The sequence below is a fragment of the Amphiura filiformis genome, chromosome 7 (assembly GCF_039555335.1).
Source record: "Amphiura filiformis chromosome 7, Afil_fr2py, whole genome shotgun sequence".
Taxonomy (NCBI): domain Eukaryota; kingdom Metazoa; phylum Echinodermata; class Ophiuroidea; order Amphilepidida; family Amphiuridae; genus Amphiura; species Amphiura filiformis.
This window is the reverse complement of record NC_092634.1, coordinates 19,808,264-19,930,159: the sequence shown is the minus strand read 5'-3', so window position 1 is coordinate 19,930,159 and position 121,896 is coordinate 19,808,264. Positions and strand designations below refer to the sequence as shown.

The following is a 121,896-nucleotide window of genomic DNA, read 5'->3' as shown; positions in this document are numbered from 1 at the left end:
GTGTTATGAATTTGCAACACCTTTTTACATATTGATATCGTTGAGGCATGTTATGATAGGCCTACTTATGATCATCACAATACATCCATAAACGTGTTAATGCAGTAACCGTGGCGTTAGGGGCAACGGAAGCCCCCCATTGATCTGAAATATTAGAAAATCCCATAGGAAAACTGCCGAAAACGGCTTGTGCCCCTCCCCCTCATCAGAACCGGATGCAACGCCTTCTATACTTTTTCATTCATCAATGATAGGCGTAGGCCTATTAATAGTAATGCGTTGAGTTTTTAAAAATTAATATCCGCCTTTTTTTTTTCTTTTTGAAATGACATACGGTACTTGTTACAAAAACAAATCAGCATGGAAAACATTTTTTTTTCGTCAGAGGCAGATATTTGGCCTATTCAGTGTCATAAAGCTACAAAATAGACGATCTTTTAAAATCATTTTAAAATATTTTTTTATTTATTTTTCAACCTTATTGTTTGTATTTGTAATGTTCACACAATCTGAACATGTGCTTGTAGGACAACGATTTTGAATTAAACATTGTAAGTGGGTTTTCTTTTATTTAACCTCATTATTTCGCTAAAATTACTCGAAAACCCTCCTAAGAGTTGTTGTTACTAATAAACATTTCATAATTTGGGGCAAAGGATAGCCAAATAGTTGACCGAAATCGTATATTTGCACCAATATTTGACTGAAATCGTATATTAACATTACACCCCTTCGTGGCTTTATTGCAAGCCAAAGTGTGAAACGAGATTACTTGAAATATATATTTCAGAGTTGAAAGAGTTTCAAACCTACGAATATATTTCTGAAATATGTCTCTCTGATTGGTTGATGGTCAAGAGGATTACGGCATCCTCAAAGCCTCTTGCTGTAATTCTCTAATCGATATCTATTATAGGACCGATCTTCTGAAATCCATACAACCGTGTCAAATGAAATAGTCTCGAATCATAATTTGTGCACGATACAACGTTGATACGTCAGATTTCGAAAATTAAAAAAAAATAGGCATAAATCACATTGAACAGGTTGAATGCTGGCAAAAGTAGATAAAATAACTATGGGTCGAATTTACATTAATCAGTGTCCTGGGGCCAGGATAACATTTAGGACTGCTGCGAATTCTAAAACAATACTTCGCCAAATGTCCTTGCTTTCATTTTCTCATTTAATTTGTTTTAATTTTAATTAATTTCTTTATCCACTGGCTCTCTGGTAAATCCGGTATTGCCAAATTTTCTTGTCCATTACCCGTGTTAATCTATTTATTAATTAAAATGAACCATCTATTAAATTCCTATAATACAATGTATAGGCCTAGTGTATTTGATAATAAATTTGTTTTTATTTTTGATTGGAATTTGGGTTCCATTACACGATTTCATAATAAGATATGTTTGGGCATGGCGGAATTAGTATATGATTAAAAATAGACATACTCTTAGACCCCCTTTTTTAATGTTTGTAGGCCTACATTATTGATATCAATATTTATGTACAAAATGCACAAGAATGTATATATATTTGATTGTTTTGTAAACATTAAATTTGATGTTTACTCATAATTATGTCTGGAAAGTCAGGGAAAAACTAAGGAGTATCGGTATTTAGTTTCCTGGGAAAGTGGATCAGATGAGCAGTGAGTCAAAACATTTGCCCTAAATCTTTATTTGATTTTTATTGTTTTATGAATTTATTAGGCTACTGGTAAAGTGCAGAAAGAACCTCCAAACGCACTCTAGGATTTTTCATCAGCAGCAGTAGAAATTTCTCTTGCATAGATTTTCTGGTGACCTCGCTTGGATTTAGCAAACAATGAACCGTCAGGGTTATAGCGCGTTATTTAATCTGATTCAACTCGTGCGTGGCACGTATATTTATTGCACGTGTAATACTTTTTGACGTCACGAAAAGTATTGTACATACAATATTGTGCGTACAATACGGAGTCTGAAGCTAGCCTTAATCTGGGGCCTTAATCTAGGCATAGACCTACTTGAATTTCTATTTATAGGGACAGATTAACATAAGTAGGACTATACAGATGATTCTAAAATAAAATATTAGAACCTGTAGATTTGATCACAAATTCCAGAATTTGGTAGGCATGACTGATTTTAGCTGTCTGACTTCTACATGTATACTCCAAAATTATGGCTTCAGTGAGCACAAATAGTACAAAACCTGTGTTCAGAATTATATAGGAAATAGAGTTTCATTTTTGAATAGAGAACAAATTAGGTGATATATTAAAATTGACCTACATGTAGGAATGTAGTAGGCAGTGGCGTGTCCGGGGGATGCTTTGGGGGCTGAAGTCCCCCCCACTTTGTTAAAAATCATGTAAAAGCAGGCGTTTTGGGCGATTTTAGCCATCAAGTCCTCCACATAATTCTGTCTGAAACCTCCTCTGAGCCCCCCGCAGGAACAGATTCTGGACACGCCGGTGGTAGGCCTATAATTTAATTATTTAATTGTTTAATTTGTGTAGGAAATTTTAAGAGGTTTTTTATGCCTTTTAGGTTTTAAAAAAAATCAATATACGGGCCTGGGTGAAAGTTCATATTTTTCTCATAACCCAGTAAAATTTTGGGCCTGGAATATGTGTTGTTTAGGCGGTATGAACTGAAACATGGTAGTTTGGTTGGTGGTTTATACCACCCCAGGAGACAATTTTGGTATATGGATGGGTCCTTTTTCCATATTTTCTCAACTTTGTTTGAAAATAGCCCAATTTTGCCTCAATCTAGCCAAAATTTATTAAATTTAGTAAACATTTTGGAGAAAATTGGTAAAAATTAAGACAACTTGGGTTTAATTTGGTCAGAAATTTTGACTATATTGATGGGTCCAAATTTCTTGACAAATTGGTATATTGATGGGTCCTCTTTCAAATTTTTAGTGGCACACCCCTTCCAAAACCAAACTTGAACCTATACCCGCTGGCCTATGTAGATATTCTATTCAGAATCGATGGGAGAAATCAAAGCATGGGAGCAACATTAAGCCTTTGGAAATGAGAGCTTTCTGCTCAATTTTTGCAATAGAACAGAAATGGTAAAGTGTGCAAATAATTTGTGAATTACAAAGTGTCCTTTAGGTCACTGGATTTGTTGAAAAGCATCTGAATTACCCAGTAATGAAACCAAGCCTTGATCACTCAAGGCAAAATGCTATTGAAATCAAGGGGATTTAACAATGTTGCTATTCAATAGGGTGTTTGTGTAGGTGATGTTGGGAAAATATGTAGAGTTCGGTTTTTGTGAGCTATTTTCTTCATTGGTTGTTTTGCCTCACTGACAGGTCTTTTTTCATACACAATTGAAATCTGAAGACTGATTTCCACTTTCGGCATGGGGTGTGCAATGTAGTAATTATCGGCAAGTGGTCTTTTTCAGGTGTGGAAATTGTAATCAGCCTTCTTGATCAGATGGGAGGGAGAAATTTGTTTTAGTCAGACTCAGAAGGGAGGGAGAAATTTATTTTAGTCAGTGGTGAAACAGGACCAAAAATGTGCTTGTTACTAGTATTACAAAACTTGTTTTCCTGATTTATATTTCTAGGACACCATTCCCCTTATTTGGAGCACAGGACAGAATTTATACAATATTTTAATATAAAGGAATGAATGCAGACTGACTGAGAGACTGAGAGAGTAGGAAATAGCATGAATAGCAACTCAATCATCATTTCAACAACTCACCATATCTGAATGCATGCATTATCAAATATTTACATGCAGAACTACAGAATGGGAAAAGGTATTGACAATTACAACCATTAATTTTGCATTATGTCTCTCTGGTTTTGACAGAAGTTGAGCCTTGTCCATTGACTGCAGTTGGCATTGCACAGGGTTACGGAATACTGATCAGGAACAAATGAAGGTAGACAATAGTTATGCCGTAGGCCCGTGCCACACTGCCATCTATGGTATGTGTCAGTCGCAGTTGAAATTGATATGAAGTAAACCCATTAAACAGAAGTTAATACACCTGTGTCTAGCAAAGGGTGTGATTTGTATCGTTCTACTAAAATTGAAATTAAGCTTTACAAGGAAATATTATCAGTGAACATAACCATTGGAACCTATGGATTTATATGTACGATATCTTGCATATTGAACTGAGGTGACAGAAGTTGCATACACCTGTGCAGAGTAGGGGTGTGTATACCAATCAACCATGGGGATGAAAGTTCTGTGACTTGCAAGTTGCAATTGGAATACAACTTTGATAACCTCAGATTGAATGGACTAATTCTCATTGTCAGCAGATCCTAGAAAGAAGTGTCATTCAACGTAAAAAATAATGTGCTGGAGCAGTGTCAGTACATGTCAGTGCAAGTGTTATTTGGATTTGATCCTTTACATTGAATAAACTGTTGTTGCATGTTTTTAATACGGAATTGGAACAAAAATGGTACAGATATCATGAGATATGGCAGATGTGATAGAGAAAGAGATTCAGGTGAGTTGAACTTGTGGAAATATTTCAGGGCACAGGTCTGTAGCCGGGAATTATTTTTGGGAGGATGAAGTTTTGAAAGAAGTCCATTTTTTTGGAGTGCCATGCAAAATTTGTAAACCATTTTATGGGATAAATTGACTTGTACAACTTTAAGTTCAATTTAAGTTCAATTGCGCTAGAAATTTGACTTAATGAATGTACCTTCGAAGTGTTTTAGTCACATTTTAACATTTCTTACTTTTAAATTAGATCCACTTTTGGATTTTGAGTGTGGAGCGCCCCCTAGTAGCATGCCAAGGTTCTGCAAAAAAATAATAAAAAAAAAAAAAATTAAAATGAATGATTTATGAATTAATAAATGTCTGTGATTTAATGTGCGCTACACCTACCAGCACACTTAAACAATTATTCCGCTGCCATTAGGATCATTTCTGCTTCCACAAGTCTGCAACTGATGCACAGGTACTCTCAGTGACTTAGATTGTGATTACCCCCAGCAGCTCCCCATTTTACACCTGGGTGGAGTGAAGCAATTGGGAATTAAGCCGTTTTGCTTATGGATGCAACACACTGGCCGTGGTGGGGCTCGAACCGGCAACCTTTCGATTATGAAGCTCGCGCCCTAACAGCATTAGGCCATGTGCTTCCCAATTAATGCAATGATGCTAATAATATTACTGAGCAATAATCCAATAGGCCCAAATGATATTATTTTAGGCCTACATTCAAGTGGCTTTTCTTTTGTTTTAAATGAATTTCATGAAAGTGAAGATTTTATTTGCAAAATGAACAAAAAACTTCAAAAATACTGTTGTGTAAGTTCCTACTTGCAGGTAGTAAACAAGATGAAGGAACCAGTTGGTTCTGAAATATTTCTGAAAAAATAACCTGGAGAGTGCAGTTGAAAGTTCTAATCTTTTTACTTCTTCAAAAATACTGCAGGAATTTATTCTTCCACCTGTCTGTGATTGTGTGACAGGACATCAATCATCAATGGCATGGGTGTATCCTACATGTGTTTGGGTTTAATGCAATTCTAATTGTGGGTGAGGGTGAATTTGAACTTGATTAACAACTTGCTGTGACCCTATACCAACTTGCAGTGAAAGTTTATTTCTCAATTGTAAATCACCAAAGAATGTTGTTTTAGGGTTTTGGGAGAGAATGCTTTGCCAGGGATTACCAGTGATTTGCTAGACCAGAACAGAATTCAGAACACCCTAAAATTCATCAATATGAGTTGTGAATTTTTGGAAAAGTCATAATAGGCAAAAAAATCAATTTGAAATTAGGGGGAGGCATACCCTGGATTGGGCACGACCAGGGATATGAGACAATCTCATATTCCTGGTAGGACTGGGGCAGAATTTGATAAGGTGAACTTTTTTTTCAAAATTTGGACCGTTTTGTGACCAAAAGGCATAAAAACCCTCTATTTTTTCGCTCATTGCTCTGGCAAATGGAAATTTTTTAGTCAAAGAAGGGGACTTTTTGGTGTCTACTCCCCCCTCCCCCCGTTATGTGCCTGCGCCCATGATTATTAGAGATGTGCTAATGAATTGAATAAATGGCTACAGTTCAAGCAGGGATATGAGACAGTCATATCCCTGGTTCAAGTAATCTGGTAAAGACAAGATGCGGCGTTCAAAAATATGAAGGAGGGCTTGAAGTACCAACGTATTTTATTATTGTGTGATTGAGTGAGTTGCTGATGAATTCGGAAACCATGCCTATAACGTATGCAAGTAGAGCTTGTGGGAGAGTAAGTTATTTGCCACATGTTATGAAATATTTAAACATGATATATTAGGGGCTGTGCAATAATTATGAGCCCTGGGAGGGTAAAATTTGGGGGGAAGACATTTTTGCTGAGCTGAAAAGGGGGGAAGCAATTTTGGCGGGCCATTCAGAAATTTTACCCCACTCGGTGCTATGATTGTTGATCCTTTGGTGGAGCAGTCACCATTTTTCAAGTTTTATACTGAGAACCTCAAATATTTTTGTGCTGCAATGTATTCTTGGAAATAATTGATGCATGGTATTAAATCAATCCATCTATTATTATTCCAGTGGATTGCACAACAATGTAATTGTGTAAAATTTCACAGTCTTGAATAATCACAATGATTTAATTCTATGACCTTTCTTGATTGACCTCTAGTGATTTCCTTATTTAATTGAACATATAATTAAATCAGAATCAACTACTTCATGCAAAATGTTAATACAGTGTACTAAATTGTTTGATTTGATCATGGAAGTGATTTGATGGATAACTAAGACCCCGTTTAGACTAGTGAAAAGTCGAATTCAAACTCGACATCAAATTCGATTAAGACAGAGGATTAGCATAAATTAATTTGTGTTTGTGGTTTTTACTGAGTGTTTAAACTATGCTACAATCGAATTCGACTCTGTATGTGGTCATCAAAAAAGCATTATCAAGTTCCTCATTTTCAGTCCACATTTTACCTCAAGTATTTGTGGTTCCACCTTGTTGAAGTTGTTGGGAACTTTGCGAATCATTTCAATTTCAGGTCGATCAATTTAAAGCAAAATTAGCAAAAACTAATCCTGGAAAACTTGAAAAAGATACAATCAGACATGCACTTCATGCATGGATGTACACTCACTGCAGTATGCTGTGCATGTACGAAAATACACAAGAGTTGTTGTTTATCGATATCACATGCTTACCGACAAATCAACGGACCGGAAATTCACCTCGCCAGGTCAGCAACACACATGAAAAAGTCGAATTCAATTCGACTGACTGTTTAGACCAGGAAAAGTCGCACTTCAAACACGACAAGGTCGAATTGAATTCGACTTAATGAACCTCAGGAGCATTGTTGAACAACGACTTTTGAACTCGACTTCGGTCGTACTTGAACAACGACTGTACCTGTTTAGACCTGAATTCGACTGAACTCGACTTTTAAAAAGTCATTGTTGAAGTGCGACTTTTCCCTAGTGTAAACGGGGTCTTAATTTACCTTTTCGGTAAATCCCATAAACCTTTGCGAGTATACTTGAGATGTTGTCAATTGATGTCACACAACTTGCAATGCGCAGAAATGATGTTGCTAAATGATGTGTGCATCGGTGTTAGACAATGTGACATCAGATGACGACATCTCAGATGTACTCGCAAAGGCTTATGGGGTTTGTATACCACTATTATCACTTCAATTCAGTTCAATTTTATTTCATCAAATTGCAACCATACAAATAATTACAATGGTTTAATATGAAAAAGGTTTTTTATACAAACGCAGATTAGCATCGTGAAAATGATATCTGAGGATGCCACTGAAACACAATGTTGAATGACTTGAGTTGCTGAATTTGAGTCATTATTATGTTCTGATGAATCCAAGTGTGTGAAAATATTGGATCCAAAACATAATATTATTAATAATGATAAAATTGGATGCTTTTCGCCCTCTTGGCAGGGGTCCAGGAAAATTTTGCATTTCTGAACTCAATTTGCGCGATTTGGTGCATACTTTTTACCAACATTATCCATTTCTAATAAAAAATGTTAAGTATCAGTTTTTTTTGCAGGCCTATGAAAATGGGTCATTTATCCTCCACACACTAGTTGTTCCCCGAGTCCCCCACAGCCCATTTACATATCATTTTGTCATTGAGCGAATACCAAATAAATAAATACAAATTGTAATTATAACCAGAGAATACAATGTTCTCTGTTATGAATGAGGATTTGATGAGTGCCCAAATGTCTGATATCACAAAAGTTTAGACATGAAATCAACATTAAAATCCATTATGAAGATAAATATAGTAGATTTTGTAAATGCCAATATGTCATTTACTTCAAAATAACAATGCCCAAACATTATTTACACCATGAATCAATGGCCTAAATCATATTTTATTGATCATTTTGATATTCTTTATTTGTATTGAAGTTGATTCATTGATCCATTGTTACACTAGAGCAGAGTGATAGTAATGGATGAATATATTGATTGACCTATGAAGGCCATTTATAGGAAATAGTATAATAATTTGACATCTTGGATTTTGATGGAGGACCCTCTTATAAAGTCCTCCACTACTTGGTGGTCCCCTTCTTGCTCTTCACAAGTAACCTGGGAAGCAGTGTTATGATCCAACTCATTTGTTGTAGCAACCCAGTTGGTGATTGGAAAAAGCTTTCTGCTGCAGCACAACTCTTCATATCTTCTGCAGCACACTAGTATTCTGATTCTACCTCAAGCTAGTAAATAGAATTTCACTAGCTACAGGATCTGTATGTTTGCAGCCACTTTTTAACCAGTTTGGTGATATAGTTATTTTCCATTTGGGATGCTAATTTTTGATAACTTTGATATGCTGTGAAGAGAGGACCAGATGATAGGGATGATTATCAATGAGGTAGGTGGTGATATGATGACTTCATGAGAAAATAATATGAGCTGGGGAAACTCAAGTTTGATTTGCGTAGGGATGTGCCGCTGAGAATTTGAAAGCGGACCCATCATACCAACTTTTCAAGAAATTTGGACCATCAATATATCAAAATTTTTGTCTAATATAATACAAATTTTTCCTCAAAATTTTGGGAAATTTAAAAATATTGACTACATTTTCCGAAAAAATTGAGAAAATTTTGAAGAAAAAAAGACTATAGTGGAACTCAATTTTCCTGAAATTCTGATCTTGTTTTATAGCAAATTAAACCCAATTATGTCTCAGGAACTTGACTCCTATTTTAACCATGAAATGAAGGAAATCCCAATTTGAGCTTAGATCTGTGCATGGTCACAAAATGACTGTATAATTACACTTTATAATTATATATTTAAAATTCCTGCAGAATAAAGAGTGTTTGTGTCAATTTTAAATCAAAACCTCCCTTGTATTGTTCAAAACATTTGATACTGAATAGATCAAGTGTGTTATTTAAATTATTAGTAAGCTTCCTGTATAAATGAATACAAATGGGTAAATTAGGAAAGCATGAAAGAATTTAAGACCACTCAAGTTGCCATTTTCTTTCCAATTCATTGCTTGTCCAGTTGTGTAATCATACATGCAGTCACTACCACTGGTGCTACAGAACGTGTACCTATATTAGTTATTACCCATAGGGAGCTACACTACTGGGAACCACACACTTTTGGAAACCATAGTTGGCACTCTCTTTGCTCGCAGTTTGCAACTCGCCGCAGTGGCTCGATGTCATGTCGCGGCCTCACCACTCGTCCCCCTCAATCGCGAGTAGTCTTTGACAAAGACTAACAGTCACAGTGCAACAGTGTTGATTTTCTTATGAGGACTGAGGAGGAATACATTTTCATACTGCAAGCTCTTCATTGTCACTTTGCTAGATTTAAAGTACGGTATGTTTGATGAGAAGTAAAAACTTTACCCTTCCCCACCCCATTCCCCCTCAATCAATGTTGGGGAGACTGGAGAACCTAATGCCAAAAGTCATTAACATTCAATTTGGGGAGAGGGGTGGCAATTTACATTTAGTATGCCAGAGTACCAACCGTTATTTCTTTGATTGTAGTTGTGTCCATGCGCGGATTTAGAGGGGGGCACAGCCGGCCCGTGCCCCCCCTTTTGGCGGATCCCAAAAAAGAAAAAAAGAAAAAGAAAAGAAAGAGAAGGGAAGGAGGGAAAGAAAAGAGGAAAAGAAAAGAAAGGGAAAAAAGAAAGAAAAAAGAAAACGGAACAACGTAAAAAGAAAGAAAGAAAATCTGCGGGCCTATATAGCCTAATGAATATGTAGTCAGGGCGGATTTACCATAGGGCCAGATGGGCCAAAATTTGGGAGCTCCCAAAATTGTCTCTCTGCGGTGTGCTTCGTCCATTTAGCCGAAAACCACCATGTTTGGGGCCAAAATAGGGTACAAAAATTGCAAAATTTTAAAGGCTTGCAGCACTGGTCTGTTATATAGCAAAATTCAGTTTCAATTTGGGCTAAAATAGTCTAAAATTGTATTTTTTCGCGTGTCCTATTAAAATCTAAAAACTTGGCCTGGCCCAGGGCCCCAAAAAAGGTAAATCCGGCCCTGTCTGTAGTGAGTATCATACACCGGGGTGGCACTCTCCAGGCGCGGATTCAGGGGGCGGCGCCCTCTTCCTCTTCCTCCCTCCCCCCAAAAAAAAAAAAAAAAAAAGAGGAAAAGAGAGACGAGAAGAGAAAGAGGAAAAAAGGAGAAAAAGAAAATAGAAAATGAGAAGGGGAAAAGTTAAATTGCACGTAATTAGTTATAGTAGGCCCATGCCAAATAAACCGCACAGTAGCTCATAGTCTGGTCTATCAGAAGTAGACCCTATAATGCTAGTATATAGGCCGGATTCTTTTAGGCAGTACTTGTTGATTTCTGCTGGCCCGTCGATGATGCAGAGGGCCCGTCACATTTTGTCACAAGGTTTGATCTTTCCCTAGAAGTCGTTTTCAGAGGGTTGAGCTTTGAACTCTAGCAAGTGCCATCTTCACTCTGAAGATGGCACTTGCTAGAGTATCAAAGCTCAGCCTCTGAACGACGACTCTCTAGGAAAAATCAATCTTGACCTCCATGCTGACTTCGATCCATGCATGCTTTAAATTGCGAATCTCCGAGTCTTGGGCCTATTAAAGTGTCAGTGTAACATTTTACAAATTGAGTTCGGGCCCTGTTTTGTTTTAAAGAGCAATGATATACTCTCGTATAGTGTAAATAAGATGGCTTCAAATGACACCCAGCACTCCGAATAACAGTGAAAAAAGGTGGCTTCAATTGGTCTATCATTTCGCAAATTTTTCAAACTCAAATTTTACACCATAATATGTGTCAAAATGGTCCACCAAATGGCTTCAATTAGGTTTTTATTTTGCAAATGTTTCTCATTTCTGAGGGGGCATCCCCCTCAGACACCCCCCCCCCCATGTCGCGCAACGTATATAAACCAATCATTTTACGAAAGAGGTCAAAACCTGTCCACGAATGGCTTCAATTGGGCCGTCTTTTTGCAAATTTTAGGCTTTTTCAAACTAAAATTTTACACAATAATGTTGACAAAATGGTCCACCAAATGGCTTCACTTGGGTCTTCATTTTCCAAAAGTTTCTCAACTTGGGAGGGGGCACATCCCCTCAGACACCCCCTGCGTCGCAAAGCCTCCCGGGATGGCCGCTTGAGGCCATTTCTTAATTTTTTAAATTTTCAGGAGTGTGCCCCCCCCTTTCACGAAATCCTGTATCCGCCCCTGGTTGTGTCAAATTGATCTGATTGGCAATGGATTTGCTCTTACTCCTGAAACAGTGTCCAGTGAAGTGTGTCCTTCTTTCTCTGATCTATCTTGGAAGGTCTCAACAAAAATGTTCTTCAAGGGAACATTAATTTATTCAAGAAAGAAGGCTGAGAGTTAATGAAGCCTATCTAAAGGAAGAAGAATTGTCAGGAAAGGCAATATTAAAGCTTAAAGTTTTGATTAGGCTCTTGTCTAAAAAGTAAGGGACATGATCTTTGCTGTAGCATACCAGAAGCTTTTTTTATCACTGGATTTTATTTTAGAGTTTCAAAACACAAGGAAAATGTTAATTGTGAAAAATCAGACATGAAAATAATCTGGTGTCGGTGATTCCTGCACTATGGTGTACATTTGTATATCCAGGTGTAATCATGCATCGCCTTATTGCAGTACTCCAGTCCACTGCTAAAACCAAATAAACAAATGTAGGTCTGTATGTAGTTGGATAAATATTATTGGAACACCGGCTACAGGGAGCAGAGATCTGCATTAATGTGCATCAAATGTAGAATTACTTCCATTGACTGTGTTGTGTACTAAACATGATTTCGGTGACCATTCTCTAGTCCGAAGGTTCCCTTAAGTCCGAAGGCTCCTTAGTCCAAATATCGGGTTCTCTAGTCCGAATGCTTGCTAGTCCAAATAATAAATTGGGTTCTCAAGTCCGAATATAGAATAAGGCTTGCTAACACTAACCCTAACCCCAACCCTAATCCTAACCCTTATTCTATATTCGGACTAGAGAGCCTTCGGATTAGCGACCTTAATTTGGTGTTCGGACTAGCCACCCTTCGGACTAGAGAACCTTCGGACTATAGCGACCCTTTGGACCAGAGAGAAGTCACATGATTTTCCTGGTGATTTTTAACCAGAAAGCCAAGAAAGACCCTTGATGTTGACATGAGCTTAGAGGAAAGACCTCCACTTTTTGCCAATACATCTTCAGCTCCCAAAGAGCTCCATAAATCTGTGGATAGCATATACTATTGCTTTCAAATGTCACAGCACTTGCACTTGCTCAACTTTTCCAGTGTGAAATATCCATGTGTAGACTAATGGACAGCATTTAGGACTGGTTCGGGCTCCGATTGTGATGCACTTGAATACTGCGAAGAAGCAGACATCAAGCCCAGTGCCGCAGACAAGGGGGGGGGGCTCGGGGTCCTAGGGGCCTGTAAAAATAAAGAAAGCTTATCTCAATGGGCCCATAAAAGCAAAGAAAAGAGACCTCAGGGGCCCGTAAAAAGGGGGCCTGTGAGTTCATTTTACCCCCGGGCCAGTAATTAATGGCTCTCGGGCGGCACTGGTCATGGTCAAGCCCGCCAGGGTGAATGAATGGGGACTAGAGTGCAATCATTATTGCCACTTGCAAGGGATGGTTTATCACATACAGCAGTGGATGAGTGCTACATTTGATCTGGATTTCATAGTCCACATTGATGCACATTTAGTGTCCTGTGTGAGTTGTCCCATATTAAATGAGGATTGGAAGTTGCAATACACTATGGGCCACAATGGCCTCATCTCAATGACATAGTTCAATAACCTCAATTCTAACAATCATAGTGCAAAATGTGACCTCAAGTTGCAGAGTATGAGGTTTTTTACCCAAATTTGTCAAAAGTCAATGAATGTACAACTGTATTGGGGTTAAAGAAATGTGCCCTGATAGATGAGCTTATGGATAGGAGGCCATCAAGGGTTGAAAATATGATCATTCAGTGAAGCAATCACATAAGTGTATGACATGTAGATTAGCAAAAAATTATCGTTAGAAATTCTTGTCAAAGTGTTGTGTTGCCAGAATATATGTTTCTGGTGAAAGAGTGATATGATTCTCACAGGAACAGTTTGTGTTGCGCAGATTAGGATTATGTTGATAATGTGCCGTTTTTGCAGAGGTAAGCTTACATTTGCATTTTCATGTCCTTATGTAAATCTGGTTCACTTCCCTGACTATTGCGAGCGTGGAGCTCTCGCGCCGACCGATTTTTTTTCAATAACAGAAATCTCCCACTTATTCAAGCGAATCATTTTTGCTTTTGGTTGAATTTTAATGTAAACTTCACCATGGGATAAATCAATATATATTTTACCTTATGTAAACATCAGTTATTTATATGGATATGGGAACCAGACTCAGTTCTCATGTTTGTGATATTAAATGTTGCAGGTGTGTAAATATACTGTAATATTTTCAAGGGGGGTTTCGCTCACATACTAAAGTGGTACCCATGCTTGTCAGTTCAATGTCACAGCATCTCAAAATTTGACCCTAAATGGCGTATTCAGGGTTAGCAAATGAGAGACCCTTATTGGTGTATTAAAGATATTGGAAATTTTACCCCCTAAATGGTGTAACTTGCGCCATTTGCTGGTCAGTTTTAGTGTCTTAGACACTATAAAACTGACCAGTAAATGACGTAATGTGTAAGGACAATGTTCTCACTAATAAAGAGAGTCATAGTACACTGGAACTACATTGTGCAAACATTGCTATCCAAGCCCTTAAGCCTAAATTTTGCTTCACTTTTACCCCCAAATCAATTCCTGTCGAAAACTGATCTCCACTTTACACCCAAACCTAAATGAAAGTTAATGCCCCCCAAATGGCCCTCCCCGTGATTGTAGACAATGGTGGCGCCACGGGGGGAGGGAGGGGGTTCTTCCCCCTGTTGCCCCCAGTAAAAACCCAAAATTATGAAAATTGCCACTTTTTGCTGCAATTTTGTGCACAATTTGTTGATTTTGCCCCCCCCCCCCTGAAATTCACTTTGCCCCCTCAGTGCCCCCCCAAAAAAAAAAATCCTGGCGCCGCCACTGATTGTAGATTCAGTTCAAATTGGTGCCTTGAATATGGAAAATAAACACATATTTGGAGCTCTGGTTTTGCTCCACATTTCTGTATTGGGTTTTGTATGTTCTAGGCCAACATGGTAAAGGTGTTTTGAACATGCATAAGCGCATGAAGGCATTTCCATTGTTAAACTGACTGTTTTGAAAATCTTATTTAGGCAAAATGTCAAAATGTACACTAGACATAAATTGAACATTACCTCAGAGTTCAAACTTCACCTGCAATCCAATATTTACCCATGTATACAAATGAAAGTGGCTATAGTAGTGTAGGTATTTCAATTATTGTTCAATAAGATCTGTTTGCATTAGTGCTAAATCGCTATTATTAGCTTTCTTAGGGTTAAATACTTTCACATATTAATGTTGACACTAGCCCTACTTTCAGGCTCTGTTGCTTTCCTATACTATCCAGAAGTGCGCTTCAGCTGAATGCATCATGCTGCACGCTCGACTGCTCGCGGTTCGCGCTCAGTAAGCCCATGACTAAAAAAGGTTGCAGCTATGTTGACACATGTGTTTTGATATTTTTCTTGAAAGAAGAAAAAGTTTAATTACAGAACCCCAACAAAAAAAGCGTGATTGACCAAATTTTCGATCACTTAGTTTTATTTGATGCAAAATTATTTTGTTACAGTATAACAAAAGCCTACATCACAAATTAGGTAAATTTAGTCCCACTATTTCCAGGGAAAGGAGACTTCAAACTTTCTCCCTGCCATCTCCAGCTTTCAGTGTGCCATCAGCCATTGGTTGTCTAAATATATTGGATGTCCCATATAGAATGGTGTCACACATAGAATGTTTCTGCACACCTCATGTCATAAATAAGAACACCTTATGACACCATAACCTTGTTGATTCCTTGTTTTGGATATGATAGAGTGTCTGGGGGGATAAATTGCCAAGTTCAACTAAAGGATTAAGTCCATTTTATGACTTTGAATTGGAATGTTTTGATTGCTCTTTTGAAATACAGGGTGTCCCTAAGCAGTTCCAACAATGATGGTTGAAAACACATATCACCACATTTGTTGGAACATGCTTTTTATGGGACACCCTGTAGGTCTATTTCAAAGTCAAGGGTTATACTTAATAAATATTTCATGCCCTGAAAAGTAGCTAAAAGTATGTGCTGCTGAGATTTTCCATGGGGCCTGGCTGGGGCTACATGAGGTCCATGTAGGTACCACAGGAAGAATGTATTCTTTTGTTCATCAGTATTCGCATGCTGCATTCAGAGGAAATCTGAAGTATTTGGACAAAATTCTGATAAATGAAGTTGAGTGTTAAGATATCTTGCACTTCCCACAATGCATTTCATCAGTTTCTGTATTGTACTATAGGAGGGTCATTTGATGAATTGAGTTGATGCAGGCCTATCATGTTGCAATGGTTTCTGGGAAGAGTAAGATATCTTCTCCAAGTTGCTTCTGTTTTACTTACCATTGAACTTACCATCACTTCTTTTATCTGATTTGCTCCTCAGAATAAAACCAGCAAAGAAGAAGGAAATAACATGACTGCCGGAAGAAAAGATACAGTTGGTCAGTTTTGTGGATGGCTGTCAGAGAGATCAGCAGCTACAACCCTTCGTCTATCTTCAAAGAGATGGTGTGTATTAGATGGACAGCAGCTATTCGTTTACGATTCCCGTGAGGCGGTCAAACCAATCAAAGCCCTTCATCTGCCTCAATTTCAAGTACGAATGATCGTTGGTGATATGGACACCGATGATGATGATGAGGATGATGGAGGTCACAGGTCAGATGAAAGTGACCCTACTGAGAGGGGGAGTCAGGGGCAGTTCCTACTGGAATTAAGACCTAAACAAGTGAAAAGTAGTGGAGGAGATGTGTACTTGTTCGCTGCAGAAACTGAGCAAGAATTCAATAGTTGGGGCAAGTTACTGTCAATAAATGCCAAACCTAAGAAATCCACCACCCCAAATCGGGGACAAAATACCAGCAACTCAGGAATTTCAAATGACCAAGTACAATCAAAATCCCATCAGAATGGGTCAAAACCAGAACCAATTAGTCTCACACAAGTGTCCGTTACAGTAAATAGTGGTGGTTCAACTCCCAATAACGGATCACCTAGTCAGAAGAGACACATCTCAAGAACAATTAGTGCCCCATTTTCACCGTACACAAAAGAGAAAGCAGAATTTGACTTGCATCAAATCCTACAAAGAGCTGATTTTACTTTTTGGGAAGAAGAGGAACCCAGGTGATAAAAGTTCATCACCACGGTCAAAATCCATAAGTGCAGGTTCACCGCATCTTCAACCGATGGAAACATGTCTTCTTGCCCCGTCCACTAAAAAATCTCCTAGTTCTACGCCAACTCACAGTCCTCCCATGCCCCGTAGAGCGGACATGAGATACTCAAGTCTTCCAGCAGATACAAGAATACAAGTTAGTCCACGCACAAAGCGCTCAAAATCTGCGATCAATAAGTCACCAAAAGATTCACCAACTGGAAGTCCATCTCTTCGTAAGAGAGTATCGAAGAGGCTAGGAGCCAGTTGGGATCGGAATTCCTGGGGAGGGGGTGGGTCGCCCAAAGCAAGTCCAGACCCCAGCCGAAAGTCTTGGGGATTCGGAGGAGGACAGCTATCGGAAGCAGATTTTAATGATAGTTATGGAATATTTGAGATGCGAAGCTCCCAACGATTGAAGGGGACTGATGGAGAGATTGGAAATGGTGGCATGACAGGAATGAGCCAGGTGAGATAGCTTTAAATAATGATTTAATGAAAAAATAATTTTTGAGACAAACCTGGGGGGTGGGGCTATGGAATATGGACCAGTAACAAATTTTAAAAAGTTTAATGATAGGAACCCTTAAAATATACATGAATAGTTTATTTAGGTCTATACTTTTGGCTTGTGAAGTCAGTGACATTAAAACAATTATTCATGTGTTCTTGACAAGTTTCCAAGTAGGGGTAAATAATGGAGGTATCAGTACTAAACATTTAGATCCAGATCAATGTGAATTATGCAGATCTATGTTATGTAGGTATGTATACAGAACACGGGTCTGCATTGAGAGTAGCATCCACATGTTATTGCCAAGGATCCATTAGGGACCAGTCAATATTTATACTGAAAATTGAATGGGTGGTTGAAGGGCAGGGGAGCTAGTGACACATTGTTTTCGAGGTAAAACAAGGGAACAACATTTTTTCAGTTCAGGTACAAAAGCGAACACACCAAATTGTGATAAAAAATTTGAAAAATAAGTTTTTAGTGGTCGGAATGGATCTGGATTTCAAAGTGTCGTGTTGATATACCTGGGGAACCTGAAACTAGGTTTAGAATGGGTCTTTCTAACATTAATTTCCCATTCAATCAGATGAAGAGGTTTAAATTGCAGACCTACACGGTGGTTTGAAAAGGAGAAACAAAACATCTGTAGGCCTATGGTAAGTTAGATGGTGTGTAAAGTTGTCTCTCACCCATGATGAATACAGTAGACATTGTGGTTTATCCTAGATATAGGAGTATAACTTCTCATTTTTGGAGTAACTAGAAAAGTTATCTATGGAAAAAAGTACTTGGAAAACTTGGCACACTGTTGAAATTCTATCAAGGAAATGATGTGTATCATGTTTGGTAAGAAACATGACATCTACAACAATGATTTACCCTTCTCCGCTCTCCAGCAGTCAATGTTGGAACACATCGGGAAACCGCTGAAGACATTGGCATTTCTCAACATTGCATGGGGGAAAAGGGTGACAGTTTATCGTTCTATACACACAAGCGTTCCAAGACTTTTTTCCAAGATTGTAGGTTCTGGACATTTAGGCCTACACCAGTTTTGCTTGATGCTGACTGATTACACTTTTGGTAGGAGACCAAGTGCAGTGTCAGTGTTGATTTTTATACTTCTGTGCTGTTGGATAGACTTCCGTGCTTAAAGAATTTGAAGACTCGTTGAATTTTGTCACCATATCTTACGGATTTTATGTTTTGGTTGTGTTTCCATTCACAGGAGAATCCAGTGGTTAGCATTCTTCTGGATTACAGTGATCGTACTGCAAACCTGGTAAGATAAAATAGTTTTTTGTTTAAGATGTAGAAAGTGCATAACTCCAGAGTACCCTTCACACCCTACATGTATGTGTTATAATGTGCTTTAGTCAGTAAACTGTACAGTGTGAAGGCACGGTCGGTTATAACAACCACTTTTATCTAGGGCGCCCTCAATTTATTTTGATATCCAATTGATCAATAATTGTGAGCTGTAATCCATTTGGCTTTCTCGAGACAGTAGCGGCCATGTGTAATATTTGTTTGCTTATTTGTTTTAAACAATCTTCTCGTAGAAACTTGATAATGACCCATAATAGGACAGGGTTACGGATCGCACTACCCCCATCCCCGGTCTACGCCAAGCTGGCACGGTATGATATGCTATAGCCTTTTGGGTTAAGAGAAAAGACTATTAATCAATTCCAGTCTCTGCCTACAGATACACTGCCTTTGATTATGCGTGTATCACACATGGACGCTACTTTATTCACTAAGCCAAATGGACTATAGCTTGAAACTCTCTTGGAACTACATGTAACTGCTGTCCTGGCTTACTTGGGTAGCTGATACTGGTTGTGATGGTTGTGTCTAGATATAGGCTGCTTAGGGTTCTATGCCCATATACAGCAGCTGCATCCCTGAATGAAAATTATTTAATGATAATATAGTTAAATTAGTTAAATTCAGTTCAATTTATTTAGGCCTGCATGTGTGTTAATACTGTATACATAACAAGTAAAAGCAATGTTGGAGGGCATTAAAAGTTCATCATGCACAAGTGATCATCAGGGATGACTGTGCATTACATGGAGCCTATAAAAATCACATTGATCAATTATTGCTTCATATCATTCTTATGGTGCATTCATTTTGTTGACATTTATAGGCAATAGGCCTATATATAGTTTGCAGTTTTAGTCTTTGTATGCTGTACAAAACATGTATGCCATAACATTATTGTGTGCGTGTGCATGGAAAATACAGGACACAAACAATATTGAATATGAAGTAGATTTTGATTTTATTGTGAAGTAATTTTATTTTATGCATATTTTGGTCATGATTCAAAAATGTCTGTTTGTTTGTGCACAAATACCAAATAGAACAATGCAGGACTACCAAATAGAACGGAACAATAGCTGACAATAAATCAATTGCTTGAAGCCAACTTTGTACAAGATAAAAGTGTCAAAACCTGAACAATCATCATGTACACAACCATCATCCTCTGGCATTGGTACCAGTGCTGAATCCACAGTCGTGTGCTAAATTTGTTGGGAGGGGCATTCTGATAAACATGAATATTAGGCAAAGTGGGAAATAATAGACCTACACTACCTGCATGATTTTTTTATAGTTACAAATTGTGCTTCCTCCCATCCCCTCCAAGCAATGTTCGGGCATCTGCCACACACCAGACATGGGCAGATCCAGGATTCTTTAAAAGAAGGAACCAAGTGTCTAAATTGGTAAAAAAGAAGGGGCTGAGTGCCTGATTTAATCCCAAAACAGGCTGAATTTGCATCATTTACCTGTCTAAAGAAGGAACCAGGCCTCCATTGCCCCCCCCCCTCAGGATCTGCCCTGTATAGGTGGGAGGCAGAGGAGACCTGTCTGCCTAAATGTTTCTATTGGAGTATATCAAGTATGTTAGGCTTATGCTACATTTAGCCCAATAAACATTACGTTTTGGTCTACAATAACAATCAAGTAAAATTACAACATGTTGTGAGTGGACTGGTCCCTGATAGAGAAGGATTGTGGCTGTGTAAAAGTAAATGATTAGGTTCAGACATAATTGAAATGTTGCATGAATACCCACAATAGATCAAGATATTTCTGGCACAAAAGTCATTTTATTTTTTACATGCTCAATAGTAGTACAGGAATAAGTGGTAACAGTGCACGTATGTTGTATAATATTTTGCTTGAATAGACTGACTGAACTTGATGAATAGGCATATTATCAAGGTGTGTTTTGGGAATTTAAAATTTAGGTCAAATTATTGAGGAGCCATTTTGCTTCTATTTTTATTAATGTGCTATTATATATTAATGTATGTTGCATTATATCTGCATAAACATAGTACTTCAACATTTCAAACAGGACCCAAGAGACAAAATTGTATCCAGTATGCCAAACTCTATAAATAAAATTGAAGCACACTGCCATTGTACTTTTGAGGAGCACATTACGTGATGCCCTAAATACAAAAGGAGAAAAAAGTTTCTTAAAGTTTAAATGGATTTTCAGCACAAAAATTCAACTAACCTTGAATTGTTTTATGTGTAACACACATCTTCATCAGAAGTCTTGTGATGTTGTAATGGACTTGCCCTTTTGTTGACCATTGGCAACTTTTGGTCGAATGAGGGTGTTGTATAAAAAAAGTTGTAAAACAGTTTACAAGAGGCATGTGGCCTATTTTCCACAGCTATTTACAAGCGTAAATGTTTACTATATTTTGATCCTTTAAATATAAAACATACTGCACATCAAATTTGCACAAATGTCTTGAGGTCTATATAGATATATGAATATCCCTAATTCTGCTCTTTTATGAATGAAATTTGGTGCATTGTTAATGCCAAGTTTATATCCCCTATTATTGAACTCGTTAGCCTATGGGATAATCAACCATTTTTTTAAATAACTGGGCAATAGGCTGAACCAAAACAATGCATGCTGCATGGACTTCCTTCTGAAAATCAAAGAGGACCAGGTAACTATTTTGATCAGTGTTGCTACAATTTGTAAGTCCAAAGGTGTGGAGTACCAAATTTGGCAGCAGAGGAGGGTGTGCAAGTTGCCTAGTTTCCTGTTTTTGTTGTTTGTTTAAATGGGCAATAATACATTGTAACACTTAGTAATTCAAATTTCTGTGAAAATTGGTGCTTATAAACTGGCAAAAGTAGCCCAAATAGTATTAAAGTGCATGCGGTTCCAGCAAGTGGTGCCAGTTTGGAAGCGTGGTGCTGCAGTGGTGCAGCCCAATTATGCCTTTTACACGCCTTATGCTGTAAAAGTGGTTATTTTTGCTCATGTAATTTTTCATGCTTTACCGATTTTGAACTACTTTGCATATTTTTAAATTCACAAGTTTGAGTTTTTGTACATAAAAGAACATATACAAATATTTTTAATTTCGTGGTAGTTGCTGAGCACAAAAAAGTATGAAAATTAATGACCCGCAAAAATGTCCACATTTACAGTTCATTGTTATCAAATTTGCCAGCCCTCTGCATATTTCTACTGACACATCATATGCAATCTCTTCACACTCTGGGGTTAAAAATATCAATGTAATGATAAGATAAATAAATATTGTCATTGTGGATATCGTGGAGTGTTTACTATGTACATAGATGCCATTTGCGGTCTAGCGCACCATTGATGACTTTGAGGTCATTTTGATGACCAGTGACGTACTATTAACCTTTGAGACTACGTGTAATCAAAGATAACTATTAACTCTGTGTATTTCTGCTCATATGCCGACATATGAAATATAAGATTTTGCTTTCGTTGTGTTTATGTAAATGAAACACAGATTTAAATTGAAAACACAAGAAAAATATATACTTTTTGTACTCAATTTACAAATTATTTGAAAAGCCCTAAATATTAATATTTTCTTTAAAATCAGTGTTTTTACCCATAAATTTTGTCACAAGCCTGGTCACCAAAAAAAAACCTTCTCATTCTTTTGAGCAGTGGCGTGCGCAAAGGGGGGCCATGCCCCCCACTTTTGTTGGTCATTCGGGGGAAAAAACGTTAAAAACATCAAAATTTGCTCCTAATCAGACTCCATACGGTGGAACTGAACAACCTGGCCCCCACTTTCAATGTGCTGCGCACGCCACTGCTTTTGAGAGTAGAGTAGAGTATATTTCTTGAACCCTTCCCCAGTCGTTTCTCCAAGCAACAAGGGGGAGCCATTTTGGCTACCATTTTGGAATTTCACCTCTGAATCCCGGGAGGGGGACGTGTCAGCAAAATGACCCCATTCTTTTCATCCACTTTTTGACAATTCAGGCCCCCCCATTTCAAGCAGGGATTGGCGCTAACACATCTGGGACACCACCTCAAACAACCAATCATAGGTGAACAGCATAGATGCAGGCTTTGCCAAATGCTAGATCGATCAGTACATCAGTACCAGCATCAGAGCTCAAAGTAGTAATAAATGGTTCAGATGTCAGCAAAAATGTTCAACAACAGAAGCATTATCATGTCTTCATCTGTCATAATATTATTCACTTAATGCACGGAAGCTAGGCATGTAAATCATATTATAATTATGACATTTTACTCAAAGTTCAAAGGTATTAAGGTGCATTGTAGGGAGCATAAGTAGTAAGCTAGAATATAGCAGAATCATTTTTAAAAAAGACTTAAACCTTCTTAGCTCATTCAAGACCCAGGTCTGTAACTAATGGGTGGCAAGGAGGAAGATCCCCCCCCCCCAATTGCCAAATGTCAAAAAGGGTCTATTCTCAAAATGTGTCATTTGATGTAATGAAGTGATGCATCATGTTGCAAAGGATTCTGGGAAGGGTAAGATATCTTCCCTGATTTCCAAGTATCTTGAAATTAACTTTACATGTACATTGTAACAACAAATTAATTTTGCATTGTAACAACAATTAACTTTACATTGTAACAACAAATTAATTTTGCATTGTAACAACAAAGGGCTATTGCTTGACCACATCCCATTGGTTGCAATTCCCTGTAAAAGTTTTGCAGGTGAAAGTTGATGTGAAAATCTTCTATTGAAGGACCCAACTTCCACTGTTAAGAAATTGCACCATTTCTTGTATTATGTGATCCATAGTTTGGTGTACATACCAGCATACATAAACTTTCAGCTTTACAGCAAACTTCTTATCATTCTATTGCATGCTGACAGTGCAGTGCTCCCTCTAATCATGCTAACATACTCCGTAGAAAGCGGACCAATGTCTTGTATTGAAAGTTTAAAGATTTTAAGTAAATGAAAGAAATGGACTGAAAGAGTGAAGCATGCCCAATTCAAAGGCCAATGTTGGGTCCTCCATTTCTCCTTAAATCTTGTCAACACAACATAGTCCCTATCAGATCAGCTGACTGATGTAGGGTAAATCAACAAGTGCTTTTACAGACCTGAAGTACAAAGGGTACAGAGCCTTATTCAATACAGTAGCAGGGTTTACACTTGTATGTAGGCCTATGTTGGACTGGTAGACCTACTTGTAATAGTACCAGTAGACACAACATAGTGTTGGAATCGTTACTCACAAATATTCAGCAAGTAGCACAGGATTTTCATGATACTTTTGATTTCCGTAGTTTGTGGAAAAAGTTGTGGCTGTGATTTCACTGTGAAAGAGTTATCTACTGTGAAGCACATATGATACAATGTATGTGATGTCAACAAAATGTTTATCTATTTTGGAAATATTTATGGCAGAGTGAATGAGAAGGTGTAGCTTAGCCAAATGTTAGCCTTCAACAGAGCGCTTACTTGAAGGGAAGTAAAGAATAATGTTTTTGATTTCCGTATTTTGTGGAAAAGTTGTGATTAAAGTGTGACTTCAACATCAGATAACACATATACGCAGGCATATGTATCTATTGATTTGGAATAACTCGGGAAATACCTGTGGCAGCAGTGAACTATTACTAGCATTGACTAAAAACGTTGGCCTTCAACAGAACACTTTCATGAGCTGAGGTAAATAGCTGTACTATTAGGCCTAAAAATAAATTGTATTACCCTTCCAGCTTCAAGGTCGGTTGGTCGTTTTTTTGTTTTGTTTTTGCCACATTCAATATCAAGAAATGCAAGTTACCACAAAATACCATGGTAAACAATGATTTATACGGTTTTGTTGGCTTGTTTTTTTATATATATATATATCAGAGTTGTACAGTACGAATTACAAACAGGCGAAACAGTTTCACAACATTTTATACCATATATGAAAATTCAAATTCAAAATTTGAAAAAGAATGCGACCATATTTTTCCCGATTTTAGGGTCGGTTGAAAAGGGCAATACAAATCTTCTTTTAGGCCTTACTAAAGAGCATGATTTCTGTATGTTTGTGGGAAAAGTGTGATTTTAATTTGGAAGTGTTGTCACCTTTTTGAACCACTGTCATGTGATTTTAAAAAAAAAATCAATTTTGAGTCAGTGACTTGACTTGTTACAACACTATTATGTCATTAAAAACTTTTTCAGTGATTTTCATACAAAATCACAGTTAGGCAAAAAAAAAAGAAAAGGTTGTTTACTTGTCCTCCACAACTTTTTTATAATTGGGTCGGTCGGGATTTTTTTTGGGGATATTTCTCTACTGCTTACCAAGTGTTCTTTTTTAAAAGACAGTTTAGAAGTGTGTAAAAACCGTTAAAAAAAATTCAGGATGTCAAAAATGTTGAAAGAAAAAAAAAAAAAATTTGGAATTTCCAAAAGGGCCGGTATTCATTTGTACAGAAAAACAAAATAAAAACTTTTTTCCAGATTTGGGTCGGTCGGTGGAGGACAAGCAAACAAAGTTGGCCTTATAGTGAAATGTTGTGCAAAATTCAGCAGTTGGTGATCAGTCGAGTTCAATCTAAATATTTAAACCTATGATTCCCATGATCACATTCAAATATTAATAGTCATTAACATTTTAAAAGTTTGTTTGGCTTGGGGAAAGTTATTCCTTTTTTGTTAGACACGGATGCCTGCACACAAACCTCTGACAATTTAGTTAATGGAATTTGTCCACCGTTACGTCATGAGGTGTCTCCATTGCTGGAACGTATAATACACTATGGACCACAATGGCCTCATCCCAATGGCATAGTTCATTAACCTCAATTAAACATTTGTAGTGCAAAATTTGACCTCCAGTTGCAGAGTATGAGTTTTTGTACCCAAATTTTCAAAGGTTATTCAATAAATGTACAAATGTATTGGGGTTAAAGAACTGTGCCCCTGATAGATGAGCATGTTGTGGATCCTAGTGATAGTCTGATCAGGTTCAAAGCAACATCCGCTTTAGATAGTGACAACATTTTATACGCACATTGTAGTCAAACATGATATCGATGATGTAGAGAGGAAGCTGGGATTGGGTTTAGGAAGTGATAGCAGTTCTATAAGGCCAGTATAGTTTCCTGTTGTCCTCAAGTGAAAACAGATATGTGATCATGGGAAAAGTCACAACATTTATTTTACCAAATTATTGTTTTTACACTGTTAGATATGCCCTCAAGAAGCGGATGGATAAAGCCAGGGGTGGGGGGTAACTCAGTACAAACGGATATGTTATGGCATATGCTGTTGAATGGGTCTTATTTTGGCCTTCTGCATGGTATGCCCTTCTTTGTGTGAAAATTGATATATGGAAGGTTCATTTTTATTAAATTTCTCAAATGTGTTGAGAAATTGTTACAATTTTATGAACCTTATATTGAGACAACATTTCCTAAAACATTTCTGCCATGGCTCTAAACTAGAGTTTACTCTGTCCAAACCAAACTTTAATACCCTCCCCAGGGGATAAAAGTTGTCCCACGCACAATGGCCATGCACCGTTGCAACAAGAAGATGGACTTGCTGTATTTTTTAGACAAAGTTCTGGATTCAACTGATGAAGGAGTGTTTAGCTGTTTACAAGTGCAAAGCATGGGATGTGGTCATCACACCTGGGATAGTACCTTTGTACATTAACTGTCACAGTTCCCAATCAATTTGACAATGGTGGGAAAATTGACAAGGAAGTTTAAAAAAAATACAACAAGTTTCCTTTTGTTTACGTTAATGAAATTGTTTCCAGTTTCCACCTACGTAGGGAATTACGCATAATTAGTGTATGATGTGGTTATATATATAAATACACACAGTCAGAAAGACACTTGAGATCATTTAAACACTAAGAGCATATCACATTCCATCTTTATGAATGAATATAACATCACAATTCCAACTTTGAAGTAGGTGGTATCACCTCTACAACATCTTCATCCATCAAACTTTTTAGTATTGATATATACAGTGAAGTGATAGTTCAAAGTCCACATCAGAGGTGGTAAGTTAGACAATTATTTTAATTGCCAGGCGGAAGAGCTAAGCAAACAAAGCGTGAATCTTGACATCATGATAACAACAAAAATACAAACACTTCCAGCATCACGACCCAACGGAAGGTTCATTCCGTTGCGTCCTCTTAGGCATCATCATCGATTACCACCATTTTATTGGTTACACCGGCAGAGTGTGGTTGCTGCGCTCATGGAGGAACTTGTAAGTCTACATGCAGGGGTGTGGATTTTGTAATTCTTCTACCAAGATCCAGAAAGTTAATAACTTTTTTGGTGGAAATATTTGAATTTTGATGTGGAAATCTTGCTACAGCTGTATACAGTTTATTTCAGAAAATTTGCCTGCAGTTATCAGTGTAGGCTGTGAAAGGATACTGAAAACATGGAAAATGAATACTCTTGAACATGCATGTTGTGTGACATTGGCCTACTTGTATATGGTACAAAACCATACAGTGTTTTGTGAATGGAATGTGTCAGGGTTGTGTTTCATTATTTGCAATGCTACAATAGAAACAAAGTTAGATAATACAATTGGAAGTTTTGTGCATGTACAAAGATTAAGTTTTATCTCATAGAACTGAGATTGAATGTTAAAAAGTATTACACACATAGTCGTGTGAAGTTGGAGAAGTACAACATTCAGGTATATAAACCTGTATGTGACAGTTTCCATACCAGATTCAGTGGAATATTACGTTTGTGGAATATTTGCTGGGAATATTTGATTTCTTCTTGACATCTTTTTGCTGTGGTAGCTATTAATTGTTGCTGTTTACATTTTTGTGATTGGTTCTCTGTTTTGGTTTGGGACAATTAGAGTTATGCATTATAAAAATAGATAAGGGCCAGTAAACATGTAAAACACTGCCAAAGTAGGGTATAAAGATTAAATACTTTTCCTGTACTGATAATCGATTTGTAAACATGTTTAAAACTATTAAGAATGTTTTGATGGTTTGTGGTAGGAATTCAACATGTGATATTTGATCATTTGTGTTTAGGGTTTAATACTTTACAAATTGGTGTTTAAGTTTAAACATGTTAACAATAGATAACAAGAAAAGTGCTTAATATCTAGACACAGTTTTTGCAGTGTATTGTTGGCCTTTTTGTGTGCATTTCGCAACAAACGCAAATATGATGCAGTGGCAAAACTTGGAAAAGAAGAACAAAGCTCCAAAAGAAGCTACCCATTTGAGCAGAAAATTAGAGCAGAGATCACAAAACACAACTTTTGTTCAGATTTGAAGTGTTCTGGTCTGTTGATGTTTTGTTCCAAATGCTTAATGCTTGACATATTTGACTATAATGTGTGTGTTTTTAGTATGACAATTTGACTACAACTTTAGTACAAGAATAGCATGCACTAGAAGTTAATACCTTTTTCAGCAAAAGTACTGTGTTCTACATGTAGTAAACAAAGTTTGTTGTATCTGATCCAGATATAGTGCACTTACTGTGACTGTGTACGTTTCAGCAACCACTATTGCCTTTTTCAACACTTGATGAAGAGTGACTGCATCTATTGACAACCAACATTAGAGGATTTCCAGCATGATTTTTTGGGTTTCCAGTTAAACAATCACGCTGCAGTCACTCCTCATCAAGTGTTGATAAAGGCAACAGTGGTTGCTAAAAACGTGCAGTAAGTGCATGATCTGGATCAGATACAACAATCAGATACAATCAGTAATGTTTCTTTATTACATCCATGTATTGATAATTTCAATTCCAGTACTGCCCCAAGCTCATATCATATTGCTCTTTGATTGCTGTCTTCAGAAATAAGGACTGATAAAAATGGATTGTTTTTTAAACTTCTTGATTAATTTTTCGTTTTTCTCTGCAGGATAATGCCAGACCTCGCAGTGCGACTGTCTCATCGTCAACAAGCACAAGTAGCGAAGAACAATCAGGCGGACTAAAAGCATCATCAGGTCAATTCAACAGAACTCTTTCATTTATCACTCGTATGAAGGAAGCAAATAAACACAAGAGGAAAATGCGGCAAATTCCAATATCAGCAGATGATATCGTCAATCCGGCAAAAACGGGATTTGTGAAAATTAGCAACAAAGGGAAAGCAACTTCAATAAAAAGGTAGGTTTATCCAGAGTTTTTCGGAACTAGAGATAGATGCCGTTGGTGGCGTCTGGCCAGATCATGAAGGGGGCTATACCCGGCTACCTGTACATGTATAGACCCGTGACGTCATCAAACATTCGTTAGATGTTACATCAAATATTTTACGTCGAATAAAAATTCTGTAGGGTCACTAATTCTCTTATCCAGATTATTCACTTATCCGGCAAATGTTTGGTCCCCTCATAACAGGGTAATAGAGGTTGGACTGTTTCTCTTCCATATCTTAAAATGCTCCATTTTTTGTGATAATTAAAAAAGAAGCAGAACTGAAACGATGAAAAACAGAATGAATGTCATTTTGGTCCAGTTTTAGTGACAAAGTTACTTTTCCACACACAAAAGACAAAAATAATTTCAAGTTGAAGTAGTGGCTCTGGAACAAGGGGAGGAGGCCAATAAATTATTTGGACATGGACAAATATTAGTCCCATTGCCCCCTCCCCATATTTAAAATCTTCTGATCTGGAAGAACTTTGTTATTTTCTTTGCTGATTGACTGATTATTGCTCTTTGCGCATGTTAGGTAATAAAATATAGATTCAAAATGCTTTAAATTTTGTTATTCAAATATTCTTATGGCAAGGACTCAGAAAATGTATAGTTATTTGAAGGTTTGCATGAGGGTTGTGTTAAATTTGCGTAAAAGTGGTCATGGCAAGGTCGTTATAAGTGTGTGTGAACAATTAAACCGGATGCGAGAATATAATAGCGTAGCAGTATTTTATAACTTCTGGTGTTAAATTTACACCAACTTCTAACCTCTACATCTGAACTTGCACTAAAGGTGAATATATTCGCATGAAACTTTGTTTTCAAAATAAATACTTTTAAATGGCGAAGGATTTTGACTTGACCTTCACCACGTATTACACAATACGGTAGTTTACAGTGAATTCAGTGGCAGGCTCCTGGTCCCAACTTGCACTTTCTTTGAATGGAAATAATTGACTATAGTAATATTGTATGAATGGACAAACAAACCAACAATAGATATTTTCAAGCCTCCCTGGTTACCAATGGTTAGGATATCAATTTTCCCTTCAAAAATGTGGTCATTTTAGGTGGATTTTTTAAACTTTTCCAAAATATGGCGTGATAAAAACACTTTTCAGCTTCTGATGTGAGGCTTTCATTTTCTGTCTTTAAAGTTTAGGTAGTCATGATGTCAGGGCATTTGTTTCTGGAATTAAAGGTTTGTTACCAAATCACAGACAATTATTATATTATATGCCCTTATGATTTTAGCTGCAATAAAAATTAGAGCATAGCATTCTTCTTAGGCCCCCAAAAAAGTTTGTCTTGAAGCTCACAAGTGGTTTGAAAACAAATGTGAAATGCAATTTTTTTTTAATATTCCCGATTTGGTATTTTTATGGTATTTTGAAAAAAAAATCTGATTTTTGCAGAATTTTTCCGGGAAAAAAAATGAAATTAAAAAAAAATCTGCATTTCTTTTTTTTTTTTTTTTCAAATCGTACGATTTTACAAATGCGCACGCAAGCTTTGAGACAAACCTTTTATTTTGGCCTTATTTAGCAGCCAAATTTTGAAGAAAATGAACTGATTAAGCATATGTACTTTTTATTTGAAAGTTCTGAGGGGTAGTATACATAAAATTTCTTTATGAATAATGAATTGCTGGATCTATGAAAACAAAGGTATAGGCTTACTTGAAAATTGAAAAAGTAAAATCATATGCAGGCAAGGACGAGAACCGAAAAAATAATTTTATACAGCCTTCCCAAGACATACAGTTGACAGGACAGACATAAGGCACATGGTAGCCAAGCGCTGTTGATGCCTCGTAATCGCAATGTTTATTTCAAGAGTTATCCAGATGGAAAATTTCAATTTAACCAAATGGAAAATATCACTGGTTGTGTAATTAGTTGTTTACATTACGTTTGGGAATTGGAAAGAACCTTCTGTTAAATCATGCATGACTCAATTACAAATCTCTACATCCCTTTCTTCTTGTCTATTGATATTTTGAATAGTGTTTATCTTTCCCTAATAGATAGCGCCCTGATCGATTCTTCCTGCATATCAATATGCTTCATTTACATTACATTACAGAGATCGGACACTAATCCCTACCTTAGCAAACCATGTATAGACTCTACATGCAAATACAGGTGATATAACAGGTCTATATTACAGGATTAGATTAGTAATTGCAAGTATTATATTGATTGAGCAGGAAAGATTTGATACTATTTTTTTTGTATAGTAGTCTAGTTGCCGGCGTGCGTTACTTCTTTCTGCAACCATAATGGGCCACAATGCGATAACACATAGTATAGGCCTATGAGGCTAGATATAACACGAGTTTATTACCATTATTATTTCCGCTTACTTAATAAAATAAAAAGAAATCGATAGAATTAAAATTCTATAACGGTTTACCTGGGGTTCGAACTCACAACCTTTGTATCCAAAGTCTAATGCCTACACGACTGTGCTATGATTTGTTGTGCCAGAAAGGTGTTTGTTTATGATACTTATTGATTACGGAATAAACTGCATACACACAATATACTATTACTAGTATAATAAATACGAATATAATCCTAACCCTAACCCTAATCCCTAACCCTAACCCTTATCCTAACCCTAACCCTAACCCCTAACCCTAACCCTAACCCCTAACCCCTAACCCTAACCATAAGACCCTAACCCTAAGACCCTAACCCTGACAATAATGAACCTTGCCTCGGACTATGCGGTTAGTGATATATTGCGCCCATTATGGTTGCAGAAAGAAATTATTTATGTCCTCTTTTGCACAATTACTGTATTTTTGTGGGACCTGAATTTTAAATTTTTATGATGATGACATAGACTCGCTTGCCAGTCCTATATACGCCATATATTGAGGACTGGCTTACGCCATTTTGGATGTCAATTGGAAAAACACACTTAACGATTTTCGCCAGTAAAAAAAAAAAAAAAAAATCTTTAAAATTTCATCAATGTATATAAATGTGGTACCAACTGTATTGTGCTTGATAATTTAAGACTCGGTTGAAACAAAATTAAGGATCGAAAGCATTTAAGTGTCCAAAAAGGCAAAATTATCGTCAAAGTTCTGCAAATCGGCACCCTTGCGAAGGGTTCAGAATTCAATCGAACGAAAATATCCGATCTTTGCGATCAAAAACACAAAATTACAACTTTAAACATACTATTGGCAAAAGACATTATTACCAAACAATATAGAATAGAAAATTTGACATCATTTTCTCAAAATAATGAAAAAATTGCTCACTAGACATCAAAAAGTACGCAATCCAATTCCCGTTCAAACGCGTGGGAAACTGAAAGTGCATAATGATAATCGTGACTAATGATGACATGTATGATGACATGTATGATGCAAACTCATAGGTGTTGTGCGTTTGGCAAGTTGGGAGGGGTGGGTGTTCAAAATGACCCCATAGGATTATAAAATTGCTCAAATACCTCTTTCAAATATATCAAATTATTTACATAAATAAACAAAAACAAACAAATAAATAAATAAATAAATAAATAAATAAATAAATAAATAAATAAATGAAAAAATTGAACAAATTTTAGCGTAGCATTAAAATCATAAATATAACCATTGCTGGCAGGAGGACTCGAACCAACGATATTGATATCAGCAGTCTGATGCTCTACCATTGAGCTAAATGACAGCATCTAGTGATGAGAGTCGAGTTTTAGCTTATACAGTGTTCGCCTGTGATAATGTCGCCTCGTGAAAGAAAGAAATATAAAATCTCAATTTGTAATTTAAATTTATTTGATAATTTTCTAACCTATATTTTCTTTCGAGCAGGGACAAATATTTCCCTTTTTATCTAATTTGACCGCTATATAAGAATCTATTTCTTTTATTACTGATTTAATTCCGCGATTTGTTCCATTAAGCAATATCAAAGATTAATGTCACACATCTCACAACAGATATTTAGTTGGTCTAGTGGTCTTGCACAGTGCTGTTTAACCGGGAGGTACCGAGATCGATTCCCACCTCTGCCTGCAATTTTTTTTAAAGACTGGGAAATAATAACCTGACATTCGCCGCTGACATTCATACTGCAGAAGCGGAGTTATAACTTGTTAAACTTTGCTCCTTCCGTAAAAGGGTACATTATTTTGGCACTACATTATTTCTTTCTTTTTTTCACATTGCTGGTATCAAATATCAAATGGTCATAATTGGCGGTCACTTCAAATCATCCCCAACTGAACTAGGTTCAGGAATTTCCTCTCATTGTTACCTGTTGGTTTACCCACCACTTGAGAATAAAGGACTATGATAGGTGCAACAGGATTACCTACGGGATTATCTCAAGGATATAATTCTGTTCTCCATCCTTTTCTTACATCTTCTCTGATATGTGCTAGTGTCAATGGTTATTGTTAAAAGGCAATAAGGTGTGTAATTGCAATATTTCCTCTGAATAGGAAAGACTCTCTACATCGAGTTATGTATGCTGGTGGTTCGCAATACTGTTATTTAAGAGAAGGTATCTTCCAAATCCAAATTCAAATGAGATAGAGGTGAGTGTATTTATGTGTTTATTCAACCGTGAATAAATTGGGAAAAACACATTTTTGTCCCACCAGCACAGCGGTATATTTTGTAAACTGTTGTTTACAACTGTTTAAACCAATTTTTTTGTGCATGTACAATTGTAAATATTCACTCTTAACCAATATGTCAATGATAATTTAAATTAAAAAGGAAATTACTGTGATTATAATTGATGATATATAGGAAATTAATGAAGCAACATTCCTTGATGACAATGATCAAAAATATGGTCAGCCAGGAAACAAAATCAATGTGATTTATTTTTCAATTAAATTATGTAAAGGATAATGAATTAGATATCCTAAACATTTGTTTGTGACTACATGTTGTTTAATGTGTTTTGACAACTTTCTTTCAGCCATGAAACTGTAAATGATAATATGTTTATAACTGCAACAACTTGTACAAAGAGGCATACCCAGGACTTTTTCAGGGGGAGGGACAGGGGCAAGGTAATTTTCAAGGGGGGAAATTGATGGAAATTGTCAAAAAATGGCTAAAAAGTAGAAAAAAGTCCTAAAATCTTAAATATCATAGCAGCCAGCATATAGATGCGAGTGTGAGTTTGGACTTTATTGACACGCGCAGCAATAAAAGCCGAATAATTTCAGCCTTATATAAGCGGAATAAACTTTAGAACACATTTGAAGTATATTCTGAAAGGTGAACCTAAAAAGGCTCACAATTCAAATTCCACACATACTGACATGTTCATGCTGATATCATCAAGTCACAATATTATTGAAAAATTGCTACTTAGAAATAACACACTGTAACTTTGTGAAGTCCCAGGAAATAGCCCACTTTTATGTTGCCATAACATACGGCGATGCACGTTGTTAAAATATGAAAGATGAAATATGTAAATTTGTCAATGTGCAAGGAATGTATCTAATTAAAATTGTCATAATTTGACATTGTATAGTGATTCATCTCCAGCCCTAGAGTATATCACGATTGATACACTGTATAAACAAATTGTTTTTAATTGCTGGAGTGTTTGCCACTTACATAAGACATGTCTGATTTGCAATGTGTAGCAATTTATGTGACTCAATATTTGAACAAAATACTGACAAGTAAGATATTAACAGGCTTTTAAATCCTCTCTCTCTCTCTATATATATATATTTATATGGAGACATACTGGATAATTAGTTTTAAATCTTTGGACGTGGAGTACTTGTTGTAAGGTTCATTGTGTCTGACAAGAAGTTTTCCCCCATGCCCCCTACCCCGTGGCGCTACAAGTCAACTGCATCATGTCTTGAAAAGTGGGGGACATATTGGCCTAATTAGTCCAAAAGTAGCTGAAAATAACACAAAAATGGCTATTTGTGCACATTCCCATGCCCCCCCAGGATTGACGCCCATGCTTGTAGTTTCTTGTGTTAATGCTCGGTGTTGTGATATTTTATATATTTATATATTTATAAATATTATTTATATGAATAATGATTATTATTTTGCACCAAATTTTGTTCATCTGGTCCATGGCTATAGCAAGGTTGAAAACTGGGGCAGCCATCACAAGTGTAGCCAAAATACAAATAATACAGGGTGTATCAAAATGATTGGTACCCATCAATTTTGGTGTTTATTGAAAAGTCTGCCTCTTACAAATACAACAGTGGATACTCTTGAAATGTCCAGAATCCAGAAAGTTATGACTAGTTTTACAAAAATTTGCAAATTATTTGGATCTTATTTTGAATTTTGATGAGTCAGGCTCATCCATTATCAATGAAAACTGATGGGTACCAATCATTTTGATACACGCAAATTGAAATAAAGATATAAAGAAAAACATTACAAATTTTGCAAAAAGTGTGGCGGCAATGGCATCCTCGTCTGCCCCGCTTGCTATGGCCCTGATCTGGTGACATTAATATTGGTTCTACCTGTAGCTGTATTTCATATCTTAACCCATTCTACTGTTTTCATCTCCAGATGCTATGCAGTACTCAAAGATGAATGGTTATACCTGTACAAGAAGCCAGCAGACACCTGTACACTGGATGCCTATGATATGCCTAGCTATGTGGTCTCAGCTAATGTGGGGTCAGATTCGATCAGGAACTTTAAGCATCAGAAGCTATCTATTTCATTGGAACACAAGGTAACATCATCAGGCATTATACAGCTCAACTGATCATACTTTTCCTACATTCGACCTTGCATGATTTTTGAGTTGACACAGTCATGAAAATAACTATAGATACTTGACAAGACCATTAGTAGCCCAGTTCTGAACCTTTTCATTGATCATTCATAACAATAGGTATCTGATGGATCAGTGAAGATAAGAAGGGATTATAACATATCCGTAACCTTGATATTATAGTACATCTCGAGGAAAAAGTGCAATGGACATGTTTTCATTTTTTTTTTTTTTTGCGCATGAAAATTGAGTATTTAACCCAAATGGAAAATGGAACAATTTATTGGAAATCTGTTTTAACATATTTTTTTGACATCTTTTTCTGCACTGTATTATACCTAAATTAAGAAATTTGATAAATATTCAAAGAAAATATAGGTCATCCAAAAATTGTGATTTTTACATTTTGGGGCAAAAAAGGAAAAATAAGCAAAAATATCAAAATCTGTCTAACAGTTTCATTCATGAAGTCATAACAAACGGCCTACATGCTTAATTTCTAATAAAATATTGAAATTGTGAAAAATATAGGTATTTATTGATTTTCATGTTTTTTCTTGCAAATTATGAAACTGCAAAATAAAGTTTCTACATAGCATACATCTTTCAAGTATGATGTTCAAAATGACAGACATCAAAAAGAGATTCGATGAAATGTAAAGGTGTAGTAACAATTTTGGCATGGACTGTCTGGTTAGGCAAAGTTAAATTACGGTAAGTTGAGCTGTACCGTAACTGAAGGCATTATAAGAAAATCTCAAAAATCATTGAAAAATCTGATTTTTTGCATTTTTGGTATCTCTTTTAATGTAAAATAGTGGAAACTTCTCTTTCAAGGTATGATATAAGGGATATTACTCAAACCACTCTTTTAGGAGTGATTTTCACTCTTTTAGGAGTGATTTTCACTCTTTAAGAATGATTTTCATTCTTCTCACTCTTCCGAAGTTTCTGCAAGTTCCGATCACTATTTAAAAGAACTTTAAAAGTCATTGTTATTGAAAAATCAGTTAAAAGACTTATAAAGAAGTTGTTTTCTTAGTCATGTAGCTTCGATTCCGACAAATGTTTTGAATTAGTCTTATAACATTCACCTTAGTACAGTTAGTCTAAATAGACCTCAGGGTTTTTAAGTTATTCACATGTGAGACATTCATGTATGCAACTATCAAGTACATTAGCTTTGAAACCGGGGATGAAAAATGTAACAGTGGTTATTTTGCACAATTAATATTTTCCTCCATAATAATTTCATACAAGTTCGCTTGTTTTAATTTTGCTAATTAAGTCTTCTTCATAGAGTAGCACCCAAAAGACGAAAGAAAAATATATGGTGTTTTTAATATTACACAAGCTGAAGAATAATGTAGGCCAAAAATGTCACCTTTACATCTCTGCTGGGAGACAATTCAGTATTTACTAGACATGCTAGAGGCTTCAAGAGGCTTGATCAGCCAAATTATCATTAGTGCAACTTATTTCAAACAGCAAAGTTACATCTCCAGCAGTCTTCAGTATGTAGACAGTAAGTTGGCTCTTTAGTTTATGGTTCAACCTTCTACATTAGTAGAAATACCAGTTTATCCGACACCGACAGAGGTGTGTTCTATGCGATAAATGCCATGGGACGGTTGTAAAAATTTGTCACCATTTTGAAATAAACTGGCGAAAATTGAATTTTACGTCATTGTTCTCATCTTTCCATGCACTCCTATATGCAGGTAACCGGTGATGTGACAATTTTAATATCTGAAGCAGCTATCGAGATCTTTGAGTGGGCAGAGAAACTACAGAAATCGAGTAAAGACCAAGGGCTGGCAATGGCGGGATTAAATCTAGAACAAGGACGGAGCAGGCCTAAACTTAATAGTAGTGGCAAACCTTTCATATCAGGTAGGTACAGTTCACTTCACTTCATTACAGTAAGCAAGTAAAGTAGACCAAGAGCTTGCAGTGGCTGCATTGAATCTAGAACAGGGACGGAGCAGGCCTAAACTTAATAGTAGTGCCAAACTTCATATTAGGTAAGTACAGTTCACTTCACTTCAGTTCATTACAGAAAGCAAGTAAAGTAGAGCAATGGCTGGCAATGGCTGGATTGGATCTGGAACAGGGACGGAGCAGGCCTAAACTTAATATTCTTTCCAATATAATTTGGAGAGATTCAATTTCTGTGATAGCTCTTCAAAAGCAGATCTTTGGTTGGATATGAGTGGGTACCGGGTGGCATAAAAATCTGTGCAGAAAAATGAGAATTTCTGTCAAATTATCTTTTTATGTGCTCTTTCTAAAGATGAGGATGACCAGCGCAATGCTACATCACTCCAAAGATGATTATTTGCTTTGGTAGAATTGATAAAAACCTATTAATTCTGTTATCTATTTGAGAAAGGACAGTCATCCTGTTATCAGGATGTAGTGATTGATATTCGTGTGGCAACAGCTTTCTATCAGCTCAGGTCGACACAATATTATCTCTGTGATGAATATTATATAGACCAGATGAATGAAAAACTTATCTTAAAACCATAGATGTAATATTGAGTGTTGTAAACTACATGTAGTATGCAAGAACATCCAATTTAGAAAAAGGCAAAAACAAAAATATTTTTTTGTAGTTGGAAAAGTTTTCAGTCATAATGACACTGTCATGAGCTTCTAATTATTGTTTCTTCATTTACATGCAGAGAAAAAAAACCCAAAATTCTTCTTATAATTTAGTTATAGGATTTCACATGAAGTATTTTCCTTCAGTTTAGATGTCTCATAGGCTCAGAACTGCACCCAGTAGTGTTGTCAGGGTGACATTCCCCTCATTCCCCCAGTCAAAATAAGAAATTTTCAGATTTCCACAAACCCTATACTTTCTCCTTTTTTGCCACCCCAATTTCTCCCTGAAATCAAAATGCCGGTGCCCCACACAAAACAAAATGGTTTCAAAGTTTCAGGGTTGATTAACTGTGGGGAATCAGATTCATTATGTTCAAGTGATCTCCTCTTTTCTCATCTTATCTGCTTAAATGTGATCAAGCAGACTCAGTCGGAAGTCGGATATATTGATCATGTTGATTTTCAGATATAGCCAAACCAAGACAATTATTTCTCTTGCTACATATTGTTTGGAAACATTTCAATTGTTCATATGACTAAATGTTCAGTGGTGTTTTCTACAAAATGTAGCTTTGCAAATGCTGTATACAATCATGTAAAAAACTGAAAATTGAATATGCCTGACTTCAAACTGATTTTGCTTGATCACACCACAAATGTGTGATAAAAAATAACTTCCAGAGCTTATTGAAGAGATTCATCAGGAATACAGTTATCAGATATCAAAGTTTTCATAGTACAAATTCAAGAAAAAACTCACGTTTTCCATACAGTTTGACAATCCTATCTGTTGCCTTTCTCAATGGTATATGCCAATAGATCCCTTGTTGGATGGTATGGCGTCATCCGGAAGATGATGGCGCCCTCAGAGATCAATGGTCATCATAGGGGACTTCAGTTGGAGGCCCCTCATGACCAATTGATTGAGGGCTCTTTCATGCTTCCGGTGACGCCTACCATCCAACAAGGGATCTATTGACATAAGCATTGAGAAAGGCAACAGATAGGATTGTCAAACTGTATGGAAAACATGAGTTTTTTCTTGGAATTTGTACTATGAAAACTTTGATAACTTCCAGAGCTCTATATAAATAATAGAGTCATTGTGATTCAGAATGTCAGTGTGACATTAAAGTAACATTGTTGTGACAGCTCATTTCTATAGGAGATTAAACCCATGACTTCTATTAGACTTAATATGACTCCAAAGACAACACAACATTGCATTCTAAAAGCTCATTATACAGGAGATTGAACCAGTGACCTCTATCAGACTTACGCCTGTAAAACATTGCATTCCAAGAACTCACAGTTGTCACATACTCTGGGGATTGAACCCCAGAGTTCTAAAGTTGATCAATGATGTAGGGAACATTTTGTTTGCACATGTATGTGTTTATGTTGCCTGCAACCATTTTCTCGTTAACCCTAACGTGACTAAAAGCCACAAAAAGCTAGAAGAGCAAGAAACTGCGAGCACAAGTATTCCATGTGATGTGATTGCATCCTCGTACGAAAGCACATAATGGTGACGGAAAGCTTGGCAGGCCAAGGCAATCCTTTGTGGCCGTGGCAGGGTATGGCCGTGAGCATGTCTAGCATCCGAGGGGTCGGGGGTTCCAAATCGCACCCGAGAAAATGAAAATTCTCTTAATCTTCTTCCTTCCTTCTTTTCTTCCCCTTCGCCAAAAAGCCTCAGAGAAGTTAGGGTTAAATAATTATGTGTAAATTGGGGTCAGTTATCAGAATGCCAGGTACACATCCCCACCAAAATCATCATGTAGGGATTCCATATAACAACAGACCTGACTCTATAGAGTTTTGCCGATCAGTTTTTCTGGTTTTTGATCAAACTGTAACCAGACCTATCATGCCTCAGACAACATACATTCCATTTACCCAGAGCTAGGTAATAGCCTAAACTACATTGTAAGTCATTAATGTTCATAGCATTCTTACTTTAACATGTAGTAAGGTTGCCATGATAATATAAACTTTGCCTTTGGTAGATTGTGCTGTTGATAGTGGGGTAACTTAATATCAAGGATTGAAGTAAAATAGTGCATTTGGGCTTACATCATTCTGATTTGATATGAAGTTAAGAAAAAGTTCAAAACGAGGTCAGTTCTATTTTTGGTTTTTATTGGGGGGGGGGGGTTGTGCCCTATTTAAAGAGTCCAAATGCTTTTGTCCACTATGGCTGAAAGCACTGCCAACCATTCATAAAATAAAAACATCACCGGTAGTGTTGTCATTATCACCCATTGTATCATTCACTGCTCACCAGTGTGGCCAAGGTTCGATTCCTGCAATGCTGTGGATCCAACGATCCTGGCAGGTCCCTTCCCTCCCACCTCCTTTATTTTAAATTCTATATTCCTGTCCCATCTTTATTTGGTTTATCAGCCTTATTGTGTTATAACTGCATTAAATTTCCCTACACAACAGCACCTTGAGATCCCTTAAAGGTGTATCAGTTGCCCCTTAAAACACAGCCCTAGAGTTGGTTGAAGTTTCTTGTAAGAGATATGTCCAGAATGTATACCATTTAATCATGATTTTGTGTAGCGCTGAGTGATAGAAGGCAAGGTTCACTTGTGTAGGTTGCCAAATCTGCCTGGAGTCACTGAACATGCTATAAGTATAGCTTCTCTTTATAGTGTGTCTGGACTATAGTGTGATCGGTACAGAATAAGCAAGCCATACAACCAGCCTGAATGTATATTGAACAGCATAGGTACAAACAGAGGGGGGGATGCAACACATACATACCAAACATAAAGCATATAATATGCAAGACGTGTTACACTAAAAAAAAGTTACACAAGTCAGTTTTTATCCAACACTACTGGCCATCGGCATCAGAGGGCACCGTCATAATTTTGCAATCTATGCATTATTAATCTATGAAACCAAGAATTCCTGCCTATTTGGTACCAATGAAACTATAATGTGCATTCACATTAAGGCTATTTGGAGGGTTTAAGTTCTCAGCTTTTCAAGTTGAGAACCCTATATTCAACAACTCCTCCTACACCTTTATACAGGAGTCAACCGTTGTTTATAATCCGTGATGAATCCATACTTGTGCAGTAGTGTATATGCGAACACAAGCGCGAATATGCGTTAGGCCAAAAGTCCGGACGAGAAACTAATAATTTCTTTTACTTGGCCCCACACGTAAGCGCGTAAATTTGTCATGCCTGGAATCTGTGCGCGCATACACACTTACAAGTTGAATTTTGTATTTTTTGGAGGTAGCGGCTAAACATTGCCGCTTTATTCTGTAGTTTTATTGCTGAAATCACCGATCTTTTTGTAAGGCTGAGTGGCAATAATTAACTCACATTCCCGATGAAATAATCCTGTGAATTATACGATCTTTAGCTTGTAGTTACTTCGCTCGGGCAGCTAAAGCTGCCCTTGCGAAGTAAACCACGTAGACGCATAGTTGTTAAACGGTGAAGAACAACGGTGAAACATGATTGAACCCCTAAATGGAATATGGTGACACTATGGCAGTACTGATTGTTTATGATTTAACAGTTCTGAATGGGTTTACTTTTACCACACTATACAGTCCTGTATAAATACGGGGAAGAGGTTGGATGTAAATAGCATTTGGTAGAAATTTGATACAAATTCCATTAAAATCAGTAGACCTGAACAAATCAGACAAATCAGGGATGATTATTGAGTTAAATCAAGGCTGTATAATCCAATTGTATGTCTATGATCATAATGATACTGGATACAATGAGGCAATTATTGATCTGATTTAGTGTTTTGGGTTTGTTCTGTTTTTGTTTTTTTGTTTGTTTTGTTTTGGTTTTTTTTACGATAATTTAATGTCCAATTTATTGAACTGAGTTATAAGTAGACTCTGTCAAATATAGAGGGGGCATTTCCACACCCCACAGGCAGTATGCTAAATTTGTTCCCACTAAAAAGCCTTTCTGTAGGCTATTAGAAATAGCTCATTTTGAACTGAATCTTTTGATTGAAATTGTTGTGTTTTTGTGCAGGGTGCGGCCGTAACCCCCCCAAATATGCAATAATATACAAGCGTAGCATAGCGAGTAAAAACTTGTTTATGCTTTTTTGGCCAAAAAAGTTCCAAATTTTGGGAAGAAAGTCCACTTTTCACAAAATCTCCCCTCTTGAAGAAAAAAGTTCACTTTTTCAAAATCAGCATCCCCCCCAAAAAATCCTGCATACGGGCCTGTGTAGAAATTCCATGTTTTTGGAGTTGTGTACCCTGCCTCCCAAAACAAATCCTGATTGTGGGTGTGGGCCTGACTACACATGACTTCGCATGCATGCAGGATTGCAACTAGGATTGCCAAGAATAATGTCCCCAAATTGCAAGAAACAGGCTCATAATGTCACCCAAATCACTCGAAACTTGTGGTGTCTGCACATAAACTATAGTAAAAAAAAGTAGCCCAAAAAATAGTGGGAGAATAAAAGTCGCCAAATTGGGCTCTCAAATTGCATGGTTGGTAACACTGCTTGCAACCCTGGACCAAACACTGCAGATTTGTATGGGATTCCCTGGATAGGGATTGTACGCAAGTTATGCTTAATGACTTTCAAAAGGATAGATGTATTTATGACTGGTTGCAAGATAAAATGATAGCATGACCCACAAAATAGGACAATGATACAAGAATCTTAATAGTACCCTAATTGTGTATTTTCTTAAAATTTTGAGGTAGTCAGATTATAGTATAGATTGTTTGAGCCTTGAGTGATCTTTAAAAAGAATAGAATTATGTGATTTTGTGCCACTTACGATCAGGAAGTAGAAAGGAGCTTGTGTAATGACATGAAGTGAATACCTGTAGTTTGCCACCTGTAATTTATTCTGTTGGTACATATTTTGTTGGAGGATGAACTTGGATTCTTTGAAGCCACATTTTCTCCTTCGCCGTAAATGTAAGTTATTATATTACGCTATAATGGTCCATAACTGAATGCTCCTGAAAAAGCTGTAGCATACTGCCCTCTATGAGCCAATCTTGGTGGTAAATGTATGAATAGAAGTATTGGGAATACATTGTATAATTCTGATAATAGACATTGGTACGTTTTGGATGTAAATGGCTTAAACATTTCATTTCATGTACCGCATTTCCGCTAGTAGTGAAAAGTCATATAATACCGGGGTTAAAATTGAAGTCATGGGTGATTTTATCTTTCTTTTTTAGGTGTGTGGGTTTATTGTTGATAAACATAAATTTCATGATGTTTTTGTTCTCATTTGCAAAAGTATAATAATCACTTGATAGTCCCATGTCCAATGGTAATCCTACTATTACTATACCCCTGAACTTGGAAAAAAAGTCAGAAATTCCAAAAATATCCAATTTTGAAAACATGAACTTTAATGTCATTTTAATAGGGAAATTGTTGGATGTCATGAATTTTGATGTCTGGGGAAAAAGATAAATTGATTATAGTAGGAATTCCAATTGAATGAACGCAGCTTTCAATAGCGTGACGTTTTTTTGCGTACACTGTGCAATGTACGCCAGCGTGTGCAACTGTGCGTGAGTAATGTGAAAGTGAATCCAACCATGCCAACGCACTTGTGATTGGTTAGTATTGAATCCAAGGCGTGCGTTCGAGTTGTAGTTTGATATACGCGCTATACGATGGTGGTTGGATCGAGTACAGCTGTTGAAAGCTGCGTTCATTCAATTGGAATTCCTACTATAAATATGCACATAATACTGCAGGTGATTGTAAACAGATTGTAACAGATTTGCTTGTGCTTATAAACTTTGAGGGTATTTTGTGCTATGTCATACTTTGTGATCTTGTTAAATCCCACCCCATGTTTGGATTTTTCTTCAACTGAAAAACCAGTAGGACTATAATCTGGTTCAGGTGAATGTGGTAGTAGTCGATGTCTTGTGACGATTGCCATTCTTGGAGAAAATTTGATTAAAAAAAGATCTCCTAACAGTTTTCCCTGCCCCAACCTGGACACACAGTAAAACCAATGCACCTGAAAGATGTTTGCCAGGGGAGGGGGACAATTGCCTCCCTCTGGCTACACCACTGCCTCGGCTAAGGTGCACCCTTTAAATATCAAAATGTCTACTCCATGGGGGTATAAGATGTTTCCTAGGGGAGGAGGGCAGCTGCCTCCCCCACCCCCCCCACCCCCACCCCCACCCCCACCAGTACACCACTGCCTGGGTGAGGTGTCCCTTTAAAAATCAAATCAAAATGTCTTCTCTATGATGATAACATCCATCAATAGATAATAGAGGCAATGATATATTGAGAATGTGGCATGATATGCAAAGATATCTATAACCTTCCAACTGCAAACTACAGAGCTGGCTGTTCCAGATAGGGATCATTTATCATGATAAATCAAGTACATTATGGGCTGTGCAATAATTTAATGCGCTAATAGGAGTATTTTTGAGGAAAGAAATAACTGGAATACCAACTTTATATTTCTTGGCAATGGGTATTCCAATTCCAAATTTGAAATTCTTGAAAAATTATGTGGAATTCAGGATTTCAGATTTCTGACTAAAAAGATTTAAAAAAACTCCAATTTGCCTCAATTTAACTTTTTAAATGGCTTTTAAACATGGAATTCTAGTAATCAAGATTGAGGCAATTTTTTTTTTTTTGGGGGGTTCAAAGCTCCTCCATAAGGGGATGCAGATGTGTTTGGAGGAGTCTAGTGTTCTTGGAGGGAAGGGGTGGTATTTTTGTGCGGTATAAAGAGGAAGCAAGCATTTTTAAAGCTCAAAGGGACAAGGAAAGAAATTTTCAGCACACATATAACTTTTGATATTTACAAAAAAGAATGATACAGAAAATTTTAAATTTGGAATTTGGGTTGGGCTCTACAAAGGTAGGAACAATCAGATCTACATTAATGAAAATGTAAGACTCTGAAATGTCAGACATATTTTGTGAATTTATGAACTTGACATTAGCAAAGAATGGGTTATCTGGAACTAGTGATGGGAACCTATGACAGCTGTTCACATTAAACTCTATATGCTCATAATTATTTTATTCAAATTTCTATGGAATAGGTGTTTCTAGATATTTGACTTATCAATATAGCAGACTATTGTATTTTGATTGACATTTTCCCATGGAGGGTCTTTTACTATTCTCATTTCTATGCCATATGAAATGATATGATAGCATAGGTAATTGATTTTGAATTTTATCATGTTTATAATCGTTGGCATTTTAAAGAAATACTCTTGAAGAGATTTTGATTATGTATCATAAATATAAATCAAACGCATTGTATACCAAAGGCATCCAAATGGAAACATAAATCATCAGGCTTTTGCTATTAACGACTAACATAAAACTGTTTAAAGATGAGCTGCATACACTCATTAGACTACATCCTTCTTTCACTGATGGTAGGCGTAGCAACCAGGTAAGTGTTGCCGTGGCGTTTTGTGGATTCATTTTGAGATTAAATTTTGTCGTACAGTTTTTGATTCCATAGCAATGTTTTGTTTCTGTCTTTCTATATTTTTTGTAAGGAAATGGCTTTGTATGGAATTAACGTTTCAGGTTATTTACCTAATATTTGGAATGTTAAGAAGGTTCACTTTTTGAATAACTGGTTGTTGTAGTACAATTAACTCTCTCCACGCGGGTCGCGGGTTTTGAATGCAGACGACAAGTTTCAAAAAAATATTAAAATTCAAAAATTTCAGAATTGTAAATTTTCATGACCATATTTGGAATCAGCATGAGAAATGCATTAAAATGAGTACAAACAAGCATAGTATTGGTTCAGTAGTTCTTAAGATAGCTCTTGATATTTTCAGAAAATATATCAAATCTTGGATTGTTTATGTTGAAGCCCATGGCTAGCACGCAGAGCATTAAAGGGGTTGTGTGAGATATTGTAATATCAGATGGGTAAACATTGCCTTGTTTTAATAGATTGAATACTCAGAGAACCTACTGAGCAGTAATGTAGAGAATCTGTAAAATTGAAATTAGGAGACTGTTGTGCCTGCTGCTCTTCTACTAATAGTCTAGAGGAAAATCTCAAATAAAAATTATGTGTATGAGTGGATAGTCATACGTAGCGGTAGATAAAATAAAATTAAAGATTTAACTTCAACACTACACTATTTTTCGCTCACCTGGAACGTTTTCACTAGTCCGACTAGCATCTTCAGCAGATGGTGATGCTGTGTTGATATCTTGTCTACAATCGGGATATCTCTCACTGATGACGTCATATGATTGACAGAATGACGTCATGATTGTAGACAAGATATCAACACAGCATCACCATCTGCTGAAGACGCTAGTCGGACTAGTGAAACGCACCAGGTGAGCTAAAATAGTGTAGTGTTGAAAGTCTTTAATTCAAAAATTATGTGCTTGTATAAAATTGTTGAAGCATTTTTGAGTAAAAGTTGATCTGAGATGTATTACGGTAGAAACCGATTTAGCAGGACAATTGCCATTAGAACCAATAGACCTATAACCTTTTTGCCACATAACATACTAACTATACATCACAGATAGTGAAAACCTATCTTTTTCTCACAGCTTGAAGCTAGACAAAGAAGTTTTATGAAAAGCAGAATTGGGGGGGGGGACTGGGGAGATATGCAATGTTTTTCAACAGTTGAATAATTTGTCACATGAAATGTTTGCACTTTGATCAAGAAGAAAAGGCTGTGGTTTTCGTGACATATGACTATAATTTTGCTTCATCATACCACAATATGTTCTGTAAATTGTTTCTTTGAAAATCAACCAATTCCACAAAACTCATCAGCACTTCAATATGACCATGAGATACAACCTACAGGTCTTTTCAATATCTGCTCCATGAAATGACACAAATTGACCAATTAATAACTTAATAACCGTGATCATTAAATGGTTCTAATCAAATTCATTTATATTTGTGTTTACTCTAATTAAATACCAGCTCCCATCATGCAGTCTGATGAAATCAACAGCCAATCAGAAATGAGTAAAGATGACGAGCAATTGGCGGAGTTACATCGACACAGGCTGATACAGGATGCCATGAAAGAGAACCAGCAACTCATATTAGGAACACAGACGCTGAAAGAATCTCCTGAGGTGAGTTGATTTATCAATTGATTGGACTGATTGATTGATCGATAATAGATATTTTTATCGATTGATTGATTGATTGATCGATCGGTTTATTATTGATTGATTGATTGCTTAATTTTAGAGTATAAAGGTTCATTCATGATTGACTGATTGGTCAATAATGGATGTATTGATTATCATTGATTCTGATTAATGTTAGAGTATAAGATTTACTGATGGTTGCTAGATTAATACAATGATTATTATTTTTCAATGAATGCATGATTTATTGATTTTGTGATTGATTAATCAATAAGTTGTATAGTGATTATTGATTATCAGATTGATTGATTGATTCAATGATTGATTGATTGATCGATCGATATTTACATCAAAAATTGATCACACTTTGATCATTTACCTATTAGTATCAATTAACAAAATATCTGATTATAGACAAGAACATAATTTATATCAAGTCTTTAAGACACCAATCATTTTATCAGTTAAAAATTAATATTTACATTGGGGAGGGGGAACACAACTTTTTCAGGGGGAAACACACAATTTTAAATGTAGAAATCTGAGGGAAAAAGGGAGAATGCAACATTTGTGAGCAAACATGAGGGAGGAATGCATAATTCCACATTCCCTCTTGTAATAAATGTTCAGTTGATCAGTTACTACAAGACACAACATTGTTGATCTATCACAAAATACTGATTCCATTTTAATGCAATGTTAAGTTCATTTTAGTATTTCAAATTTATTTATGTTTGTAATTTATTTACAAATTGAATATTGCTGCCATGCAACTCCATTTGTCTGATCATGTCGTTGTTTATATTCATCATTTATAGGAAAATAAGAATGTTGATATTATCAGTAAACTACGGAGGTCTTTTTCATCATCCTTATTCATACTTTGATGAGCAGCAGATGCTACGTGTATGACACACAACATGCTCACCAATCTGGGCACAGTTCTTTAACCCCAATACATTTGTACATTCATTGAATGACCTTTGAAAACTTGGGGACAAAAATTCATACTCTGTTTTGAGGTCAAATTTTGCACTATGGTTGTTTAATTGAGGTTATTGAACTATGCCACTGGGATGAGGCCATTGTGGTCCATAGTGACAGCATGTTTTGTCTGTATCAACCTATCCCGCTGGTTCCAGATGCTACCATGCGATAATTAAGTGTTAGAAACAATATCTATATATTTAATATACTACAAAATAATGCAAGTGATTTAAATGCATATTGTTGTGCAAATGCAAGAGGGTTGTGTTTATAGCTGCATTATGTTCAACTTTCCTGCACATGTTGGTGATCAACTTGGATTTGATAAAATGCAAAACTTTGAGGTAAAATGCAATGTCCAAATAAAAGGGTAGCACATTTGCTTTATGAACTAGAAATGATTCTCAACATAAGTCATTGAAGGGATCTAAAAGTACCAAGGACCGGGATCAAGGATGGCACAACCAAAATCTGATCTGGGGTAATCAGTTGCGTAGCCATGCAGAGGGTAGAGGTTCTTGAGGTATTTCTTAGACCCTGTTCACATTAGAAAATTTCTTCATTCGACGAAGACAAGTTAATCTTGATTAACAAATTAAGCATGCGTACACATTACGCTGAACAAAGACTGAACGAAGACATTGCACTGTACACATTTCATGAAAATTAACGAAGCTAGAATGAAGCTATTAACGCCCGGCTATTATTAAAGCTGGCGAAGGTCACTTGTCACATGATCACTTTCCTTCATTGAGCGAAGCAAGCATACACATTACAAAATTAGCTTCGTCGAACGAAGTATTCCTTCGTCGAAACAACCTTTTTAGCTTCGTTGAACTAAGCAATTTTAATCTTCGTCGAAGGAAGAAAAGTGCATACACATTAGGAAAAAATGATTTTTAATCTTCATTCGAGGTTCATCGAAAGAAGAAAATTTTCTAATGTGAACAGGGTCTTAGACAACTCATCAAAAGCCATTGACCATGTTAACTAATGAGACAAACATTTGACAAGTAAACTGTTGGTTTTTTTAATCAAAAAAATCAAAAGGCAGCCATCAGACATATGGCCATACATTACTTAAAGGACTGGGAAATGAGCTACAGTTTCAGTTAAAATTGTTTGTTTTTCATGTATGGTTTAAAATATTTCCAGAAATTATTGAATTGATAGATTTGTGTAATGAAAAGAGCAGCAGTAATAACATTTGGAATGACATTGCTTTTGTATGAAATTCTTGGAATATAAGTACATTATTTCAAGTTCATGGGCATGAGTGACATATGGGATATTTGACATTTGGAATGTAATTCTGCAATTTTTGTTTGCACAATTATATTAATACTTGAAATTCACCAAAAGAAATCCAAAAGGTTGTAGCATTATATTTTTAAACCATTGTTTTTTGATAATAAGATGTTAGATATTGTTATTTACAAGTATGAATATTTATTTGTTTATATTTTTGTTTTTCAGCAATTTCCATTGGGGCCTAGTCAGTCTCCACGCCTTCAGCGTCAAAGAGAAGATTTAGAGAATAAATACAGGAAAGCCAGTGAGGAAGAAGAACACCAGGCTATGGTAGATTTGACATTACTTAAAAGAAGGCGGATCTCAACTCAGGTTGGTTTCATATTTACAAATCACTCTTGACTCTTTAGAGGGGATGGACGTATGTTATGATCAGTGTTCGAATTAAGGGAAAATAAATGGTTGTCCCACGGACAACCAGGTTACAATTTTTGGTTGTCCGTCTAAGTTTGTGGTTGTCCATACGTACAAAGGTCCGTTTTGGCTACAGATTTATGGTTGTCCGACGGACAACCGAATCAGTATTTTTGGTTGTCCGGCGACTTTTTTAGTTGTCCCGGGCGAACGGACAACCAAAATTTCGAACACTGGCTATGATAGATTTGACATTACTAAAAAGAAAGCGTATCTCAACCTAGGTGGGTTTCATATTTGCAAATCACTCTTGACTCTTTAGAGGGGATGGACTTATGTTATGATAGATTTGATATTTTGATATTACTTTTAAAAAGGTGGATCTCAACTCAGGTAGGTTTCATATTTGCAAATGATTCTGAGTCTCTAAAGGGGGAAGGACTTAGGCTATGATAGATTTGATCTTACTAAACAAAAGGCATATCTCAACTCAGGTGGGTTTCATATTTGCAAATCACTCTTGACTTACTATCTATTAAGGGATGGGACTTAGGCTATGATAGATTTGACCTTACTGAAAAGAAGACACATTCTCAACTCATGTGGGTTTCATATTTGCAAATCACTCTTGACTCCATTGGCATACGCAGGGGGGGTGTTACGTGTGTGAAACACCCCCCTTGGATCTGTCAAAAAAATAAAATGAGGGAAAAGAAAAGGCAAAGAAAGAGAGAGAGAGGGGGGAAAGAGAGGGAGAGGGGAGGGAGGGAGATAGGGGGAGGAGAGGTGGGAGATGAGCAAGGCATAGGGGACATATTATCACACTAATATCATAGGCCTATAGCCTTAACAACCCCCACACAAATTATATCACCCCATAACCGGTATTGACCGGTAACATTTTGTAAATGTGTTAATTGTTGATACATGTCAATCCCCCCCCCCCATCATCACCCCCCTGGCAACGTACGTACGTTAAGGTTAAAACTTACGTTGCTGGGGTGTTGGTGTAAACATGTATGTCAATTAACAATTAAAATTGTTAATTGACAGTTTTAATTGTCAACCCCATCATCACGCTTTTGCATCTCTTACACCGCATTGCGCCATGTTATCGCGCCATGTTATCGCGCCATGCAGAAAACAGTTGGCAAGCTATAGATGATTAAATTTGTAATCGAAATCTAATCGCTTTTCAAAAGAATAAGTTAAAATAAAGCATATTTAGACAGTATTTTGCATTGAAATAGTGGAAAAATTATGCACGAATAACTTCAATTGGACCTTCATTTTGCAACATCAGAGGGAAAACTTGTTCACGAAAGGCTTCATAGACCATGTAGACCGTCATTTCAAAAAAAGTTTTCGGCTTTTTGAAACTAATATTTTACACACTAATCAGTGCCAAAATGGTCCACCAAATCGCTTCAATTAGGTCTTTATTTTGCAAAAGTTTCTTACTTCTCAGGGGGGCACATCCCCCTCAGACACCCCCTGCATAGTGGATAAACATGTGGCCATATTCGCTTTCGACATTTACCAATTTGTGTTTAACATAAATCATAGGCCTACAATTAAAGGGAAAACTTGTTCACAAAAGGCTTCGTGGACTGTCATTTCACAATTTTTCGGCTTTTTCAGATTAAAATTTTACACACTAATAGTACCAAAATGGTCCACCAAATCACTTCAATTCGGTATTCATTTTGCAAAATTTCCTACTTCTCAGGGGGCACATCCCCTCAGACACCTCTTCTGCCGTCGCATAAGCCGACGCGATATCCTTCTGTGCCATTTTTAAATGTTATTACTTTTTTTTATCATCACACCCCCTTGACAAATTCCTCAAATGCGCTACTGCTTGACTCTTTAGAGGGATGGACTTAGGCTATGATAATTTAACATTTCCAAACAGAAGGCATCTCAACTCAGGTGGGTTTCATATTTGAAAACCACTCTGACTCTCTAAAGGGGAGGGACTTAAGCTATTATTGATTTGACTGCGCTGAAAATAAGATGTACTGTATTTGTTCCATTAAGTGCCCATTTCCTTCAAAGCACCCACTCAATCATTTTTCAACTTGTAGAGTATGACACAATTAAGTGTATCAACACTACCAAGCAAAGGATGGTGCATTAACATAAAATAAAAAAATAAAATAACAACAGCCAGATAGCGATGGACAGACAGGTTTTAAACATTTTATGTGTATAAAGAAGTTAAAACCCTGGACAGTATATGAAATAAATACGGCATATCAATAAAAAAAGTGAATAAAAAAGTGCAGTGATTTATAGTGTGCTATGCACAGGCACAACGCCTTATACATTGATCCACAAGCCTCAGCACACTTTACAGGTGGGTCTGATATTTACCCTTATACAGTGGGGTGGTTTTAAAGAATACACAGGCCACCAGGTTTTCTGCAAAATCAACCTATGTGGGGCACACTGGCATTTGAGTCACTCTGTGATAATATGATTTCATAATTAATTAACATTTCTTCTCTTCATTTTCCTCATCAATATTTTAGGTGAAACAAGACACAATTCTTCGTCAGTTAGAAGCAAGGAAACAGAAGAAGAAGAATAAACGTCAAGAAGAGGAAGCACTGATGAGAAAACAACTCGATGAACTCAACGCCAAATTGAGCAAAATCAACTCAGAAATCCAATCAAAAAGTCAACAAAAAGAACAGAAATTACAGGTGGGTACTGTACTTTCTTTCTTTCTTTTTATCTTTCTTTCTTTCTTCCTTTTTATCTTTCTTTCTTTCTTCCTTTGTATCTTTCTTTCTTTCTTTCACTCTTTCTTTCCCTCTTTCTTTCCCTCTTTTTTCCCCTTCTTTCGCTCTATCTTTCACTCTTTCTTTCGCTCTTTCTTTCCCTCTTTCTTTCCCTCTTTCTTTCGCTCTTTCTTTCCCTCTTTCTTTCGCTCTTTCTGTTGCTCTTTGTTTTGCTCTCTCTTTCGCTCTTTCTTTTGCTCTTTCTTCTTTCTTCTCTCTTAGGGCCAATATACAAAAAGTCAAAGACAGACACAGGAAATCAAGTCTTTTAGGCTTGTTGGAACAGATGACATTTTAGCAGCTTCTTGAAAAAGCCAACAGTCTGGGCATTCCTAATATGGCCAGGTAAAGCTTACAAAGTGACAATTCAATTAATACCAACTATATTTTGTGCTTCATTTAAGGCATTCAAAGAGAGGAAAGCACTGGAATTGCAAGTATTAGAACAACAGAATCAGTTGATAAGGTACAGAAAGGCAGCACAAGACGCACTAGAGAACATCATGGAGAACGCACCTGTGCAGAGACAATCATTATCATTCATATCTGATGAGTCATCTGATGATGGAGAGAGGCATACAGGTAAAATATTTGGATTTTGTTTGTCTTTGTGATACCGTAATAACTCGATAGTTGGCATAAGTGCTTACTATCGATCCCTTCTGAAAACATGAAATTGCACCAAAGTCCGGCACTTTACCAACTGAGCTATGGGTGTAATGAAAGCAACTGGCACCTCTTAAATAGGCCTGGCAAGTGAAGTACGACCTAAACAGGAAATAGAATAAAATAAACTAATAAATCTTAAGGCTACATTTCGATGGCTCAAACTTATATACAGGGTAGCGTTTCTTGGTAGCGGCCATAAAGGACCCAATGCAAAAGATAACCAAATATGGAATTGACCTGGCCTAAATTTTGGGGTAGAAATAAAGAAATCATACAAACCGTCGAAAGGCGTCAGGCTTAATCAGCAATCTCCAAGTTCTGGAACAGGTACGAACGAATGGACGAGCGAATCGAAGATCTAATCTGCACGGCACTTCAATGGTTCGAATTGAACTGTTCGTTTAAATAACCTAGTTTGACTGTTTAAAACCTTGTTACAAAACCTTTAACCTGGTTACGTAACCTTATTTCGTTTCATAACACCTCATTGTTTTATAACACCATTAATGTGTTGGTTTATAACACTTATTGTTTTTATTACCTGACACTAACACAAAGTAACTGACAACTGAGATTAGGTAATACGGTTGTCGTATATATAATGTGAAAAATAAATATGTGAAATATACGCTTTTATTCGCCTTTTCAATTGCTACAGAGACTGACTGCACAAGAAGAGTTTTTGTCATAACACTAATGTATTATTGCCCAATTTTATAAATAAAAGGTCAATTCATGACTTTTAGAATTTTGGGGAAGGCAGCTACCTTATTTCTTGTTATTTTGTAAAGAAATAAGAACTTCCATAACTATCACTTAAATTGCATATTTGTGGGTCAATGCTTATCAGCTGAACATTACGGGATTATTTTGGCTTGTTTTGAACTTCAATCAGCTGATTCAAATCACGTGAATCACATTCTAAAAATAACATACCAAAAGTGTATGCAAACAAGTCGCAAATTCTCTCAATCGAACGAGCACATAAACAAGGGGGAAAACGTTGATATAAAACTCTCAGATTAAACTGACTTGCAATTCATGTGATAGTTATTTATTTATTTGGAATTGTTCATTGTTCTTTCTTTCTTTTGGGGATTTTTATTCTTTGTTTACTTTGGGAATGGGACAGGAGAGAACGACGGACTCGAGTTTCTATGATAAACCATTCAGTAACCATGGGACTTGGGTGATCCCGTGAGCAATTAACCTCGCAAGGCTCCGACCTAATTAAATGCGAGCTAAAGGAGCCATTGCTTGAACCGGGTACCATTTGACAAAATGGCGAACTCTGTACTCGATTCAGAAAGTTACCGAATGGATTTCCTGTGACTCTATCGCACAGGAAATACTTACAATATGATTAATTTGGAATAATGAAATAGATATAAAAATGGCCTAGTATAAAAAGATAATGTCCGTCGTTCTGATTCCTAAAAGAAGCTCTTGCCGAGTGGCTTATGACCCCGAAGGGATTTGGGCATATCGAGTCAAGCTGGAATCCCGAACGGTATTTTCTCCCAGAGACCCCACCGCGTAAACCGGTAGGGACTGCAGCATCCATACCATTCCAAGACTCCCTCGAATCACCCAACAAGAGCTTAGGGGATTACATGCTAAATCGCTAACCTCAAAGTCTGTATTTGGAAAAATACAGTATATCAAAATTTGAGTGCAGACGATAATTTCACGAGATTTCCTTTTACACGTCTGCTCTAGTCGAAAGTAATTTGAACAGTGAACAATTTTCTTCCTTTTGAGAATGCCTCAAGCTGATTGGCCTAGAAAAATTGGAGGAATGACGTGCTGATTGGGCAATAATTTGTTATGACGTATTAAGTGTTTTTATGATTGAAAATTCCTGGTAATCCTAGTAATTAGTAATTCTTTAAATTGCTTTTATTTCTAACTATAATTTTACTAATTCTTCATTAATCTATAAAACTGACCTAGTTTCCAAAACTGGGGAGAAGCTGCTTTCTTATGAATATAATAATTTAATGAGAAATAAAGTATTACAATTAGCACTGTTATTTGAGAAACCCTACTTGAATGTGAAGAAGCCACGGCATTTAAAATGACAATAATGGCGTCTTTTCCAAAAGTAAACATTGAAATTTGGCAGGGAATTTTAAAACAATGGTTGCACCTCCAAAATTGGGCACCATATCAGCAGAAACCTGAATTGCTGAGGAATATAAATATAGAAAATCTAAGAATTTGAACCATGTTTTAAACTGGAAATGGACCGAAATGTCAGCCGATCCACGAGGTAAAATTGGCGTATTTTGTGCCGATAGAACCCCATTTTCCTTGGATCGGACTGTTTACGTGGACAATTTAGCCAGTACATGCATGGAAATTAAATAAACGATGCAGTTTTGGCATCAATTTGGGCCAGGAAGTCCTGACATTGCATGACGGAAATCCCCATAAACGAATACAATGCGACGACATAATAAATTAGGTAAGCTTAAAAATCTAGATTAAGGCCTACAGCTCCTCCCGTTTCATGGGGTTGAGACACTCATTTGCAGGTTTACTCGTTCGTATATAACTATGTGTATCGATGATTTGCTCAAAACCCTTTACACTTTTGTGGATGGGGCTCTTCATGTTTGCATGTTTTAAAAGCACTCGATAGTAAGCACATATGCTAACTATCAAGTTTTTACGGTATACAGTCACTTCATTTTGACACACAAAATGTAAGACCAACTTATCAGGATTTTGACAAAAAAATTGCGATAAAAAACATGTGAACCTGCCACCGAATTTGACTCATAACTGTTTTCTTCATATGTTCTGTAAGTAAAAATAGAGGATCGTCGAACAAACAGCATGTGTGCTATTTAGTATTCGCTGACGTAGTGCACGTTAGTATCCATTGGTTACTGGTTCAAGCCTTGGCTCATACACCTATTCCGAAATATGATATGCCATAGGCTTTATGTTGTAATCATTTCGATCAGTGGTTCATTACAAAGAAATCGTGAGCCAGTTGACCTAGCAATGGTCCTATTCTAATGTGCACTACGCCAGCGAATAGGGCTGCCTTCTTGAATGATAATTTTGTTTTTTGGATACTGTTAACCCTTACCATAAGTCGAGGCTAAATAAGCCTTACCTTAGCCTCAACTTGGCCTCGATATCTTTTGAGGCTAAAAATTAACCTCAACTTAGCCATCGAGGCTAAGAAATTAACCTTATCGGTGACAAGGCTAAGAAATTAACCTCGTCTTAGCCTGAAATGTTTTAAGGCTAAAAATTAACCTCGTCTTGACCTGCTTTAATTTTGAGGCTAAAATTAACCTCAACTTTTTTGAGGCTATTATTAGCCTCAAAAATATGGTCACATGAGGTCAGAGGTCACCAACTGTCAGGGAGCAGACTACTGTATGCTGCTCAGAAACTGCCAATAATTTTGAAAAATTAACAGTTTAAAGGGTATTTTAGGCTTTTTACTAGTGCCTAGTTCATGGGGAGCATAACAACCATGTCTCTGGAAGAAAAATCAGCTTTTAAGTAAGTTTCAAAGTCTGTATTTTATTGCTTCTTTTCATCAGGAAATATGGCCTTTTTGAGGTTGTTGAATTCAGCAGACATGCATGCATTGTAGTCTGCAGACATACTGCAGTTTGATGCTGGCTGACCCAGGTGAAAACGTGTTACTGCACTGATGTTGTTGGGGTGTTATGTTAATTGATGTTTGGGGATGTTTGTACTTTAAATTGGGGGTGGGTTATTTAGAGAGTTCAAATATGGTGAGTTAATGTTGTTGGGGAAAGTTCAAATAATGAAATATGATAGGTTGTCATATTGGAAGTGTTCTGTTTGGTTAAGTTGGGATGACGTGGTGTGCATGCAATATGTCAATGTATTGGAGATGTTTCTACTTTGAAGTGGGGGAGGGTCATCTGGAGAGTTCAAGTGTGGTGAGTTTTCACCGTCAACAAATTGGAATTGTTATGTTTGGTAAAGTTGGGATGTGGTATGTTCTGTTGATGCATAAATTGGAAGTGTTTGTACTTTGAAGTGGGGAAGGGTCATTTGGAGAGTTGAATGTGGTGAGTTGTCACCTACACCCGATTTGAAAGAGTTATATGCGGGAGTTATATTTGGTAAAAGTTGAGATGTGGTATGGGGATGTTTGTACTTTTAAGTGGGGGATGGTCATTTTGAGAGTTCTTATGGTGAGTTGTCACCTTCAGCATATTAAAAGAGTTGTTTGGTGACATTGGGATATGGCGTGTCATAAACATAAACTCTTCCAATACGCTAAAGGTGACAACTCTACATATTAACTCTCCAAATTACCCCCTCTCCACTTCAAAATACAACCGTCCCATTACATTAACAGCACACCATATCCCAACTTTACAAACAAAACTTTCCAATACTAGTATGCTCAAGGTGACAACTCACCATATTGGAACTCTCCAAATGACAACTCACCAAATAACCTTACCCCCACTTCATAACACCCCAAAAAATATTGATAGTAACACTTATCACCTAGCTGGATCAATAAATATAGCCCAACCGTCCCTGCATGCATGGAATGTTTAGCCTCGTAAAATAGCCTCAAATTATTAGCTTTGTCTTAGCCTCTAAATATTGCGAGGCTTAACTAATTTAAATAATTAGGCTAATTTTCAGGCTAAGGCGAGGCTAAGATGAGGCTAAGACAAGGCTAATTATTATAAGGCTAATATTCCGAGGCTAATATTTTGAGGCTAATAATGCGAGGCTAATGATACGAGGCTAATTATTTGAGGCTAATTATGCTAATTATTTGAGGCTAATTATTTGAGGCTTATCTAATTTAAATAATTAGGCTAATTTTCAGGCTAAGGTGAGGCTAAGACAAGGCTAAGACGAGGCTAAGGATATTAAGGCTATTCACGAGGCTTATTTTCTGAGGTTAAGTTGAGGCTTAGATAAGGCCTCGACCTTTGGTAAGGGTAAGCTTTCTTCTTGAATTGATCTTGTGAAACTTTTCGTGCGAAAAGCTCTAAGGTTTGGTTGTCAAGTTTGAAATCTATTTTGCTGTCTAAATAACTATGTCCCTGATGCAAGCTGTCTCTTTCAAAATACACATTGTAACGGAAGAAGTAACTTATTGTATAGGAGCTAAGAAATTCAATGTATACACTTTCAACTCAACATGTGCTGTGGTTCTTGAGAAATTGATCAAAATACAGAGAAAAATCAAGTTTCACTGAACTACAAGTGCAATATTCAATGGCGGGTTGTACATAGCCACATGATGATGAAAAGCCTTCACAGGATCTAAAGAAAGTTGACAAAAGAACTGTTATAGGTACAAAGCATCACCTCAAACTATTTTACACATTGATACAATGTGGCTGAATCAAAGTTACTCCCTGAGCATTACCTGCGATCTAACATTGCCTCTGATTGGTCAATTACATGATATCTTCATGTTAATCACCAATCAGAATGGAGCTTTGCAAATAATTCATCCCATTTTTTATGTGGTGAAATTTTTGTAACAATGTTGCTGATTGGTCCAATTGATAATGAAAATTTCTTTTTGACCAATAGGCAGGTAGTTCTCATGGGGTTAAGTCTGACTAATTTGTTGGTTAAGTACTGATTTAAATCTTGAAATATTTAATTTAAAACTATTCTACACACTAACATTTGTATAAAATAGTTGATCTAAATCATTCTTTTTGAGGGGGTAGTCTGGCACCCTCTGCCACTCCATGGTTACATCCCTAACATGTGCAAGCAGATATGAAACAAATATTCTTACTTTTCTTATTTTTTAATTTTCAGCAAGTGATACTGATTCTCCCAGAGAAGAAAGAAGTGATTCTCAACTAAGTCAACTGAGTGTTGAAAGTGTCCCTGGTATATCGCTGCAGAGACCATCTATTGATGTTGGCGTCCCCGGACCAACGTTCGTCTTACAACGCTCATCGGTTGAACTCCAAGTTGGTCCTCAGATTCAAGTAGAACCAACTCAGCAATCCCAGAATGCATCTGTTTGTGAAAGTGTGTTGCCACGGTCAACATCGTCAGGTGACACAGTGGAGACAAAAGGAAGTCATTCAGCGAAAACAAAGAGGAGATTGCTTCCTGCAATCCCTGGTAGCCCTGGCAGCTCACGTTCTAATAGTCCACCGAGTAACAGTGGCAGTGATTCGGATCACGAACTACGTATTGTTGAAAAAATGGATTCCAAAATGAAGAATTCAAATGTGTTTAGTGACAGGAAGGAAAGAACAGAGGTGACTGGTGCAAAGCTTAGTGTGCCCGGACATTCGTCTCCTGTTAGTAGTGAATCGGGATCTGATAGCCCACAGCGTGTAAGAAAAAACAGTACTGGTAGAATTCTCCCTGAGATTCCCAGTGGTCACAGGAGTCGATCTAGTAGCAGTAGTATGGATGTTAGATCAGATGATTCAATGGACATCAGCGAAAAATCTAGAAATGGCGGATCAGATTATGTGGATAGTCGGCGGACAAAATCAAACAGTGTGGGAGACGATTCAATGATGGACACATATAGTGATACTTTTGAATTGTCGGATGCTAATGGTAATCATGTGACTTCAAAAACGATTTATTTGAGGCCTAATGGACAAGGAAAGACAAAACCAAGGCCGAAGAGCGAAGCCCCAGATATGCATCGACTGTCAGTGCCTGGTGGGAGTAAAAAGAAACAAAGGAGTGCGAGTGAGGGTATGAGGACGGAAATCAGTCCTGATGTACTCAAGGATATTGAGGTGAGTTTTCATATATAGACAAAATATATTGGTTACGGGATCAGATAGCAGCGTTTGCACAGTATTTTTTGTTGGACATGAGAGCACATCAAACATATCGAATTGCATTCTGAATGCGAGGAATGTCCTTCTGATATCAAATAATTTTGATTTTTTGAAATTGGTGATATAAAACACATTTTATGACAAATTAATAAAAATTGAATTTTTTGATATTTAACAGTCCTCAAAGTAAACTTTATAAATCTAATGATATGTACTTTTGGGCTTTTGTATTGAAGATGTGGATTTTTTCCCCAAAGCACCAAAAAAATTAGGTCTTTTGAGGGAAAAATGTATATCTTCAATATGAAAGGTCAAAATTTTTAATTAATAGTCGGCTTTTCATCCCAGCTACATACACTGTAAGTACATATCATTAGATTTATAAAGTGTACCTCAAGGACTGTTAAATATAAAGAATTTTAAAAATATCAAATTTTAATAATTTGTCATTAAATTTGTATTATATCGCAAATTTCAAAAAAAAAAAAATTATTTGATATCAGAAGGACATTCCTAGTATTCAGAATGCAATTCGATATGTCTGGTGTACTCTCATCTCCCACAAAAAATATGATGCAAAGGTTAATATCCGATTCCTTAACATGCCACAAGCCGTGTCAAACTGGAAATTACAGTAAGAAGGATATGCAAAAGCTATTTTAAGATCTATATTTTCATAAATTCTTTTTGGAAATAACATGGAAGTTCATAGTTCTAGTGGTAACAGAAGGTCATCACAACAACATCAGTGGTAAAAAAGAAATGTGATTTTTGAAATGTCCACAGTAAGTTCTGTTTTTGTGGACTAGAACTATGAATTTTGTGTTTATGATAACTACAACTGTTTCATTATCGATGTAAATTTCACTAATAAATTTCACTAATAAATAAGAATACTGTCAGCATGATCAAAATAACATTGGTACAAGATTTATAAATAAGTGGGAGAAAGTGGGAAACTGACCATATAGGATTTTGAACCAATTCTCAAATTTGGATGCACACCATGTTTTGTGGGGATCATCTCAAAGTTTATGATGTGGTTATAGGCATCATAAACTGCCAGTTTAAATGAAATATTTCAAAGCTATATCTTACACATATATTTACTTCATGTCTGACTTAATTTTGTACATTTTTCTCTTTCTCCATAGGACTTTGAGCAAATGGCTAGAGCTGCATTACGAAACGCAGGATGGCAAATCCCAATCTGAAATGACCTTTAACCTCATTGGAAGAATGTGTCTTATGAAGAGGACTTTTGATGCAAACTATTCTATATTTTTATATCTAGACACACTTATTTTGCTGGACAGAATAAGAATGAAACAACACAACTATTGAACTAGTATGGAAGAGCAATAATTTGCAGTTCTAAGACAACACATTATGTGTATGACATGTATAAAACATTACAGTGCAAAAACAGTGATAGATTAAACATGTGTCTTGGGCTATTCCATTTGACATCCACACTACCCATGTGGAAGATTTTGGAAATGCCTTCCACAGAGGGAGTATGAATTTCAAATAGAATTAACACATTAGGCAGCTCTATATGAAACTCACCCTCCCTCTCTGGAAGATTCAGGTTGAATCTTTCTCAGAGGGTATATGAAATTCAAATGGAGCTACCTAATGTGCTAATTCCATTTGAAATTCATACTCCCTCTGTATAGCACATTTCCAAAATCTTTCACAGGGGTAGTGTGGATTTCAAATGGAATAGCCCCTTGCAATTGATTTGTAAACACATTTGTAAAAATAAATGAACACAAGATTACCCAGACATCACATGTTGAATTCCTAAACAGAAATGATTAGAACTCAACTAAACATATTTAGTTCACAAATTGATTACCGTACAAGAAAAGTGTTTAATCTCTGGACAGTGTTTTTGCAGTGTATCAGTCGGTGGCCTTAAATCTGGTGCCTGACCTTAAAGGTACTATCAGTGGTTTGCTATATCAGAAAATCTGAAAAATCATTGCTCATCAAATTCATGCATTTTTGTCAACAGTATATGTGACCCGTTCTGACAAAACCCAGGAACAAGTCGCATTTTTGACATTTCATGATTTCAATAAAAATTTTAGCACTAGACAATAAGCTTTAAAATGTTTTTTTTTTTTGGAGCTGGTCACATAAAATGACCTGGAAGTTATCAAACCAAAATCAACATAATTAATAATATTTGACATTATAGGCAATGTGCATGGCACTGACAGGTTCTTTTTTTTGTACGGACACTTACAGCAAAATATTATAGAATGGAGCTTTATTTTTTCAATATACCATAAAACCTCGTCTACAAGCATAGAGTGTTTTTGATGAAAGCTAAATTAATCCAGGCGCCCTCCTTAAACAAATTTATAACATTATGGAGTTTAAGCAAATAAATTACCGATATAAATGTATACAAAAAAAGTATTATTGTAAGACTATTTTTGTATTGGCATATTTACGGCTGTTTTGTATTCATTTAGCTTTCATCAAAAACACTCTACATGCTTGTAGACGAGGTTTTACGATAGCTATTTTTGATAATTTGGTTCATTTTTCATTTGAAAACTTTATACAATATTCACAATGAAATATGGGCTGTAATGTTGGCAGAGCTTGTTTTGAGATATGGGCCATCAAAAAACCAACAACAACAATGGAAAACAAAGGATTTCTCAACTCTTACTGATTTTTACTCTCTTGCCAACAAGCAATATGGACATGTAATATATCATTGTAAAGCTTAGTGTGAGGAGAATTTGCCTGTCCAATATCTCAAAAAGTAAAAATGCTGACATTACAGGCCATTTGTGGAGGACGATATATAGCTATAATATATTCCACCCTGATGTGGCAGGGACGTCAATGCGTTGAGCAGCAGGTTTACATACGGCATCCTTAAGTGTGTATGTGCATACTGCAGCGCTTTGAGCATCCACTAGCTATTCGAAGCTGCGCCTATTGAAGTGCGCACTGGTGTCACTGCCACGCCCACATCAGGGTGAAAAATGGTTTAACAGGAATTCCATAGACTTATTCTTCACTTATAAGCTGCTTTCATATTTTGCAAATATCTTTATTTCACTGGGATCACAGACAGTGCATTTAAATCATGCTCTGTTGAAGATATGTAGGCCCCCCTATGAGTGCAACAAGTAATATCATGATAACTGTGCCTTGTAGTTGCATTGTACATGTATTTGAATTCCTTTTGATTATATTAAGAAAACCTCAATGAGCCCAGATTGCGTCACATTATGGGCGAGTCCACATAACAGCTGGATTCGCACCCAGGTCCAGGGGGTACTCAGTACAAATGATCGTACAGGGACGTGCTGGAAACATGGGTAACATTTTCAGCCTTTTGGTATAGCCAATTTTGGTATTTGGATGGGTCCTTTTTTCAAATTTTTATCAATTTTTTCAGAAAATGTTCCAATTTTGCCTCAATATCCAAAATTTTTGAAATTTTGCCATAATTTTGGGGAAAATTTTAAAATTTGGGTTAAATTTGCCCGGAAATTTTGACTTTTGGTATATAGATAGGTCCAAATTTGCCAAAATGTGTAGTTCTGGTATTAAAGACAGGTCAGTTGGAGCCTGACCTAGCGGTGTTGGCACTGAAATATTGAGACAAATAAAGATGGCACACAGTAGGTATGGTATGGGTTTTATAAAGGAGATCCCAAGGCTTGATATACAAAGGGTGTCATGTGCATGATATTTTTCTGGAGGTGGAAAAGGTGCAAATCTTTTTTGCTTTTTGATATATTATTGGCCTTATCTCAAGAACCACAAGACCTATGGAAATATAAATGAGATTGACTCATTTCCTATAAGATCAGTGTATTAATATTAAGTGCACTGCCATTTTTTTCAAATTTTCAAATGGCTAAACCAGGCTCCTGCAAAAGTAACATATTAATTTAAAAACTGTCACAGCTATTTTATTTCGGGGAAATCCTAGATTGAGTTCGGAAACAACCTTATTTTACAAAATGTACCAGCATCAAGAACATATTCATAAATAATTCCCAATTTTTTTTCAAATGTAGTCTTACATCAAGTGCTTATATATCTGAGTTGTTGACAATCAACATCAAAGAAGAAAATGCTGGTTGTTTTCTAAGTTGTTTCATTTCTAAGATGTGTCATTGTTGATGACAACATTCTTATATTGTCTTATATTTTGGTGCATATTTTGTATAACTTTTATTTAGCCATAAAAACATTTTTATTCTTTGTCTTATGTATTTATACAGAAGAAATGTATGCAATTTATTGGCAATAGTCTGTAATATTTACACATTGGATATCATTTCTGGTAGTTTTGTGTTGAATAAAATATATTTATCTTTGACATGAAATACAGTCTGTTGGTTAAATAAGGCCAACTAAAGAAATCTTGTTTCCTGATGCCTCCTTTATATCAAAATTTAGGTGCTTCAGAAAGAATTTTGCTGTTGTTAACATGAATGTTGGCTATAAAGAGAAAATATTATGTGACCAATTCCTTAAAAAGCAGGAACCTGTCAAAGTTTGCCTTTTTTCTTTATGTAAAATGTTGGCCAATAAACAAAAATATGTTACCACAGAGAAGATATCTTACACTTCCCACAATGCATTTCTTCCCTGTACTGATTTGATATTCAGTGCAACATGTGTTGATAGCAGGGTTCGCAGGTTTTTGCCGCAGGTGGAAAAACCGCGGTTTTAACCGCTTGGCAAAAACAGTTTTTGCCGGCAAAAATGGCAAAAACTAAAAAAGTGATTTAAAGTTCAGATTTTTGATCTCAAAATGAATTATTAAATTAAAAATTATTTTCGAGTGTAACAAGGCCAGATTTTGTAATTAAAAATAACATATTAAGAAATTAAAGGCATGCAATTTCATTGCTCACTTAGTGCATTTAACTGAAATCTGGCATATCAAATTCAAAACTTTTTCATTTTAAGGACTTGATGAGACAAAAAATATGTTGAATGATTCATTAAAAGTTGTTTGTTTACTGTTTATGAGCTTTCTGTGTACTTGTTAACATTTGAGTGACTATACATAAGTTTTTGCCATTTTTGCCAGTTTAAACCAGGCATTGCCAGCACTGAACCTTGGTCGATAGTGACAAAAATACCTCGACAAGCTCTGTAAATTGATGCATTTTTGTCACTATCGACCTATGTTGCACTGAATAGCAAATCAGTACATGGAAGCAATACATTGTTGGAAGTGTAAAATTTCTTCTCTGATGTGACACATTCCCACAAAACCAAGAACATGTCAAAATTTGACTTTTAACTCTTCGAATAGAGAATGTAAAGATAGCAAGATACACTTTAACACACCACATTTGTTTTTGTATCATGAAATGAATATACATTGGCCAACGTCCCTTCAGTTTGAAGGATTTTATTTGAGCAATTCACTGTTGTAGTGAATACATCATACATTAGTTACTGGTTCATGCTTGGTTTACACACCTGTTAGCAACCCATTGACTTTGTGTTGTGATCATTTTGATTGTGGTTCCGAACACAGAGAGTGTTAACCAGTTGACCTGGCAACTATCAATTTTGACGTCACACTACATAGGGCGAAGGCGAATACTGAAAAGTAATGAATTCCTCCAATTACACTACACTTGTTTTAAATACTTGAAAACTACCAATATACCAATAACATTAAAAAGTCCATTTGTTTTATGGTATAAATCTTGACCACTTTTTATGGTACGGGTATATCTTTTCAAGATTTCAATTAAACCTGTCTTTCAACATGTTGAGGGTTGAATATGTTGAAAGACTTGGGTTTAATTGAGATGTTCTGGGTGTTGTGGAAACTGGTCACATTGCATTTGGCATATGATGTTTATTTCTATGCGGTAGCTTTATCTCATGACAAAAAGTAAAACATTTTTTTGAAACAAATTTGTTTTTCCTCAGTGGTATCTTTTTTGTACCAAGTGGTGGTGATCCACAAATGTAGTATTATACCCACACTACTGGTACCTGCGTTCCTTAAGAGTAGATACCTTAATCTTTCATTAATGGTCTTTCACACCATGGCTAAACAATTAAGTTTGTTCTCTGTAGGTGGCCTGAAAATTGTAATGCAAAATGCATTTTTTTTTTTTAATTTTTATTAATTTTTTAGAATCTGGATGGACTATGGTAACATTATGCTTCAAATTATTTTGTAGGCCCAGGTGAAGTCCAAGAGGTGTGACCTCACTTTTGAAGGTACTGCATAATTGGACATTTTTGCAGGGGTTTAATTCTTGCGGTGTTGCTTTACTAGGTTTAACAGGCAACCATGAGTTTAAAATCCTGTGAAAATATTTTTAACCCATCATTAACCCATGTAGCTGTTCGGAACAGTTAAAATTGCAAAAAACAACCCCTGCGAAAATATCCTATTTATACAGTAATCTATTACAATTTTACAATATATGTATTTAAAAAATACTATAATTTACACTTACATGATCTAAGAGAATCTTCCACAATATGTGATGATGAAGTAAACCAATTCAATTGGTAAATATGATTTACAAGAAAATATATAAAAAATGGCAGAGAAATTTTGATTGCATTTTGCCTTTTGCAGTTTTTATTGTTATGACAATTCCATGATATTCTTTGAACCAGAATGTTTTCGGTTTACTGGTGCTATATAAACAATCCTATTTAATCTGTATTGTATTTGACCTCATCATCCCACCCTCACCACCTATAGGCCTACGTTGTTTCACCCGGAGTTTAAAGTGATGTCAGTGTATTTATGCAGCTGCGTCGCAAGTGTATCAACAGACCGCCCTTGTATGCATTATGCGCTACATGATTTGGCTCACTGTAGGATTTTTCCTCAAATACTCAGATACCCAGTGTTTTTGCGTATAGAATAAACATACACAGCAATATACTGTATTTTATATTCCATTATCGTGTAACAGCAATAAAATGGAACATGTTTTATAATACAATCAATACTTTGTGTACAAAAAGTTTATTTTACATGTGTATTTTATTCCCCTGACTTTCGCCAGTATTGCAATAGTATATGCCTAGTGGGTGTGTGAAGGGTTGTTTCATTTGGGTAGGTTTTTCTTTTTTCCTGAGATTTTATCCCACATTTATCCTAAAGAAGACTTCTGTTACACTCTGTTGCCATTGTCAGCATAGCGCTACCTGTCAGTGTTCTCCAGGTTAGTATGCCATAGGTTGTCAGTGGCGTAGCATCATGTGCCCCCCCCCTCCAAACAGACCCGGTGCCCCCAATCATGGGCATTTAGGCTGATATTCCGAAAGCGGGTCTAACTTAAGCAGCTACTAACTTAAGCCCAGTTTATTTGACATTCCGAAATACTGGAGACAAAAATTACACCATCGATTTAATTTAAGCTATCTTCAGTAGCTAGTAAAACACGAACTTATCATAACTTTATACCACTAAAAGAAAATCCCGTAATTTGCTCGATTCTGGTACCGGTGTCTATAAAGCTCCTGCATTGATTAACATGGTAAATATAAAAATTGAAATATCTCAAGAACGGAATACCCTATGACGCTGGAACAAACTTCGAAATAAAGCCTTTACATTTCTCTATCTGTTTTATGTTATTTGGTGTTTGCTGAATTAGTGTGGTTTTGCTATCAACTACAGATAGCTCAAATGTAAATGCCCGTTGGTCGTCGTTTTTATCTGCTGAAACGAGATAAAGCGATATTTTATAGAATCATGTTACTGCTGCACTCTCTTATGAACGAGATTGAGTGATATTTTTGAATCGAATTAGGCCTACTGGTGCTATATCTATACTGAGAATCAAATTAATGTTTCAAGTATTGCGACATTTTGTTTTTGTTTAATTTTAAATTCTTGTGGTTTTCTTTTTCACTCTACTGGATATAGCTGAAATAAAATGCAGGCTTATGTTAACATTTTTGTCTCCTGAGCGAGATAGAGTGATATCTTCGAATCAAATTAGGCCTACCGGTGTTATACCTACTGGGAATCAAATTAATGTTTCAAGTATTGCGACATTTTGTTTTGGTTTAATTTTACATTCCTGTGGTTTTCTTTTTCAATCTGCTGAATAAAACTGAAATAAAATGCCGGCCTATGTTGACATTTTTGTCTCCGGAACGAGAAAGATTTATATTTTAGAATCGAATTAGGCCTGCTGGTGCTTGAAGATCCACTAACACGGTTCTAAAATAATAAGCTATCTCGTTGAGACAAAATGGCAACATGCATTTAATTTGAGTTATCTTCAGTAGATAGGAAAACTATGTGGATTCAGCACAATTATAGGCCTACCAAAAGAAAATATCGCAACACTTAGAAATTGTAATTTGATCGTGAAAAGGTAGCACCACTATCACAATTCTAAAAACATCAATCTGTTTCGTTCATGAGATAAAAAAAACAAAATGCATGAAATCGAAGTTATCTTCGGTAGATAGCAAATGCGCATGGATTCATTATAACGGGGGAAACTCATTGCAAAACACGTTTCATGAGCAGAAAGGCTTTGATTGAAATAAACAAAATACTGTCTAACACACTTTTAATTACTAATATTCTGACTGGGGAAAAGGTCGTTTGTGAACAAAAGTTTTTCAGTATTAACTTGTTTCTCACGCAACGCACGTATTATTCACCCATGGTTTTGCTATAGACCTTTTTCTCAGACGTCACCAATCAATCGATATTGGGGTCCAGCATTCGAGTCATCAGCACCCAAACGCAAATACCGCGCCGGCGCGCGCGATCAACTTTGCGCCACGCTAGGCGTCCTGCGCGGAATTGCCAGCTCGCGGTACGCGTTTAGTTCGCCACGGTGTAAAAAGTAAACAAAATTGTGAAACAAAACAAAGATTGAATTTTAAATAGCATCGCGATTTTTCCGTATCTTTTGTATTAATTTTTTATGGCATCAAAACAAACTGGAAAAAAGGTAACTAGTATACAGTTCCCGTTTAAACAAATATTTTATGGAATTTAAAGTGAAATATGACAATACAGAGGAGAAAATACGCAGTATTTGGTGTTTTTACACCGTGGACACGTGAGAAACGCACGTGTTGTTTGTTTACATCTCAGACCCCAATATCGATTAGGTGACGTCATCAGAAAAAGGTCTATATACTCATAGACATACCACCTAGACCTGTAACTGCCCATCCCTAACCATGGCAGTAGGTGAAGCCACGTATCCAAGGTGATTTTGGTCGGGTGGTCGGACGCGGAGAAATAAGCGTTCATGTCTGGAACGAAAAACGCGATCGTTTGCGTGATTGCTGCGCCGTTATCGCCCGCGTCAAACGCAACATGTTCTGCAGACGCGAACATGTCTGCTTGTTTGCGTCCGGGTTGCGTCCTTGTCAAAATCGTTGCTAAGCAGTGTTGACTTCACTACGCAAACCAAAGTTATAGGTCTAGGTTCTTGTTTGTCTGGGTATATACTGAAGATATTAGTTCGAATATCGCGAGTGATTGCGTAAAAAGAACTCGCTAATTTGATGCTGCACGCGTTATGCGCGCATCCGTTGCGGTTATGACGTTCACGTACTCTGTTACAAAACAATGTCACAAAATTCTGCTGACCTAACTGCATGAATATTTTAACTCGATCTTCAGTAGATAGCACTACTGGAGACCAAAATTACATCATCGATTTAATTTAAGCTATCTTCAGTAGCTAGTAAAAAACACGAACTTACCATAACTTTATACCACTAAAAGAAAATGTGTCGAGACATGCCGTAATTTGCTCGATTCTGGTACCGGTGTCTATAAAACTCCTGCATTGATTTACATGGTGAATATTAAAATTGAAATATTTCAAGAACGGAATACCGTATGATGCTGGAACAAACTTTGAAATAAAGCCTTTACATTTGGTTGATGTCATTTGGTGTTTGCTGAATTCGTGTGGTTTTGCTATCAACCGCAAATACCCCAAATTTAAATGCCGTTGGTTGTCGTTTTTATCTGCTGAAACGAGCTAAAGCAATATTTCATAAGATCATGTTTTTGTTTTTGTTTAATTTTAAATTCTTGTGGTTTTCTTTTTCAATCTACTGGATATAGCTGAAATAAAATGCAGGCATATATGTTGACATTTTTTGTCTCCTGAGCGAGATAGAGTGATATCTTCAAATCAAATTAGGCCTATACCGGTGCTATATCTACTGAGAATCAAATTAATGTTTCAAGTATTGCGACATTTTTGCTGTAAAATATGTTCTTTTAATGTGATAATATCATAAATATATGTGTCAAATGTCCCCTACCCCTTATGTGTCCCACTTACCCAAAAGTGTTGGGGTAAGTGGGACAGTTGAGTCATTACATAATTGGCCCCGCCATTTTGTACTGAATTTGAGTATTGCCCCCAAACTAACTCCAGACATTGTTCTAGGATTATACTTGAATTATAAAAACATAAGTCCAATCTTTATTCACGTTACATAAGTTTTACATCCAATAATATCCTTAAGTGTCCCACTTACCCCATCTTACCCTATAGGCCTACCAAAAGAAAATTTCGCAACACTTAGACATTGTAATTTGATCTTGAAAAGATAGCACCACTATCACAATTCTAAAAACATCAATCTGTTTCGTTTATGAGATAAAAAAATAACAAAATGTATGAAACCTAAGTTATCTTCGGTAGATAGCAAGCGCATGGATTCATTATAACGGGGGAAACTCATTGCAAAATACGTTTCATGAGCAGAAATGCTTTGATTGAAATAAACAAAATACTGTCTAACACACTTTTAATTAATACTATTGTGACTGGGAAAAAGTCCGTTTGTGAACAAAAGTTCATACATACTCACGATATAACGACGTTTCTGATTGGATTTGCGCTCTCTTTTGCTGGTCATAAATACCGTTTATGACCAGTACGCAGGGCATAAACAAGCTGCGTCACGCAGCGTTGGAACCCAATTAACACGATCCACGATTTGCTAGTGTTGCGTACACGCGCATGTCACCGCGCCCATCTCACGCGGAGCGCAAAAGATGACGCGTATCACGCGTTGACTCTCGGCCGTTGACCTCATGAGCCGAGCTGCTTTCTGCAAGTAGGCCTACTCATTTTCTTCCAATTTATGAAGGAAAACGGTATGGAAATGTTATTTAAACTTGTAAATCCTTATTATTTTCATCTGTATTGCCTTGCTAAGAATGTTGGGTATGTATGAACGGGGTTCATTCATAGGATTTCAGGCATGATCGCTGTTTATGCCCTCGGCTTTCGCCTCGGGCATAAACATCGATCATGCCCTCAATCCTATATGAATGAACCCCTAATTTTCAGTATCAACTTGTTTCTCACGCAACGCACGTACTATTCACCCATGGTTTTGCTATATACTGAAGATCTTAGTTCGAATATCGCGAGTGATTGCGTAAACAGAACTCGCTAATTTGATGCTGCACGCGTTATGCGCGCATCCGTTGCGGTTATGACGTTCACGTACTCTGTTTCAAAAATAATGTCACAACATTCTGCAGACCTAACTGCATAAATATTTTAACTCAATCTTCAATAGATAGCACTAGGCCTACTGGAGACCAAAATTACATCATCGATTTAATTTAAGCTATCTTCAGTAGCTAGTAAAAACACGAACTTACCATAACTTTATACCACTAAAAGAAAATGTGTCGAGACATGCCGTAATTTGCTCGATTCTGGTACCGGTGTCTATAAAACTCCTGCATTGATGTACATGGTGAATATTAAAATTGAAATATTTCAAGAACGGAATACCGTATGATGCTGGAACAAACTTTGAAATAAAGCCTTTACATTTGGTTGATGTCATTTGGTGTTTGCTGAATTCGTGTGGTTTTGCTATCAACCGCAAATACCTCAAATTTAAATGCCCGTTGGTTGTCGTTTTTATCTGCTGAAACGAGCTAAAGCAATATTTCATAAAATCATGTTTTTGTTTTTGTTTAATTTTAAATTCTTGTGGTTTTCTTTTTCAATCTACTGGATATAGCTGAAATTAAATGCAGGCATATGTTGACATTTTTGTCTCCTGAGCGAGATAGAGTGATATCTTCGAATCAAATTAGGCCTACCGGTGCTATATCTACTGAGAATCAAATTAATGTTTCAAGTATTGCGACATTTTGTTTTGGTTTAATTTTACATTCCTGTGGTTTTCTTTTTCAATCTACTGAATAAAACTGAAATAAAATGCCGGCCTATGTTGACATTTTTGTCTCCTGAACGAGATAGATTGATATTTTAGAATCGAATTAGGCCTGCTGGTGCTTGAAGATCCAAATAAAATTTCAAGCGGTGAAGACTTACTTTAAACACTTTTATTTACTGCTTGCTTTTAAAATGCTTATTTGGACCGCCATATTATTTCTTTGTTTTCAGTAGATACACAGCACCACAAATACGGTTCTAAAATAATAAGCTATCTCGTTGAGACAAAATGGCAACATGCTTTTAATTTGAGTTATCTTCAGTAGATAGCGAAAACACGTGGATTCAACATAATTATAGGCCTACCAAAAGAAAATATCGCAACACCTAGAAATTTTAATTTGATCTTGGATAGATAGTGACACTATCACAATTCTAAAAACATCAATCTAATCTTTAATCTAAGCTATCTTCGGTAGATAGCATATGCGCATGAATTCATTATAATGGGAAAAACTCACTGGAAAACACGTTTCATGAGCAGAAATAATATTTTGATAGAAATTAACAAGATACCGTCTTCACAATTTTTAATTAATAATACTCTGACTGGGAAAAAACTTGTTTCTCACGTATTATTCATCCATGGTTTTGCTATCTACGAAACTCGTCTCATACTAAATTTTGATGTTTTTCGGGTTTTTGTTTTGTTTTGTTTTGTTGTTTTTGTTTGTGTGTTTTCGCTATCTATTCAAGATAGTATTTCTTTATAAAATACAAAGAAATTGAAAAAGGTTTAGAATATTTTGTTTTCATCTAATGATATCATTTGAAACCTAATAAAATAATTCTTAAAAAGATGAAGAAACAAATCCTAGATTTAGTATTAAACGAGTTAGAAAGGTCATTTGGTATTTTTTTAATATTTCTTGTTTGTACAAAAAAGGGGAAGAGAAAAAATCTTCAGAAGATAGCGAAAAACCATGATGCCAAAATGCTTTCCGAACACTCGTATTACTCTTTGCGCGGTCCTATATAGAAACTGACGCAGGCCGTAAGTGAGCTATGCGTGAGTGGATTCACAGAAGATGATGTACCGTATATCGCAACGGGGTTATGGTGATTTTTGCAATCGTGCCGTAAATGCTATCTTGAGTTGATAAAAACAAACAAGCAAAAATATTAAAAAGATACCAAATGACCTTTCTAACTCGTCTCATTCTAACTCTGATTTTGTTGATTTTTTTTGTATTATTTTATTAGGTTCCAAATGCTATCATCATTAGACAACAAAATATTCTCAACCTTTTTCAATTTTTTTGTATGTAATAAAAAATACTACATGCAGTTTACAATAACATTTTGACAACATTGTAATGTTGTTGCAATATTTTTGTCATGACTTTTAAATAACCCGACATTGTAATGTTATGAAAATGTTTTGACCAAATCCATTTAAAACGTTTTAAACATTTTTGTGTCTGCTGGGCATAGGTGTTGTTGTAATAGCTATCAGCTGCTGATATGGGCTTTGATGAAGAATCTCAGTAGCTATCTACTGCTGATATGGGTATTGATGAAGTAGCTATCTACTGCTGATATGGGTATTGATGAAGTAGCTATCTACTGCTGATATGGGTATTGATGAAGTAGCTATCTACTGCTGATATGGGTATTGATGAAGTAGCTATCTACTGCTGATATGGGTATTGATGAAGTAGCTATCTACTGCTGATATGTGTATTGATGAATTAGCTATCTACTGCTGATAGATGTATTGATGAATTAGCTATATACTGCTGATATGGGTATTAATGAAGTGGTGTTGATAAAGTAGCTATCTACTACTGATATGGGTGTTGATGAAGTAGCTATCTACTGCTGATATGGGTATTGATGAAGTAGCTATCTACTGCTGATATGGGTATTGATGAATTAGCTATCTACTGCTGATAGATGTATTGATGAATTAGCTATCTACTGCTGATATGGGTATTAATGAAGTGGTGTTGATAAAGTAGCTATCTACTGCTGATATGGGTGTTGATGAAGTAGCTATCTACTGCTGATATGGGTGTTGATGAAGTAGCTATCTACTGCTGATATGGGTGTTGATGAAGTAGCTATCTACTGCTGATATGGGTGTTGATGAAGTAGCTATCTACTACTGATATGGGTGTTGATGAAGTAGCTATCTACTGCTGATATGGGTATTGATGAATTAGCTATCTACTGCTGATAGATGTATTGATGAATTAGCTATCTACTGCTGATATGGGTATTAATGAAGTGGTGTTGATGAAGTAGCTATCTACTGCTGATATGGGTGTTGATGAAGTAGCTATCTACTGCTGATATGGGTGTTGATGAAGTAGCTATCTACTGCTGATATGGGTGTTGATGAAGTAGCTATCTACTGCTGATATGGGTATTGATGAATTAGCTATCTACTGCTGATAGATGTATTGATGAATTAGCTATCTACTGCTGATATGGGTATTAATGAAGTGGTGTTGATAAAGTAGCTATCTACTGCTGATATGGGTGTTGATGAAGTAGCTATCTACTACTGATATGGGTGTTGATGAAGTAGCTATCTACTGCTGATATGGGTGTTGATGAAGTAGCTATCTACTGCTGATATGGGTGTTGATGAAGTAGCTATCTACTACTGATATGGGTGTTGATGAAGTAGCTATCTACTGCTGATATGGGTATTGATGAATTAGCTATCTACTGCTGATAGATGTATTGATGAATTAGCTATCTACTGCTGATATGGGTATTAATGAAGTGGTGTTGATGAAGTAGCTATCTACTGCTGATATGGGTGTTGATGAAGTAGCTATCTACTGCTGATATGGGTGTTGATGAAGTAGCTATCTACTGCTGATATGGGTATTGATGAAGTAGCTATCTACTGCTGATAGATGTATTGATGAAGTAGCTGTCTACTGCTGATATGGGTGTTGATGAAGTAGCTATCTACTGCTGATATGGGTGTTGATGAAGTAGCTATCTACTGCTGATATGGGTGTTGATGAAGTAGCTATCTACTGCTGATATGGGTGTTGATGAAGTAGCTATCTACTGCTGATATGGGTGTTGATGAAGTACCTATCTACTGCTGATATGGGTGTTGATGAAGTAGCTATCTACTGCTGATATGGGTGTTGATGAAGTAGCTATCTACTGCTGATATGGTGTTGATGAAGTAGCTATCTACTGCTGATATGGGTGTTGATGAAGTAGCTATCTACTGCTGATATGGGTGTTGATGAAGTACCTATCTACTGCTGATATGGGTGTTGATGAAGTAGCTATCTACTGCTGATATGGGTGTTGATGAAGTAGCTATCTACTGCTGATATGGGTGTTGATGAAGTAGCTATCTACTGCTGATATGGGTGTTGATGAAGTAGCTATCTACTGCTGATATGGGTGTTGATGAAGTAGCTATCTACTGCTGATATGGGTGTTGATGAAGTAGCTATATAAGTAGATATTTGCTGCTGATACTAGAATTGATGAAGTAGCTGTCTACTACTGATATGGGTCTTGTGAAGTAGCTACCCAGTAAACAAAATGTTTTCGAAAACATTCGCAGAAGGTTAGAAAAGGTTTGGCAGGAAACGTTTTAATAACATTTAAAATATATTTGAAAACTTCTCATAAAACATTCCAATATAATTCTATTTAAGTGGTGACAAAATATTTTACAAACAATGTTTACAATGATATTTTTAAAAAACAAACAAATAAATATTGGTATTTATACAGCGCCTTTCACGTGTATCAAAGCGCTTTACATTTGTTCCGCTGTCGTAAGAATGCCAGCCATACAATGCCCAATGCCTTTGGATGGCGCGCAATAGACAATATTTATAACAGCTCCCCATTTCACCCCTGGGTAGAGAGCGTCAGGTAAGGTAAAGCGCCTTGCCCAAGAGCACAACACGATGGCTCCGCCGGGGCTCGAACTCGCAATCCACCGCTTTGCTACCGTGCACCATAAACATTGTAATGTTGATATAATGTGTGTGTTTGTTTCGTACAAAACGTTTTTAAATATTTTCATAACTTTTATACAACCCGACATGCAATGTTAGTAAATTGAAGTAGTTATCTCCTGCTGATATAGGTAATGATATAGCTATCTACTGTTGATATGGGTGATGATGAAGTAGCTACCTACTGCTGATATGGGTATTGATGAAGTATTTATCTACAACTGATGTGGTTACTGATGAAGTAGCTTTCTACTACTGATGTGGGTGCTGATGAAATAGTTATCTATACTGCTGATATGGGTATTGATGAAGTAGTTATCTACTACTTATAATGGGTATTGATAAAGTAGCTATCTACTGCTGATTTGGGTATTGATGAAGTAGCTATCTACTGCTGATATGGGTGCTGATGAAGTAGCTATCTACTGCTGATATGGGTATTGATGAAGTAGCTATCTATACTGCCTATAATGGGTATTGATGACGTAGCTATCTACTGCTTTATAATGGGTATTGATGAAGTAGCTATCTACTACTTATAATGGGTATTGATGAAGTAGCTATCTACTGCTGATATGGGTATATTGATGAAGTATCTATCTGCTTCTGATATGGGTATTGATAAAATAGCTATCTACTGCTGATGCAGGTGTTGATGAACGTGGCTATATACAGCTGATATGGTCTGATGTAGCTGTCTATTGCTGATAAATTGGTGTTGATTAAGTACTGCTGCTGACGTGGGTGTTGCTGATATGGGTATATTGATGCAGAAGCAAACTACCGCTACCTTGGTATTGACGAAGTAGTTATCTACCGCTGATACTCTAGGTTTGTAACAGCAAAACCAAACTGTTAAGACAACGAAAAGAAGGAAAACCAGAACGCAAATCCCTTACGGAAGAGTAAAGACGCATTAAGTTACATTTACGCATTGTCTTAAAATATCCGAATGGCTCTTTTCTGAGCCACCGTGTGCACCTATTCGTGTTTTCCCCTTCTAAGTACAAACAACCTTAGATCATCCTTGTACACACATATTTCCAAACACACCCCCACAAGTATCAACACACCCCCACCCCCACCCCACAAATTGACATACAAAGTTACACTTGCGTGTGTATGAAACAAAAACTGTGGTAAATTTGATCACAGACAAAGTGAGCATAGCAAAATACCAGAAAGAACCTCACCGTAATGTAACACCCACACCCACCCCCACACACCATTAATTACACAAGTCCAATTTAATAACAGACAACACCGGTTCAAATATTTGAAGCATATTATGTTCATTTCGACAATATTCTCAAATTTCACTTAATGTAGTATGAGTTACGCGAAGTACAAACATAATAACCAATATATATGCGAGTGGTCACGTGAAAGTTAACTGTACTTGGGCTTCAAACACGTATATTATAATTAATCGCCGTTTTTATTATAATATTATGATGAAATATAAAAATAAAACATACTGGCTGTTTCACGTGTAAAATTGCATTATCTAGACTTGCATTTATGCAGACAACTGACACAGCTGTTGCGTTTTACTATTGATAGCTTCATCATACGATGCAGATCACGACTGGTATCATTTTTTCCTCTTCACGTATTAGTACGCAGTTGTTGTCGTGATTTTACAGAAATGCATCGAACTTGTTATTGTTTAATTGGAAAGCAAAGATAATGGATAGTTGGTGAGACTGTGGCTACGGTAAACTAAGCAGATGGTTGCAATGACATTGATATGTGCGCTGTGAATTTACATTGGTTTCGATCCATATGGTGAGATACAGTTGAAAATAATGCAAATATTGCTTTATTATCACACTGAATGAAGTGACACGTATTACAACTGCAAAATTCAACAGTCTGTCGATACAAATATACCCCGTCTGCTGATAAACTTTATATAAACATGTAATATATTGTGGAATATTTGCAACATCATCGAAGCAAATATGGTGAAATTCTGTGATTCTGATTCGGTGCATAAATGCAGCAAACTGTGGGACATCATGATGCATTCCTTGTGTCGGACTAAAAGAATCCGTCATGTAATGGCCCCACCTGACGATTCTCACCAATGGACGTGTTTTCCTTTAGAATTGGCGCGTCTTGGAATAGCCAATGGGAGTTACTTAACGGCTGGTGTGTTTCTTGTAGTCGGATATGTGGCTGGTGACGTAGCAGGACCGTCGACCATACTTTCGTTGGTGATTGCTGCCTTCGTCAGTTTGTTAACAGGTATGTATTAATCAGCAGATCAAGCCCAAAGTAGTAATTCCGATTTTTTGTTGTAAGTTTGTAAACTATTATTGTAAGGACATGTAGAGAGACATGCAACTATTATATACTTTTAAAATAAAACATAGTTTTGATATTGAAATAATTGAAGGTATTTAAAGGGAACTTTAAATAGGGGATCCACAGCCTCACCCCTATTTACTCCAAAAAAATTGAAATTTTTCTTCCATTAGAAAATTTTTCTAGCAGACGATTTTCTGGCAGACGATTTTCTGGCAGACGATTTTCTGGCAGACGATTTTCTAGCAGACGAGGCAGACGATTTTCTGGCAGACGATTTTCTGGCAGACGATTTTCTGGCAGACGATTTTCTGGCAGACGATTTTCTGGCAGACGATTTTCTAGCAGACGATTTTCTGGCAGACGATTTTCTGGCAGACGATTTTCTAGCAGACGATTTTCTGGCAGACGATTTTCTGGCAGACGATTTTCTGGCAGACGATTTTCTAGCAGACGATTTTCTGGCAGACGATTTTCTGGCACATGATTTTCTGGCAGACGATTACAACAATGGGGCAGTGTAATTCATGCAATTATGCATAACTCGCAAATGCAAATGCAAGGTCCGAGTCAACTGGAATTTTAGAAATAAGCTTTTTGTGGACATCTATTCAACATTACCCTCAAAGAGGATGCTAGAATCACGAATTTTCCCTTTAAATCTGACTGGACAACATTTTTGTCAAACATATTTACGGTTGACCTTTAATATCTATACGCGGCATATAACAGCTGCCCATGTAATGCAATAACGTCGTCTCCTCATTATACATTTGATTTAAAAATAGATGGTTAATGTTGAAAATTATATAATAAAGTTGTTTTTGTGCTTAAGATGAAATCATTTATGGCGCTAGTTTAATGCTAAAGGAGCAAAAATTGTACCGTGCCCACACATTAGCCTGATCAGCCGTGGCGTGGCGCCCGGGACATCTTGCCCTCTTTTCGGCCCATTTTTGCCCATTTTCGTCATTTTTCCTCCTTGAAAATAATTTGCCTTGCCTTCTTACTCCCTTTGCCACCCCCTCACATCTGAAAAATTCTTAAAAGCAATGAAATATGCCTATTGATATCGGATTGAAAGAAACAATTATCTGCTTAGAACTGAATGGCACTTTTGGTGACAGTTACCATGGTTACTACCATTAAGAAATAATTAATAATATTTATATAATTTGTTCGACATGTAACACATCTTGCTGTTCGTTTCACACATAATATTCGATAAAATGTCACCAATTGTCTATTGTCTGGACAATGTCCAATGGAGATGTGACATTTGCTGTGTTTATTCTAATACCTTTAGGTGTCACTGAACTTAGGACATGTAATCAAAACAATAATATTTATGTTAAGGAATTACGGTATGATACTATATTATTATAATTCTTTTAGAACAGTATAGATTTTTAACACATTTTGCTGCGCTGCTGCAATGTAATGTGTTAATGTACACTCATATACCAGGCACAAAAAGAAACTCGTCAGTTATATTCATCCTTGCTGTTCAATAACTTGATAATTTTGGATTATTCTGAAATATACATGTTGTTTATTGGACTTTGCTTTCTCATTTGACACCCTGTTCGTGAAAAACGAACAAGAATTGACCAAGATATACGCCTCCAAAGCCTCAAACCCCAAAATCAAAAGTTGCATTTTCAACGATTTTCAATGGGAACGCATCGTTGTATTGCACACAAGCACCACGGGCCAATCAATAAAGCACACAGTGTAACAGGCACAATTGAATAGTTAAAATTGCAACTTTTCATTTTGGGGTTTGAGAGTTTTGAGGCGCATATCTTGGTCAATTCTTGCTCAATGTTCACGAACAGGGTGTCAAATGAGAAAGAAAAGTCCAATTAACAAAATGTATATTTCAGAATAATCCAAAATTATCAAGTTATTGAACAGCAAGGATGAATATAACTGACGAGTTTCTTTTTGTGCCTGGTGTAGACGAGAGCCTTCGAGTAAGGGGAAGGGCGGAGAGGTGGGGTGCTTGGTATCAATACAGTGTATCGTAGCTGTGAAGGATGTAGCTGTATTGCCGGCAAAGTGGCAATAACTAGCCAAAACCTGTTTTGCCGGGTTTAAACCTGCAAAAATGGCAAAAACTGGCAACAACTCATATATCATGTATATAGTCATTAACAAGTAACACAGAAAGCTCATAAACAGTAAACATACAATATAGTGTTTTTGATGAAAGCTAAGTTCATACGAAACTATAACTATACGAAACTCTTACAATAATACTTGTTCGTATGCTTGGATCTGTCATTTATTTGTTCAAACTCCATAATGGCACCGGGATTAATTTAGCTTTCATCAGAAGCACTCTATAATGCTTGTAGACGAGGTTTTACGTTATTTTTTTTTATCTAATCAAGTCCTTAAAATGAAAAAGTTTTGAATTTGATGATATGCTATATTTCAGTTAAATGCACCGTGAGCAATGAAAACGCACGTCTTTAATTTCTTAATAAACAAATATGTTAGTATTTTTGTTACTTATAATTCAAATTCTGGCCTTACTGCAATCCAGAAATTAATGTTTTAATTTATTAATTCGTTTTGAGATACAAAAATCCGAACTTTAAATCACTTTTTTTATTTTTTGCCATTTTTGCCGGCAAAAACTGTTTTTGCCAAACGGTTAAAACAGCGGGTTTTCCACCTGCGGCAAACCCTGCTATTAAGTTAGCTATTTTATACAACAAGTGATTTAAACCATATTGACAGTGTAATTTAAGCTCATTTTTTTAGTGTGTAGCCACGATGATAAAAAGCAGATATTTTTGACGATATTACATGGCAGATTTTACACAGACAGCTGGTCCGAGCAACTCGTCACTATATTAAAAATTATTATTAAAATAATATTGAAAATTATTATTAAAATAATATTGAAAATTATTATTAAAATAATATTCAAAATTATCATTAAAATAATATGCGTGATCAAGGAATGAGCCCTTTGTCGTCAAACAACACGAACGACTGCAATACACAAACTTATGTAAAATAAAACTGCATTAGAAAAAAAGGTTCCAGAGGGGGTTCTTGAAATGACAAATGGTTCTTGTTGGAACATCACATCTCCAAAGAACCTTTTAAGGTTCTTTATGTTCTTGAAAAGGGTTCTAAATAGCAAAATGTGGGTTCTATATGGCTATAGGGTTCTTCCAAGAACCATAATTTGAAGGACAACGGGTTCCAGACTGTCAACACACACCTATGTTACAATAATATACCTACACATGATAAATGAGTTTTAAATTAAATGTTTTTGTACTTTATCCTTTTGAACGATACAATACAATATAAAAAGTGAGCTTACTAGTTATTTTCTTTTCCTTAATTTATTTGATATACCTATTTCAATGATACACTGGTGAGAATTTCAATTAATTATTCCTGCTGCGTAACGATATGTAGTGTGCAGTATAAAAGTTCACATGTTGACACCATAGAATATATATTCTGCTTTTTAAACTTTTACCCCATAATTTCCCCCATTCTTCAAGCCTTTATCGGGGGCTAATTTATCGTTTAAGCTTCTTGGATGTATACATATTTCGCGGTTAGTGGTTCTTTGTTGCCCTCCAAAGAAGGTTCTTTCTAGAACCCATTAAAAAAGGTTCCATCAAGAACCTGTAGGGTGCTCCCAGTGGGACAAACTACAAGAACCATTAATGGTTCTTGAAAGAACCATTAAGGTTGGTCTGAACCCTGGAAATATGGAAACTTTCGGGCCTCATAACTTCTAAATTGTTGGGCCAAAGTATATAAAAGTATACATATTTAGAATGGCAAAGACTTGATAAGTTCATCTGTGAGGTCAAATTTGGGCCAAAATGGCACTTTTGGCCCAAAATCCCAAAAATAACGGTTTTTGGCCCACTTCTTTTCGTGCATCGTAACAAAAAAAAAAATTTTTATTAATTTTTAAAAACTAGATCAAAATATCTAGGACCCGTTTTTTCATTTTTTGAATTTCGACCAACTTTGAGAAATTTGCACCAAAATGGTAAAAAATGCTGATTTTTCAAAAATCATAAAAAGGCCGATTTTGGCCCAAATTTCAAATATTTTTGGTGAAATTGGTCAAAATTCAAAAAATGAAAAAACGGGTCCTAGATATTTTGATCTAGTTTTTAAAAATTAATATAAAAAAAATGTTGGCCCAAGAATTTTTTTTTTATGGTGCACAAAAAAGAAGTGGGCCAAAAACCATTATTTTTGGCCCAAATTTGACCTCACAGATGAACTTATCAAGTCTTTGCCATTCTAAATATGTATACTTTTATATACTTTAGACCAACAATTTAGAAGTTATGAGGCCCGAAAGTTTACATAATTCCAGGGTTCAGACCAACCTTAAGGTGCTTAATAGAGCCTGAATGGGTTCTAGATAGAACCCTGTTTCATGGTTCTTTATAGAACCTCCACAAAAGGGTTCTTAAGTAGAACCTTAACGCATGGTGCTCCACACGGGACAAGCTTTAGCACCTTTTATGGTTCTAAATGGAACCTTTTAAATCATACCTGTATAAATCATATTAAATATTTTTACAAAACATGTTAAAAAAAATAATACACAAATCCTATTTACTCAAATCGTTTACATAAAGATTACCGAGATCTTAAAATGGCGTAATTTTAAAAGATAATTTTTCTCTGTTCATCTAAAAAATATTATGTCCAATTCTGAAAGTATATATTTCAACATAAGATCGTATAAAATTAATATTTTGGTCTCGTCCAGAATATTTATTTCTTTCAATGTAAAATTAGCATCAGTTTCGGAGCCTCCAAATTCTGGCCTGGCCCAGGGCCCCCAAAAAGATAAATCCACTCCTGATGAATTTGTTAGTCAAAAAAAAAAAAAAAAAAAAAAATAAAAAAAAAAATAAAAAAAAAAATAAATAAATAAAAAAATAAATAAATAAATAAATAAATAAATAAATCAATCAATCAATCAATCAATCAATCAATCAATCAATCAATCAATCAATCAATAAATAAATAAATAAATAAATAAATAAATAAATAAATAAATAAATAAATAAATAAATAAATAAATAAATTAATTAATTAATTAATTAATTAATTAATTAATTAATTAATAAATTAATAAATAAATCTTTTAAATTCGATAAATATTTTGGCCTAATTATTAGCTAATTACATTTGCAAGAACGTTAATAAAATGAAATTGAATACAACCGACAAATGAATTGTACTTGCTTCACATATATCAGCAATATAAAAAAAATATAGGCCGTTTAGAATGCATGTTTTTGCGTTCCAATATCACACGAGTTGGCTATAAAATTATATTTTGTAGATTATGCGAATGGTACAGTGTGCATCATATTTCAAAAACATTAACATATTGCATTGCCATTTATCATCATGCCATATATGGCGTGTTTATCTACAGTATAGTTTTTTTAAATCATATTTCTGTCATTATCATGAATTTTACACGGACGTACACACTTTAAGGGACCTAAAATGAGCGTTTATTGCGTTTCGACAGTATTTTTTGTGGAACATGAGAGCACCTCAGACCTATCGAATTGCATTCTGAATACGAAGCATGTCTTTCTGATATCAAATAATTTTCATTTTTTGAAAATCACAATATGATACAAATTTTATGACAAATTATAAAAATTTGATATTTTTCAAATTTTTGATATATAACAGTCCTCGAAGTAAATCATATAAATCTAATGACATATTCTTAAAATGTATGTAGCAGGGAGGAAAAGCCGACGGTCAATTGAAAATTTTGACCTTTCATATTGAAGATATGGATTTTTTCCCAAAAAGACCTAATTTTTTTGGTGTTTTGGGAAAAAATCCATATCTTCAATACGAAAGGTCAAAATTTCAATTGATCGTCGGCTTTTCATCCCACCTACATACACTTTAAGTATAAATCATCAGATTTATAAAGTTTACTTCAAGTACTGTTAAATATCAAAAATATCAATTTTAATGATTTGCCATAAAATGTGTATTAAATTGCGAATTTCAAAAATCAAAATTATTTGATATCAGAATGACATTCTTCGTATTCAGAATGCAATTCGATATGTCTGATGTGCTCTAATGTCCCACAATAAATACTGTCCAAACGTTCATACCCCAGCCCTTAAGCAACCACACATCTACATCACATTATGCTCATCTATAAATAAAATTCTATAAATAAATAGGTTAAATAAATAAATTAATTAATTAGTATAAATGTTTTTATTAAAATTATTTTAGATGATGATTTATTTTGTCGTTATTATGAATGTTTTTTCTTGTCTTCATTTTTTTCAGGGTTGTGTTACGCAGAATATATTTCACACCACCCTGCCAGTAAAACATCCGTCACTAGTCCACAGTATTTCTATATCCTCTCTGGAGAATTCACGGGAACCATCATTGGCTGGATTCAGTTATGTTTCTATACAGCTTCAGGGGCTGCATTTGCGCGCGCAATTAGCGCAACTTTTGATTATCTTATTGACAATGCTGTTTCAAATTTGACGAAAACAATTATCGACAAAAACTCGAACGTTCCAAATCCGGATTTCCTCGCTGGAGGTATCGTGATGTTGATAATAGTCGTCGTAATTTTTGGTGGAAAGGTGCTTGAGTGCTTCACTGTAACTTTTAGTGTTCTCACGCTGATAATTTTGATACCACTGACAATTTTAAGCGGGATGTATGGATCACCGGAAAATTGGACAGAAAATGGCGGATTCTTTCCTTTTAAGCACACAGGGGTAAGTAACAATTTATAAAGCAATGTAATTATTTTTATACTTAAAAGAAATTCATATTATAATTCAATTTTGTTACATGTCAATTAACAATCAATAACAAGACTTGTTCGCAAAATGAATGGCTTCTCTCTTCTACATAATGATGTCATGATTTATACGAACTTCGAGATTTCCGCATACTGTCAAATACCAAATTATTATAAACAGCTATAAACCATCGCTATATAACCAGTGAATAGAAGTGTCTTACGTGATTGCATTACACCATACCATGCATTACACCGAATATTTTTAGTAACATCGCCCTCTACAGTTAATACAAAGTATATACAATAGTTGATCGGCGGGCCTTATAACATCGCGGATTAATATCAATATATTTTATTTCGAGAATTGTCTTTTGACATCTCGCCAGAAGTATCACTAATTATTAATTCAACTCCTATACTTTATTTAACACGCACAATATAGACCAGACAGGCCAACTATAGCACTCTTAACGTGGGTCTACTTTTCGGCGTAGTGGTAAATGCCTAACAATTCCCGCGGATCATCAAACTATGTAAACTCTTCAACAAAAGTTTGGAAAGTTTTTTCAAGCATTTATGTCTCAGATTATCTGTGACATGTTCATATCGTGTTGCATATCGATGGATAGCTACTTTATTCCCCTTTACGATGACACAACATTTGAAACAATCACCCTTTTCATGGCTGAACACACGTCTTGTGAATGTAGTGGGGTCTCAAACAGAATGTGCCAAATTTACCATTATTCTGTGCTCAAACTAACCTATCGGGTGAAAAAACCACACGCAGCCATAAAAGCCAGGCACATCTTCATCATGCTGCTCACCAGCCTGGTCATACGTTGCTGTGAGATGACATTCCATTCTTCAACCAGGATTCGTCGCGGTCATTCAATGTGGTTGCATTATGCTACTCTGGCACGCACAGCACGACCAAGCTGATCCCACAAGTGTTCAATCGGGTTGAGGTCTGGGCTGATGGGAGGCCATTCCATTATCTCTACTCCCATATTCTGTAGGTAGTAGTCGACTACCCTGGCTTGGGGCGGGGGGTGTTGTCATCTTTGAGGATTGCATTAGGTCCCAGATTGTGAAAATATTGGATTGCAGTTTGCTGCACAGAATAATGGTCAATTTGGCACATTCTGTTTGAGACCCACTACATTCACAAGACGTGTACTCAGGCGTGTAAAGTTGATTGTTTCAAATGTGGTGTCATTGTGAAGGAGAATAAAGTAGCTATCCATTGATATGCAACACAATATGAATATGTCACAAATAATCTGAGATATAGATGCTTGAAAAAATTGAGGAGTTTGTTGAGGAGTTTAGGTGTTCGTCAGCAGCATTGTTCACATTTCCCGTTTTCATGACATCTATCGTACCCTATTCAACTCTTGTTGAGGGACGATCTTTGCCAATGGGCTTACTCCATAAGGATGTGCTACAATAAATAAACGAATTTTAACGGAAAATCGTGGCTATTGTCACTGGTATTATAAGAATTTGCCTTTTGACTCTGGCAAGACTTGTTGATTATGGTTTTGTTCTCGAAGATGTTGCTACAATCTGGACATTTCAAGAATATCCACTGTTGTATTTAGAAGAGGCAGGCTTTTCAATGAACATCAAAATTGATGGGTCCAAATCATTTTGATACACCCTGTATTGCAGCCCGTGCGCATCATTCATGGCATAAAATACATTAAAATGGCAGGCCAAAGTATCATGACATAAAAGTATTAAAAAAAATTGTATAAATGTCAACATTTTTGAAATTGCAATATAATGAAACTCATTATGTTTTTTAATTATCTTGTTATTTTCAGGTTTTTGCAGGCAGTGCAATATGTGTCTTCTTATTTGGTGGATATGATGTAATAGCTACTGCATCCAAAGATAAATCACGTGACTTCCGTGTTATCGGTATTGCCATATTGTCTTCCATCATCGTCAACCTGATCGCCTTACTCATTCTTGCCGTTTTCATGACACTGTTGGTACCCTATGCAACTCTTGTCAATGGACGTCCTTTGCCAACTGTGTTCTTCCAATATGGCGGCCACTGGGGAAAAATATTTATCGGATTAACCGCCATGTTTTGTCTTGGATCAGCTGTTATGAACAGCATTTCATGCCTTGTGTACACTACGTATCTAATGGGTGCAGATGGATTGATTCCACGAAGTTGTGCTACAATAAATAAACGAACTTCTACTCCTGTTATCGCGGCTGTTGTCACTGGTATTATATGCGTTTTAATGGCAATAATTGTCGAATTTGGTTTGCTTCTCGAAATTGTTGCTATTTCAGTCCTTGCTCATCAAACTGGTATTTGTGCGGCCACCATGGCAACGCGATATCGTCCTCTAGAGGATGATGATGATGATAACGGCGTTGAAGAGATGAATACATCTTCTACCAAATCGTCAAAACCGAAAAAGAAAGTCAAAAGGAAGAGATCACCAAGATCTGGCGTTCCATCGTCAGCGAACGGTAAAAGCCACACCACACCATTCTACGATGATTCTGATTCGGAAAGTTCACTGAGTGATGATGATGATGATGATAAAGATAATGATGACACGGATATTGATGTAATGGTTGAAGAATACAGAGAAAAAATGAGGAGGGCAAAGCAAACTCATATTGAGGGACCAAATAACAAGAAACCACCGAAATCAATTCCTACCATTTTTACTTCAACTCTAGCTGCAGCATCAACAATTCTCATTGTAATTTGGTGCGTTGCCATCGGCGCCATTTTGAATCGTATGCTGCCATATTTGTTGGGTGCTAATCCGTGGGTTATTTGCAGTTTGACTTTATTCGTATGTCTACTAGTCATAACTACCATAGTTCTTGTGTTACAACCGAGACGTGAAGTGGTTCCAGCCTTCCGAATTCCTCTCTTTCCAGTGATACCTGTTATCGGTATTGCTATTAATGTGTTTCTACTCTTTTCTGTGAGTGACCAGGCTTGGATTGTTTTTGGTATCTGGATTATTCAAGGTAAACTTTATGAAAATAAATAATGTAATATATTAATTTGAAACATAATGAGCAAAAAACACTGCAAATACAAAAAAAAAAAAGTAACAACAGGTCCCTCCAAGTTTAAGCAATTTTTCTTGACAACCCGTACACTAAGAAGAATTGCTTAGTTCCCAGCGGAATTTCCTCTGAGGTGACGAGATGAACAGGTAGTCATACAGCGAATCGCTATATTATATGATCCAGATGGGGAATCAATTACATCAGATAACCTAGTTGAGTCCAGCTTTCCAGAAAGTGACCTTTTCAATTGGTTGTCCAATCTTAACAATTGGTGTTATGCTGGAAACATTCTTTAGCATAGTATAATCGAAGTTATTGCCCCTGTTTCAGCTAATAGCGTTGGTAAAATAGTACCATTTGTTTAAGGTATATGCAGCGTAATGTGTAAAGAATATAACAGATACTGCGTATTCCATGGGAAGTACGGGTTCTTAATCAGTCTGCTTTTATGGTAAAATTGCAGTATCTACAAGTAAATCATGAATCAGTTGCTACTTTTACCTAGAAAGTTGTTTTGAACCAGTCTGCTCCCTCAAATGAAACGAGGTATAGCTTTTAGCTTTCACTACCAAGTTATTATTGGTGCAGCCCCAGAGGTACAATGTTGCCTATAGCTACTTCATTGATACTCTAGAGTACCCGTGTTGGTACTCTAAAGTACACACATTGGAATCGCTGGTACTGGATTTGTACTGGACCGGTACTCTAGAGTAGTCACAAAGTAGCTGGGCAGGAATGTACCCCTGGGGCGGCAGCAACATGAAACTGGTAGTGTACCGTACCGGCAGAGTTATAATAGTTCTGTATTGTTTTTTCTCTACCTTTACAGGTCTGTGTTTCTATTTTTGTTACGGTATCAATCACAGCGTTGAATCTCGCCGTTATGCCTGTCAAGCGCCCGAGGAAGAACTAGTATTACTTCAACCACTACCAGAACAACCATTACATGAACAATTACTGAATGCACAGGGACATGATGAACAAAATATTGGGTATCAGAGATATCATGAATCAAAATGAACGCATTTATATAAAAGTGTAAACTATAATAATGACGTTATCAAATTAAATGAGTTGTTTGTCGATATTGAGATGGATTTGAGATGTGGTTTGAACATATTCATATACCAGGAACTTCAAGTTCATTTGAAGACCGTAGTGGTACAGATAAAACAATGTTAAAAAGGTTCAGCAACATTTTTAATAAGTGACATTAATGGTGCAATCTGTTTTAACGTTTTACATGCCTTTGAACAAGTTCATTTGGAATTTTAATTTTAACCGATAATTTTGTTCACTTTGAACAATTCCAAAGAACAATGAAGATATTTAACTCACATTTTAATGGCCTTAGAAAGAATAATCCCCTTTGGCATTTGATTTTGAGCATCGAAAAGCGTAAGATACTTGAATCTATACCAATCACGAATCATTCTATCAATTGGGAGGACTCAAATGTCATTGATCGTGAAGCTAACCAGACTACCAGGTGGCTTAATGAAGCAAAGAGGAACATGGCACTTTAAGCAAGGACCTGCAGTAGTGTAGTAGCCTGAGTCCCCCGGCCCCAATCTCTAAACTAGTAAACATGGCGGAACAAAATGGCCGTTCTCATTAGCACAACCCAAAGACCCCTCGTATCCAGATGGCTAAAAGAGGCCATCTGGATACTTTGGATCTTTGACCAACTCATCACACCCTCAACGGTTCCCGTACTCGCCTATAAAAAGGAAGCAGTCAGATGTGATGAGTTGCCAGTACAGAAACCACTAGTGTAGTGGTGAAACGTCACTAAAAATATGAGTAGTCATCATCATTTTCACTGGAATTGTTCAAAACGAACCAAGTTATCAGTTAAATCTAACATTCCAAATGAACTTGTTCAAAGACCCCGCGTAGCAGTTGAAGGACTGGTTGACCAAGTTTAGACCTGTAGCCTACAAAAGGAGACAGTCAGATGAGATGGGTTGCCAGCACATAATTCTGGTTGCCAGTCTGATAAAACCACTATTATAGTGTAGTGGTGAAACGCCAATAAAATGAGAGTTGAACGTCTTCATTTCCCAAAAAGAAGACATTTATGTTTTTCACTTTGTAATGAATAATATTTCTCGAAATATTCATGTATCTTTATATCTTAATGATGTAAAATAGTATGATATTAACCAATTAATGTAATCGTAAACCAAAGAATATGATATGTTTTTTAAAAAGTTTGAAATATAATGTTTTCATTGTTTATGAGCATATTCATTTGTTGGCTTTTCTGAGAAGATCATAACATGACATATGACAGCTGTGACAAATCTGTCAGCCGCAAAATGTGCGTCAATTTTCCCTTTTTTCACATAATTGTTCAGAGTGCCTTTCAACATCTTCCGCAATTATTACATGATTACGATTATGTATATGGTCGAATCCAACCAAAAGTGTCCTCGGGCCAAAAATAAAAGTCCGAAATAATAATGTCTCCACAATTTTTTCCTTTTGCCCATTGATTGATGACATATTGGCCTTATAGGAACCAAAAGTGCCATTACTAATCTTGAAAAATAAATCCAGGATGTGTGATAGTAAATGTGATATCAAAACCCAATGTTACCTACGAATACCACTAGGATGCTTTCACTATCTCAATACTAATCAACCTAAAACAAATGGAATATTCCCATTAACGCTTTTTTCGTGTAATGTAGACCACAGGGTGTCAGGAAAATGCTAGCTCAACCAGAAAATATTTGTTTTTATTTTTATAACACGATCAATATGATCTTAGTCAATTTATGCTAGTTTATTTTTGAGAATGAAGTTTAGGTCAGTTTCTGTATTTTATTTATCAAATGAGTATGAATCAATTTACACATTGTATTAGAACGAGTAGGATATATGTTTTCAAAAATATTAGGAATTATACGCATACACCTAACGCTTTATACAATGAAAAGGTGAAGAAACCCGGGTATTCGTAGGTAACATGAGCGATTTAACAATATCTATATTGAGTTTAGAGGTTTAAATTTTGCTATTATGGTAATGAATTAATAAAATGGTAGTTTTAGATCTCTTTCAGATGGTACGTCCAAATGAATAAATGCTATTACCTTAGATCAAAATTTTTTGATGCTTTTAGCAAGATTTTGACCACTTCATTTTGATATACAAGTAGTTAATCAGCAATTTTACATAAATAAATAATTGTTGAATGAATCCGTATATGGGTAATAATAGTGTCCTGGGGTACCGCTTAAAGTTTTTGACAATTAATTTCCATTGGTAGAGACACTTCATTACACATGTCATGTATTATGCTGTATTCGTAAGTAACATTTCAGTATTTGTAGGTAAGAATTAGACTTTTGGTGGATATCGCAATCAAAACTTCATTTTATAAAGCACTTTGAATGTATTAATTTTTTATGTGCGTTTATTGATACTTTAGACCCTATCATGTATTAATAATGTCGGTTCACAGCGGTTGAAAGAGGATTGAAGTAAGAAACAAAGGCACTAAAGTGACTTTAATTTGCTTAATTGCACACAAATCGCTTAAAACCGTTATTGCAGACTTGTGAAGTCCATCTTCGAGTCAGTTACGTCTTGTGGCCTTTCGTTTGAGGGCAACTACAATTAGCTTTATACCAGGGTCCATCAATGTGTTGTCTAGATCATGAGACAATGAGAACAGTCGTTTTTTCCATGGTATTCGTAGGTAACCTTAGCGAAAACGTCAAAAGTTACCTTCGAATAAATCAATTTGGACACAAATTACTCAGAAACCAGAAGGTCGGTAAACATTTAAAATGAAGCACACATGACAGTTGACAAATCCAAGTATTTATCCCCTTGTAATCCTCTTTGAATCTGATTTTTCTTTCAAATGAGCAGACCGTCGTCTATTTCAGTACATATTTTTCATCAATTAAGCCGTATTCAGTTTTGCATGGTGGGCATGTTTGTGAATTCGCAACTTTCATTGACATATGATTTGATAGCACACATACAGGCCTTTGTTATGTACCAATATGGGCATTGGCATGAATGGCGGTGTTTCACAATACTGTCATGATGTCAAATTGTATTCGTAGGTAACATTCGGTTACCGAAATTTACCTACGAATACTTGCTTTTATTGTTGACATCTCAGAAATATTTAAACGCAGGCTATTGAAACTTGGTAGAAATAAAGAGTGTATTACCCTGCACCTATTGCTTAACTATTGTTTACTATTCTCTCACTTTGTGGAAATGGCAAAGCTTTTAACATGTATTCGGAGGTAATGCATATTTTTTACCAAACCTACCTTTGTGCCATTTAGAATTTCTGGCAGCTAAACACAATAATAAAGATGTCCGAATGCAATGCATTTCAGTATTGGACATATCAAAGCTTGTATCAATTGCGCATTTATTAGTGATTTCCATTTTTAAAGATATATCTAGTGCTATGAAAAATTGTATTCGTAGGTAATGTAAAAAATACCACTCAAAAAATTATCACAAAAAATTCATAATTATGTACAAATATGTGAAAAATTGAACAGGCAATCTTTGAATACACACCTTTCAGGAAATCAATTTAGATTCAATCCAATGACTTCTTTTCATAACTGATTTATATGTTTTAAAAATACTTTAAGAAATATTTTGAAAAAATGGGTAAAAATAGCATGTTTTGGGGTCTCTGTGTCTAAGTTTTTCACTGAAGGGGGTCTTATTATATATGGCGCGAACTGTATGATCGAGGCGAATAAACACAATACAAAAACGAATGCTAATTGATTAATACTTTTAAGTTATGGCCCTGAACATGCCGTGTACACTTTTCATTGGATTCGACCATATATCTTCCAAGCCAACACATAAACGTATTTGAAACGTTTGAAACGTTTTCATTTTGGTGTTGGTCAAAACTTTCTAACAACATTAAATGCTGGGTTATGTAAAGGTCATAAAACGTATGAAACGTTTTATAGGGGAAACGATACAACAACACTTTCAACATGTTGTTAAAATTGTATTGTAAAGCATTTTGGTAAACATTTTTAAAAATATTTTGTCAACACTTAAATAACATTAAGTTAGAATGTTTTGCAAGGAAGTATTCAGAAATGTTTTGATAAGTTGTTAACATGTTTTATAGCCTTTTAACCAGACATTTCAACGTTTTCTGGCAACCAGTTCCAACCTTTTCAGAATGTTTTCGAAATTCCTGCGCTTGCTGGGTTATATCAGATTTTATGGATATCGATTGTCTTAACAGACCTTTGCATATGAAGCAAATGTACCCGTGTATAATAATGGGACAATCTCAGCGCACTATAGAAATATATAAATGCATCTTTTGATGTAATGACGTATAAATGTACTTATAATTATTTTAATATTATTGACGTCTTTTGAAACAAAGCTGTGGTTTCGTCGGGGTTGCATGTATGTTACATTTTGTCAGCGCGTATGCTATTTAAAATTCATATCACTTTCGATAGAGCCAATATAATAGGCAACGACAACCAGTGACGTCAATCTCCCATTACAGGAGAGCGTAAAATATATACCGTGTGTCGAAAGTCCGTTCCGCCTATATTCCGACATCCCCTAGAGCATAACCTCAATATGGAAGTACCCCCTCTGTTTATTTGCCTTTGGGCTACTAGCTGCAATGAACCTTAAGGCTCATTGCAGCGAAAAAAATATGTCGGCCGTTGTTCTAGAATTTTAGAGCTAATTGTATATGTTATGGCAGATTTAAAGGTCTGCAAACCTTGATTTTCAATGGAAAAACAACTATAACCGAGGTTTGGAGACTTTCGGAGGTTATCGACCATAAAAAGACAACAACTTCAAATAAATTGCTAAGTGACATTTAAATTAATCCAAAACAATAACCAACAAATTAATATCAAATTAATTGTGTAAGTTTAATTTAAAGCATGTTAAAATGGTTTTCCTATGGGGAGAGGAACAGACGTATGACACACGGTATATGTTGTACCGTTTGTTAAGACACGACCGTGGAACATCATCCGTCGGATGATCGGATACCCAATGATCGAAAGTGAGGGTATGCCGTGAAACTCAGAGTAACGGTTGCCTTTCCAGAGGTCTATCTTTACATAGCCAATGCATTAACGAGTTGCCAGTATGTTTATTTTTGTAAGTATATTGTGTGACCGGGACGATAATAGTTGGCATTTGCCACATTTGGGTGATTTTGTTTTCTGATGATTTTTCCTTTATATGAATACATGTTGTATTAAAAATATAAACTGGTTTTTCTTTAGCGTACATACTCTATACACTCAGAACTTTAGTTACCAGCTTCTATTGTTATGCATAATCGTGCTTAAAGTCGATCGATACATGGTGAAATCAGCACAATTCAGCGCTACACCAATATGCTATGAAATAAATTTTCTCGGTCAAATATAAAGCAATATTTTTTCCAACAAAAAAAGTCAGTTAAAAATATAGTGCTTGGATATACATTTAAAAAAAATCCTGGTGTTAAAATTAGGCATGAAATTGTGTCTTTTAGTGTAAGATTTTTGATTTTTATAGGCCTTTTCGCCCGCGAGCTTTTTTCATTTTTGAGCGTTTCAAACTAGTTTGCCAACCTCTGTAAGGCACATCGTGTGGGTCTATATATTATAGTTTGGTCAGAATTTCCGTTTTGATTTCACCTTTTTTTACTTGCGACTGCCAAAATGTCCAACCAGCACTTCATTTCTGATATAACCAGCAGAAATAATCAATATTTCTATTGTGGCTTGCAAAATCATCCATCCACGGGTACATTAGCGAGTTGATTTTGACAAAATTGGTAGTCGGAATTGAAAAATGGTGCAATCAAAACCGAAATTCTGACCAACTATGACATATATTATCTTTATATGATGTGCTTTAGAAAGTTGGCAAATATCTTTCGTTAGCGCATTATGTTACTTTGAAAAGCAAAAACGTTCACCCCCCCCCCAAAAAAAGCTCGCGGGGCAAGTTGAAGCCTGTGAAAATCGAAAATCTTACACTTGAAGCCAAAATTTCACACCTAAGTTTAACATCAGGGTTTGAAAAAAATAAACAGTACCAAGCATTATAGTTTTCTTCTGACATTAACTGATCAAATTAAATAAATGCTTTTCATTTGGCCGAGAGAATTAATTTTACATTGAAAAGGTTAAACTCAAAATTTTGCTCATTTCAACACCAAATTCGATCGTTTGTATTGCTTCATTAAATGACTGAGTGAGCCTTGCACAACAATAGCCATCGGTTGACTAGGGTTCTGCAACTGTCAGCACTCAAAGTGCCCTCATAGTTCGTTGTGACTCCCACACGCTGACCAATATCAGATTAGGCTATGAACCATCTCTTTATATTAACCCGTAATGCGTCCTGTCGCCGAGCGCGGGTAGCGACATTGGCAAAAAACGTCGCCCTCTATTATAGTAATTAGAATTCAAAAAGACGAGTATATAGTTTTGTAGAATTCGGCAGTATATATATTCTTTTCACTTAATTACAATATTTTAAATTGGTTTACTTACAACTGCGTCGGACTCGTTTTTTAATATTTCCTTTTTAAAATATGATATTTTGAATTACACTGTTAGAACACTGGGTAAAACAACCCCATTGTGTAAAAGATTATACCCAACATTGGGTAAATTTGACCAAAACCCAACCCATGAACATTGTTCATATGGAACCTATTTTGCGGTTGGGTATAAAAGGGCACTTTTACACAACTTGCTTAACTTACTACCAAACTTGGGTAAAATTTACCCAAGTTGTGTAAAAGTGCCTTTTTATCCAACCGCTGGGTACTATATGAACAACCCTCGTGGGTTGGGTAAGGTTTTTATTTACCCAGCTTGTTTAAAATTGTACCTAACATTGCTGAAAAATTGCTGAAAAACCCCAAGGTTTGGTAAAATTTACCCCCGGGAATTTACCCAATGTTGAGTAATGTTTTACCCAACTAGTTTTTACCCAATATTGGTAATGTTTTTGTTAAAATTTAAAACGCTTTTTGAGCATGTAACATAGTGAATTTAATCATGTTAATATACCACAGTTTGTGCATATTTCCATTTCTCAAATTGCCGCTTATACGAGCGTATTATTGACACTTCTTACATTTTTTGTTAAACGTCTCTCGAGTAATATTACGTAAGTTAATTTCACACACACCGATTAAGATTTATTATGCTAAGTTATATTTTGACTAAATTTTTATAACATTTTTACGCAGTAATTTAGTTGATCTCGTTATGGAAATACGGTAGTTCGTTTAAGATTAGTAAATTAGCAAAACAACACGTATTCTAGAAATGTAATAGTAGAGAGCTTGGGATTTTCAAACGTATGTACAGGGTGTCCCAGAAAAAAAAAACCCGGGCGAATGAATTTGGACGTAAGTCGAGAAATGGACATCAGAATCAAAAAATCTAAAAACCATCTTGTAGACCATTTTATTCCTTATCTTATACGCTAATTTTACTGGAATCGGTTGGCTGATTGTGAAGAAAGGGGCGATTACATAAGGCATGCGTCAATTCACTTCATTCCAAGTTTGAAAGAAAGATCATTCAACACAATACGCACTAGTGGTTAACACTGTCAATGAGCTTCATATTTTGTTCGGTGAAATCCTTTTCGTTCTTTTTAAAAAATCAGTTTCTTTCAAAACATTTAATTAGGTTTTATTCATATTTGAAAACCTACACGATATTGAAAATGAAAGCTTGCATGTAAAATGATGTTGCATAAAGAATTATTACATAAAAAATTCCAGCTGGCTTAAACAATTTCACACACATTAATGTTTTTGGAATATTTCCACGAAATTGTAATGCAAAGTTTAAATCTTTTAAAACTTCAACATTAATGTTGCATGATATCAAAATCCACACGTAAAGCTAAAAGTACTTGATCATTGTCATTCTTGGCTTAAATGTTCTTTGGAAAGTTAAAATATAACATATTTGCACAACCTAAAGAATTAAAGTTGGAAAGCTTCCAATTGCAGAAATCAAAGTTTTCTCGGAAAAATTGTTATTTATCTTCAGTGAAAGCATGAATAACATAACACCGTAGGATTATAAAATAGACAATGTGGACTAAATTTAATGAGATACACAAACTTTAGGAAGCGGTGAGCGAGTATGAAAAAAGCGCCTGTTGATCTAACTTGGAATGAACTGCATCGATGCGCGCATTATTTAACCGTTAATTTCTTCACAACCAGTCAACCGAATCAAATAAAATTTTTGTATGTGATACACAATAAAATAGGCTATGCGCTGCATTTAAAAAAATTTGATTCTGATGTCTATTAATTTTCTCGACTTACGTTCAGTTGTATTCACTCGGTATTTTTTTCTGGGACACCCTGTATCATACGCCCGGGCAATTTTGCTTTATTGTTTGTGGTTGATATAATTTTAACTATTGTATACAGCCTACTTCTACTCGTACTATTAAATAAAAAGATAATGACTTAAGGGGGTACTTCACCCCTCGATAAATTTGTGTCTATTTTTTGCATTTTTCTCAAAACTAATAACACAGTGGTAAAAAAAGTTATGTACATTATAGGGGCAAGGAATCCAATTACTACACTGGAATTTCAGTGACCCAAGACAAGCGGTTTGTTATTTATGATCAGAAATAAGGTACCGCTAGGATGTACCTCGTTTCCTATCATATATACTGAACCGCTTGTCTTGAGTCACTGAAATTTCAGTGTAGTAATTGGATTCCTTGCCCCAATAATATACATAACTTTTGTTACCAGTGTGTAATTATTTTTGAGAAAAATGCAAAAATAGTCACAAATTTACCACATGGGTGTAGTACCCCTTAATTATCACATCGTTTTCAGTGTACATTTCTGGGGAGGTTGGGCGGGAGGGGGATGTCCTCCCTAGCTTTTTGCCCAATATGAAACATAAAGCAATAATTGCCGTGTGCAAGAACAGACATCGGAACAATATCTGTGGTGCAAGTGTTCATCTTCCTTTTTAAGTCGAAAAACACTGATTTTGGGTCAAAATGTAAAAATTTTACCCGCTTCCGCGCCTAGCCCTTAGGCCTAAATACCAAATTTTATCTTCATTTTGGGCTCAAATAGTCTGAAATTGAAATTTTGTCAACGTGTTTAATTCATTTGTTATTTTCTAACAATTTTGTTAACCGAACATTTTGCATTTTTTTGGTGCCGATTTGGTAGTGAATACAAGAGTTCGTTATTCGTTCATTTGTTTCTAATCATTTGGGGTTTTTTTGTAAGGAATGTTTTTCGACGAAAAAATACTGCCACCGAATATTTGGCGTTGAAACTAATACTATTCGGTGATGAATACTTGCGACGAATATTTCTTTCGTTATAAGATATTAAAAAAATGAATTAAAACATATTGAAAAACGAATAATTGAAAATATTAAAGAACTATCTTTAGAAGGTGCTACATGATCCTTTTGTCGGATGACAGGAGTCATGAATATAAATTTTCAGCCATTTAACTAAATTAAAAAAAAATCTTATTAATCTTATAGCCTGACCCCGGAGCTACGTCACTTCCGGTCAGGAGTCGTTGAAAACAAAGCACAGAGCATGTTTTGTTTATTTACGTTTTGTTTGTTGTCAACGACATATAACCCAGATGCTAAAAAGTACCCGGATGACCGTGGTGACCTATAGGAACTGATCAAGGCAATAATCGCCTTTTGTCTCTCACGACAAAAATCATGCTCTTGGGACGGAAATGATATCCATTATATCTAGACCCTCCCTCGGGTCCGTGGAGAACGACTGGTAATGTAGATTACATAGCACTAAAAATCAACCCAATCCGTGGGGAGCGGTCACTGAAATTTAGCGTTCAATATAGGAGGTGTGATTAGTGTAGTGGCATCAATTTGTGTAGAAAGAGGAATTGGTTTTGGGCGCTGTGAATTGGTTTTGGGCGCTGTGTATTTAGAATCGCGGGGGGTGGGGTGAAGGACTATGGCATATTTTGATAGGCTATTATTGTTATTATGTAGGCCTATCGTTCCATTATCCAGGCCGGACCGAACCGAGACTGTGGGACAGTCTAATTATATCAAGCCTTGGAATGGACTTTATAGAAGCTTATTTGAACCCATACCATTCATCTTGTGCGTCAGCTTATTTGTCTCAATATTACAGTGCAAATGTCACGCTCCCCTCCGTGTGGGTTGCGATAAACGTTCATGGCTTGTTAAGGGATCAACTCTAACCCTTAACAGTAAAAATAAATAAATAAATAATAATAATAATAATAATAATAATAATAATAATAATATGTAATAATAATATTAATAATAATAATAACACTAATAATAATAAATATAAAAATACTACTACTACTACTACTACTACTACTACTACTACTACTACTACTACTACTACTACTACTACTACTACTACTACTACTACTACTACTACTACTACTACTACTACTACTAATAATAATAATAATAATATTACTACTACTACTAATAATAATAATAACACTAATAATAACAATAATAATATAAAACTCTATACACGTGTGACTCTAATGGGTCATGACCTCAGTCTTTGTGTTTTGTTTTCAAACCTGTCAAAACCACAACAATAGGCTATTCCAGTCAAAACCCATACACCATATGGAAGACATGACCTTAATCTCCCACACGGAGGGTGGGGTGGGTGTGTGGGGGTGTATATTCCAAATTCAGTCATCCATTTGAAATCCACACTCCCTGTGTGGGGGATTAAGGTCATGTCTTCCATAGGGGGTGTATGGATTTCAACTGGAATAGCTCAAATAGATACATCACACCTCATAATTCCCAGACTAACAGGTTAACCCATACAAATATCAGCATTCCAATAATTTAATTAATTATGGGTCAGTTACAGCAAATAGAATTACATAAATTGGATTCAGAAGGTGAAATGAATTGATTAATTTGACCTTGAGGCGAGTCATATTACATGCATTGTTATTTTATTGTCATTACATGGTTTGGGATTGCAGAGGATACAATGCTGGCTCACTAGGTAAGTTCTGTATAATTAAATTTTAATTGTAATAATTATATCATGGTTATGTATGGTGATTAATTGTTGGTATTGATCAAAGATCATTATTATATTATAGAAGTGTACAATGATCCTCTTTTTATGACATTTTTCAATAGATATCCACGAAAAAAACGTATTCCACAAATTTCAGTTGATTCCGATTTTGCGTTTGCGAGTTATGCATGATTGTATTTGTCCTGCTCCCCATAGTCCACTGTGTTGTAATTTTGTTCCGGTGTACCAGCATTTTTACAAAAGATGGAGTCAATATTATCTTATCGTAAAATGTATTTTTGCATTTTACCATTCTCTGCACTGGTACTGGTATCAATTTGTATTTTATACCCAATTTAGACATGTATATTATTGTAATCTTTTCCGAATGTATTTTGCTATTTGTTTATTTAACTAATCTTAAGATATTGTGAAATCAATATAGAGTCTAATAAATAAAATAATAAAAATAATGCACGTTTGCCAAATATTTTGCCAACACTTAACATTATGTTAGAATATTTTGCAGCAAGAATCCAAATATGATTTTGAATGTTAATAAAACACGATTTGCTTGTATACCCTTTCGGTCTACATACCCTTCACTGTAAACTTAAGTTGGTCAAAATGGTCTAATTCGACTAATTTTCGACTAATTAAAATCATCCATACAAGATATTTGTTTTATTCAAGTAAAATAATGCTGGAATGATGTATTTATAATGCTAAAAGAATAGTAATATCATTTCACATTAATTTGCATCATTTCAACATATTTTCATGACTTATAATATTCAAATCTGATAATATTTATCGAAAATCAGATTTTCGATAAATAATTAGTCATTCAATTAGTAATTACTTAACAATGCTCGTAAATGACTAATTAAATCACGATAAATCGCTAAGTCATAAATTCGCCATTAGTCATGCAATTTGTTATTATTTAAAAATTGAATATTTATATAAATCATGAAAATATGTTGAAATTATGTAAATTAATGTTAAATGACATTACTGTTCTTTTAGCATTTATAAATACATCATTTAAGCATTATTTTACTTGAATAAAAATTATATTTTGCATGTCTAATTTTAATTAGTCGAAAATTGGTCGAATTAGACCTCTTTTTGACTAACTTTAGTTTAACAGTGTTTATATAACACGATGTTTAAGGGTTTTCTGGCAACCTTTTGTGAGTCTATGCGAAAACGTTTTGTATTTGCTGGGCTATTGCATAAATAACTACATATCTGTTGGGTCTTATTATTGTGTATGAATTCAATTGCGTGCGATCACTTTTAGCATTGTTTTGTTATGCAGTTTAGTAGACAATAATCCGGGACAATAATAAATAATAATTATCTGATTATGCAAGTGGTGACTGCTTGCGCTTGGATACAATTGAACAGGTTTTAATTTATTTTACCATGATTTGATAATTAGGCTATAAACGTACTATAAAACGTGTAAAAGTACTAAAACAAAAAATAACATCCAATCATGTGCTGTGTTAATCCTCGTTTAAATCTTCCATGACCACAGGATGCTCGACACGTCATGTTCTGAAACTTGTAAACGAAGTGGATCAAACCATTCAACAAAACGGCTTTTTGTATATTTGCAATAGTAGGCCCGAAATTCTGTCATTTTAAAAGTCAATAAAAGATTCAGGATTTTCCGAAAAGTGGTATGAAGTTTAAAATAATCGAATTTGATTGTCTAAATTATTATTCTAAATTATAACTTTTACCATTTTAATAGACAAAATTCACCCAGCTTGTTACAAAAAAAATTGTGCTTTTTGTTTAACTGCTTGGCTTTTTATTTGAATGTTTACCATACATTTGATGTTTTGTGACCATGGTCATTAAAGAAATGATAGTATTTTATAATTCTTTTATAAACTCATTAAATATTCTTTGTATCTTTTTTCAGAACTTGCAACCTGCTTCTAATGATAATGTTATTGATTCGCCAGATCCAATGGCTCCTTCTACAACGCATCCAGTTGACCATGGTTATGCTTGGGTGGTTCTCGCAAGCTGTTGCGTTATGCGTGCGTTTAATGATGGATTCTGGGCTAGTTTAGGAATATTTTTCATCAAATGGGAAGTCTATTTTGGTGCCAGTGCAACAAAAACTTCTCTCATTGGATCACTTTACATGCTTGTTTTGTTTACAATGGGTAAGATGATTACACTCCAATCGAGCGATTAGTAGGATAAACATTAAAACAATACACCTGTCTAACAAAAGATGGTGAAAAAAGGTTTAATTCGCTTCAACGCCTCTGGTAGAGGTGACTATTGTGGCGTGGTGAAAAACAGCACGGGATATTTCTGTTTTCTTTATTCACTTAATGTACAGTACAAGTTTCTACAGCTGCCTAAAACGTTTAACGAACAAAACCTAGACGCTTTGAACTTGATAATCTTCCAAAAGATTAAATAAACATCTCAAAAAAAACTAACCCCTTAAATAATGACCATTATTCAAAAACGGGCGATTGTATTACAAATCTGTAAAATGCGTTGGAAGCAGAATTTATTTCTGCACATTTTGACAACTCATTTGGCTAAATATTGACGTCACAGCGTACATTTAAATCAATGTAACCCAAGATTTGAAAGTTGCAGTAAATTATATTGATTTTGTATTCAGTATAATGGAAGGAAACCTGTGTAATGATATCTGAATATTTTTGTATTGTATGTAAAAGTGCAACTGTCAAATCTGGACCTCACTGCATTAAATCGACCGGTGTTTTATTGTTTTCTGGGCTATCGTATCAAATAAGGTGTCAAAATGCGCAGCAATAAATTCTGCTTCCATCGCATTTTACAGATTTGTAATACAATAGCCCCTTTTTGAATAATGACCATTATTTGAGGGGGGTTAATTACTATTTTTGAGATGTTTATTACGACAAGCGAACAGATGCTCGTATATCTTTAAATTAAAGTAAACAGGAAAGTGACTAACCCCTTAAACAATGGCCGTTATTCAAAAAGGGACTATTGTATTGCAAATCTGAAAAATACGTTGGAAGCAGAATTTATTTCTGCGCATTTTGAAACCTCATTTGATACGATAGCCCAGAAAACAATAAAACACCGGCCAATTTAATGTAGTGAGGTCCAGATTTGAAAGTTGCACTTACATAAAATGTTTTACAATACAAAAACACTCAGATATCATTACACAGATTTCGTTCCATTACACTGACTGCAAAATCAATAGAATTTACTGCAACTTTCAGATCTTGGGCTACATTGATTTAAATGTACGCTGTGACGTCAATATTTAGTCAATTGCTACAAATGAGGTGTCAAAATGTGCAGAAATAAATTCTGCTTTATAGATTTGTAATACAATCACCCGTTTTTGAATAATGGTCATTATTTAAGGGGGGTCAGTTACTTTTTTTGAGATGTTTATATAATTCCATCTTGTATCGCTCCCAACAGTTCTGTAAATTGTCACTCATTTACATCAAACGAGTTTTAAGCTTTGAACAGTATAAATATTAACAGCATAGAGCAGATCTGTACTTTAGTTGAAATAACATACAAATTGTGGCTCTCTAGCCATTTACTCAAATCATGTCATATGATCTTTAATTTCAGCACCAGTATCCTCCGCCTTAGCGCGCAGACTGACTCACCGTGTGGTTGTCATTGCATCTGGTATTCTTACTGTCATTTGCTGCTTTGCGACAAGTTTCATTACCGAATTTTGGCATCTGTTCATCGCTATGACACTTCTGAGTAAGATATTGATTTGATTTGATTTTTTTTTAATTATTGGAAACAAGTTAATGTTAAGTAAACACGAAATACAATGGAATTATAATAGGCACATAATTATAATTTTAAAAAGTTAGTTATTGTAGTCTTAATACCACTGTTTCATTGTATCGTAATTGTAAAATGAACAATTTTTATATACATAATTATAGGCAACATAAAATATGTCAGATGGCATCTGACAGAGTATTGCACGTCAAGCCATTTTACATGACAATCACTAAGATATTAACGTAGAGTAGCATATATGTTGCAACTTTGGTAGCAATATATGCTTTCCACCCTCCGCGCTGCAGCACAGTGTCATCGCCCCGATATCTTCATGGCCGAAATCGCCATGGTAGGTTTTTGTTCCGACCTGTTTAATAGTTTTGAGACGCATAATGGGCCGAGGGACATCCGACTAAGGCTATTGACAATAGCCTGGTGACTGACCTCTCTGTGTGTGAGTGAGCATGGTATACGCCATGAGGTCATCTGCTTTTAGACTGCCTCCACGAGTAGCCCACGCTGCGCTTTAGTTCGGCACATAAAAATCAGAATTTTTGTCAGTTTTTGAGCTCAATACGCACGGTTCTTTCTCAATACGCAAGCTGACGACTATCATATCCTTTCAACACATATATTCAAGTGCAAGCAAAAAAATATGTTTTTTTTAGAATAAAAAAATTACGGGAGATATTTATCATTTTCATATCCCGGTATCCAAAAATTTATCGTCTGAATATCAGATCGTGCATAGCACATTCACGTGTATCGATCCCGGGTATTGATTTTAGTGTCTCTGCTGTACAAAGTAATTATTAACCAGGCGATGTCGGTGTGTACCGTGAAGGATGGAAATGCTGCATCACAGAATGATGATATTCTCGTTTTTGTTCTCTTACATCTATTTACAGGCTTCGCCTTGGGCATGTCATTTCAAGTGGCTCACTCAGGTTTCAATACTTACTTCGACAAACATCTAACATCAGCCTACATGTTAAACCATGCTTCCTCTGGGCTTGGTATATTTATTGTCCCACCTTTAATGGAACTTCTTATCAGTAATTATGGATGGAAGGGCGCATTTCAAATAACTTCTGCAATAATGGCAAATATATGCGTATGTGGATTGATGCTACGAATGCCACCACAAGAATTGAAAGATAAAGAAACGGATGATTTGAGGATAAAACCATTAGATGATGCAAAAGATGGTGACAAAACGAATTGTGATATGTTGCGTAAATATATGCCACTCCTGTGCAATATTCGATTTTTGTTCCAAGTCGGATTGGTTAGTGTTTTAAACGCTGGATGTGTAACTGCTATAATCTACTTTGTCCCTTACGCTTCAGATGTCGGGTTATCTGATCTAAAATGCTCAATCCTGATGCTTGTATTTGGAGCATCTATCACCGTAGCCAGATTTGTGCCAATTGGTTGGAAAGTTAACATATCAGCATCAACTATAGGGGGCGTAGCATACCTTTTAAGTGGACTTAGCTTGATAACTTTTGCATTTATGTGGACATTAAACCAATTGATGGTGGTAGCTGTAGTGTTTGGAGCATCATACGGATTAGGGTACAGCATGATGATGAATATTGTATCTTACCCTGCTGGACTCAAGGAGAAAGCTTCTTGGGGTGTGGCATTCTTACCATTGAATGGCATCGGCATTGCAGCTTATGTATTTATTGGTGGTGAGTTCCAAGAAACCATTGATTCTCAAAAAGTTCGGCCCGGGAAGTTCGGGTATCGAGACTTGACCTTTGCCCGAAATAGGAACAGAATTGACATAACTATGTTATAACTTAATATCCTTATTCTATATTTTGATTATATTATAATACTACTCCCGAATCAAGATTAGGATATCACCTAAGCAATGTTTCACGTATAGGTGGGCAAAATCTTCTCAAACATGTTGGAAAGGTTTGACATTACTGTAAACCTATTTTGCCATAGTTTTCACTTGTGGCTGTAAGAATGGAACATTTACTAAGATAATATATAATATTTTGAAATTTGTATATCATTTTGACCAATTTAAAATTACAAAAGGAAAGAATTGTTCTACTTGACTTGTCTGAAAAGTTAAAGTGGTTCAGTTACTTATAAGATGAGAAAACGATTTTTTTATGTGAGAAAGTTGATACACTTTGTGTGACTCCTACGCTAAGTGAACAATTTTACTGGCTCATGCTTTATTGAATGGCAGGTTCATCGGCTCTGTTCTGCCTGAAAATAAAGAAAGCTTTACTTACTCGTATTTTATCCCAAGTATGTCGACACACCTAAAACAATTAACAATCGTTTATTATATTTATTTATCCATATAGGAGTTTTATTTGATATTACTGGTAGCTACAAGTCTTCGTTACTTCTGTGTGGAGTTAGCACCCTATGCGTAGCTTTGATCGTGTTCTTCTATTCTGGTCTGATACGTTGGCAACACTGTAGGCGGACAGACCAGTCTCAAATTTGCAGCAATATCCAGTATTTGACTCTTTTGAACGATGTTAGCGTAACTAATGTTTAGCGCCCACAAAGGACGAGAGGATAATGATGGGGATGATCATGTGGTAGGATGGTTTGTAGCATCGACGTGAAGGTTGAAAATGCTGCATCGCGGACACGCAGGGATGATTATTGTAGTAGTAAGAAGGAGAGGATCATTAGAGAGGGGAAAGAGGTTGCGGTTCCCATTCCCGTTTAACTATTCAAAATCACCCGAGGTCGCTTATACAGGCAATATGAACGCGCAGACGAAGCAGAAAATGGCACAATTTGTCCGTTTTACAATAATAAGCAGAGCTTGTGGGAACCGTGAGACTCTCCACCACGTGCTTAACCATTGCAAAACTTCTCTTGAACAAGGTCGGTTTACATGGAGACAAAACAACATTCTCAACTATTGTCAGAATCATTAAATTGGGCTTTATTAACGATGTTGATCCTCCCCATATTTTGTCCGACTTGGTAACCGGAGCAATCAATATTCCTTTCCCCACAACAATTCCTTTTGAATGTTCAACTACAAAATTGGTTCCTGACATATGCTTACTTGGAAAAATCTTAAAACTGGTCATTATTGAGCTCACTGGCCCTTTTGAATTCATCGTTGCTAAAGCTATGTTCGAAAGTGCAATAAATATGCCTCCCTAATCGCCGACATTGAAAACTCTGGTTACAAAGTTACTCTTATTCGTTTAGAAGTAGGTTCAAAAGTATTCATTATACCGGACAATATCCATCGTATAAAAGAAATCTTGAAAATGTGCAATAACCCGATATCCTTCAAAATATTCAGGGATAATCTTTCCAAATTGGCAATTGTTTCAATTTTTCAGTATTTTTCATTCAAAACAAGAGCCTTCCTGGATTAGTCCACCGTTTTCAAAACCCAATTTTTCTTTTTATCACTATTTAGGGCCTATATTACTATTTTTATCTGGATGTCTGGTGTGTTTTTAGGCTTCTCTCTTTAATTCCATTCCTAATTCTGGTTGTAATTTTATATTTAACATATCTTGTATATTTTGCGTGTTTATACTTATGTCTTGCGTGCCACCATCAATATGGGGCACTGATCTATATACTGATATAGACCTGTATATTTGTGTCTTCATTTGTATTGAATAAAAGTGATGTAAGATTAAATAAAGGATATTGAACAAAAGGAAGTTTAATATGATCCATTTTCTTTGTAAGTCAGGTGTTATTATGGTCATTTAAATGACCCAGGCCAAAATCACCTGCTTCCGAGTTTACGCAACAGCAAACACTCAAACACACTGTTTATTATATAATAACTTAATTAATATTTATTAATTAGTGCAGTATGGCTGTCAATCAGATAACAATACAAAATCATACTAAATTAAACTTTAAGTATTACATAGACTTCTTTTTATTACGATTACTTATCTAAGCCTGGTGATCTTTTGATTAGTTGAAGATTTGATAAGATTCCTTTGATGGTTTCAGTTCTTGATCCAAGATCCGGTAATGTCCAAGATCCTGTCTATCCAAGGTAAACCCTGGTTTACCACAATCTCAGTCCAAAGTCCTGATGACTATGTTTTCACGATCCTAGCTGCTATGCTAGTGCTTTCCACATGGTCTTCTATGTTGATCTCCTGAGCAAGCTTTCTGCTCCACTTGACAGACTATATTAGTCCAGCAAAATACCACAGTTCGATGATGTAGATATTTCAGTCTGCCGCTTCTTTGAGTCGACAGCACAATCAAGTACTATTGGCTCTACTACCGCATATGGCGTATTTAATTCTCTCCAACACAAGAACCGCGAACTGAAGTTTGAAGACTTCAATTATGGTAACTTGGTACCAATACTGGCTAACAAACATTTCACAGAGTTTCCTCTTAGAACATCATGCAGCCTCTCCTTTCATTTTCAACTTTGATCTCCCATCTTTTACAAAATTATTCACTTTTATAGCATTTTTATAGCTTTTTCGGATATTAAATGTATCTATTAATGACAAAATTGGTGGCGCTATTTAGTTATTGGAAATTACTCTTTCAAGCTTTTAATACAGATTAATCCTTTTATTGTTTGATGAAATATGTTTATAAAATTTCCTTGTTGCTTGTTTCGCCCATTCCAGCTGTTTTAATGGCAGTATTAATCACCTACCCCTTACAAATAAAGAATGATTTAGGATAAATAGCGCCATCTATAGTTTACATTTAGTTAATAATGAAGCTAATTCTATATACATCAAACAACCGTGTAGGACAGGCAAGTGTAGCCGACAATCGGGCGTTACCCTGATCGGAACCAACTGTAACGAGGTCTTTTTTGTCATGGACCATCTGCCCCGCCAGCGAACTTTTTTTCCGTAGTTAACATTTGAATAGGAGGTAGTTTAAAAAGATCCATATACATGGTGTCTCCAAATCCAGATGTGTCAAAACCCACATTCAATCGTATATACATAAAATGTCTACAAAACCTGGATTCGAGTATTCTATATATAATATGTCTTTTTATATTATAAATATAATGTCCCGCCATTACCAGATGAACCATGGGGAGAGCGGATTTTTTTGGTCCTGCGGAATTGAACCCAGGAACCCGGGTTTTTAACCATTTTTTGATGTACTTAAGCTAAATCTAAAATGTACAAGGTTTGTTTTTCGATGGATCACAAAAAACTTTAAATAGCGTTGTTTATTACAGCGAAGTGAATTCTCCGGCCATCTAAACACTGTGCAGTGCAACCAACATGACCAATAGAAGTAGCAAGGCATAAAAAGCATAATATATACACAAGGTCATGAAAAAAATATTTTCTCACCAATGACAATTTGGGTTTGATTCGACTTCGCTTAATTTAAACCCATTTAATATCATATACTATCTAAATTCAGTCAGTCATTGATTGACCCAGATCACTGATTTGGACGGGGATTTGGAACAGCGGATTAATACAAAACAAGCTCAAAGACAGTGTCAATCTCTGTGCACTGGAGCCCATTAAAAATACGACCATGACTCTGAGATTGTTTGTATTTTTTCTGTTCCAAATGACTGGACATCCACGGGAAGTCCTTGATTAACCGTATAACCATGACCCTAGACCCTAGATTATGCTACCTGCAATCCAACATGTCACCAACTATCCGATGGAAGCTATTATTATGAAGCAGGCCAATCTTATGAAGGTTAAATCCACCACCGAAGATTATACATGTAACCAACTAGTCGAATAATACGGGTTGAGTCGACTGAAAATCAAGCACCATTGGTAAGTCAATTTAAAGCATTGAGATGTAAATATATGGATGGTGTAAGTTTCTCTTTCCATATAATATTATTATTCAGTGTTCTATCCTGGCCGGGTGTCCTATCTATTGCAAGTATTATATCAGGGAAGGGCCAGTGGCACTTCCTTGATACAGCGCTGTGTTCATTTTGATTTTGTAACAGCGCTTTTAGAGCTGTTTAGTATATAGAAACAGATATTCCGGATTGTGTGGCTACAGTATGCTGGGATCATGTGGGATGTGCCCTGAGTAATTTAATTTTACCATTTAACTTTGTTTACTTTTAAAGCAATAATGTGTGATTTGCATAAAGAATAGAATAGATTCCTATTTAAATGCTAGTTTTCACTGTTAGCTACTGATCACATTGTCCTTTTTAATTTCGAGCCAAACAAATGAGGTAAAAAAAGAAAATTGCTATTTCCTTCCAGCGCCTACAATGCGCTGAATATTGGCGTAGTATTACACAGCTAGGTCGAACAAACAAGACATAAGACGAACAGAGGTTGTGCGTGAAATTAGTGATTGGCTCCAAACAAAGGATTTGAACCAGTGTCCTTCACCGTAATCATGACGCAGTGCAGTTCATTCAATCAAAATTTGGCATTTGATCGTAGTGCATTTGTTTATACGGTGTGTCGCTGATTCAATGATTCAATGGTACACATGTGTTTATTCAGCACTCGATCAGTGAGCTCAGAATAAAACCGGAGATCTCCGGTTTTATTATAAATGTTATATTTTACTTCAATTAAAGCACTTGAGGCTTAGTCTTTCACAGGACATTACAATTGTGCAAAAAGTAGAAATTCGAAAAATATTGAGGGCGTTATTGTCAATATTTTCTAACTCCGTTTGTAACATTTTGCTATAAACATATTTTTTGTTTTTTCATAACTTCTTATAATCTTAACTAATATAATTTTTTTTAATAAATTTCAGTTCTTTTTGCTCTGATTTTTTAAAAAGTAATTTAATAAGCTTTTTCTTTTTCATACTTCTACATTCATCGTCAAACCAACACCATAATTTTTCACATTATTATTACTACTGGTTTATAAAGCATGTTATTTGCAGCCAACTTCAATGCATTAATCAGCTCGGATGTCGTTGTTGAATCATGTTGCGCCCTCTAGCAAAGTCCTTTTTTGTTTGGTGGTATGATATAGGCCTGGGCGGTATGATTTCGGGTGCTTTGGCATAGTTTAGGGTTGGACGGTATGATTTTGACAGTGTGTTTTTAAGGAATGGGTTGCGAGAGCACGGAAAAGCCCCATTAAACCAGAGACCATTTTTGTTACCAGCTTGGGTCTAAAACTCTATTTATACTACTTTTCCCGGGTGAAAATATTACTTTTCAGCAACAATTAATCCATAGAATATCCGCTTACGTCACTGGAATTTATCACATTATCACACCCATTTAAAAGTTCATACACCTCATTTGAAGCTAGATTGCTCCTCAACTCATTGACATACTGGTCTTTCCATTGACTTCTCATTAGTAGATAACCCACAAGGCTAACACATTGGTGTATTTACCTTTTGAAACAAATTCATCAGGATCGTTCATAGTTCATTTGATTGATAAAGGTTCTTTTTCAGAACCAATTAAAATGATACTACTCGGGGAAACAGGCCGCTTGTTTGAGACTAGACTAACAGAACAGAAGTCAGAAAGCGCCAAGAGCTTCACCAGGTCACAAAGAAAGGCATCTGCTTCAGAAATTCATAAATCAGCTATTATCGAAGATGTTGCTAACCAAAACCACGTAATTGGATGGGAGGAGGCTCAGGTTATTGATCAAGAATCCGACAAAACTTCACGCTGGCTAAATGAAGCAATCTGGATCAGGAGTAGCACTACTTTCGGGCTCTATTGCTTATACTATCCAGAGAAGTTGCGCCAGCAACCGATTTCGGGCTATATTGCTTATATACTATCCAGAGAGGTTGCGCCAGCTAAAGCGTTTCTGTTGAATGCCTCGCGCCACGCGCTCGCTAAGTCCGCGAGTGCCGCAAACTGCGGCTAGATCAGGAGCAGGGGAAAAGACACTAAGAATAAAGACGAGGGGCCAACAGACTGGACAAAATGTATGACCAGGTCATAAATACTCGGCAACAAGAAAGTTTGGTGACGTCATCAAAACCAGATAGAACTGTTGCCAGTTCTAAAACATCTAGACACACCAGTACCAGAGTGAACAAGATTCCTTTATATAGGAATCGAAATATTTCTGAGTGAGTAGAATCATTTTAATTGGATCTGAAAAAGAACCTTTATCAATCAAAAGTATATTCACCTTCTTTATCTCTTTCAAGGTGAAAACTTTATGACTGGTCAATTTCGACATAGTTGTGTTCGAGCATGACAGATGTGTTGTTGACATGATAATCAGTCCTTACTGTGCATTTTAATGCAAAATAATCAAAAATGTGTTACTTTATTTTCTATTACCTTTAGAAAGAGAAAGGAAAACTCGATCAGGTGGACAGGAAAAAATCCCAAAAAACAAAATCGAAAACAGAACCGGTGGGGACCGAACCAGTGCACTCAAGATTGCCGGTAAAGCTTATACAACTACGCCACACAGAACTACAGTGCACTGCTGTTGAACCTTAAGAAAAATAGCGTGGAAGCAATGGCTCGTCGTACCTCCACGACACCATATCCAATTGACACTGGCTATGCCTGGGTTGTCCTTGCAAGCTGCTGTGTCATGCGGATACTACTGGATGGATTCTGGACAAGTTTAGGGATACTGTTTGTCAATTGGGAGGCTTATTTTGGATCTTCATCGTCAGAGACATCGCTGATTGGTTCCATTTTTATGATGACCTTATGTGCAATGGGTAAGTATTAAAAGACTTAGGCCAGGTTATAATCCGACATTTTTACAGGTGTTTTGCAGTTGCGTCTGACGTGGCGTTTTTGGTTGTTCGCAGCGATAAGAAATTGTCCGCTGCGACTTTTGGTTCTTTCTGCTCAAATGATTATCTTCCGGGGAGTTGTTTGCTTTATGGATGTATTCTGCATCTGCATGCGGCGGAAGACGTTTTGGAAATTGTAACCGTTCTGGCAGAAACAAACTGCTGCGTCTGTCGCAAAGGCAAAACGTCCGCAAGCCGTTATAGTATTAACCTTTTCGGTAAATCCCGTAAGCCTTTGCGAGTACACCTCTTCATTTGACGTCACGCCGATCTGCGCCGATACGCACATCGTTTATCGAACATCCTTACTGCGCATTGTAAGTCGGCGTGACGTCAAATGACGAGTTCTCAGGTGTACTCGCAAAGGCTTATGGGATTTACCGAAAAGGTTAATTGGCGTTCAGGAACTGTTAACATTTATTCAACGTGGAATATGTTGGTAGTGTTTTATGTCGCTGGTTTTACTTTGATCATCTAACTTTCTTAGTAATTTATCATAAAATGATATATTATCAATTGCCCTACATTTGAGATATTTTAAAAATAATTACAATTGCCATATTTTGTTGGATTTTACCCTAATAGCTCCAGTTTCTTCTGTTCTGGTGAGTCGGTTATCCTGTCGATCGGTCGTCGTAGGAGCTGGTATTTGTACCTTTATCTGCTGTTTTGCTGCAAGTTTTATCACTACATTCTGGCATTTGTACATCATTATGACACTTTTAAGTGAGTAAATGGAAACCATTAACAGTCGTCTTAGGGTATTTACACTTAATTTAATGCCCACGTGACCAGACGGGCGCTGACATTACAGCGTCTAGACAGGAAGTCTGGAGAAGTGACCTATGGCACAGCGGATGGTCTTCCTGTGTATTTCAATTGGAAACGCGGGATTCATGTCCAAATTTTCTAGCAAATTTGTCATTTTTTTGCAACGTTGTAGTATTATTGTAAGAGTTTCCGTCGATAACTTTTTTCCGTCGGTAAAAACGTCCAAAATTTAGTTCTTGAAAACATACTAAAAAAGCTTATATGCGACTCCTCGCCACAACTGAGCCCGGATGTCACCAATCATCATTTTTGAGATATTCAACCAAAATATTCTGCTTGAAATTAGCTTTAAAATGATGTATATCATGTCTATAGTACTTGACATTTAAGTAGTGAAAAATCAATAAAACAGTCAATAAATCCTTTCTTTCCTATTGTTTATTGTTAAGTTCGATGGAGCATATCTCAATAGTAGCACTGGCGACATCCGGGCTCAGTTGTGGCGAGGAGTCACATATATATTTCCAGCAATTTTGATGATATTTGTCTGAAAAATTTCTTTCTTTTACTATTGTAGCATATCTACTGATCACTTGTTGGTCTTGATATGGCGGCGCCCATGAGTCACGTGGGCATTAAATTTAGTGCCTTTTATTAAATAGCCTATGGTGACTGATTAATTAAGTTAGTCACATAGGAGAAAAATATAATGTGTTATTAATGATTATGCATCCGGCACTATGATATCTTAAACATTGGGTGGATTATGTGATGAAAAGCGCAACATTTCAAATTTCTTATTGCATTAGTCCTTTATTCCTCCTAGGTCAGTTGAAATAAATTAGATGACTAATATTATGCAACATATCATATTCGTTCATATTTAAGTTGGAAAAGTTTCTTTAATTATGGATTATGGCCGTGCAGCGGTTTTAACCGTATCGGTATCGGTACTACAGTATCGGCATTGTATCGTATAATATCGTATCATATCGTATAATATAGTATCATATCGTATAATATCGTATAATCTCGTATCGGTATTTTGGACTTAAAAGTCCTGCACTATTATAATACCGAAACGAGGATACGAATTCTAACATGTTGCGTATATCATGCGTATAGACATAAATAGAAGGCTATATAGTTGTCAAATCTCTCACCTATTGTAGGGAACTGAAACTTAAAACTGCAAATATCTACTTTAGCGAATCACTTACATTGCATGCCTTTATCTTCCTCCATTATTATTGTTTTAACAGGTCTCAGCATGGGTATGTCGTATGCACCTGCCTATTCCTGCTTTATTCCTTACTTTGACCAACATGCTGCTCTAGCTTACATGCTATCCACTGCCTCTACTGGAATAGGCTTACTCGCTGTGCCCCCTTTAATGGAATTCCTCATAACTCATTACTCTTGGCAAGGTGCTTTGCAAATAAATTCTGCAATAATGGCAAATATATGTGTCTGTGGGATCGTGCTACGACCATCACCACCAAAGACAATACCAATCAAGAGTAGAAAAGATAGAACGGAACAAAAAAATGTTGAATTCAAAATTCTTGCACAAACTGATTCCTCTGTCAAAATGAGCTGCTTCAACTTTCTCCACGACCTGTGTGCAGATTTTGATTTAAGCCTCTTTCGCAATGTACGATTTATATTTCAAGCGATCATTGCCGGATTTTTTGTTGGAGCTATAGCTACATATACTATTTATTTAGTTCCATACGCAGTCAGCATTGGTATATCGGATTTTAAAGCTTCTTTGCTGATGTTATTTTATGGTGTATTTATCGTGGTGGCACGATTGTCACCAATAAGTTGGATGGTTGACAAGAAAGTCATTTCAGCTTCAACATTAGGTGGTATCCCATTTCTCATTCTCGGTTGTATGGTGACATTCACGCCCTTCGTGCGGACATTTACACATCTTGTGGTAGTTTCTGCAGGGTACGGGATATTTCAAGGTATCGGATTTCCTATGAGCTTAATTGTTATTGCGGAATCTCCCGGAGATAAGAAAAAGGCCAAAGGAGCTTTAGCGTGGTATCTTATTGCGTATGGTTTAGGCTGTTTGATATGTATATTTATTGCTGGTAAGTGGGATCGATAATTTTATGATCAATACCGTAAAACCTCGTCTACAAGCATATAGAGTGCTTCTGATGAAAGCTAAATTAATTCAGGCGCCATTATGGAATTTGAGCAAATAAATGACAGATCCAAGCAGATACAAACAAGTATTATTGTAAGACCAATCTATTGTACTGGCATATTTACGCATTAATTTAATAGCTTTCATCAAAAACACTATATATGCTTGTAGACGAGGTTTTACGGTATCCAATTTTTTAAAACCCAACTTGCAAAACCTTTGATATTAGGTAGCTTGTAGCAACTGTATAAAGCAAGTTTGATAACATGTATGGTATTATGTTAACCAAAGATAAGGCAACAAAATCAGCTTCCTCAATGTAGTCTATATGGTCACATCATCTATAGTTATACCGGTATAGGATTGTTTCTCTGTCTGGTAAATGATTGTAGGATATACAAAAACAAGAAATGTCTTTAAAAAAAGACAATGCCTCCAAGATACCAGTGGACACCTTTTGTTATTAGTTAAGGAGATACTTATAATGCTAGCTTTAATCTTTTTAAGGTACCGCTATTGGATATAGATTTTTGTCTGATTAAAATATGTGAGTCCATTTTCTCCTAATACAAGACTGAAACTTTTATTTTAATCGGATATTCGGTTACCAAAATATGGCCTGTCAAAATGGAGCGAAACCAAGTCGTTGGCAACAACTTTCTTTTATTTTTGTTATGCAATGTTGTCAGGTAGGCCTTATTTTCTAATTATATATGCAAGAATTATGCAAAGTAAAATTTTCAGATAGGCTACAAAATAAGATATAAAACCCATGAATGCATTTAGCAAATTTGAACACCACTGCAACAGTCCGACACACCGCTAGTCCGAATCTAAAACACTTTAACAGTCCGACACACCCCTAGTCCGAAATACACTGCGCTAGTCCGAGTCTGGAAAACACTTCGTCAGTCCGAAACTGCAGAAAACCAAAGCGGTAGTCCGAATCTGAAAATCACAGCGCTGGTCCGAATCTGAAATTACGGCGCTATTCAGATTCGGAATAGCGCCATGTTTTGCAAATTCGGACTAGCGCAGTGGTTTTCAGTTTCGGACTGGCAGAGTGTTTTTTAGATTTGGACAAGCGCTGTGTCGGAGGAGTGTTTTCCAGATACTGCCAACTGCCAAGGGCTAGTAAAGGACTAGCCCGGGCCTAGCCCTAGACTAGTCATGCTAGCATCATGCACTCAGTCATGTACTACACATAACTGTGCGACATACAATGTAGATTTGACACGGGTTCTGTTTTGTATTTTAATTGAGGTCAAACTCATGAACTTACCATTTAAATGTTGATATCAAGATGAACAGAAATAAATCATCCATTCTACTTTCTAGTCATAAACCGGCACGGATCTCACTGTTTAGTGTCATGTATGGTCACTGATGGTATATAGTCATGAGTTTGCAATTGAAATTGTTATTGAAATCAGTTTGCTAGCCCCGGGCCTAGCCCTAGACTAGTCATATGCTAGCATCATGCACTCAGTCATGCACAACACATAATTGTGCGACATACAATGTAGATTTGACATTGAGGTCAAACTCATGAACTTACCATTTAAATGTTGATATCAAGATGAACACAAATAAATAATCCATTCTACTTTCTAGTCATAAACCGGCACGGAACTCACTGTTTAGTGTAATGTATGGTCACTGTCACTGATGGTCATGAGTTTGCAATATTGAAATTGTTATTGAAATCAGTTTCTTCCAAGTTCAAGATAAAAGTAACATGATTGTATTGAAATGTAAGTTATAAACATTCTTCCTGCTGTCCAGCGGGTATGAACTATTATTATGATGTAGACACGATGATTGCGGCCTAGTCGAGCCTAGCATGCTAGCCTGCATGTCAGTCGGTCTGCTGACTCGCCGCAAAAAATACCTCCAATTTTGCACAAAACAATCCATGATGTCAAATTATCACATCCAAAGTGTCGCCATGAACGTCAGCTTCAACTTCTCCAGCCAAAGTTTTTCCATTGATAATCAGGTTTCATGTAATCATGAAATTAAACCTTGTTTAATGTGTATTCCCATTGCAACACACAGCATAACGGTTGTCCGACTTTATTTCTACGATATTGCTGATGTGATGAGGCTATAATCCATAATTAAATACCGAATTAAAAAAATACTAGTTTGCGTCTGACGTCAGGACAAAGGCGCGCTGTGATTGGTTGCTGACCTGCGCAGTATGGCATTTTTGGTCTGGTTGACAGGACGGCATACGCAAGCTCGTCTTTTTAATTCGGTCTTCAATTATACAATATATGAGTTTAAAAAAATTCTAATGCATAATTCATGAGCTTGATAGACCCGCACCATTGGCGCCACGTGCTAGGTGTTTCTAGAATCCCTATAGAATAAGATTAATTTTAATGCTAATTTATTGCACATGCTGAGGAAGCGTGATTACCTTTTTGAACATTCGGAAATGGCGATAGGCGAATTTATGTATGGCGCAAAGAGGTGGGGATATTTATTGGGCTCTCGATATTGGGCGGAAATTAGAGTACTTGTCAGAATATAAATGTGTACAATCGGCCTACATGCCGCGCAATGTGCGGCATTTTAGGTGTAAATTTCAAAGCATACTACCTCCTGCGGAGGCGAGTATGGCCACTGCTGATAACACAGTATGTTCACAAACGGCATTTAATAATATAATAAATTACATGCATTATGTTTGTGTTTTTTACATTTCATTCTATTAGGATACCTGTACGATTTAACGGGAAGTTATCAATATTCACTTATTCTATGTGGTATTTGGACCATCATCACTGGTGCTATCTTACTATGTGATCCGTTTCTCATTCGTTGGCAATCTCAACTTGAAAAACATCATGAGGAGTGTTCGTCAGGGAAAGACAGATACACGAGTCTTTCATCAGGCAATGTTGAAGTAACTCAGGTGTGATTACGTAATTTGCAGGAGAAAGTGATGATTCCGTGGACATGATAATAAATCGCATCCTCCAGAATCAGCTAGGAGGCAGATATTTTATACATTTTTACAGCCTGTCCCCTCTTCCAAAAATGGTGTAACCTGAAACGGCGGATTAACTACTATTCGCCAGCGAAGTGTTACGTGTAATCCGATTATCACCATGTCAACTGGATCACGCTTTTGAGTTCTGCATCACGATCGAAATGATCACAACACAAAGTCTATGGCATGTAGTACCAATTCCAAAAGGTGCGTGATCCAGTTACCAGGGAGTAAAGCAGTATGCAGAATTTTTATCAGACGTACAATATTGTATGTAACATATCTACGTTATTTAATCTATTGCCATTCTATTTCCAGTAATGTTTAAGTTCTAACGAATGTTTGATGACGTAGAATCGATAACATATTTCTACCAGATATTATACGTAACATATTATCGATTTTACGTCATCAAACATTCGTTAGAACTTAAACATTACTGGAAATAGAATGGGACTAGATTAAACAACGTAGATATGTTACATCAATATTATACGTCTATACTCTGCATTACTCGCTGGCGAATAGTACTAGGTTAGCTCAGTTGTTATTATCCCGGTATGGGTTTTATATTGTTAACCCAATATACAATGACAAGAAGGAAAAGTAAGACAAGTAAGGTTGGAACGGTAGTTTGATAAAGAAATCATTCGGGGACAGACAATTATAAGAAGATTAAGGGAACATTCGCTGAAACGGTATAACTACATGTGTGATTCATCTCAGGAACATCTAAAGGCCTTCAATCCATAGTTAGTGGTCGCTTATGGTGCTATTACAACCGCGTAGAACCTTTTGTTACTTTTGGAAAGTGCTTAAATGTAATTGATTGCAAATCGATAATTCGCGACTTGGCGACTGATTGTAGATCACTATGAATCGGATGTGCTGTTGACCCAGATCTTATTGTTAAAATACTATAGCTACCTGTTGACATATTTCTTTTTGTACAAATCCAATAAAAATGAAGATGTTAAACTCACATTTTAGTGACGTTTCACCACTACACTAGTGGTTTCATCAGACTGGCAACTCATCACATCTGACTGCTTCCTTTTATAGGCAACAGGAACCGCTATAGAGGGCGTGATGAGTTGGTCAAGATGTTGTTGAGTGAGTAGGCCCCCTCGTCCTTGTTTAGAGTGTCTTTTCCTTTTCGGCGAATCCAGATGGCTTCTTTCAGCCATCTGGTGGTCTTGTTAGCTTCTCTATCGATGACCTTTGAGTCCTCCCAATTGATGGTATGGTTTGTCGAGGCAACGTGATCGGTGATAGCTGACTTGTGAATGTCTGTAATTGATGACTTGCGGCTGGCTCGTGTGTAGGGCTTAGTTTCAAATTTCTCCACCTCTTTTTGGTGTTCTTTGAGGCGAACACCGAAAGGACGGCCGGTTTCTCCGATGTAAGTGCCAGCACAGTCCCCGCAGGGGGTTTCATAGATCGCCTCTGCTTTTTGTTGCGGGAGGAGTTTGTCCTTCGGGTGAACAAGCATACTGCGGATGGTACGGTGGGGTTTCATAGCAGTAGAAAAACCATGTTTTTTGAAAACTCTAGAAACTCGCTCAGATAGTCCCTCTATATAGGGAACTACCACCATGCCTTTCGACTTTTCACTGTCATCGTTATTCTTTGAGTTAGACTTTGTTTTTGGAGTGGCTCTATTTTGTTTGACTTTTTTAATTGACCAATCTGCATAACCGCAGCCAGATAACGCTTCGCGGATATTGGACTCCTCTTTCTGTCTGTCCACTTCCTCAGTGACTAACGCCTCACTCCTGTCGAGTAGGGTTCTGACAACACCTAATTTTTGATGGAGGGGGTGGTGGGAGGAGAACTGAAGGTACTGATCAGTGTGCGTTTTCTTCCTGTATATACTGAGTTTCACTGACCCGTCAGGTTTTCTTGTGATCAGAGTGTCAAGGAAGGAATAGAACCATCTTGCTCTTGCTCATAAGTAAATTTGACGCTGCCGGTAGGATCAATGGTGTTTAAATGATCAGTTAGATTGTCAACTTGTCCTTTGCCTATGATCTCTAACACGTCATCGACGTATCTCTTCCAGAGACGTGGGCGACAGCTTTCCGGGGCTGTAGAGATAGCTTTCTGCTCAAGCCACTCCATGAAGATATTGCAAGCAAGGGGGTTGAGGGGCTACCCATGGCCATGCCGAAACATTGTCGATAAATTTGACCTGAATAGCTGAAGTACGCAACCGTAGCGAGACAAAATTTAGTAAGTTCTATTATGTCATCAGTAGTGAGGAGAGTTCTATTTTTGAGATCTTTGTCCTCGTTAAGTCTTTCTTTGAGTATGTGAAGGGTGAGATCAATGGGGGTACTACTCACTCAACAACATCTTTGACCAACTCATCACGCCCTCTATAGCGGTTCCTGTTGCCTATAAAAGGAAGCAGTCAGATGTGATGAGTTGCCAGTCTGATGAAACCACTAGTGTAGTGGTGAAACGTCACTAAAATGTGAGTTTAACATCTTCATTTTTATTGGATTTGTACAAAAAGATATGTCAACAGTGAAATCTAACAATCCAAATGAACTTGTTCAAAGACTATAGCTACCTTCTATAACGTTTCCATATCAGGCCAAAAGGATGTATGCTAGGTGTCAGATACGCAGGTAACACAACTTCTAAGTTTTCTCCGACAAATGTTT

The 121,896-nt window shown here is 36.2% G+C and overlaps 4 protein-coding genes across 4 annotated transcripts; all 4 read left to right on the top strand.

Moving 5' to 3' along the window:
• Window positions 1–4,422: 4,422 nt before the first annotated feature.
• On the top strand, window positions 4,423–61,672 carry LOC140156862 (uncharacterized). Its single transcript, XM_072179859.1, is given in 13 exon segments — window positions 4,423–4,487; window positions 16,108–16,845; window positions 16,847–17,350; window positions 18,624–18,677; window positions 28,597–28,847; window positions 35,428–35,596; window positions 37,360–37,531; window positions 47,208–47,365; window positions 49,847–49,993; window positions 52,570–52,743; window positions 53,226–53,403; window positions 59,296–60,248; window positions 61,448–61,672. Coding segments are annotated over 13 exon segments (3,588 nt in total). The 5' UTR covers window positions 4,423–4,457; the 3' UTR covers window positions 61,508–61,672.
• A 16,362-nt stretch (window positions 61,673–78,034) lies between these two features.
• LOC140156858 (high affinity cationic amino acid transporter 1-like) lies at window positions 78,035–90,092 on the top strand. Its single transcript, XM_072179854.1, has 4 exons — window positions 78,035–78,741; window positions 85,150–85,598; window positions 87,457–88,639; window positions 89,514–90,092. Exons 1-4 carry the CDS (start codon window positions 78,456–78,458, stop codon window positions 89,702–89,704), a joined length of 2,109 nt encoding a protein of 702 aa, XP_072035955.1. The 5' UTR covers window positions 78,035–78,455; the 3' UTR covers window positions 89,705–90,092.
• Window positions 90,093–102,719: 12,627 nt separating this feature from the next.
• On the top strand, window positions 102,720–108,229 carry LOC140156301 (monocarboxylate transporter 12-B-like). Its single transcript, XM_072179281.1, has 4 exons — window positions 102,720–102,961; window positions 104,403–104,543; window positions 105,482–106,270; window positions 106,910–108,229. Exons 1-4 carry the CDS (start codon window positions 102,760–102,762, stop codon window positions 107,107–107,109), a joined length of 1,332 nt encoding a protein of 443 aa, XP_072035382.1. The 5' UTR covers window positions 102,720–102,759; the 3' UTR covers window positions 107,110–108,229.
• A 4,712-nt stretch (window positions 108,230–112,941) lies between these two features.
• Window positions 112,942–120,397, top strand: LOC140156857 (monocarboxylate transporter 12-like). Its single transcript, XM_072179853.1, has 4 exons — window positions 112,942–113,216; window positions 113,880–114,020; window positions 115,328–116,167; window positions 118,950–120,397. Exons 1-4 carry the CDS (start codon window positions 113,006–113,008, stop codon window positions 119,153–119,155), a joined length of 1,398 nt encoding a protein of 465 aa, XP_072035954.1. The 5' UTR covers window positions 112,942–113,005; the 3' UTR covers window positions 119,156–120,397.
• The last annotated feature ends 1,499 nt before the right edge of the window (window positions 120,398–121,896 follow it).

Excerpts from the sequence above, each read along its gene's own strand:
- LOC140156301 (XM_072179281.1), top strand. The coding sequence starts at position 102,760 with ATGGCTCCTTCTACAACGCATCCAGTTGACCATGGTTATGCTTGGGTG. Across the intron at positions 102,962-104,402 it reads GCTTGTTTTGTTTACAATGG|CACCAGTATCCTCCGCCTTA; the intron begins GTAAGATGATTA and ends CTTTAATTTCAG. Across the intron at positions 106,271-106,909 it reads AGCTTATGTATTTATTGGTG|GAGTTTTATTTGATATTACT; the intron begins GTGAGTTCCAAG and ends TTATCCATATAG.
- LOC140156858 (XM_072179854.1), top strand. The coding sequence starts at position 78,456 with ATGGTGAAATTCTGTGATTCTGATTCGGTGCATAAATGCAGCAAACTG. Across the intron at positions 78,742-85,149 it reads CTTCGTCAGTTTGTTAACAG|GGTTGTGTTACGCAGAATAT; the intron begins GTATGTATTAAT and ends CATTTTTTTCAG. Across the intron at positions 88,640-89,513 it reads TGGTATCTGGATTATTCAAG|GTCTGTGTTTCTATTTTTGT; the intron begins GTAAACTTTATG and ends CTACCTTTACAG.
- LOC140156857 (XM_072179853.1), top strand. The coding sequence starts at position 113,006 with ATGGCTCGTCGTACCTCCACGACACCATATCCAATTGACACTGGCTAT. Across the intron at positions 113,217-113,879 it reads GATGACCTTATGTGCAATGG|CTCCAGTTTCTTCTGTTCTG; the intron begins GTAAGTATTAAA and ends TTACCCTAATAG. Across the intron at positions 116,168-118,949 it reads GATATGTATATTTATTGCTG|GATACCTGTACGATTTAACG; the intron begins GTAAGTGGGATC and ends TCATTCTATTAG.